Source organism: Cydia splendana, chromosome 4 (genome assembly GCF_910591565.1).
Source record: "Cydia splendana chromosome 4, ilCydSple1.2, whole genome shotgun sequence".
Taxonomy (NCBI): Eukaryota; Metazoa; Arthropoda; class Insecta; order Lepidoptera; family Tortricidae; genus Cydia; species Cydia splendana.
Genome location: NC_085963.1, coordinates 7,303,284 through 7,447,462, shown reverse-complemented (window position 1 = coordinate 7,447,462; position 144,179 = coordinate 7,303,284). Strand labels below are relative to the sequence as shown.

Below are 144,179 nucleotides of genomic sequence, written 5' to 3'. Positions count from 1 at the left end.
AAAACACAAAATAGTTCTTTACCAATCTATAGGAAAACCTATTAGAAATGTGCAGTCAAGCGTGAGTCGGACTTAATTATAGACATTTCACTCACGTTTCACATGAAAAAATACATTGTTACAAATTGTGTAACCCTTTAAACGCGACGCGAGTCCGACTCGCATTTGGCCGGTTTTCTTTAATGTCCCGGTCTGAGTCCCCACACTTATGGCAACCCTAGCCTAAATCCAAAATTTTAACCCACTTTTGTATTCATCGTTGATAATAGCGTAAGCGCCATCGACTTTATTGAAATTGAAAACACCACATAGGTATGGTTGTCCGAGTACCCACAACACAAGCCTGCTTGAGCTTACTGTGGGGGCTTAGTCAATTTGTATAAGAATGTCCAATATTTATACTACTAACATTTGTTACAGAAATAAATAATTAACATTAGCACGAATGTTAATTCATTATTTTGCCAACAGATGGCGCTAGTAGTAATACAAAGTGTTATTACTTTATTGTATTTTTTTAGGTTTATAAAATGATATTTTTATGTTTGATAACACATCTAGACATAAATTTAAATTACTATGTTAAATCTCAAACCCAACAGTGCAGTAGTTTTTCCGTAAAGTGTACCACAAGAATGCATAGTTTGTCGAATAGTGATAGGGCTCGCTTCGCTCGCCCTAACAATTATGTAAAAGCATACCTCATCGATTAGAGTACAAACCTCACAAACTATTCAAAAATGATCACTTGCGGAGATTTAAAAGTCGTAATCTCAACTAAGTTGAAGTTAATTACTTTCGGCTCTCACAAACAAGGAGGCTTTGACGGTAACGCGCGCGGCCATAACTCATCCGAGCGCGTTTTCTTTGTGCCGACCCCATATTACACATTACCGTGGGCTGGCAGCCAATCGCCTCTGGGAAAACCAGTGTCTTCAATGCCTCAGGAATCATAATGACTATGCGTATTTTTTTACAACAGAGATACATTAAATGTATAAAACCAATGCAAAAATAATTAATAGCATCCTAGTTGTAAGAACATTATTTCATATTATTTAAAAGTTTTTAATAGTTCTCACATAGATATTTAAAATGTGTGGCACCGCAGACAACAGACACACCATTATTAGTTTATTGGTATGATTTGGTTTCACAACAGAAACGTGGTATTTAATTAAAAATATTAGGTACAGTACAATCAGAGTTAACGAAATCAATAAAACATTAAAAAAAAGAAAAAAAAAGCATAATACATAGTATATGGAGCCTAATAAAATTAGTGTGCTTGAAATCCCGCTCTACTTTAAAATCCAAATTTATTACTGGTTAGATTGAGATCAAAGCTTGATGCGCTACGCTATGGGAATAATATTCCCGGCCTACGTAGACGCATCGGCGCAAGTGAGCGAGACGCCCTACGAGAGACGAGGACGCCGACTCGTATCGGACATAATACAAAATGTTTATTAGCTCGAGCACTTCCTTTTAACTTTTTTTGGGCACTATTTCAAATATTGTTTTAATTGATTGCCGGCAGACCATTTGGCGGCGGTGGGAAGAGCATCCTCCTAATTACAGGGGCTGACTCACTTTCATATTTCTCGACCCAGAAACAGGGTTTACGGCGTTTTGCTGTCGATCTGACAGCTGTAATTTACTAAAACTTATCATGTTGGTTTTGTTCCTGGGTTTATTATTAAGGTTTAATTATGAGTTTGGTGTGAAGGGTGTTGGATGTTTATAACAATTATTATCAAACGTGTACTCGCCAAGTGTTTATACTTTCACTTAAAACGGTTGGTTATTGTTTCCTCCATTGTCCAGGCGGTGGTTAAATCCGCCGATTTCATTTTATGAATTTGCACGTTTTTAATGTCACGTATTAAAAGTAGGTTTCCTTACACATGTGCAAGTTGCGGATTTTTTTCCAAAAAGTTCGAAAACCAGATAATTTGAAAATTTTCAAAATTATCCAAAATACCGGAGAATTCTGTAAGGTAGGTAAGTTATACTTTAACATTCTACTTACAGACTGTTCCGAAATACGTTTCGCGTAACATGTCTCACAAATCTAAATATTTTGGGCCGATTGTACAGTCGCTATCAGATATATCAGGGCGGTCGAGGTGCTCAAAACTATTTGAACACGCACTCTAACGGCTTGAGAATAAAGGCGTGTTCAGAGATTTGTAAGCGCCTTGGCCACTGCGATAAATCTGATGGCGGATTATCATATTCTTAATCAAAGCCTTCAATTTGAGGCAAAACCTACATAAATAGCTTCAGCTAAACCTACATAGATATTTATAATAACTCAGTAAATCTTCCTCGATTGTATCTTACATTGCTTATTGCTTGCTTAAAATGAGGTGTTTGCAGCATTGTCGTTGTTGTCTTTAAAACGGTTGAAAGTGGACGAGGAATGCAGGCTCTGTCAGAGATTTTACAAAGTGTAGAAAGATATGGGTATTTATAATTTTTAAAACATCAGTTTCAGAGGAATATACTTGAGATGAACAATAAGAAAAACAGAAATGCAGTTAGAGCTGTTTCCCACTGACGTCCAGTTTTTTGCGGGTACGGCATTTTGCAGGATTCAGTTTTCTGTAGTATGCATGCAGGATCCCGCAAACAGACTCCTCGTGTGAAAGTTACTATACTTATTAGCACCTATACTACTATAACGGGAGTTACCACTGTAAGGAGGCTCAGGTACTTAGCTAAGTGATATATCAATAAGTACGTAGTAGGTATCAATCTGGCGTGAAGCTATTCAAAACATCTTATGCAAGTAAGTTTAATTAGCAAACATTTAAGTAACTACATATTGTCTTGCTATTTTTTGTGAATATTTTGGAATGTGAAAGGTATAATTTTGAATAAACCTATTGTAGTTGCCCAGAGTATTTGTGTTCAGCGACATATATACTCGTACAATACACGCGTCTTGTGTTTCGTGCACATTATTAGTAGTTTCGCATACGGTAGTTAGGGGCGGATAAAACCAAAGAAACAGTCGCAACAGCGAGTATTATGTAGAATGGGACAATGTTTACTAAATACGCGGGGTAGTAAAAGAGGCAGTAAAGGGTAATTGGTCACATAAAGCCGCGCAACGCACCCGCATTGCTCCCGACCGCACGCCATTGTGAGACTTTAATGCTGGCTGTAAATCTACCTCCAACTTTACATTTACATATCAGGAACAACATGTTATTGTTTCTGAATCCCTGAATGTGTTTTGAAGTTGTTGAAGTCGGTGGCTTATAGCCACTGCGAAAATTATAGCAAAAACGACCGAGAGTGGGGAGAGCAGACTTACTCTTGTAGTCTGTATCTTTAGGTATTTAAAAAAGAGTAAACAAAATATACCCTTAAATGGCTTCTTAAGCCAGTTGAGGGTAGATGAAACCATTACATGATCAAATAATGTAGGTCAAAGTCAGCTCGTGCAGTGACACATCCAGGTAGTTTTGTATTTGGTTGGTTAATCAATAAAATGTTATAACGACCCGAAAATTTATAAATTATTTGTTTACTTTTATTTAAGTACATAAAGATACAGAGTAGAGGTCACGGCATTGGCGATAGTGTCGGGCTTAATTTAATGTATCCGTAGGTACGTCAGTCAGCGTCAAGGCTGGTGAATACTGTTTGAAGAAGATAAATTGTTATTTTTAAACATTTTGAAAATAAGTAATTTCAGAATTTAAAGACGTAGGTATCCGGTGTCCGCGTTTGGTGTTTATGTGCCTATCTATGGTGTCAAGTCCCAGTCAGGTCAGTCCTTACAAGAGTTGCTCAATCACTTACGATTAAGGCGACTAACCTGGCAGCTTAGCTAACACTCCCACACCTACCAATCAAACTCTGCAATTAAAATATGCGTGCTTGTGTATGGTGGAAGTGTATTGAAACAAATGGCGGCGCTCACTCGAGGTGGTCCTGAAATGTAATTTCAACCTCTTATCGACCATGGGCGAGTCGATGGTTCGACATATCCAGTATAAGCCCGCCCCCAGATTACACATAATCGTACAAATCCTGAGCTTGCACTTGACTGGTTACTCAAGAACTTGTTCTACAATAGGAATGCACAACCTGCGTCGTTAATCTTTTATCTAACGCGTTGAATCGCGGCGTGCTCTCGCGCATTGTGGCGTTGTCACGGCACCGCCGGAGCGTGCCGAATCGAGACGATCCCGGCACACCTCCCGGCAACCATTGTACTACAACAATCCCTGCATTGATTTTAAATGCATTAACTCTCCTGTTTAATGTCTATAGTCATTATTGTCGAGAAATGGCGGTAATTTTACTTGAATTTATTGTGTCGGCAATAACCGCAAATGTCTTTTGGAACGCGATTACGCATATCGTGCTATTGTACATGTGTCAAAGTCGTGAGTTGGGTAAGCAGTTAGGTATATTGTAAAATGTATTTTCGTTCCTAAATGAAAATACTCGCAGATTGAATCTTTTACAGGCTTTTAGTTCACATAGCTTCTTACTTATTATACTAAAACTAAATTAGAGTTACGTCGCTTGGTAATACGTGTGTGGTGTGTGGATACGGTGTGTGATCATGTGGTGTGTGATGGTGGTGTTTATATGTATTTATCTCAAGGGTAGGAGGGTGACAGACAGACGTAGGTACCTACTTAAAATTTGTCCGATCGCTACCGGTGACATACTCGTACTTACATATGTTGCTAAGTCAGTGATCAATCTTGCAGGTCCATAAGGCTTTTTATTTTCAGTATTGATGCACAAAATTTACGAGTTCTCCCTTTCTTTTACCTGTTCCTATTATTTTGCCTACCCTCTTTCGAGTTTTGGGGTTGCCTGAGATCTCTTAGGTTGGCTAGGCCACCAGGTCGATGGTGAACAGATTTCCCCTCATTCAGGCCAAATTATTCATCAAAACTTTAGGGCGGCGTTTTAGGGAAAGGGGTTGTGATACTTGTGATTATGACCTCCGTTCCGGCTCTTACCTGGTACAGAAAACGCGTCTTGCTTGACGTACAACGCGGCAACGCCGCTTGTATTTTTGGCACCTTTAGACCAGGTGACAGCCGGAATGTTTTATAGTTTTTAATTTATTTTGGGTTTTACATATATTGAAATAATAATTTCAATGTAATTTATTGACTATATGAATCTTATTTGTACCATTAAGTTAAAGCGTTACTAGTTTTTTTAGGGTTCAGTACCCAAAGGGTGAAACGGGACCCTATTACTAAGACTCCGCTGTCCGTCCGTCCGTCCGTCCGTCTGTCACCAGGCTGTATCTCACGAACCGTGATGGCTAGACAGTTGAAATTTTCACAGATGAAGTATTTCTGTTGCCGCTATAACAACAAATACTAAAAACAGAATAAAACTAGTAGTTGGCCCCGAACTGAGAACTCGCGGTTTGCCAAAAATTATATAGAGCGATTGACTTTGTTGCACCGACTTACTCGTATAGTTCGACATAAAATAGAAGAAAATAATTTTCAAAAAAAAAAAACCGACTTCTATGGGGGCCGGTGAAAGATTATTGACATTATTGTACATAGATGGTGCACTATGTAGAAAAGGAGGTAAAACCACCCACTTTTCTAGTAGGTAGCATTTCGTTTCTGTAAGGGTCGCAGTTTTAGCCTCACGAACCCACTTCTCTGATAGCAGTTCGGTTCTGTGAGGATTGCAGTTCGAACCTAACCAAAACCACTTTTATAGTAGCATTTCGTTTCTGTAAGTCTCGCAGTTCTAACCTAACCTAACCCACTTAACGGCGCGTGCGGTGTGGTGTACGGGGGTTTGAACGGGAGGGGCTAGTAAGTTTGGCATCATTGTACTTTATACCTACATTTTATGGTAGGTAATCATAGTGGTTTATTTAGCTTAGGTATCAGTGGTTTTCCGGGTCAAGGTCCGAGTCCGGGTCCGAGTCCGGGTCCGGGGCCAGTTCCGGGTCCATGACCAGGTCAAGGTCGAGGTCCAGGTCTAGGTCTTGGTCCAGGTCCAAGTCCAGATCCGGGTTCAGGTCCAGATAAGAGCCCAGATCCGGGTCAGGTCTGGCTCCAGGGCCAGCTCCGTCAAAATCTAAATTCGAAATCGCCAAACGTCTACAGTCATTGAAGAGTTCTGATCATCATCAGCAGTTCCACTTCATCAAATGCGACAGTTTTTAATGTAAATTCTTGATTTTCTGATGAAAATACACAAATCTCTATACGCATGCCTTTAAGATTTGAGGATATCCCTCGATTCCTCATGGATATCATCATCAGACCTCAAGCTTCGTAAAAATGTGGCTTAAAAACTTAACTTGCTTAGCAAATATAACGAAGAGGACATATCGCCAAACGTGAACTATGCGTCGTTGAAGAGTTCCGTTCTGATCATCATCAGCAGTTCCACTTCATCAAATGCGACAGTTTTGAATGAAAATGCTTGATTTTCTGATGAAAATAAAAAAATCTCTATACGTATGCCTTTAAGATTTGAGGAGTTCCCTCGATTCCTCGTGGATCCCATCATCAGAACTTGAGCTTGACAAAAATGTGGCTTAAAAACTTAACTTGCTTAACAAACATAAAGAAGAGGACAAATCGCCCAACGTGAACTATGCTTCATTGAAGAGTTCCGTTCTGATCATCATCAGCAGTTCCACTTCATAAAATGTCACTTTTTTGAATGTATATGCTTGATTTGTTGATAAAACACATAAATCACTATATGTATGCCTTTAAGATTTGAGTAGATCCCTCGATTCCTCATGGATCCCATCATCAGAACTGGATTTTGACAAAAACGAGACCAATCTGTATGCATATACATACAATCAAAATCGGTCCAGTAATGACGGAGATATGGAGTAACAAACATAAAAAAAAACACAATCGAATCTCCTCCTTTTGAGATTTGGAAGTCGGTTAATAAATGAGGGCGCCACTTTCTACATTGCTGTCACGTTTTTGACGTAAAATGCTTACACATGGCAACAATTTATAGTCTGTCAAGCCATTGCCGTCAGTAGAAAAAAGCGGCTAAAAATGTAGGCGCGGAGGGTTATCATCCCATAGAAAATTTGAATATCGCGCCTTTTTCTACTGACAAACTTGTTTGACCGACTATAGTATGAAAATTTAAGAGTTCTATTTTATTTTATTTCTACTATTTTATCTCCCATTATAGGCGGCAATGGATCAAAAATCGCGTGGGTATATTACAATGTCTGTGGAGCCCTTAACTGATACTGTATCTGTGGTAAGCCGAAATATTTCGTGTCAAATGTCAAATACCTATATTATGTTTATATTTCTCTTGCTAATTATTTCAAAATGGTAAATTTAAAAACGATATTATAAAAGTGCAAGCCGAGCACTATCATTTGATACCAAACTCGACCAATTTTCTTGCAAAAAGATGACCAGAATAGCAAGACCCCTCACAAATAGCTTTTTAGCCTTCTAGGCTCTTCTAGCTCAATAACCCCTTGATCGAGCCTGCTCATAATTTAATGACTAAAATATAATGCCCTCAACTACACGTTTACCCAATTTCATTTAAATTAGAACAAATTTACTTAAGTTCTTGAGTATCAAACTATCCTCTGATAGTTCAGCTTAAAAACATCGAAATGCCGGGACGTGCCCCTAGCCAGCCGCGTGTCCCAAGTCGAATGTAATAAGAACTTCGTTCGCTTCGCTCGCTCGTTCGATAAAGATGGGTGGGGCTCCCTTACAACAAACGTGATTTTTGACCGAAGTTAAGCAACGTCGGGCGGGGTCAGTACTTGGATGGGTGACCGTTTTTGTTTGCCGTTTTTTGCATTTTGGTACGGAACCCTTCGTGCGCGAGTCCGACTCGCACTTGCCCGGTTTTTTTATATATACTTGACTGCACTATTGTTGATTCACACATATAAATAAATTGAAAACGAATTACTATCGGAGCCCCCGCAGCGCCACTCCACACCGGCACCTCTCAAGTACTGTTTGCTTACGACGATTCACTCGATTAAAACCTTGAATAAACTCATTATGTCTGAATGCGACTACCCGCCGAAAGGCTCTTTTCAAACGATATTAAACCGCATTATCCGCGTTTATTCCCGGCCTTGATTAGTACCGTATCATTTAGTCCCGTGTTGTAATTATAAATTGACAATCAATATAGAACTCTATAACTATGGAATGTAAGGTTCTCAATCGAGGAGAGAGTGTAGCCGTCGGTGCCTTTGACTGCTGGAGATGAAAAGGACCGCGGCCATTTATCATTGACAAATACAATTGTATTGCGACAGGGCTCGAAAAATTGGTGGACAAACATATTGGAATACAAACTCCAGTGATTCTGGATCACAGCTATACTCAACAAAACGAGTAAAATTTTGCATAAAATTCAGCACTATATTTCACAATATCACTACACCTTATAAAACAAATTCCCCGCCACGTCTCTATGTCTGTATGTTCGCGATAAATGCAAAAAACTACTGTACGGATTTTCATGAGGTTTTCATCTATCAATATACTGATTCCTGAGGAAGGTTTAGGTCTGTAATTTGTTAAGGTTTACCCGTGTGAAGCCGGGGCCCGTCGCTAGTTTAACAAATACATTAATAATGCATTGTTCCTTAGCCTTATAGAATAAAACGTAATTAGATAGGTAAGTAATGTGATTCAGCGAGGAAATACTGCCCGCATTTTTGGCACCATGCCACAGGGGCCAACTTTAGAATTAGATTTTTAGCTTTATACCTATGAGTTTTAACCGCTGGTTTTAACTAACTTAGTTTTAAGTTATTTATTTACATGGTTTCTTCTTCTTCTTCTTTTACTGTTTCGTTTAATTGGGTCGGGCCTCTTCATTCTTCTGCGCCAAGTAAGTAACTACTTACATACTCTATATTGGGTTGTCTCTTTTGACATCTGGCATTGTTTGAGCTTTCTATGTTTGACCACCAAATCAATGGACGGATATTTTGTTGTCTTAAATAACAGTCATTTTATTATCCACGTAATGCAATAATAATTAAAGAAACTGTTTTTTTCTGTGATTCACAGTGTTACACTAAAATCTTTTTGTCGTTATCCTAACATACATCCAATTAATGTTTAATTTGTCGTTATAATAGGTAGATATGTAGAAAAATTAAAAGGATGACATTTTTCAATTGTGAACTCGGTTTCCATATTCCATCAACATTTTGATTGGTCGACTGTTAACAAAATTCCAATTATTTTTTATTGATGAAGTATAATTATATCAATTTAACCATTATAGGTACTAGATAATAAGTTAGCTGGAGTACCTACCTATATGCATACCTACGCAAGCCAGAACAACAGCTATCACTAATCAGTAATGTGAATACCATGGCTTTATTCACGACGTTCATAATGCCATTGCCAACGAAGACGCTTACCTATCACTACTTGAAATGTCTCGACATCCTCAAAGAGAATAGGATGTCAGTTTAACGAGACATTAATCTAGGAAAGCAGCGGAGGCGGGAACGGAGCCCCGCCCTCGCGGCCCGGGCCAATAGCGGCGCCCGGGCCCTGCACCAGCTGCTCTCCGCGATTGTCTTACCGCGGGCCATCCTGTGACATTTCATAGCGACGGACGATATTGCGCCTTATGCAAACTGGTGAGTGAAGCGTTTGTGTTAGTTTGCGTGAGCTTACAATAAATATTAGTGCATGTTAAAGCGGCCGCATTTCACTTAGATTATGGTCCTAGTATGTATATCCTACTGGTATTTAGGTTATCACTTTGTTGTCGGTGTAAAGGGAAATATAACTATAAAAAAATGGGTTCCCCTCTTCTGGCATAATATTGTTTGTCAGAAATACACTTCGCATAACATGTATCGCAGAAACACTTTTAGTAGAATGATAATTAGGCATAAATATTACTTTGCATTATTATTACTAAGCATACTATACATTTTGCAGAATATTATTTAGCAGAAGATTACTTTTGCAGATTTGGTTTAGCATAATTTTATGTACCATAATTATCCTGCAGCATACAAAACGAACGGCCACCAGAAAAGTGGGTTAGGTTAGGTTAGAACTGCGACCTCATACAAAACGAACGGCCACCTAAATATTATGCAATACATTTATCTGCGAAATTAATACTCGTTTAAAAGACTATTATGATCATCAACAGTATGCCAAAATATGGTTCTGGATTTTAAAACTCTGCGAAATGATTGTATGCTAAATGATATATGGGAAAGGTAATTCTGCCTAACGACATTTCTGCCAAGTAACATTATGCAATACAAAAATATGTCAAAAATCTTTCTGCAACACATTAGTAAACCAAAAAAAATACTTATTTTTTAATACTCGTACCCGTAAGATATTCAGGGGCTTGATCCCTGTGCTAATCTCCCAAGCTTTAATTAAAATTTAAAATCTTGGCAAAAAGGGAGAACGCTAGTAAGATGATAATGATTTTTGAACAGTTCTTGTATAAAGCGTCAATTCAAATACAGGTAGTTATATCAAATAAAACATAATGGCATCAGTATAAATAAAATCATAAGTTGTAAATTTTGAGCCCAATCACCCCAAAACACCTTAGCAAAATAACTTGTGTTAGGTACTATCAAATAAATTTTGAAAGGATTCCTACAAGGAGTCATTAAAAGGGATCAGATTAATGGTAACACACAAACAAGACAGGTACCTAAATAAAATACAAAACTAAAGTTAAAAATACATTTTACGAGATTGGATACTGACTTAACTACCCGTGCCAGGATCATGGCTGTTTAAATAGGTGAAATGAATTTCTCACACAGTAAAACCCTATCAATTCCAGTCTAAAATACAACCGATATCAATAAATGCTAACACTCATGAGTATGTAGGTATGTGTGTCGTTATAAGAGGAAACAATGTTTACCTTGATTGGTCTCGTGCAAAAACAAACAACACCCATCGTTATTGGAACTCGTTTTTGACCATAAAGTGTAATAAATGTCGCAATTAATTGAAGATCATCAGTGCAACTATGTTGCGTCGTGTGTAAATGTATAAATGTTTTGTAAGGGTTCAGGTTTGGAACCCTTCTAGGTTTGGTATAAGCTTCTACAAACAAACACCTACATTCCGTTAGCAAGCCAATTAAAGTTACTAGATAAAAACGTTTATTTCATTCGCTTCTGTTTCCAACAGAATTAGTTCCTTAATAGGTACGGTCTCCCCTAAGTATTTATTTAGGGATCCTTTTAATTTACCTAAACTTTTTTGGCCAATTTTCGTTTCCCAACCAAATTTTACAACTGCACGTTTGTGAACTCAATCTTTCCCATATAAACATTTAAAAAACTTAAAATCCGACAAATGATCATTTCCCAAACTGTTACTTTGCAACTATTTTTTATACAGGTATAATATATAAGATATAAGACCAACTGTTTTTTTCCCAGATGTTTTACTTAGACTATAAATGTTCGCTCAAATTTATTTTTGTCAAATGAACAAAATTATTTTGTCCAAAAATATCTTAACTTAAAAAATGTTTGTTCACATAAATGTATAGCAAAACCTCTACTTGACAAATTATGTCTATACAAAACATTATGTTATTAAAAATGTGTTACACGGAAGTTATATTTAAGTTATGAATAATTAATATATAGACTACTACTTCGATCTCGCTCGACCACTTGTTTATATACAGAAGCCGATTTAGAAAGAATTGGATACAACCTAATCTTCTCTTTGTTGTAATTGTGATTCTCACACCAAAATTATTTCAATCTTAATAGATTTGAATCCATTAACACCTAATGGGAAATAATCGTGTTAGTATGTACTACTACTAGTATCCCACCAACGGCCAAGTCAAATCTAACCTACTTTAAGATCTCACATTTTTATTTATAACAGCAATTGTTATAAGTATCATAACGTTATTTGGTTCCTATAAATACATATTTGGATTTTGCATAGAACATGGCACTCATTTACATCTCCATTCTTTTTGCGGCGAAGCCGACATCCAAGCATAATTTTTTGAACTTGGCTCTCCTTTTTTACATTTATGTTTTTGGTGGGATATCATTACTTTTTGTAAAGAAAACTAGGCAGGTATTGAGATTTAATGTTTTTTCTTGCGTGTTGGCCGGTTGTTTAGCGCGTATAACAAGTTTTTGTATGGGGACACCACTTATTTTTTGACTTAAATTTATTTTTATATTTCTGTTATATAACAAATATAATAATACATATATTGGGATAGTTTCAAATATCTGCTTGTAACGGTTCCAACGCTACAATTAATTTTTTTTTTGTATGGGGACCCCCACAAATTTTTAACTTTTATTTATTTTTAGATTTTTTCCTACGCGTACACACAATAACCGAGCTGGATTCCAAATTTCATCCTTCTAGGTCATCTGGAAGTAGGTTAGGTTTAGGTACTATATGTCAGTCAGTCAATACTAAAATTTACGACTTTTTGACCTTCAAATCTTTATAACCGTTTGAGCTAGCTTCATGAAATTTGGGCTTCTAGATGTCCTTATGGATATAATTAAACATACGTAGTTTTATGTGTTTACGTTAAAGAGGTTTTGAGTTATAGAAGTGTCAAAAGTGGCACCAAGTGGTTCGTGTAATATTACACTCGGCGCTGGCTAGCCAGTTCCTTTGCTTGAACTTGGCTTGACACGCTGCCGCGTGTCTAGATGACATTCCTTGTCTATGCGGGTTCCGTGTGTTTTGAATGTTTTGATTAAGAGCCCATCAACGTGCTCACTAGCGCCACTGCTAAATAATTGTACCTAATTATTTAAATTTAACGATAGATTTAACAAAGGGGGCCGCTATGTACTGCATTTTGGATTTAAGTAACTTTTTAATGCCTTAAAGTGTTATTACAATCATACGTATTAAATACATTGGGCCAAATTATTTTTCCGAAATTCAGTTTCTTATAGGCAATGTGACTGGTACCTAGAAGCTAAAAAGAAGAAACAAATTGATGAGTTGGCTAATATCGGAGAACTAAACGGAATCACAAGTGCAGCGAAGCCTTGCAATCTCGCCAAAGATTAAAAAAAAACAATAGAATCTGACCACCAATGCCAAACTTAAGCAGCCTAATATAGGTACCTACACCAAAAAAAGTTAAATGTCAGAAATATCAAAGGAACCCCAAAATGCTATTAAGATACGACATAACTTTATTGTCGTAATAAAAACTATAAAAAAACTTGTTTAGCAACTGCACAGCACCCACGGCTCCTAGCGCGGACATCGGCAACCCGTTCCAATATTTATAGCCGATTTAATTAGCTCACACAAATTGGATTCCATCAAAATTGGCGTTGGAAGTTTAAATAATAAATATTTATACAGGTAGCAGCTGTACTAAACCTCGCTTTGATACCCAAATAATAATTATCCTGCCCTTAGCACCTCGGTCAAAAAAGAGCGCGTCGATACTCGCTCGCAAACCAACATAACCTGTAATTTGGAAATTATTATCTAACACATTGTGCCTTTCTGGTTATCCCGCCGGTCAATTTGCCGTTTTTATGGCTCCCACAGAGCCGGCCTCTAATTATCTCTGCCACGATCTCGCCCCAAGGCGGCTGCGGAAAATCAATCAAAACGCATCCCTATCTCACAGTAATAAAGCATGCTGGATCCCACTGTTGTCATAGATACGCGGCTTAACTTAGACACATGAGAAAATGTTCGAAATGGTAACAAGTGGTGGAGTCTCTTTGTTTTGTAGGGCATTATTTCCATTTGTTTGTGATCCAATATTACTAGAAAGACATTCGGCTCGATTCGGAAAATGAATTAGATTTCTATTAGACTTCAACTTGTTGAAGTCTAATAGAAATCTAATTCATATATATAGATAGATTGTTGTAGTTATCGTAACTTGTTACGATATGGATAATTTAAAAATATTTAAGTAAGATAGATATGTCAAATTTGACGTTTCCGCGATTCTGGAGGTCCTCTTAAACGATTTTGACAAGTTATGACTTAGATATCTAAGTCACATCTAGTCGATATCTAATGTAGATCTAGTTGATCTCTAAATCGTCTCTAGATCTTGTGATTATCTCGAAATCCGAATAGGCCTGATTGTTTCTTCTTATGTTTATTTATTAATATAAGAAGCCAAGTAAATAGACTATATATACCTATGGAAAAAATATCTCACATTATTTATTTATTTCAAATAAGCAATAGGTTGTATACATATAATTATAATATGTACTCTTACTAGTAAGTATATATGTATTATTGTATATAAACATAAGTATTTTTAATAATCTTAATTGAAAACTAATCTGACTGACAAACTAGCAGCATTCTCAAACTTTTTACGACTCTCATGCTCTTGACGCTCAATTCATATTCTATTAGAAAGGCGACTAATAAAATTAATTTATTTCTCGATTACAACAGTAAAGCGAGTTGAAACGCGCCGCGGCCCGCGTCATTAATCATAATAATTAAGACGAGGCAGCCTTTGTTCGTGGTGCCTTCGATAAACGAGCGTTCTTAACGCCCCGAGAGCGCTACACACCTACACGATCTATGGGGAAAGAAGCGCGAATTCTGAGAACGTTCTCCCGGTATGTGCTAATATTTGTGTGATGAGCAAGATTGTTTGCCCCCGGCACTTAAGTATTAATATGCAGTAAGTAGGTATGTGTTTAAACTTAGAAAACAAAAGCAAAGGTATCTAAACGACACCTAAAAAATCCTAAACTAAAAAAATTAAGTTACGCTACGCTTCAGGGCTGTACACAATAATAATAGTCAGTTCCACATCATCGATGATACCAGACTATTAAGTTTTATATACGAATATGGGCACCAAGTTCTGACTCTGAGATTTTCAGTAAGTATTCAGGCTTAGAGAATTTAGTTGTTTACCAATAATAAAAAGTAGGTAGGTAAGTATTAAAATTTAAAAGTAAGTACACAAAAAAAAAATATTAATTTTTATTCAAAATAAAGTTATTAGTCGAAAGTGCCCTATCAACTTAAACATTTCGATAAATACCACTGGCCCAGTAACTAATAAAAAAATTGCAATTTTGCAACCCGCATCCTGAAACTCACCATGTGTGTGTAGGTGTACAGTTGTATCGTCAGTTATACGGTTCTAAATTAGCGGCGCGTGCGACGGGCCCATAACAAACGTTCGGTAAATCGTGGAATGACATCGCTTGGCGTGACACAGTCACATTTAAGCGCCGCTTTTCGCTTACGAATTTGACCTAGTCACTTCACCAATCTGCGAACATATTACTGCCAAATATACCAACCTTGCTAGAAGTTTGTGAGGATTAGGTACCTACCTTGCGTATTTAAAAAAATATTTAAAATATCATTACAATTTTTATATTTACAATCAATTTTAATCGGGAAGCGATTGAGGGGAGGCTACGGGGGACCCTCGCGCGGGAAGCTATCTCGCGCAAAGGCTTGCCATCGCAATACAGCGCGGGAATGCTGCCTGTATGCGTGATGGGCATCTTGTCAAGAGGCCGGGCTTTGTTTTAGGTATTTTTATTAATGTTTAGTTAGGTTTAGACTTTAGTTTTATTTCATAAGTAGCCAAAATTTTATTTTATTCATTTAATTTACAATTTGTAATTAAAAAAAAAGGATTTCACATGTATATGCTATCCTTATATTTAGCCGAAGATAAACTAGTCAGAGCGAAATATAAATTTCCTCCTCACTACCGTGAAGAAAAGGGAGAAACTTCAAATGTATTTACTAATTTTCATTAAAAAATTCGTACAAAAATGCAGTTGAATTTGTACATTCAACTGTCGGAACAGCAAGCTATAGCAGTCTAAATAAATGCTAAGGAAAGTTTTCCGAGCAAATGCAGCAAAGACATGTTCCTATTAATCGTTAATCGTTAGTGATCACGATCATGAAATTATACAGAAACCTAACGCTCGTGCGCAGCCAATTCGACAATTGGTCAGAGACAATATTGTTAAATGGCTGACAGATTCAATCCATGTAATTAACGCCAAAATACGGCGTTATGTGTGTAATCGAACAAGCACTGTGAAATCTTTTCACCATTATCTTTCTAAACCTCCTCACTTAAATACTCTACAATTAAATGCCAATTTTGTCACATAAACCGTAAGACTGACTTTACAATGGCGTGTTACAGAAGATACGAGGTTAACGAATTGAATGCTAGTTTCAAATGGCACGCGGTCACGATTTGTTGCGCTCGTGTTTTAGATATTCAATTGTTTTGACGAGTCTAATGAATTGATGCTGTTCCGATTTGAACAAAGGTGTTATGGCGTGTAACCACGCAATTGTATGGATGTGATTGCATCTTAAAGTCTCTTGTTAATAACAATGCTTGGCACTTTAGTATTGTATAGTAAAGATAATGTTACATGTGTGGCACTTTTTGCAACAGTAACGGCACTTCTTAGCTTTTTAATAAAATAGCTAGAGTCCGTCTAAGCTAACTCTGCGCCGATTTAACGTGTCAAAGTATGGGAGTGTCAAAATAAGTGCCATATTTGCATAGAATTTTGACGTTTATTTTATGGTGATACTTCCACACCTTTTCATCGCAAGCTTGGTTGTATGAAACTTGGTCCTACTCTACTATGAGACGCAAAGCCACCACACGGCTGATTGACGCCTTTTGGAACGGCACTTATTTGTAACCAGAGACAAGAAAATAATTACGACTCTCAATCTCTTATAAAGTCGCGTTCCTCATTATTGTTGTCGAAGGCCCCTATGAACTTATAAGCGAAGTATTGTCAGTTTATTCGTCGTAAACTTCATAACGTCATCTATTTTCAACTTTTCACTACCCCAGAGCGCTCTGAAGATGCCTTTAAAACTGGTCTGCAACCTGACTAATGTGTCGTTTACGGCAGTGACGAATAGCACAACGTTGTATGGAGACTAGTCAGACTACCAGTCTCTACTCCTTACGTGTCCGTTCGCGACTAATTAAAATTTGAGCCCGTCAAGCCGCAATTACACACCGATTGCGCGATACGTGGTTAGCAGAACCACGACAAACAACACAAACGTTAAACCCTTTTCACATTGAAATAAGTGTCAAATTTGATTGAAACATATTAGCTCTTTTAGCTTGGTAATTCTGTAAGCCTTTAATCATAACTCTGTCTTCCTTAACTGCGATTAATAAGGGAACGTTACATGTCTTGCTTACAAGAGGAGCAATTATCTGAGAGATTGGGTGATAAATTAAACATTCCAAAAAATACTTAATCTGAAGTAGGTAGTTTGCGTTTTTTCACTCAGTAGGTAATGGTCACCGAAGCAGAGGCAAACCGAAAATTCTTGGGAAATATATTGGTCAACTCTCTGCAAGGTATATCGGGAAAATTGAAAACGCAAACCAAGAGAGGAATAAGAAAGACACAGCTCAGCATTATGTTGTAATGCCAAAATATCCTAATAAATATGAGCAGAGACCTACATCAATGTGGTACTTACTGGTAGCTGAAAAATGAAAAAAAAAAACACGAAGAGCTTTTTAGAGGTTTACTTGTACTACTGAAAGCTTCGACCTATGATAGATCTCAGCTCTATTCTTGGATCTTCAGATATAAATTTTGAACTCAATCTGGCACTTAATACGACAACATATCTAAGTGCCATTACATCGGAATTTTGGCGCTACACTCTATACTTAGTATGGAAACATTTAAAAAAGTTTGAAAGATACGTAAACAAACTCGTGTTGGATAACTAGTAGGTAACTTCAATTAATGACAGGTAGTTCCAAAAACAGCGTCGAATCATCCCAAGCTTCATAATTATAGCACAGAAGCCGTGGCCGTTGCTCAATGTGATCCACTTCTGAGTAGAATAAACAAGTTTGATTGACGCATAAATTACAAATTGAATGTTAACCTTTGATTGGCTTTTTGTGCGCCTTTGAGTTTCGTGTTTATGAAAAAATAAGTTGTTTTTGATTTAATGACGGGTTGGGTAAATTGAGGTTAAGACTATCATGTTTGCTATAAATCTAAATAAATATCGTTAAAGACAAATAAACACTTTTTGCTGCAGATGACATTAAAAACATCAATTACGAAATAGTTAATGGGCTGCTTCTGCGTCTGACAACTTTTCTCACGGGTTTCTTTTCTAACGCAAAATAATATATGTAAATAGATAATAATTATTCAACGCCAAAATAAGAACGATGTCTTGAACTGGCTTTCACATAAAAATGCGCTGTTTGGTTGCCTTGCTTTCTAAATGTTGTAAAATTGCATCACGGGTTGCATGAAAAATATTGAAATGTAACCTCACTTTTCTAGGGTTCCAGTTAGACCCATTATAATTTATGTGTATAACCTTTGATCTAAGCAGGACTTTTTCATTTGACTAGATTAAGCAAGCGCGGAACCCGTAGCAAATTCCAACGAGAGAACCTGGGAATTTACCAAATTCAAAAGCGGTCCCTAATTTCGCTGCACGATGATTTTTGTATGGCGATTTAGACTATATCAAGCAATTATAAACATTACATATTGCGATAAATAAGCTTAGCGTTATACCTCATTTATACGGGCCACATAAATAGTAATTTCTACTTGCCACGTGGTTGATTCGTATTAGCTGCTTCGGTTACGTTCCTAATTTGCATGTCAGCAAGGAACGCGTACAATATAATTTTTCAATTGCTAAACCCATATTTAGTTAGCTCTTTGATAAAGGTAAAATAATAGACGGTTGACGTTAAATGCATTCTTGTGTGCACCGAGGGCTGAATAGCAAACGGAAGTAAGCCCGTCAAGCTCCCTACTCTAGGGTATATTCAGATACATTAAATATGATGACAATTTGGTACGAATAATGCTGCGCAATTAACATAATATGAACTTTTATGAACACAACGATGCCCTATAACCTATAAGTTTTATTTCATTTTTGCAAAACATTTTTAAGGAAGTACAGTCGAAAATTAAACGAGTATACCTACACACACAAACGAAATACGTGTAGAACCTTTTAAGGATCTCTAGGGAAAAAGCGGCCAAGTGCGAGTCGGACTCGCCCATGAAGGGTTCCGTAGCAGCAAGTAACATAATAAAATTGCGCTTTACGATTTATGACGTATTAAAAAAAGTAGGTACTTACTAGATCTCGTTCAAACTAATTTTCGGTGGAAGTTTGCATGGTAATGTACATCATATATTTTTTTTAGTTTTATCATTCTCTTAGTTTAGAAGTTACAGGGGGGGGACACATTTTACCACTTTGGAAGTGTCTCTCGCGCAAACTATTCAGCTTAGAAGAAAATGATATTAGAAACCTCAATATAATTTTTGAAGACCTATCCATAGATACCCCACACGTATGGGTTTGATGAAAAAAAAAATTTTGAGTTTCAGTTCTAAGTATGGGGAACGCCCAAAATGTATTGCTTTTTTTTCTATTTTTGTGTGAAAATCTTAATGCGGTTCACAGAATACATCTACTTACCAAGTTTCAACAGTATAGTTCTTATAGTTTCGGAAAAAAGTGGATGTGACATACGGACGTACAGACAGACAGACAGACAGACATGACGAATCCATAAGGGTTCCGTTTTTTGCCATTTGGCTACGGAACCCTAACCACTCACATGATTGATATTTTTCAGTGACCTCTATTATTATGTGAAAATAAGGGTGACAGCTTGCAACTACAGTTGCATAAAGGATGTGAGTGGATATTTATGTCTATTTAATCTTACTTTGGTATCATTGCTTGTGCATCTCGCTGACTCTCTACTCTCTAGTATCTACATAGGTAGCATGAGGCAAACAATTACTACATGTACGATTAGTTTTCTCATTTCTGGCCCCTATTTCACCACGGTGACAGGTGCGACAATTGTCGACATCACTGTTACAAGTCAGGTCACAGGCTTCCATAGGCTACGGTAACCGCTTACGGACGGGCGGTGTGCTTGTTTGCCACCAACATGTTAATAAAATAATATTATATCGCCAATTAATAAGTACTTATTTTGGGAAGCAAGAAACAGGACAATTGTCGGTAATTCTTGACAGCAAATGAGTTCTGTGTCGGAATTCCGTGACAATTGTCGTGTTTCTTGTGACAATTGTCATTAGCTTCGCACACCGCCCGTCTGATGGTAAGCAGTTGCCGTAGCCTATGGAAGCCTGTGACGTCAGTAACAGTGATGTCGACAATTGTCGCACCTGTCACCGTGGTTAAATAGGGGCAAGGATGTATTTGACAGTCGAGCTAGTGCAAACGCGCCCTAAGCCTCGACCACCAACGACAAACTAGCACATCACGCACCTATTAGCTTTAACGACAAGTCGCCATTACATCTTCATCGGCTACTGTAAGGTAATTCCCTCGCATGTATGTAATTACGCGTATCACATTAAGGCATATTATCGCAGAAGCGACTATCAATGTAATGGGGCGCCATTTCGATAATCGCCCTTAGACAATGGGCAAGGATTCCGCGGCGGAATCGCGGATTACATAATTTTCGTTTGTGAAAGACAAGAAGAATTATTTATTCCACTAACTAACTAACTAATATGGCTCAGCGACCAAAAGAGGGTCTTGGCCTCCGAAACGAGAGCACGCCACTTTTCCCGATCCTGCGCTGTTTCCTGCCAATTATCACAATTTATAATTTATCAGTTATTAATAAATAACCGATAATTGAATAAATTGTATTTATTCCACTATAACCGTAAAAATATAAGGTAGAGTTACGGACTTTAATTGTTGAGCCATTTAGAGTTCACTTTACATTGGACATTTCATACGGTTAATATTGTCAGCCAAATTAGGTTGAACCCTAAATGGATCAATAATTAAAGCCTGTGACCGTAAGTACCTATGTTAAATTCTGCGTTTCATTTCACTGACAGTGCTACATGCGAAGTAAAGTATATCTTTAATATCTGTTGCAAAAAACAAGTCGTCTTTAACATGTTCACGCTCAATTGGGATTTTTTCGAAATAGAAATAGAAATGTTTATTTGCCAGAATACTTTACAATTAGGTCTTAATACAGTTTTAGTTTCAGTATTCAGTCGACATAAAGCCAACATGCAAAATGTTCGTTTTAGAATCGAAATTTTTAAAACGTTACAAAATGCGAAAACCACTAACCTACATGGTACAGCTTGCCACCAAAAACGTGTATGTGATTGCCATATCTGTTGTAGTGTTAAGTTATCTGTGTCGGAATTAGCAAATATCGTTGTTATGCATGAGTCGGAGTCGCTGCAATTACGGGATTCATTTAATATTTCGCGATGCTTTAATCATTTTGCGAGGCATCAGTATGTAATGATCGACGATTGATATCGGCATTACCACGAATCAACGCGCGTACGGTAAGTATATGGTAAGCTGTCTTTCACTTTTTTATCATCTAATGTTTAATTAAAACATTTTGTACAGACTTTTACTGATCGTAGTCATTACTGATGTCCGAGTCGTAGCGTAGAATCAGCTGCAATAATATGTTACACAACGAAGGCCGCAAAAATATCTGACACGATCTTATTTGTAGAGTCATAAGAGCGTATAAGATATTTTTGCGCCCTTCGAAGAGTAACATATAATTTGCATGTGACTGTACTAACTTGTACAAGTACTATGAGAGCAGAATGCTCTATCGCCAACATCGAAAATCGAAAAACGTTATCTATCTAACGCTCTTTTTTGGTTCGATTTTAGTCGAGCGATGGAGAGGCAGATAAATAAATGTCAAATTTAGTTTTTTATGATATAGGAGTATACGAATACGTATACGAATCGCCTGATGGTAAGCGCGGCCTGATGCTCAGGGCCCCAGCAGTGGAACATGTGTGGTCTTCGAGCAACACCGGCTTCCGACACATCGGTGTGTGGTACATTGGTGATGACTAAGAAAGTTCTGTTTTAAAAATTCAGTTTTGTTTAAGCTTGTTTTTTGTTTCGAAATTCGAATAAGAATAAGAATAATATATGTATATTTAAAACCAATTTCTAAGTGCATCTAAGTTTTAAAGTTCGATTTCAGTTTTAAAACAATGGAATGTTCACAAAATAATATGAATAATTAATTGCACATTACAAATTTGATGAATCTGTGTGTTCTATATTTTTTATCTGTCTCCCTTAATAATAACAATTTGGCACAGGTAGGTACTTTTTAATTCACAAATATCTCCCTCGGGGCATTTCAAGGCTATTTGCGATTATTTCCAAATTTCGTTATTGCATTATCATTCCAACATTTCCTAAAACCCGCGTATTGCAACGTGCACTTTAAACCCCTGTTAACAGAGTTGTTATTTCATTAGCAGTGATTTTGTGAATTGAGCGGATGAAAGATGCCGCCACCATTTGTCACGATCTGGGAACGAGGTGACGGGGTAAAGTGGAGCCCGCCCACTTGGCACTTCAGAGGTGCCATTCCGAGCGCCTCGTGGGTTCGTGCGAAGGCTCAGGCTTTCGCTTGTGTGGCTGTAGGAATCTTGAGAACTTGTAACAAGATCAAGTGTACTTACTACTTAAAGGATGACTCACGCTAGACCGGGCCGGGGCCGGACCGGAGCTTCGGCGCTTCGTTTTATATGGAAAGCACCACGTGATCACCGATCAGCCGTCATAGAAAATGACATGTCGGACGCCTCGGCCGGGGCACAGCCCGGTCTAGCGTGAGTCATCCTTAAGGCTAGGAGTAGAATGCACATTTTGATAAAAAATTAGGTACTTACCTATTCATATTTTGAATTTCACAACGGCGACGGGCTTTGGCTTTAAGTTTAAGTTGAGGTCGTCGATTGAATATATATATCTTCCTCGCGTTGTCCCGGCATTTTGCCACGGATCATGGGAGCCTGGGGTCCGCTTGGCAACTAATCCCAGGAATTGGTGTAGGCACTATAGTTTTTACGAAAGCGACTGCCATCTGACCTTCGAATTCAGAGGGTAAACTAGGCCTTATTGGGATTATTCCGGTTTCCTCACGATGTTTTCGTTCACCGAAGAGCGACTGGTAAATATCAAATGATATTTCGTACATAAGTTCCGAAAAACTCATTGGTACGAGCCGGGGTTTGAACCCGCGACCTCCGGATTGCAAGTTGCACGCTTTTACCGCTAGGCCATCAGCGCTTCAAAAGGTTTGAAGGCTTCAAAGGCTTTGAAGGTTTCATTTCAGATTGAATAATAGATTAAATACGAAAGCAAAATCGTGACACCACTAGTACTCTACTTACCTTAATTTGTATGCTATTAGCTAAAATAATCAAAAGCCCGTTGACATAAAACAAAACCCATTGTTTATTAAGGCTAAGTTTGCGTGTGAGCCGCAGTAAAGGGCAATTAAATAATTTGTGGCATTAATACTGACATTAAACGTAATAAAACTCACATGTCAGTCATTTTGCAATTATATTTGAACTTTGTTTACTAGGGCGTAAGGTAGGTTTTACAGCGGCAGGTTAGGTAAGATAGGAGTTTGTGAAAAGGACTATAGGATATGTAGATGAGGTGCGTGGCCGGGCCGCCATTAGATCGAGCTAAAACGCCAAATCATTTACAAGAAAGCGAGACCCCGCCTCGTACTATTTACATAATTTATTCGGCTGACAACCCGGCCGTTGTAACTTTGTCAGTGCATTGAATCAACACACGGAACTTTATTGATTCATTAAAAAGTTTGATCCTTATTTATTTCAAAGAAACTATCTATGTATAACATATTGAATAATCAATAGGAGCGCGTGTCCGACTTGCTTGCATAAAAATGCATCAATGAAAGATTATTTATTATAGGTATTAGGATAGAAAACTAAATTGTGAGCTATTAGTTGGCCCGATTCGCACATTAAGATACGTCATATAATAGATCTAGAAACGATATGGATAAGATATGTCAGTGTCTAATGTGACGTTTCTTCAAACAAAAACGTCACTTTGGACACTGACACATCTAATCCATATCGTTTCTAGATCTATTAATTGATGTACATATCTTAAAGTTCGAATCGGACAGAGTGTCTTGTGTGTATTTGAATCTTAAAACTCTCGGGTTTATATGGAATGAGAATTTATATTTTAAAGCTGAATATTTATTCCCGTCCTACACTATTAATCGTGTAGCTACACTATTAATCGATCAATTATAAAATTCTTAATAGACCCACTTAACAGCGTGCCTATTAAAAGCTCGTGCAAATGAAATAATGAAATGAAATGAAAATTTTTATTTCAGGCAACTAGTGGCCCATACATAAATACCTTAAAACTAGCATACCTACATATGTATTATAAAAATATATTTTAAAACTACACACTACAAATCACATGATTGTTGCAATGCATTACGCAACCCCGCAATATCAAATGAGCTATATCATTATTCCAATCAGCCGCCGGTCTGTGATACAATCTCCCAAATATTAAACTAATATTTAGGCAACGCTTTGCTCGACGCCGCCTCATTTGCATAAGGTTCGGTTCCACTATAAAAGCTGTTCCTACTCTGCCATGCACTCAAACTTGATGTAATATAATTATGTATAGGATATAATTAATCGTGACGTTTATAGCTGGTAGTTATTATGGTTCATGGGTTTGGTCTTTTATACTACCGCTGTTCATATGTATCAGGGTTATCCCACAGAATAATACAGAGTGGCCCATAAATACGTTGACAATTTTTTTACTGTGTCATATTAATCATATTATCGATAATTTTAGCACACGTCTGTGTATCAATGCTCATATGGTTCCATTGAACTTGACGCTATTACCTTCGAATTCCAATCCACTCCAATATTCCTTCTTCTTTGCCTTATTTAGATTCAAGTCCATGTAGTCCCTATACCCTACTCATCAATATTCGATGCAACATTTAAACCTGGAATGACAGTTACAACCTTTACCATTGAACGGTTGGCGGCACAGTTGCACAATTTGCACGTGTACTGCATAATGGTAATGCATAATCCTAAACACATCAATTTGCGTCCATTTGCTTAATAAGTTTGTTTAGTAAGAACATCAGCTGGCCGCGTGTTGCGATCACTTACCTAATAGTAATCGTACAAGTCTACCACTTGAAGTCCAATTCTAAGCTTTCATCTTTGGCTTCTCTCGGAACCGCTGAGCGGACACTCCGGTCTTTCAGCCCTATGAAGAGCTCTGCCTTTGGCTCTATTTATTAAAATACTAGGCCATTGGTTCCATTCCAAGCACTGCTCTCCTACAGCTCGACCTAGCACGGAAGCGAGCCACGGTCTTCAAAACCCATAACAAGAAAAACGATAAAATATGTTTTCATACATGTCGTCACATATTTTAGCACTAGGTATGTTCCGTAATAATTTCTTTGACATCCAATTATTTTACAAAATCATCTATTACTCACTCTCTCCGTGAGTTCACTTACAAAAAATTTGGCTCTGCGACCATGCTATGGCAATCAACAAAAATAAAAAAAAAAACACGTTCTCATTTTGTTAAAGATGCCTTAAGTAGCGTTATTCATATAAATCTAACAAGCCGTTGGTGATCGTTTGTCCCTATAGGTAAGTACGTCATTTTGCCATTTGTGTTTGTGAGATAGAGACAAAATTTAGATAGGTAAATACGGGGGGATTATACACTGGTTCGTCTGAAGCCAACACTCGCTTACTTATGACAGGCAATGGAAATATTTATAAGAACTCGGCTTAAGGCCAACTTATGTATAGAAAAATAACTAGAAAACCATCGAGAGAAACCTTATATCGAGTGAGTAAGTGTGTATTTCGCGTGGCAGGACTGTCGTGTAACTGGGATCGGAGTTTAGTAGTAAATATCATAATCAAGGGCTATTAGTGTGCTAATGCCACGTCGGCAGACTTTGAACTAGCTTGCCGGTAGGTCGCATGAATATACCTTCCTATAACATTGTAAGTTCTCAAGGTAGGTATGATCCTATAACTAGTTATTTACTTAACAAACTTTGTATGTTAAAACGTGTGGAGATTTATAATCAAGATAAGCATATTAAATGAATATTTACTACTTTAAGAGTAAATAGCTGTGATTTATTTTTACCTTTTTAACGTGGCTGTAGGGGTGAACTTTAATAACTCACATCAAAGAAGTGTTAACAAAATGGCGGATCCATATTTATCCATTTCGCCTAAGTAGCTAAGTACCTTACCTACGCATGTAAGTATTTATTTAAGAGCAATAATTGGTGACAATATTTGTATCGTGGAGTCTCCTTTTCAAGAGACATTAAAGCTACACACTGCCCGATTTGAACTTTAAGATACGTCACTTAATAGATCTAGAAACGATATGGATTGGATGTTAGATGTGTCAGTGTCAAAAGTGACGTTTTTGTTTGAAGAAACGTCACATATGACACTGACATATCTAATCCATATCGATTCTCGATCATATTAACTGACGTATGTTAAAGTTCGATTCGGGCCGACAGTCTATTCTATTTTAGTGTCTAAATCAGAAAAATGGTATAGTCAAAATTAGTCTCTTATTTATTACAATTTAGATTAAATATCCAGTAAATAAATAAATTGAATTGAATTTTAAATTAACTATACTATATCAATTCTCGCGCCTATTCCATTCATTATCATTTATTACACACATAAGTTTAGATACAGTGGTAAAACCAAGTTACTTACAAGGTAGGTATGTACTTACCTATATAAAAATATTTTTAAAAACAAATTAGTAAGTGAGCAACGCAAGAGTTTTCGAGTGCTTTCGGATTAATATCAAATCAATATCATAATTGTCTTTGAGGACTTTATGTATTCCTTATGTGTCCTTCTTCCTTGCGTTATCCCGGCATTTTTGTCACGGCTCATGGGAGCCTGGGGTCCGCTTGACAACTAATTCCATGATTTGATGTAGGCACTAGTTTTTACGAAAGTGACTGCCATCTGACCTTCCAATCAAGAGGAGAAACTAGGCCTTATTGCGATCAGTCCGGTTTCCTCACGAGTGATGTTTACCTTCACCGAAAAGCAACTGGTAAATATCAAATGATATTTCGCACATAAGTATTCCTTATGTATTCCTTGTGTGTATGTATTTCTTATGTGTATTCCTTGTATATGTATTTTGAGGTTGTACATAATCAAGCGGACCTACATATTTGTATTGTATTTGAAAAATCTGTTAGCGGCTCTATTGACATTGTCTATGAGGAGAGTGAAGGCGGGTCTCTACAAGACGCCCCTTTCTCCTCCGCCAATGAGCGGCGGTGTCGCCCGCGCCGAAGATGGCACTGGCGTGCGATAATTGACAATCTATTAGAGGTTTAATAATTTACTCGTTATACGTGTATTTTAAATTAGGGGTGGTATTATGCTGAAGGTCCGTTGTACCAAAGCGTTCGCAAAATTTTATTAAATGGGAACTTTCATAGTTCAATGCTGAGAGTAACTGGGTGTCCGCTAGTCCGTTTAATCGTTTCATATAAATTTTACATTAATGATGACATTCCCATACTTTGTCATTGCAAAGGTCATGCAGAGTTAGTTTGGCCTGACTCTAATTGTGCTTGATCTAACACACCTCTGGTGGACCCGCAGCCATCTAATATTTTTTTAACCAATAAAATAAAATTAAATGGTTAAAAAGTTCATTTAATTAATGCTACCTATTTGCCGGTCAAACATGTGAAATAATCTCGATCAAAATTTGATCAAAAAAAAACTTCGGTCAATTACCTACTACAGTAAATTAAGTAAGTTTATTAAGGTACCTAAATTTAAAATTGGATAAATTTTACTCTAGGTAGGTTTTTTAGTCACATGCCTATTTAGCTTTATATAGTATCCCGTATCTTTGTAAAATTAACAAGGTAAGGTCAACAAATTTCACTAGCCACACAACCTCTTCTCCCTTGCGCTGCGCCGCGCCGCCACGACACCATGCACCGCTTTCATAATCCAATTAAGAATAATTGTCGATAAACTGACAGCCGAGATAGCGATTTATGCGGTGATATTTCAGCGTCCTTAATAAATTAATGCTTGTTCTTGCCATTTGATTACACGCCGAGTTTCCATTAAGTTTATTCGATTCGCGGCCGAAATGCCTCTCAGTATTGACAGCTTGTAATCTGATAATGATTTGTGTGTGTTATTGAATTGATGCCAAAATATTTTTTTTCATGCACGTAGAAAGTGTAATTTGTAATCATTAATTTGAACACAATGAGTATCGCGGAACCTATAAAAAAACAAACGTAGGTAAATTGAGCGAAATGTAAAGCTAACTGTGTTTTATTTCTGTGATAAATGTAAGACAGCAACAAAATTTGTAAATTTGTGTTTATTTAACCTTAGTTAGTCTTTTTTTAACACACTTATATGGTTTTTTTATTTTATAATTTTGAGGTTAGAATCAACATCAACTGTCATTGATGACCTGTACGGCTACCACCAGTTTTGACATTGACATAACGCTCACGTTTACGTAACTTACTTTCTATGCATCTCGCTCGTACTCGCATATGCGAGCAATAGTGGAAGCGAGATGTACAGAAAGTAAATTACGTAGACGTGAGCGTTATGTCAATGTTAAAACTGATGGTAGAGGCTCTGTACCAGATTATAAAACATTTAAATAATTCAAAAGTTATTGTAAAGTTAACTCTAAAACTTGGTATATAATCTATCAGTTACACAATAATTGTAGATGCACTAAGTACTTACTAACTCGTCATTATGAAAATTTTGATTAGCATATTATCAAAACAGTGAAAATAACCATCTACCTATTGTATAAAATAAATTCTGGTAGCGTAAACCAAAAAGTTTGCAAGTGGCCTCGCCATTGCGTTCGAAGTGTCAGCTCTATTGATTTCGCGGCACATTGCACATGAGTTACGGGCCTGCGGTGAACCCTGACTTGCCTCCTCCCGATTTATTAGAACGAGCACAAATAAATTCGATTCCATTCCGCTCTTGTCCCGTATTTCACGCCGTGACAAACCCGATGCGGGTTACGTCTCTCTCCCGCAGCGGCGGTATGAAAACAATTTGTTTTCAACTAATAAAAAGACTTTTTGTTTTGCGCGAAGTAGTAAACGGACAATGTTACGAGATGTCATATCGTTAATAAATATCGAGTTATATTGTTGTCAGTTATGTTTCTAAAGCCGGAACACATATGACTGTATTTATATTGACTTCCTTATACTATGGTGTTATGCCAGCTTCAGGTGCGTTGGGATGATAACTTTTTGTCATTAATTAAATTTAAAATTATTTGAGATAACCAACCGTTTACCGGTATACCTTTGTCTCCAAAGGTTATAAGAAAAAACTTAACTCTTCTTCTTATTTTTAAGCCTATTTTTACTTACATTACACAACCGTAGCAATATGTATTCTCAATGTTGAAGTATACCTACTTCGCGACAATCGCGCCACGGACATTAAATTCCATGTTTACTACATTGTTGTCTGAAATAAATGGACTTATTTTGTCATGCGGGAAGCGCTGTCACAACAAACATTATTTCATTCCGTTTTATGGCTTCGTAATGTGCCGTGAAGCGCAACTAGCGTTTTGGAAAAATGCGATTTTACCGTAACAAGGACACACAATGTTTAACTATTAAAAATTACGCTTTGTCTAGCTGAAACCATTCACCCTTGCTTTCAAATGACAAAATGATGAATACATTTCTCGCACTAGATAGTACAGTCCGTACCACATAGACATCCGTTGCGTTCTGTTGAATTGAAACAAGGAAATTGTATTATCTAATAACTTAGCAAAAGGTAGATAAGTCTGTACGGTTACCATCAGTTTGTCACTGACATAAACGCCGTCGAGAACGTAATTTACTTTCTATACATCCCGTTTGCACTAATATGCGAGTGCGAGCGAGATGTATAGAAAGTAAATTACGTTCTCGACGGCGTTTATGTCAGTGACAAACTGATGGTAACCCTACAGAGCCTCTACCATCAGTTTTGACATTGACATAACGCTCACGTCTACGTAATTTACTTTCTGTACATCTCGCTTGCACTAATATGCGAGTACGAGCGAGATGCATAGAAAGTAAGTTACGTAGACGTGAGCGTTATGTCAATGTAAAAACTGATGGTAGACGTACAGGTCTTCGACCGTCCTTGTACGAATGCACGGATGCACGGGTATCTGAATATCCGCGAAATTAGTCCTTCACTTAGTCTTTTCGAGGATCATTTTTTTAACACTTTCACCTACATTTCACTCGGTCACTGTGTGTTTATTTGTTTAAAAGTTGAATATATTAGAACCAGTTCCCGGAGTCTCAATAAGCTGAAAGGTTTACTGGAAATGACAACTGGAAGGTAGCCATATTAACTCTCGACCAATAAACGCTAAGAAATCAAGTTTGTGCCCATTACAAGCTCGAGGAGCAATTGTGTGTGTGACTGTATTAAAAATTATAATATTTATTTATTTAGCAGCTATGTACTTGTTTCATAGAGGTTTCTATATTCCTATTTTTGGTACCTACCCCACATTTCGATCAGATAACTTATGAAATATGTCCCAAATCTGGTGTATTGAAGGGCTTCTACAGCACTAAGAGAAAAGCGTACGGTTCGAATAAAAAAACCCCGTCATTGACCGAAGCGAAGCGAAGGTCTACGTTTTGACTCGGGCATTTTGCTTTCGTATGTCCGGATGTTCTCCTCTACAGGTCGCAATTCTTAACCGATTCTCGTGAAATTTTGTGACCGAATTTTATGACTAAATAAAATTTTTTTGTCAATCCGGTTTTTGGAAATGTTTAAAAATGGCGGAGTCGTGATACCTGGCGCCTAAACAAATAGTCGTATCGATATCATAAGACTTTTTTCTTTTTGAAACATGTTTACAGAGTTAATAGCAAAAAATGCAGAAAAAAATTATCGCTGGTTTAGGCGGTATTTAGATATTTAATTTTAACTAATTTTAATTTGAGGAGTAGCTAAATTTCGTCAACCCATCTAAGAACTATTTGGCTCAGTTTGTAAACGTTCGCTTTTTCTGTTTGCACAGAGGGTCTGGGTTCGATCCCCAGTAATTGTATGCTGGGATATTACAACTTTTTGTATTTTTTTACACATAAATTTCGTATTGTTTTTCTTTAATTTACTATACACCGTGTTTTTATTGAATTCCGTTAACTTCGGGGTATAGTTAAGTACGTTTATAAGAACTAAATGGCATAGTTAATTTTCAAAAAAAAAATTTTTTTTTGTTTTCTTTTTTGTTTTTTTTTTGTTTAAAAAGTAATTAAATGTAGCATATAGCGTTGTTGTAACACGGGCATTACATTTAACTCAACCAAACAATTGAAATCTGTGACATATCAATGTCATTTCGTACATCAATCGACCGAGATTGTACTTAAGTTTAGTAGCAAATGTATGAACTCATTCTAAACACTAATCAATATGTAAGCCGGCCCTAAGGCAAGTGTACACGCTTGTAGAGGCCTTATAGTAAAAAAATAAATTATGGATTATCTCCGAAATGGACTTAATTAGAACATCGGTGTCTTTGAGAAAGTTACTTGATTTAAGCTCAGGAATGCACCCTTGAAATTAACGGAAATCAAAAAAAACACGGTGTATTTAAAGCTCTTAGCACCATGTTATTTCAAGCTCTGCTCGCGAGGTCTACAGCTCACAGAGCCACTAGTTTTAAATATCCCACACTCTATCCTTCGAAGAACTTTATAAAACAATGGAATGCGCCTATTCCTACTAAAGCGTACAAATGAAACAAGAAATCATAACGAATTTTATTTCAGAACATCGAGTATGAAATCGATGAGTAGAGACTTGGACTTGGAGCGTGAACCAATAAACACATTCCGTATTGCCGTCGCATGAGAAGGCTCCATAAAAACCGGTAAATAAGATGAGTCCGAATAACAACAGTATTCAAATTAGCGATTCGTCTCAGATTTAAACAAAAACGTTCTATTTAATAGGAAATGTTCGTGGCACGAGTGTACCTAATTGTAATAGCAGGAGTCTACGGATCGGTACGAGCCGTTCGAATCGATTTGGTGGTAATCGAGTAATCGAGCAATCGAGACGCGTGCTTTACCGGTGCGGCATCTGCATTTATGCTGGTGGTGTGTTATAGTTAGACGCGAGAGCGCAAACGTATTGGTTTCTAAAGCTAACCAGCTTAACGTAACCCCGACATTCGTAAATTCTATGCGTAGTTAAAAACGCTCTCATACAGGTTGATTTGAGCGATTATCTTGCCCACACTTGACAAGCGTTTGGAATGACACTTCGTTCCAGTCGGTCAAGACAATTTGACTGCTTACTTTCTGCACTTGGAATCAGACACATATTTTCTAAGCAACTTGCACTTTATTTTGATCACTTAAGGTTAAAAATCCAACGATGGTGATAGGTGAAATGGAAGATTCAGAAATGGGGTATATGAATTTTTACACATTTGGTCGCGTGCTCACCGGCTGCATGGGTATATACCGCTATGATTGCCATTTGGTACGCGGCGTGTGCTATGAATTAATAAATACCGCTTCATTTGTAAAACGGATATGCACTTTAACTCGATACCGATTACACGCAACACGTGAAAAGTATCTTTGAATTCAACACTCTTATTACTAGACTAAAGTTGAAACAGTGCGAACGTTGTAGGTAGGTACAAAGTAGTACAAACGTCGACTTTCCGTTGAAAATGAAATCTGATCCTTGTGGAAGCGTAGTAAAAATTTGTTTGAAATTATAGAACAATAAACTAAATAATTTCTTCCACATGATCAAACCTATTAACACCATAACAGTGACTAAATATTCGTTCGCGGTGGAAGTATGTATAGTTATACATAATTATAACGTGCGTGTCATCCGTCATTGTGATTGAGCACATATTTTACATTTCAGATTCAATTTAGGCTTTAAACTTTACTGGGATAGCATTCTAACGTAGGGGAGACCGAGGTGAGTTTTGACAGAGGAGAGTTGTGACATTGTCGATTTTTTGGAATCTAATGACTGTTAGCGAACTCGCAACAGTGTGCGTTTGTTAGCTCGTAACTTGAACTAACAACGCGCGTTATTGCGACCTAGTTTTTAGTTAATAGATTCCAAAAAATCAACGATGTCACAACTCTCCTCTGTCACAACTCACCTCGGTCTCCCCTACTTATCCCGACGAAAACAGAACAGAATTAAATTTATAAAGGATCTTTACAGCCAATCGTTCATTCGCAGAGAAACGACACGAAATGCTATCTGTCTGTGCATTCGTTTCGTTTTCTGCAAACAATTATCATCTTGGTTAAGGCCCCCCGGATATTCATTTATCAAAGTTTTTCATTTTCATATATTCTAGTTATAATTGCAAACACAAAAGCCACGCCAGGTATCACAGGTTAATTAATAATGGACTCGTCATAATTGTCATAAACGACACGTTACAAAACTAGCGGCCCCCACTAAAGCCACCGGAAGAAGGGGACGCGTCGAAATTAGAGATGGGTAGGGGTGAGTAAATACTGAGTATTTACTCGGTATTTACTCAAAGTACCCGATAAATACCCGTATTTACTCATTTAGGTGGGTAAAAACGATTGCTTATGAAATATTCAAAAATTGAGATTTAAGAACAAAATTGTCTTTTATTGAGGAGTGCTATTGTGTATTAACAATATCTATAAAATAAAAAGCATAAAGGACGCTTAATTTTGGAATAAAAGGTAATTATCAGTGAGAGGCAAATTGTGATACTGCATAGTTAACAATTTTGTTTTAAATAAGAAGGTATTTACTTTAAAAATATGGTACTTTACTTCTATCGATGTTCTAGATAACTGCATGTTGCGCAAAAGTGCGTGTTTACGCGGCACTTACGACCTTTTATTAAGGGTTTTTTTAAGAAAACTCTAAAATGGCTCAGCCGATGATGTTCAAAATATTGTTTTTTGTACTCTATTATATGGCTAATCTCTCGATATGTTTTCATATTTTTTCTGAACTTTGGTTCGAAAGATAAAGAGAGATAAACATTATTTTGGCCTTTCGAAACGGTTTATTTCCAAAACTATTCAATTTATCCAAAAAAGTTCTTAGAAACATTCCAGTTATTTTTAAAGACCCATTTAATGATGTGCAACACGTTGGTGGTTTCTGAAAATTTTTTTGGTGACAATTAGTTACATGTATGGAGTGCCCCTCTTAAAAATACATTTCTTACAATTTTGAGTACTTAATCCAGTAGCGGCTTACAAAATACACTTATATTTCAAATTGATATGACCCTTTCAGCACTCTAAATAGTTTATACCCACCAATTTGGGTATAAACGAGTAAATACGGGTATATTGAGTAAATACTGAGTATTTACTCGGTATTTACCCATGAGTATTTACTCACTACCCATCTCTAGTCGAAATAGTACAAAACGTATGGGCGGGGTCGATATGAGCGCTAATAACGATATAAAGAAATTATGTTAGTATGGGTACTGTTTTACTTTATTAACGATTTCCATGACACAATACTGTTATATAAAATCTTGCATAATAGTAGACAATATAAAACAGTATCGTATGAAAGATTGATTGTTTGATGATTACTATGATTAGTTCTCACGCATCATCATTTTCCTAGTGTTATTCCGGCATTTGCCATAGCTCACATAGGAAACTTGGGCTGTGCTCAGCAACCTAATCCCAAAAATAGTTTATAGTATTTTTTTTAAGAAAGAGATGTGCATCTGACCTTAACTCACGCATGCAGACTGGTAACGACATCTGGCGTAGATATAAGGCTGCCGTCTGCTTTGCTATTTAAACTTATTTTGTTAATGTATATATTTTAGTAACTTATTTTCATTGATTTTTCGTCTGTCATTATTACAAGCTTTTATTTACTTTCACCGTTGTCTGTAATCAAATCTTGCAAGTTAAATTTGATCCACTTTCCGGTTTCCAATTGAGCTGAAATTTTGCATGCATACGTAAGTCGGGTGACAATGCAATATTATGGTGTCATCGAGCTGATCTGATGATGGAGACCGGAGGTGGCCATAGGAACTATGTGATATAACAACGAAACCTAATTGTGTTTTGGGGTTTTTAGAATTGTCTCGATGGCATTAGTTGCCTGTGGAAAGAAAAGTACAGTCAGCGATAAAAGATTGTACCAAAAATGTAATTTTTGCCAAATACTTATTTTATTATTATTATTGTATTATGACAACGCGAAAGAAAACCTTCAAATGTTTACAAAATTACCACTTATTTTACAAAACTTTGACATAAACAAGTAAATTTCAGAAATAACGGTAATACCGGCCAAGTTTCATAACAATATAAATATTTAAAGAGGTTAGCAGGTGCAATACACCTCAAATTGATGTCCAAATAACAGAGTACGGCGAGGCTAAATAATAACAAAAAAACAGGTTTGGCCCGAAGAACCTGCAATTTGGGAATTAATTCTATCACATTTCGCCCGCATCGCGCCCAATTCCCCGAGTTATGGATATTCTGACACCACAACAGCTGATTAACTATAACACCATCTCGCCCGCAATCTCGCCGTATTATCAGGTTAATCGACGTTTAATCGATGTAGCATAGCAAAGTCCGTTCACAGGTAGGTACTTATTTATATTCCAATCGATTTTCGCTAATGCTAGGATTCTTAATTACATTACATTGATGTAGGTATGTACTTATATGTAATTTAAAAATTGAGAATTTCAAAGTTAATACAAATAATATTACTTGGTTATGTAATAGGTATCTTGTACCTATTGCCACATTTCGTGGGTATTCCGTACATGTGTGCTCATTTTCGTTGAAATTAAATTTCGACCACTTTAATCATTCAAGTCCAAGCACATGATAACAAGCTCCAAAGTTCGATTCTAATGAATTTAGATCTAATCCCGTTAAGAGGACAAGTGGACGACCGCCCCGAAACAGCATTTCCATACAAACGTAGTGCCCATTATCCTCTCTGGATATTAACATTATTGAAAATATTTTGACACAATTTGATGTAAAAAATTTAATGTAGTTGTAAGTTAAATTCAATAATTACATTGTTATTTTTTCTTTTTTTGTATTCTAATGAATATAATATGACATAACAATCACAGCTATGCTACCTCGTCTGATTTTTATATAGAAGTTATAATTATTGTAATATCAAAAAAATTGTATGGTGTCTGGTTTTCGCTAGTAAATTTTATAATTTAACCTAAATCGAAAAAAGTCAAACTAAGGGTAATGTTAATATCCAGAGAGGAAAATGGGGACGTTTGTATGGAGTAGCGGTCGTCCCTTTCCTCTTAACGCGAAGGCATCGGATGCTGGTGGACTCTTTTTATAGGCGTTTATTACGTATCCAATCAGTAGGTATACACCGCGTCTAACTCGCGATTCGTCACGAAGGATTAATCCCTCGACCTCCATCCCACGAAGGTCAAGGTCAGTAACTCTCGGACACAACAGGAGGCCGATTTTGTTTTAACTAATTGATATATGTGGTATTATCTATGAAAAGGGACCTTATTGTCGATGGCGCTTACGACACTAACATCGATGAGCACAAAACGTAGTAGTTTAAAATTGGGGATTCTGGCCCATTTTAGTTATTTTGATTTCCAATTTAGCAATTAAGTTTCTTTGATTACTGGAACATTCAATATTGCTGTCTATCCAATGCGGAGGTCAATTTATGTTATGTGACGCTGATGAACTTATCAGTTATCGGGTTTAAAGGTCCCTTTGTAGTTTTTTATAAATAACTCGTAAACGGTGACCTGTAGCAAAAATGTTCTGATACATAAGTAATCTACGTAAAATTGTCTACATTAAATATTCTATACACTTTTTCGCTAGGATCAGTATTTAAAAAAATATTTAAGGTAAAAAGTTAAATATGATCAATTGTTAATATTTTTTGTAAATAACTCGTAAACGGTGGCCTGTACCAAAAAATGTTCTGATACATAAGTAATCTACTTAAAATCTACTCACACCAGAGGATGCTGAAGACCGGACGCTTAGCTAAAACGCTAGGTTGAAGGAGAAGAAGATTGATCCTAGCGAAAAAGTGTATAGAATATTTAAGGCGCTCTTATACTCGAGTTTTACGTTTTCAAGGGGGTGAAGCAGACGAGTGGTAGAACGGGCAGGCGGGCGCCCCGCGCGGCGCACCGCACCATTCCCGCGCAGCACGTCTACGTCCTTATTCTGACGACATCGGTATTCTGAATCGTCAGTTCCGGGATTTTTAGTTCGGCAATTAATATTGAAAAAGATTTATTAGTAAATTCGAATTTTGATGAGTACTTAATGAAATTAAAAACCGGACAAGCGCGAGTCGGACTCGCTCACTGAGCCCACCGAGGGTTCCGTACTTTTTAGTATTTGTTGTTATAGCGGCAATAGAAATACATCATCTATTCTGTGAAAATTTCAACTGTCTAGCTATCACGGTTCGTGAGATACAGCCTGCTGACAGACGGACGGACGAACTGACGGACAGCGGAGTCTTACTAATAGGGTTCCGTTTTACCCTTTGGGTAGGGAACCCTAAAAATGGTAGGTAAGACGGTGAGGTCGGTGAGTGTACCTAAATAATTATTAATTATATGTATACAATATGAGTGTATACTTGAGTGATCATGTTTTTGTAAAAATCGATTTCGACTGGCAAAACATATTATTTTTTGGCAACCGGGTTTTTTAACCTAATTAGACCCCGCTGAATCCGAAATTGCCGGTTGATTGATCGAATTCTTGACTGGAAGTGAGATAGTTGATATTAAAGGTCCCTTTTTTTTAGTTTTTCGTAAATAACTCTTAAACGGTGGCGCATAGCAAAAATTTTCTTAAACATAAGTAATCTGCATAAAATTGCCTACAAGAAAGATTCCGTACAATTTTTCGCTAGGATCAATATTCAAAGAGATATTAAGGCGGGAAAGTTAATTATAATCACTTTTTGAAGGTCTCTTTTTTTAGTTTTTCGTAAATAACTCGTAAACGGTGGCCAATATAAAAAAAATTGTTAAACGTTAATAATCGACACAACATTTTCAATAAAAAAAGATTTAGTACATTTTTAGCAGGGATCAATATTTAAAAAGATAATAAAGAGGGAAAGTTAATTATAATAAATTCTATGGTTCCTTGTTTTTATTTTTTCGTTAATAATTTGAAAAGTATGACTCATAGCAAAATGAAAATTTTACACAAATAATAAACATAAAATTTCCTACAAGAAACATGTAGAACACTTTTCGCTAGGATCAATATTTAAAAAGACAAAGCATCCGGTAAGTCAATTATAATCAATTTTAAAGTCCCTTTTTAGTTTTTTGTAAATAACTCGTAAACGGTGTCCCATAGCACAATAGGTTTTTATGAATAAATAATCTCCATAAAATTTTCTGCAAAAAACATCTGAACACTTTTCTCTAGGATCAATATTTAAAACGATATTAAAGGAAGAAAGTTAATCACAATCAGTTCACAGGTCGCTTTTTTTTCGTAAATAACTCGTAAACGGTTGCAACGGGGGCAGTTGCAAAAAAAATTATACATAAATATTGAACATAAAATTGTCCACAAAAAAGGTTTTGTACACTTTTTCGCTACGATCAATATTTAATGAGGTATTAAAGGGGGTAAGTTAATTATAATCAATTTCCAGGTCCCTATTTTAAGTTTTTCGTAAATGACTCGTAAACGGTGGCCCATAGCAAAATAGGTTCTTAATGTTAACTAACCCCCCTTGGCTAAAAAGTGGCCTCCATGTTTAAAATTCATTTGTTTACGTAAGATGTCCGTCTTTGGGTCACGAATTTACATGTGTGTACCAAATTTCAACTTAATTGGTCCAGTACTTTTGAAGAAAATGGGCTGTGACAGACGGACAGACAGACAGACAGTCGCACGAGTGATCCTATAAGGGTTCCGTTTTTTCCTTTTGAGGTACGGGACCCTAAAAACTAAAAAAAGTGACGTGAATTGATTGTAATGAACTTTCTTTCTTTAATATCGTTTTAAATATTGATCCTAGAGAAAAGTGTTCAGATGTTTTTTGCAGGAAATTTTATGTAGATTATTTATTCATAAAACCTATTTTGCTATGGGACACCGTTTACGAGTTATTTACAAAAAACTAAAAAGGGACTTTAAAATTGATTGTAATTAACTTACCGGCTGCTTTGTCTTTTTAAATATTGATCCTAGCGAAAAGTGTTCTACATGTTTCTTGTAGGAAATTTTATGTTTATTATTTATGTGTGATCAACAGGGTAAAGACCGGTAGTGATCACCGAATCGTAAGAGGCACACTGAATATCAATATTAAACTTGAAAGGTCCAGCCTGATGAAGCCTACGCTCCGACCTACTCGAGCCCATGTTCAAAACCCCGAAAGCTTTCAACTCGAGCTCTCTAACCGCTTTGTTTGCCTAGAGAACTTGGCTTCAGTGGACGAAATCAACGACGGGCTAGTGGAAACTGTCCACACAGTAGGGTCTAAGTTTTTTAGATCCCGCCGTAAAGATAGACCTCAGAAATTGACCGAGCAAACCTTAAACCTCATGGCTGAACGACGCTCGCTACAGTTGCAATCTCCCGATGACGCGGAGTCATATAGGCAGCTCAATAGACGTATATCTAAGTCCTTGCGACATGATCTGCGTCTCTTTAATACTAACCGTATTAAAGAGACTATTGAGCGAAACCAAGGCTCCAAAGTGTTCGCAAAGGACAAAGCAACGCAAGCAAAGCAAGGGTCTATTGGGCAAAGCCAGCTGACAAAGCTGAAACGGGAAGATGGCAGCATAGCGTCGAGCAAAGCGGAGGTTTTAGGTGAGATCGAGAGGTTCTATGGACAGTTATACACTTCGATCGCAAAGGCCGTTGACAGCTTGGTAGGAGATCCAAGAGCCAAGCTGTCCCGACATTATACCGAAGATATCCCGGACATCAGTCTGTACGAGATTAGGATGGCCCTGAAGCAGCTTAAGAACAACAAGGCGCCGGGCAAAGACGAAATCACTACAGAGCTTCTGAGAGCGGGTGGAACACCGGTACTTAAAGTCCTCCAGAAGCTCTTTAATTCCGCCTTGTCCGAGGGCATAACGCCTGAAACATGGAATAGAGGCGAGGTGGTGCTGTTCTTCAAAAAAGGTGATAACAACCTATTGAAGAACTACAGACCCATCACGCTTCTGAGCCATGTCTATAAGCTGTTTTCAAGGGTCATCACGAACCGTCTCGAACACAGACTTGATGACTTCCAGCCTCCCGAACAAGCCGGTTTCCGAAATGGCTATAGTACCATAGACCACATCCATACGCTGCGGCAAGTTATACAGAAGACCGAAGAGTATAACTTGCCATTATGCTTAGCGTTTGTGGACTATGAGAAAGCCTTCGATTCGGTGGAAACATGGGCGGTGCTTGAGTCTCTTCAGCGATGCCATATTGACTATCGGTACATCGAAGTGTTGAAGTGTTTGTATAATAACGCCACCATGTCGGTCCGAGTACAGGAGCAGAGCACGAGGGCGATTCCATTGCAAAGAGGCGTAAGGCAGCGAGACGTTATCTCTCCGAAACTGTTTACTGCCGTAATGGAAGACGCCTTCAAGCTCCTGGAATGGGAAGGACTTGGCATCAACATCAACGGCGAATACATCACTCACCTTCGGTTTGCCGACGATATCGTAGTCATGGCAAAGTCGATGGAGGAACTCAGCATGATGCTCGATGACCTCAATCGAGTTTCACAACGGGTGGGCTTGAAAATGAACATGGACAAGACGAAACTTATGTCAAATGCCAATGTTGTGCCCATCCCAGTCTCTGTTGGGAACTCGGTGCTCGAAGTTGTTGACTCGTACATCTACCTAGGACAAGTAGTCCAATTAGGTAGGTCCAACTTCGAGAAAGAGGTCAACCGCCGAATCCAACTCGGTTGGGCAGCGTTCGGGAAACTACGTAATGTCTTTTCGTCCGACATACCTCCGTGCCTCAAGACGAAAGTCTTTAATCAATGTGTGTTACCAGTGATGACTTACGGCTCCGAAACGTGGTCTTTCACTATCGGCCTCACCTCAAAACTCAAAGTCGCTCAACGAGCTATGGAGAGGGCTATGCTCGGAGTTTCTCTACGTGATCGAATCAGAAATGAGGAGATCCGTAGATGAACTAAAGTCACCGACATAGCCCACCGGATTAGCAAGCTGAAGTGGCAATGGGCAGGCCACATTGCACGCAGAGAAGATGGCCGATGGGGTCGAAATGTGCTCGAGTAGAGACCACGGACTAGCAAGCGCAGCGTAGGACGTCCACCCACAAGATGGACAGACGATCTTGTTAAGGTCGCCGGAAGACGCTGGATGCGGGTCGCTTCCAACCGGCACGTATGGAGGTCCAAGGGGGAGGCCTATGTTCAGCAGTGGACGTCTTATGGCTGAGATGATGATGATGATGATGATTTATGTGTAAGATTTGTTTTTGCTATGAGTCATACTTTTCAAATTATTAACGAAAAAATAAAAACAAGGAACCTTAGAATTTATTATAATTAACTTTCCCTCTTTATTATCTTTTTAAATATTGATCCCTGCTAAAAATGTACTGAATCTTTTTTATTGAAAATTTTGTGTAGATTATTAGTTCATTTTTTTTATATTGGCCACCGTTTACGAGTTATTTACGAAAAACTAAAAAAAGGGACCTTTAATATCACATATCTCACTTCCAGTCAAGAATTCGATCAAGCAACCGGCAAATTCGGATTCAGCGGGGTCTAATTAGGTTAAAAAACCCGGTTGCCAAAAAGTAATATGTTTTGCCAGTAGAAATCGATTTTTACAAAAATGTGACCAGTCTAAATTATTCAATTTGATTAATTTTATAGCCTTTTAAATTATGTTTACACAATTTATCAATCGTGACTGAATTCCGGATTGGTTAGATGGGTGTGTGCCTTTGCTGCCCAACTTGTTATAAAATGACAATATGACGGACGAATGTCTGAAATGTCACCGTATTTAAGAATTATTTTGCTTTTCTTCGTAAGTATGTTGAAAAACATTGTGTGTATAACATATTTGCATATTTATACTGTGATTACCCATTTTATGAAACGTCCGCTAAACTAGCACAGGTCCGACGCTGACAGTGGTCACGGGCGTACTGGCGTGAGGAATAGGCGCAAGGTATTGCCGCGTAGGGTGTAATTTAGTAGGCAAAATGTTGAATTCATCAAATGATAAATGAAAAAATTAACGTATCGATAAAAGGACAAGCAATAATGAAAATTTACTTAAAAGCTATCGACTGAAGTAAGTTTCATATACATTTTCATCCTAGTACTTCTAACATAAGGAAATAAAGACAGTGTTAGGCATGTGTAATATATGGGACTACTACGGGAATAACATTGAAAATACGTGCTACCAAAACTATCTGTATTAAAGGAATGAACATCGCAAATAGACACATGTCAACAGAAGACTTATCATAACCTACATGCAGTATGCATACAACACACCCTCACACTTATTTTTAAGTAGGTATACTGCATTCCAGAATTATAACTACTTAAACATTAATAAACAAAACCTTATAATCTTCATGTCATTATAACAAAACAGTTTTAATCAATCTCTGGCATCGGGAAGTATCTAACGGGTTTTAAGGGCCGACCATAACTACTAGTACCCGCTTGAGCTCTCGGCAACGGTACCGCTTGATCAGCAGCGGCCGGCTCGGGCCCGTGCTCATGCGCAGCCGCGACACTCGCGCTTGCCGAAGCCGCGTCGACTGGACCAGGCACCTCACCACCAGACGCATCCCAATCAGGCCACACCAACCGAGTACCTGTACGATTGTGCACACTGTGCTTAATTTGGTCAACATGTTTTTTGACTAGGCTACCATCCGCCCTTTCCACCATGTAATTCCTAGAGCCTACTACCTCTTTAACTGTACCCTTTACCCACCTATCCGGATTGGCCTGCTCACGCATGTGCACTAGGTCCCCAACTTGAAATTGACGTTCGCGACCCCCAGCCGCTCGAACTTGCCGCTCCTGCGCGCGTTGCACAGTACGCTCACGCTCCTCCCCTCCACGAAGTAAATCTAATCGGCAGCGCAGCCTGCGTTTTTGCAGCAATAGCGCAGGAGAATCGCCCGTCGTGCCATGGATTGCGTTCCTGTAGGACATCAGGTATGCTTGCAAGGCTAAGTCGATATCGACCCCCTCTCGCTTTGCTTTCTTGATTGCTTTTTTACAGAGCTTCACGGCGTTTTCGGCAGCGCCGTTAGACGCGGGATGGTATGTCGGTGTAAGTATTTTTTCAATGCCGTTTGATTGCAAGAATTGATCATATTCTGCGCTACAAAATTGAGGGCCATTATCCGAAACAATCGACCTAGGCAAACCAAATCTAGAAAAAGTTTCACACAAAACTTTAATCACCGATGACGCAGTTGTCCTTGACATTCGGAAAATCTCGATCCATTTTGTCGTCGAGTCTACAATAACAAAAAAAGATTCGTTTTCAATAGTGCCTAAAAAATCAACATGTAGACGCGTCCATGGTTCTGTAATATACGGCCACGGCTTGGGTGGCGCCCTCGGCGGTGCGCTGCTCTCAGCCACGCACGCGGCGCACTCGCGACACACGCGCTCCACGTCCGCGTCGATGCCGGGCCACCACACGTAGCTGCGGGCCGTGCTCTTCATTTTTACCATGCCGACATGGCCAACATATAGCTCTTGTAGAATGTTATTTTGAAAAACAGTAGGTACTATCACCCTGTACCCCCATAGTATACACCCTGCCTCCATATACAGCTCGTTTCTGCGGATGTAATATGGTTTAAGATTCTCATCATCGCAATAAGTCGGCCATCCCGAAGCAATATACATTTTAACTTTTACCAGAATGGAGTCTTTGTCCGTTGCTTTTTTAATATCCGTGCTTGTTATAGGTAAAAAGTTTTGCACGTAATTAAGATAAGTCACCTCCGATCGTACTGTTCTATCGGGTCCGGTTATTAATCGCGACAAGGCATCCGCTCCATTTTCCTCACTCCGAACATACTCTATATCAAAATTATACCCAGACATGATCACCGCCCATCTCTGTAGTCGACTCGCAGTCATAGCAGGTATTCCGGCTTTGTCTCCAAAAATGGTTACTAGGGGTTTGTGATCCGTCTTCAAGAGAAATTTCCTTCCATATAAATACTGGTGAAATTTTTGAACACCATATATAATCGCAAGTGCCTCTTTCTCAATCTGCGAGTAGTGTTTCTCCGTTGAACTTAACACTCGACTCGCATAGGCGACAGGCCGCTCGCCGGCGGGCAGGCGGTGCGCGATCACGGCGGCCACGCCCGTGCTGCTCGCGTCCGTCGTCAGCACCAGCGGCAGCTCGCTAGAGTAGTGCGCCAGCACCTCACTCGACTGCAACATCTTTTTTATTTTCTCAAATGCGGCCTGACACTCTTTACTCCAAACAAACTTGACATCTTTTTTGAGTAATTCATACATCGGAGATAATATTGCGCTCAAGTTTTTAACAAATTTTGCGTAGTACATTATCATTCCCAGAAATGATCGCAACTCTGAAACATTCTGTGGACTACACATTTTATTGATGACTTCTACTTTACTTGAGCTTGCTGATACTCCATCTCTTGAAATAACAAACCCTAAATAGGTGACCGACTCTGCGAAAAAAGTACACTTCTCTTTCTTTATTTTCAGACCGTACTTTAGTAATCTGTCAAAAACCTGACAAAGTATTTTTAAATGTTCATCGTCATTTTTCGCCGTTATGATCACATCATCTAGATAGACTCCGACCGAGGGTAAGTCAGCAAACATTTGTTCAAGTTTACGTTGGAAGATGCCAGGACTCGACGCGAGCCCGTAGACGAGGCGATTATACTGAAATAGGCCTTTATGGGTATTAATTGTGGTAAATTTCTTAGTATCATCCAACGGAAATTGCGCATAAGCCTGACTTAGATCGATTTTAGAAAATTTGTCCCCGCCATTTAATTTTACCAACAGATCGTCTATCCTACCTATCTATTTCTAGCCATTTGTTGAGCGTAAGTTTATAATCAGCACAGATACGAATCGAGCCGTCCGATTTGACTACTGGTACAATTGGTGTGGCCCAATCCGAACACTCGACCGGGGTTATGATGCCGTCACTCACCAGCTGGTCCAGCGCGCGGTCGACCGGTTCGCGCAAGGCAAATGCTAGAGGGCGTGCGCGCAAGAACACGGGCGTCGCGCCGTCTCGCAGCCGAAAGCCCACCGGCTCACCCGTCTTCAAAAACCTGCGCGTATCTGGAACTGAACGTGTGCAAATCAAATTTCCCTCCCGTAACAATACTATTACACGGGAAACTGTCGCGGTCCACAATACCGAGCACTTCTAACCATTCGCGCCCGATTAAAGACGTCCGCCCGCCCTTCACGACATACAAAGTAAATTCCCGTACCTGATCCTTATATTTAACAACAGGCCTTATTTTGCCTACAATAGTTACAGGCGGGCCGGTGTAATATCTCAAAGACAGATTGGAATCTATTAAATCACAGTCAATAAACATTTCGCGATAGCAATCAAGACTAATACACGATATGCGACTACCGGTGTCTACCTCCATTTCCAACTGTTTATTATTAACAAGTAATGTTAAGATATATGGTTTGTAGTCTTTTGAGGGACTTATGTTATAAATTGAAGTAATTACCTCGACGCTATCGTCGGTATCCGAATCATTTACTTCTTCCACGTAATTGCCGTCTGCGTAACTCGCGCCGCCCGCCCCAAGTTTAGGGCACATTCTTTTAAGGTGGCCTTCCCGATTACATACACGACACACGTATACGCGAAATTTGCATCCGGCTGCATCATGTTGTCCGCCGCAAGCCCGACAAGTCGAGCGAGTCCAGCCGCTCCCGGCGCCGCGCCCGCTCGCCGCTCCGCCAGCCTGCCCCGCGCGCCCCCAGCCCGTGCCCGACGCTCCAGCCGCTGCGCCCGGCGCGCCGCTCCCGCCGGCTGCGCCCTCGCTGTAGCGACCGCGCATTCGCTCGCTGCTTGCCGCTGTCGCGCGTCGTCCCGCTCGTCCCTCGCTGCGGCGAGTTTCACTCGTGACAGCATGACATGCCACGGCACCGTCGTCGTTCGGTCGCTTGCCGTTCACCACTGCCGCCGCGTTCGTCTCCGCCGCTTCTAAGGCGGTGACTAGTTTTTAAGCTTTTGAGAAACTAACTTCATCTTCCGCAAAAAGTCTCTGTCTGATCATCTCACTAAACAAGCCACAGACAAGCTGATCCCTTAAATTGTCGTCTAATCCCGTCTTGAAGTCACACGTTCTAGCCAACTCCTTCAAGGCTGCCACGTAGTCCGATATAGACTTACTTTTAGTTTGCGTTCTTTGCCGAAACTTGTACCTCTCAGCTAATATGCTAGGCGTTGGCTGCAGATGTTGTAGCATAATTTTATTGATGTCATCATATTTCACTTCGTGTGGTTTCTTTGGTGAACAAAGAGTCACTAGCAGTTCATATGTAGGGCCGCCAATAAACGTAATTAGTGTAGCAACTTTCTTTGCTTCCTCGATATCATTAACAATAAAATATTGTTCAAGGCGGTCCACGTATGACGACCACTTATCTTTGTTCGCGTCGAATGGTTCAATTTTACCGACCGTCATTGCGCCCACACGACACCACACGCTTATGCACAATCCAACATCGAGAATAACATGAGTTCAGCTCGTCGCCAATGTAATATATGGGACTACTACGGGAATAACATTGAAAATACGTGCTACCAAAACTATCTGTATTAAAGGAATGAACATCGCAAATAGACACATGTCAACAGAAGACTTATCATAACCTACATGCAGTATGCATACAACACAGCATGTTTTCAACTTAAGATTCTATCGAGAAAATAATGAGCCGTCGTGTTTCTGACAAGCAATAACGTAGTTCAAGGACTGAAGTTATACATACTAGAAAATAATGCATGAAATCCTTGTAAAAGTCTGTAAATATGGTGACAAAAAAGTGCATTTTACTACACACCGCGCCTTAATGTAGACAATTTGATGTAGATTACTTATGTGTCAGAACATTTATTGCTACAAGTCACCGTATACGAGTTATTTATAAAAAACTACAAAGGGACCTTAAACCCGATGACTGATCAGTTCATCAGCGTCACATAACATAAATTGACCTCCGCATTGGATAGACAGCAACATTGAATGTTCCAGTAATCAAAGAAACTTAATTGCTAAATTGGAAATCAAAATAACTAAAATGGGCCAGAATCACCAATTTTAAACTACTACGTTTAGTGCTCATCGATGTTAGTGTCGTAAGCGCCATCGACAATAAGGTCCCTTTTCATAGATAATACCACATATTTTGATATGATCCTGTTATCATGCATCTCACGCGCACCAATAAGAGCGATGCCTTACACGACGAATCTTCACTGCATTTAGTCAGCATCAGTCAGCGAGAGCACAGAATAAATAATAGTACTAGGTACAGAAGAATCACTCCCTAACAAAACGCGCCTGTTACGATTAGGACAGATATGACCGCTAGGTGACGCAAGCGCTACGCGCGGCCCGTGGCTAGCCACCAAAATTGGTGTGGGACGGTACTTGTAGCTACTTGTTGCGACGCGACGAAATCACGGAGTGAGCCACGCCTGGCGAGAGCCTCTACCGCTGATTTGCGGTCACGGTCAAGGTCGCATTAAAACAAGATGAGAAGCATGTCAAAATGCTAGAGCAGAATTGGGCACCTCAATTGGGTATGTGAGACAGGCTATAAATTACATCATTTGATTGGTTCCAATCAAGCACGGTCTCAATTAAAAAACGCATCGAAGATTCTCTGTCGATTTAAAATTTTATTAGTTGGCTACGCTCAATTTTAGACAACGTTTTGACTCAACGACAACGTGCCAACCTAACGCATATGAGCCGTAAATGTAAGAACAATGAAAATCAGGCTAATTCAATTTTAAATACTATATACGAGCATATATCAACAAAATAGAAAATATAAAATTTACGTTACCTATCCTATAGGTAGGCATGTAATAAAATAATAAATAAAATCCATTCCATTGAGTTTATAATGCATAAAGGCAAGTAATAAGTGTAATAACAGATTGCAAAGTAAGTAGACGGATGACAGAGCGCATGACATAAACTAATGTACCAAGGCCTCTGTTAGCGTAACGATATAACATGCAGTTGTCACAGCCTGTAATCATCCACGCATAACAATAGGCCACAGAAAACAACGGAAACGATAGAAGTGCTAATTCGAAAACTACAAACCACAAGCTAATGAGTACAGACAGAAAGGCGTACGTAGCGATGAAATAACTACGAAGGGTGCAATTAGTGGACGAAGCAAAATGGCTGCCAATTCGACCAAGGTGCATGAGCTCCTTCCCGTAGTAACTGCGTTCAGGAGTCTGCATTTATAGCGCGGAGTTTACGAGCTCCCCGAGGCCAAGTTTATCTGGCTAGCCTCCCCCGGGTTACACGGCAAGCTCGTGCGTGTGTGTTAATTTAATTTTCTACTCACAATAATTGCAGCGAGTGGCCCCGGGACAGCGGGGGCCGACTACACGACATTGTAGAGTTATTTGTACACTAGGTGCTGTGTGCGAGCGATTGTTATTTGCACGCGACATAGTTAGCAATTGAATCGTTTCACTATTTATGATAACTTGTCTGATTAGATTAGCCTACAACTCTACAAAGTTTCAGTTAGGGTTGCTCCAACAAACAATATAAACCGTAGACCGAAGAGTCGAAAAAAGATAACAAGTTTTTTTTCTTCTATCATTCTAATAGCATGGTGCCTTTTCGAACAAATAATTTTAGAGATCCATCTTCAATTTGTGTGGCAAGGTGGAAATGATAATCGGGAGCGAAATCGGACGGCCCGCAGCGCGCGGCGGCTTTGTGGCCACCGCATTTGTCATGTTAACACTCAACGTGTGAAGAACCCTTATTAATGACGAGAGATTACCGCGCGGCCTTTTATTCCCAATGGTAACTGAATGCTCGCCTCAGGCTTATAAGGTTTAGTGTGACGTCGGTTTACGTAAAGTTTTTGTATATCTCGAGATCTAACTCATCCTGGTTTACAGTGTGGCAGATTTTCGATTAGCGATGTGGACACGAGGCCTGCGCCGGCGCTCTTTGTGCCATTGTCCGACGTCGTGTGGCCACATACAAAACGCTTTACGTTATTTGCCTTGACTTTACGCACATAATAGGATTTTTCAATTGTGTACCCCCATTCAAAATTTGAAAAGGAAAGTGGTGATTTATTTTATAAATATAGCATTATTAATGATTCCCAATGCGACAAACATTTACACATAGGTATAAATAAGGTAATTAAAACATCATAGAATATATTATTATTACTGTGTCAAGTTTTCAAGGTAGGAAATTAATTAAATACTTAAGTTAGTAAATATTTAATAAAAAAATGTAAACTGACAAATTGCGCTAAATTAATATCATCGAAGTTTTATTGATTATTAACAGTTCCATTTACGAGGCGTTCATTGCATGGATCAATTACTAGTGTCCTAAACGGAGGTGTAGTCAGTGCTATAAACCCATAAAAGGTATCCGACTATCCGTACACAGGTGTTCTTCTAACGTTACATCAGATTTCTTTCCAACGTAAGCATCGCTTTTCATAGTATCCAATGCCCGTTTCACAAGGAACAAGCATACAGACTCTCAATCCCAAACAGCAATGTTCATGAACATAGATAATAAATATTTTTTAGAGGTTCCGGTTTTTTTATTAGACAGAAGTTCTGTGGTATCGTTTACATATTTATTGTATGGAATTCTAAGAAACGGGTGTCGTGCTCACAGGGATTGTTGTAAATGCAGCCAATTATGCAATAAAACCCCTTTAAAAACATGATTGGATGTTCTTCCCTATTAGTGCCATATAGATGTTTTTCGCTTTTGTTTCATTCATGTGTTATTTCAAATTTGTGTGTTTGTTAACCATTCATAGTGTAATTTGAAGTGTTTAAGCATTTTGCACGCAGTTCATTCATAAATGCGTTTACAAAATGGTTTAACACAAAAAATGGTTTGGTATTAAGGTTGAACAAATTTTGTATAAATTATGAGTGCGAAATTATTACATGTAAAGCTTGTAACGATGGGTAGGTTGGGCAAAGTTGAATAGATGATCATCGGAAATATCTTTCACATCTTAATTTATAATATCATGATTAATATTTCGTGAACTAACCAGGTCATCAATCCGTGGAGTCATATTATGCTTAAGAATAATTCACTCATAAAAAGCTCATTTATACTTCGAGAAACGAAAGTTTCAAATGCTGTGTTAGCTAATATTGGATGCTGTGAGCAAAACTATTAAATATGTTCTGAAATTTGTATTATTTATCGCAATGCTAATAAACTTGAAGAAATATTTAATTTTTTCATGGTAAACAATTATGTAATTTCATGGTAACTTAATGAAGTTTGGCAATTAGTTAAGTACCTAACCTAAAGTGTGCATAAGTATGCATGTAGGTATATGAATATTAACCTAATCCAATTCAGGTTTAACCAACAACTGTTAAAATTAAACCAAATAAATTGAGCCTAATATTATTTTCCAAAGTTGTCACGCTCAGCTAGCAATGTCTCACATGACACTATAATGAATAACAAATTGATTACCAAACTAGTTGACATTGTCACAAATTTCGTGTTGTTCACCTGTCCCCGCTCTCCTGCACGTAATTTATCCGAGATATATTCAAAACAGCCGATGTTCGCGGTAATCGAGCCTCAATATTGCATTAACTTACAGTCGATTCAATCCGGCGGTAATGTAAATAATTGCGAAGCGCGTGCGACGCAATTTTACGCGATTACTTCGCGATCGATCGGGACTCGAGCGCATCGATTCAACATTGCCATAAAACGTTTATGTAATTATAGTTTTAGGTTTCTTTTAAGCTAAGATTACTTGAAAGTATGGGTAATGCTTTATTTCTGAAAGGTTAGTTTTCATTCAAGATTTTTCTTTGCGTATTTTCCAACAGATAACAAAAATAGGTATTTTTAGAAAACTGTCTATCATATTGTTTATTACTATGATTATTTCAAGCAGTGGATATGTGGATCCACTATATAGAGTATAGTAGTCTTATTTATTAGTTGTAGAAATACCTTTACCTATTCATTATGCAATATGGTATTTTTATTATTATAATTTACACTGGAAACATACGATAAACATAAATGTTATAGCCCCAATTAAGGGCAACAATATGCAGAAGCATTTCGGCCCCCACGGCCCAAGCGTCGAACAAATTAATGTACCATGAAAATAAAATAAAGATCAACGTTTACCGGCGAGTATCATAACACAAACGGATCTAGTATTTCGAGATCGGGGCGTGCCCGTTGCGTATTAATGTAACTCGTACGATAACCATCTCCCTTTGAGAAGCCGACCATTGTAAGCCCGGAGAAAAGTAATTCCTAATAGACAATGAGCGGTGTTTAGCGCTTTTATTTATGTAACACAATGGTTCGCAGAGATATATGGATCGGCTAAATCACGCGCAATGAAACAGCACCACTTAATATGTGAATAAACAGTTTTGTTTTTGCTGTGCGCCATTAGCGCGGGAGTGTTTTATGATTATAAGGATTAGCCTTCATTAAGGATTGAAACGTTGGTTACTTATGTTGTATTGGTAATCTGTCGGCTTGGCAACAACGCTACAATATAATAACCGGCATATATATAAGATAAAAATCATAAACGCCGTCGTTATAGGTATTTGTGCTATTCAAGCATGAACTTCAAATCTTGAACATGACTTTGCTCCTGTTATTTTGTAACACACTTCCTTTCTTTTGTAACACACACATATACCACGCAGCCTCTAAACTGATGGCATGAATCGGACTACATAGATAGAAAGAATTATTGTTATATTTATATTTAATATTTATATTATTTATTTATCGTATGGCATATGTACATATCATGGCATAGTACATGTCACTGGATTACAATGTCAAAGTTAAGGGTTCGTTAAAATTTCGCCCTTCCCAGGTACGCAACTGCTTCATCTGACATTTATATTGAGCATTCGTATGCAATACTATAATCGATACCAATTTAGGCAAAATAAGTGGGCGCAGCTACGTCCATTGGTTAACCCAATTGCTACGACAACAGGAAAGGAACTGTTAAAAATATAACGGAATGAATACTCGGTTGTAAATAAAATATATGGAGAGCGCACCTACTAAAACCCACAGCATAGAACAATACCAAATAATTAATATGAAGTAACGTAATAACGTTTAAATTTTTATTTTTTTTAAATAACTTTAGATATTTACGTTTAAATTCCGCATAGCAGCGTGCGGATGTTGAATTTCATTCGTAGCGGCTTCTTTTTGAGTCAGAACTCGTAGTTAAGTACTGGCATATTAAATAACATTAAGGTAGTAGTTGTCGAGAGGGGCCGGTGAATTGGCCGGTGAGTGCGCTAATCGCACACAACACAAATATTTAATAACAATCCGAGGATCTGAGATGGACCACTTATCTAAACAACGGAACTGCGGGAGCTATGGAGTTGACGATGAAACTTTTGTGATTAATACTTTTCAGTACAAAGTGTCTGTGTATGATAAAGTAAGACACCCAGTTATAAATTAGGTACACTTATAACTAAAAACTGCAAAACCTTTTAAACTCGGTTTTAATTTAACTCAGACTATCTGTAACTCAAGTTATTGTACATAATTGGCTACGGTGTGATTACTGTTTTGAGTGAGTAAGTGATTTATTTGTGTTGTGCTCAGTAATTAAAAAATATATTTACTTAAACTACATTTAATCCCAAACTAAGCTAAACCCAAAGCAAGAAGTATGTAAGTACCTAAACAAAAAACTCCAGTAAAAAGCCTTTTTTCTCTTACTCGTAAGTAGGGGAAGGTTGCTATCATTGGACCACTTAATTTCGCTGCCTTATAATTTACACAATTCATGTAAGAAATTAAAACAAGTTTGATAATTTTGAACCATTGAAATATATTTATTCGTTACCTTACAGACAAATGAATACAGTTTAATAATCTAGAAGAAAAAACGTGAAAAGGATTTTTCGCACTGTTGCCTTGTTTGGACCAGGGTCACCTTGATTGGACCACGGAGTCACCATCAATGGACTTAGGATTTTTATGCCGATGGTCCAATCAAGGAGACTTATAGAAATTGACATTTTTATTTATTTTAATATATTTTTTCAATCAATAACAGAATACCATCTGTGCACGAACACAAAAAGTGGGACACTTCTCCACATACAGAAACTAAGTCTTAAGTTGCCATGATTGGACCGGTCCGATCTTAGAGAATATAACCAAACGGAGTGGTCATTAACAGGCGTTCCCCTCTGTCGAAAATAGGCGGCCAATGGTCAACCACGTGTCAACCACATTTATGGACTGACGTTTATCTGACATGACGTATCTATACATTTGATGTGCCCCTCCCCCGCAAAAAACGGCAGACTATTTTGTACCGAAAATTACAGACATGGCGTCTCCGTTGGTGATATCCTCTAAGGGTCCGATGATATATACATGAGGTCCATTGATAGCAACTAGGTATCAAATAACAAAAAAATAAAAATAACGAAAATAACTGGCCAGAAACTATTATTATATAAATTTAATGATTAATAGATTTCTAACCATCATACGTCAATACACTCAAACAAATGCAAATATAATAACACTTTTTGCGTTTCTCTTTCGCGTAATTATTACATCGCCGACGCTCGAAACACACTTGCTCACGTCACTCGTCGCCGAAAAGCGCGGCGCGACTGAGAATGAGAAAGCGGTGATGCCGCTTGGATCGCTGAAGGACACTTTGTACCTTGTCTATCTCTGTCTAGCATGCGTAGGTTTTAAAATATTTAGATGGTTCATTCAAAGCGCCGGTCCAATGATAGCAACCTTCCCTTAATTATTTAATATCAGATTTATTTTCATACTTTTCGGCTAGAATTATATGTCCAATTAGAAAAATCGCCGCGTAACGAACTCACGATTCGTCTGCGTTAATTGGTAGAGCTTAAGTTAATTTTACCTTATTATTTTTAGTAGCGATTAAAATCCTCTCTGTATATGCTATGCACGTATCCTGTTTTGGAAGCTACTCGTGCAATCACATAAAATGTGAGATTAGTGTTTTAATGTCAATGACTCCAAAGATTTCCCTATTCGAATTATCGCTGCACGATTGTTAAACATTATTACGTCGGGTGTTGTTTAATAGAAACAAAAATATCTGGCGGCGCGCCTCGTGTTTGATCTCGAGGTGTTCGCCCGTCGAGGGCGATTAGCCCTCTCTCAACGTATAATCAAATGTGCCCCAGGCCGCCTCTACCACTGCACGTCACAGATTAACTTTTATAATACGTATTCCAATGCTGCTTTGGATACAGGAAAACTACATTGCCTGTGAAGATCGCGAGTATTGGATCGCTTGGTTTAAAGAGAAGTTGTTAGTGCTTGTTCAAAAAGCGGGCAGTTGAAAGGAGCAGCGGCCGACACCGGCGGACGAAGCCTCTCATTTGCCGGCCATTTGTCGGCCATTTCGGTGCACCGATCATAAATAGAGCCCGCTTCGGGTCACGTTAACGTCTCGGGAGAAAACGTGAAAAATCACACCTCGCCGCGTTACATTATCAATATGCACGTTGACTCGCGTTTTTGAATAATGAGATTTAAATTGCAATAAAGAACGGCAATTTATGTACTTATTGGAAATTAAAGAAGGAAAGTTGGGTGATTTGTAGGTACCTAGGTAGGTAAGTACATATGTACATATACATATATCGATTTTAGATCCTCATGACTAAAACAACTGAAGAATATGTAGAACAGGAATGATACAATATTATTATGATAGTTTAGGGTGAGATATTTTACCGAAATAAACATTACATCATTTAAATAAAAATAGACCGGTACATGCTGAGAACCGTCGCCGAGAAGAAGAAAAGTAATGTAAGGTTGGATGAGGTATGAGAAACATTGGGCCAAGAGAAACACCGTTTCTCTTGCCACCAGCAAAATAAACTATGTTTGGCTTACCCCACGTTACCTTACCTAATAGATATTGTCATAGACTAAAATTTTATGCTTACTTAGATACTATTATTTTGAGTCACAACACCACACTAAGCAGGTAGGTATAACTCTCATATGATTGTTTTTTCAGTACATAGACTACATACCGAAAAAAAATAGCTACGTCTGCAATAGTTTGCAAACGCTGCGCTGCGGCCAGTTGAGGCATATTTACGACTCTGTTTAAGTGAAATAAATAAATCACTGGCCGAAGTGGCCGACTAGCGCACTTCGAGCGCACTCATCTTGAAACTCACTCCACAAATTACGAGAGTTATTGATGTACAGGCTGTACTGGGTAGTTCTGTATAAACTTAATGACCGCATGCAGGTTCCTAACAAGACTATGAGCGTTATTTGACAGTGTGAGCTGTGGAGTGGATAAGTGGAGGTTTACATTGTATGTGCGTTATATACCTACAGGGAAAAGTTTTAATAATTAATGTAATGTTTTAATGTAATGTGAGAATAATGTCTAAGAAGCACCAAACAAAAAAAAATACAAAACTTATTCTATGAGTAATACGTTTTGCTGACAAATATGCATCATATGCATGCACCTGTGTAATAATATTTCACATACATAAAATGTGGTTCAAGGAGTTCCAGCCTGTAACTTCCAGGGCCGTAAAATAGGTACCTAATAGGAGTAAAACTGTTTTTAATGTATTCCTAGTCCTTTTAACTAGTTATACGAGTAATATTATAAGTAAGTATACTAACTCTTAAATCGCTCTCGTTACTGATACCTTGTTGTTGACACGGTAATATTATACTAGTCACAAGACAGTACCTATAAATCAAACTTTTAAGCAAAGTAAATTATTACGTGTTGGAATGTCTCTCCAAACACTTCACATACCTACATACTCGTACAACAGGGGTTTTAGCTATGTTTTTATCCTATTAATATACGACCCTATAGGCCTTATAGGCCTTTTGATTGCAAGCTGTATAATTAGTTTCGGGCATTGTTCGAACGATCAGCGCGAGCAGACGCGCCGGCGCAGCGGGAAGAGGACCGCGCTCTTGGAGAGAAAGGGACGGAACATCCCATTGTCAGGACACAAAAAGTAATGCCAGTATTTTAACTTGGTATTGAAAACTTCTTAACTTTGGTTGTCATTATTATCTTTTACGAAATCAGATAGGTAATTTGATAGTTGCTAAACAACTGTTTTTATTTTATCTCTACCGTGCATCAGGGTACGATATGAACTTAAACTAACGATAATCCTGATATTCTTTCCCTATACGTTTTCGACCTTTAAGACATATACTTAGAGCATTTAGTAACTGGAGACGTCATCGCTGTCATTTTCTTTACGAAACAGACTGCCGATTTTTGCGGGGGAGGGGACGTCAAATGTATTGCTATTTCCACATGATTTGTACGTAACGTACAAATAAAATAACCATGTCAGTATTGTCAGTCCATACAAAAGTTTGCACAATTGTGCAAGTTTTTCGGCAGAGGGGTAAGCTCTTAAAAGCGACTCCAATTATTGCTCTAAGGACATAGACGATACGACGATGATAGAGATAGTGGACGACTGCTTCGCTACGCAAACGTAGGTAGTCCCCATTTTCCGCCCGGGACATTCACTATATGAAAATTACCTACTCAAATTATTGCATATTAACCCCTTAAGGAAATCTTTTGTTCATGCAACGCCGTCGTTTAGGGCTTCCACCCTCAGCTTTGCTCCTTCCTTTGCCTTTTTTCGATTTTTTAACATTGTAGGTTACATTTGTCAGGAGCGAAAAACAAATACCATACAAATTTTGGAAAATCTTAATATAGCGTCTAATATGGCATAGCTGTGGTTAATGTATCTATATCAGATTGCGCAAAAATTAATCTGTAGGTAATGTTAATATCCAGAGAGATAAATGGGGACTACGTTTGTATGGAAAAGCAGTCATGTGAGTTACGGCTTACGGCCCGATTCGAACCACAGAATAACTAATAGTACTGTTCGAACTTTAAGATACGTCAAATAATACGACTAGATACGATATGGATTAGATATGTCAGTGTCAAAATTAAATGACGTTTTTGTTTGAAGAAACGTCACTTTTGACACTGACATATCTAATCCATATCGTATCTAGTTGAACTATTTGACGTATCTTAAAGTTGGAATCGGGCCGTTAGTTCCATTTCCTCTTAAAGTACATAGATTATTGTTTAATATAAGTACCTAGTTTTCGTTTCGCTTAATGAACAGTGCATGGCATAATATTGAATTACACAAACGGGTCTACCGCGACATAATTTCATTGATTGATTTAATTTGATTGTCTTTCCGTGACCACAGCTGGTGCAACTCAGCTGAAACGTCGAAATTTAAGGTAGAAAACACAACAACATAGAAATTATATCGCGGTAGACCCGTTTGTGTAATTAAATGTGTATAAAACGCGAGAATTATAAGTGGCATAATATGGAGCACCTCTATGCAATGCATTGCCATTACTTTCACCTTACTTCCAACGAGCCAGTAGATGAGCGTGTGATCTCCGTAGACCTTGTAAAGATCTCAGGGTCAGGCTTATATTGGTTTTCTTAGGAAAGTACTCGGTAAGCTATGGCCGCTATGCTGGGTCCAGCCAGTCCTGATTGCCCCTAACTGGGTACAACCTTAATGAGCTTCTTGAGATTAAAGTTTGACATGATGGATGAGATAATGAAAATTTGTTTGATTAGTTGTGCCTTTGGGTTTTTGGTGGGATTCTAAGAATGTTTTGGAGGGTCCATAATGAAATTGCTTTTGTTTTGTTTCCAGCATCAAACACATACATTTATTTGCGTAAATAGTATTAAATTAGTAGTAAAATTAGCGATTCCAAATTCGGGATAAGAGAAACCGTATGAGAAAAGTCCTTCTACGGAAGTAAATATTTTTATGAATTAGCTTTATTTTTAGTATTATCATATAATTTAGTTTTTAATATCTTTAAGTATCTCTAACTGTTTATTTTCCCTACAAGTATCCACCTTCACCCATAGTTCCTCTTATCCCACCTGATCTTACCCGAATACAACTTAATACGAAAATAGACTCTAATGCAATAAAAGTTTGGATTTCTATTACTATTACTAGTGCGAGTGTAAACAACATTAATACGCTCCATCGATTAATCGGACGAAATACCGATACATTTTTTTGCTAAATTATAAAACCAATTAATCATCTAACAGTAGTAATTAAATCTCAAATATGTATAACAACATCTGTTGGACAATTGCACAAACAGCGACATCTAGTGGAGAGTAGAGGAATCTAACGGCTGCTATCAACTGCTATTTATATTTTATATCAACAAAAATAATTTAGAATAGGTACCTAATATTGATTATGTATTAAATAAGTATCTGTGTTCATTTGTTAATGCAAGATAATAGGAAACTAAATTTATGAATCAAAATATTAAATAAAAATAATTTAAAATGTTCTCTGTAGCATAGATTTGTAAAGCTTAGAAATCCCATCGCTGATATTTATCGGTACGTTTTGCTTGCCATAAGTAGCTAAGTAACAAACGAAGAAACACACAGTCGTTTCGCATTTAATTATAATGTAGTTCATTTCATATTTTATATCAGTTTTTTCCGCGTCCGTTCTTTAACAAATGTAACGGCTCCTATTGAAAGCAGAGGCAAAGCTAATTACACTGACATGAAATTGCTTTGTGAAATCTTTTCAAGAATTTAATTCCATTTACGAGGCACAATCAATTTGCCGCGTAGCCATTCAGGGAACCCCTTCAGTGACTATAATGTCCCTACAATCGCGACGCGCAATATGCTGAGTCGAAGTCACGGTGACTTCTCGCCTGCGAAACCATAATCGAGGGGGTCGGCCCTGTCGCGTTTGTCATCCTACCCTACTTACAAATTCACTTACCCAAAAATATACTCTAAATCTTACTAGTCAAGCTTCAAAGTTGTGCAGCCAAATTTCTGCAAGCATCATAAATTTTATTGCAGTTTAATACAGCCATAACATAACAGTAATAGGGTAAATGTTTTGGTAAGCCATAAATAAATGGAACAGCGTCCCGCTGGGAGACAAATTCGGTAACATGGAAGGTATTGTTGTACACCAAAATGTATGTGCCATTGTCTATGAATAGAGCGCACATTAACCGGGGTTTAATCTTCGGTTAATTAATTAGACACGCCGCGAGTTAACATTTGATTAATAGTGTTTTTTCTGTCGTAATTGTGGATTAAGTAATTGATTTAGGTTTATTATGAGGCTTTACATAATAGGTAGGTACCTACATCAAACCTATTTGCGCAATCCTTTAAAATAGCTAAAAAAATTGTTTGTTGGAAATTCTAATTCATGTATGTAGGTAGTACATACTTAGTGTTATTCTATATATGATTCGATAGCTCTGTGAAAAATTATTATGATTCAATGTGCCTCTATTACTGCAAAGATAAAGAACTTGTTAAAAGAGCAAGTGATAAAATATCTCAAAATATTAATTGCTTCACTACCTATATACGGTTGTCAAGACCAACAGGTTTTATTATTGTACTAAAGGTGGCCACTGACGAGCCTTCCAACAGTCCAAATAGCGTGGCTGCAATCCAAAATCGGTCCGTGAATTTCAAAAACGTACAATGTTTAATATTAGGATGCCGTCCATTTGGATGAATCCATTGCAACGGCATCCAATTGGAAGGCTCGTCAGTGGCCTGCTTAAAACAAGGCCCGATTTGACACTTTTGACTAAGCATTTATGATTGCCAGGGTGTACCTACTTAGTAAGAATCTACGTCATAAATACCTATTAGTTATTTTAGTGAAGGAGTAGGTATGTGAGATTTACAAAAGATTTTTAAATACCCACTTCGTTACTTGTCAATTTTGTTTATCGAACGAGCGAGCGAAGCGAAGTGAAGTTCTTACATTCATCATGCATTCATCGAACGAGCGAGCGAAGCAAAGTGAAGTTCGTACATTCAACTTGGAACACACGGCTGGCTAGGGGCACGTCCCGGCATTTCGATGTTTTTAAGCTGAACTATCAGAGGATAGTTTGATACACAATAACTTAAGTAAATTTGTTCTAATTTAAATGAAATTGGGTGAACGAATAGTTGAGGGCATTATATTTTAGTCATTAAATTTTAAGCAGGCTCGATCAAGAGGTTATTTAGCTAGAACAGCTTAAAATGCTAAAAAGCCAGTCTTGTTATTCTGGTCATTTTAATTGCAAAAAAAGTTTGACGAACCGCGAGTTCTCAGTTCGGGGAGAACTACTACTTATTTTCTATAAACGTATTTGCGTGTATGTCGAACGTTGTAAGCTGTTTGCTACGTTTAGCTACAGTTTTAATCCTCAGTTGTCAGCGCCAAGCCGTCGGCTCGGTGAGAAACAATCTACATGTTTGCCTTCTGCTAATGACCCATTACCTAGCCGCGTTTGCTATGCACTTCGCACGCAACCTTATTGTGAACTACATATTTATTTATTCTTAGCTTGAACACGCTTTCAGAGCTCTGAGAAATTGCGTAAAAGTTAGATATTATCATCAAAAATAATTATATCTAACTTAAACATAGTTTGGTATAGATTTATCGTGGATTTATTAAGCATAGTAGACGTTTGTTTGCGTCAGGTAGCGAGTGCTTTTAGGTGTTAACTGTATAAAGCCAACGTAACATTTAAGTACCAACATAAATAAGTTCAATGCATGTATTTCATTTTATACGACCGCTATAAATTTCATTGTGGCCGAGAGAAGTGTGAAGTACTGTTAGCGCTGATATTGCGCAAACGTGCGATATTTATTTAAGAGCTACTAAGTGCACTACGGCTCGTACTAAAAATCTCTCCCGACAGAGAAAATAATGTATAGCCCTTTTTGTTCTGCTCCTACTACAGTTATTGTGCACATGTTAGAAAGGGATGAGAAGGGATTCTTAAAGAGGGAAAGCTTGTTAAGAGGTGTTTATAGAAAGGAAAGCGTACAAGGCAAACGGAGCACTTCGCTCGGAAATGGCCCAAAACTAATGTGGACCCGCGCTCGCTTGGGACATAAATCTGCGGGCAAAAACTACGACCAAACGATGTAGGTTTTGTACTATGTTGCCGGACTCAATCCTTATAGGATCATAGGGCTGAATCACAGTTGTACCTATACCCATAATGTTATACATATACCTAGGTACGGGTGTCTAGTCCGGATGTCTTAGGAAACCTATTTTTTTTGTTTACAAAAGCTGGTTCCTATTTTCGTAAAATGTCACTAATATTTTCTACAGTTTCTATTTGAAGGCCCAATCATTATTCTAAACGCATTTAGTAGCCCACAACTGCTACCATATAACCTGGTATAGGCAGGTAGGTATCCTTTCATAGAACCTTCAGCTACCATATGAAGCTCTGAAAAAATCGATACCCCGCAATGAATTACGCAAGTCGCAAATGACACGGTAGCCCGTGTGCGGTCGTTTGCACAAACGGCATCGAATTAACTTGATAGCGAGCTGCATGCGATAATAGCCCCTAATGCAACATAATTACACCCGCCATTCAGCCACCGGTTATGTATTAAATTATATTAATGTATAAACTTGTCAGTTATAGTTACACGCAAAGTGAGTTATAAAAATTAAACTATTATTTACGTATAAAAGAAAGTGCCTACCTACTTATAATAGGCATTGTTGTTATAAAATGGTCATTACAATTAGTCCTTTCACGACGTTATTCAAATTGTTCTACAACTCTTTGAACCGCTTCCAGGAAAGCTTAGATTCGCTTAGATCTAGATACAATTAGGTAAGTAGGTACGAGTAAGTAGGTACTTATATCAAAATACATATTGAGAGATAATTGCTCTTGAACCATAAACTACCTACATATATATTATTAAATAAAGTAATTTGTTATTGCAACAATTTTGATTGATCCAAGTAATCGAATGGTAGCGATGACATATTCATTCATTCTATTTTTTTTATTCACGTTTCCTTCCTATTAAATAGATATAAGTACCTAGTTAATACCTAACTTCCAATTATAATTATCCATTCTAACTAGTGTTCGTAGTAGAAAATTCACCAGTCTTTTGTCAGTGTTCTCGTAATGTTGCAAATAAGCACCTAGCCAAGTTAATGAGCAGTCGGAACATTGTATCTGTATTCTGTAGGGTTAGTTTTCGTGGCTAACACTCCACATTCGCACAAAGAACATTTGTATCTAATTATTGGCTAAAGTACAATAGCCGCGCGGTCAAACCGAAGTGTTGCCGATGTAGGGGGCTATTCAAGACACAGACTGAAGCGTTAACACCTTCTATTAATCTAGCGAAAGTTATCTTTTAGAGTCTGTGCGGAAAGAGAAGAGTCGTGGGATTTGAGGGCGCGCCAGTGCTATTTTATGGTTTTTGCTATGCTGACAACACTGGTCACGTGATTATAGTACGACACTAAAGGTCATGATACTTGAATCCCTTTTGTTCCGGTTTTTTACCACGGCTTACTAAACGGAGCCTGGTGGTGGTGGCGGCTCGTCAACTCAATCCCCTGATTTAGCACAGGCACTAGTTTTCTTTTTAAAACACACTTGTTTTTATGTCTCAGATACTAAAAAGTGACAGTGCGATTGACAAAACTGCTAAAACTAGTTAAGAATCTGCCCAATACAACTGTAATTTTAGTACCAAACAAGATAGTCTCATTTATGTACTGCCTAATCTGTGCAGTCCAACAGTTATTTTAATACAAAACCGGGTAGATCGGGTAGAAATTGGGCAATAGAACTGTAATTTTACTATCTGGGATATATTTCACCCATTGTAAACTTGACTTGTAATGTATGTGTACATTATTAATAATAAATATGAATATGAATAAAAATAGTGCATAAGTAGGCACCCTCCATACTAAACCAGACAATCGAAGGAAAGATAAAAGCATAATAATACATTAAGTACTTAAAAGCAATAAAACAAAAATCTCTGAAAATAACATTATGGCATAGTATGGTGGAGGCCTATGTCCATAAGTGGACATCCAATAGAATTTAATATTTAAATAAATACTTACAATCAGAAAAAACAAAAAAAACATACAATATTTATAATAATAAAATCGCAAAAATAGAATTTAAAATAATATAATTTTATAATAACACTAGATAATAATTAGATTAAGTTACTTACTGAATATGTAATTAATGTTCTTTATAATGAATCAAGCATGTATCGTTTTCTATTGGAAATAAACGGCTAAATTATTAATTATTATTATTAATTAGGTAGGCCTTATTGGGATATGTCCGGTTCTCTCATCACACGATATTTTACTTCGCCGAAAAGTCAGTGCTAAATGAAATATAATGTCGTAACTAACAGAACCTAGTAAACTAACTTACAAATAAAGAAATATTTTATTAGAAAAAGTTTTATTCAGAACCTAGTAAACGAACTTACAAATAAAGAAATATTTTATTAGAAATAGTTTTATTCTTTGTAATCGAAGTCTGAATTAAAATATTCAATGTTTGAGCTAGCTTCAGAACAACCAGGGACACTCATAGAACTATCTTCATCTGAACTGGATGTGCTTGAATCCGGCACGGTAGATTACGAATTATTGCATATCACCTACTTAGCGGTCTTTTATTCGAGATACCGTAGGTACTTTTACGCAATCCTGAAAAAAAATTACATATAAATATGCATAAAATGGCAAGTATCAAGACTATTTGTCAGTTATTTTAAAGATCATGAATGACCTGCATATTTATGAAAATTAATATATTTTGAATGAATATACTTACTGATTATGTACCGGAGACAAGTTACTTAGGGGGCTTATTAAATAGGTAATTATTTAATATTAAATACAACATCAATACCCGTGAATAGCGGAAACACGTTCCGCGACTTTTTGTAAGTCGATAGTCGGCTTTTAGCCGTTTTCTTCCCGCTGACAAAACCGAACAATGTTAAATATAATTTTGCTTGTGGTTTTATGTACGGTTTTATCGTGTTTTGAAAATATTTTATGCATGAAACTTGCGGATTTTATTCATAAAAATATACAATGACAGAAGTTTGTTTACTTTTTACAAGACAGGTGTCAAAGGTTTGATTGCCATATAAAATTTAAAATGTTAGTTCCCGTTTCTGCCACGACTCTTTCCGCACAGACTTTATGTGCAAAATTTGTACTAAACTGATCTTTCCTAGATATTTCCTTATTCTTATTTTCTATTTAAGGTGTTTGAGAGGAAATAAATTAAGTATATACGGCTCTAGGTCCAAAATATTTTTATGAATATATTTCTTGCTTAAAAATCTTTTACAATATGACAATAAAATTAAAACTACTAGGTAAAAATTATCAATAGGTATTATGTCCGAGTAAAATTTTTTATCAACGTAGGTATTCTTGGGCCATTCTGTATCAAAAAAGAAAATGACTGTGAACATCATTCAAAATTCAAGCACTGTTCCGCCACCCTAGGGTTGCTAGCACCCATCGGAAAACTCATTCAAATGTTTTCCATATTCTCAGTAATTACGAGTAGATATTAAACTTATTTTGCGAAATAAATAACAAATACACACTGATTTTACAATTTGTGCTAGGATTCTTATAGGTCGTGGAGCAGATGTTTATAAATAAAAATACTCACGATACAGTTAGACGCCTTATTTGACTCCGCAATTCAGGAATTATACCTGAAAGTAATTAGAATATTAGGTAGGTACCTATTCGTAGTTGGTAGTAATGTTATACGAAAAACTTTTATAGGTAGCACTGGATCATTATCACTTGCCGTGAATCTACTGTGTATAAAACTCAGACTTACGTTTGCAGAAAACTATTTTGAAAAGTAGTCGTTTACAGTATCTACCTATTTACTTATCCTTAGAGGGTTTTGGTATAGTAAGTATGTAATGTACCTACCTACTTGAACGTACCCACGTCCCCATTTACGGATCGAAAGATGCTATACGGATTTTAATTTAGCTAGCTACTTATGAAAAATTGTAGTTACAATCGCTGCAGTCCCATTACTTCCGTCAAAAGCTAGTAGAAGAGGAAGCTATGCGGTCGGCAGCGACACAATGCCCGTCCGTTTGTCCGTCGCCATTAACGCTAATAACTCCATACACGCGCGTCTTGCGGTCGCCAGAGGAAGCTCTCTTTGTCAGCCTAATAATTCTATCAATAGGCAAGTTGCGGTCGACACGGTAATCGCGAAATGTGCGGAATTTTAGCCACTTTCCGCCCTCGGTGCGAGACAAAGCAGAAGCTTTTTGAATGATGCTAATGTCGGCTCGCGTGCGGATAACGGTTGCTTGTGGATTCCTTTATATAACACTGTTATAATGTTATAATATACCTACCTATTATTATTTCTCACTAGCTGTGCCCGCGGCTCCACCCGCGTGGAATTCGGTCTGTGTCAGTAAGCGGCTAATTTCTAATCCGAACTAATTTCTCTCCCTCTCCCCTGGAGGCGGAAATAAAAGTACACTCCAAAATCAATAGATTTTTTCGCCCTTATTAAAATTTTACAGTTTAAGTCACTTGGCATTTTGACGATGCCATCTGTGACGTCTATGTTCTGTTGTATTACAAGGTGATAAATAAAACTCAGTTGGTCAGTCAGGTGTGCTCCGCGACCCGCCTGTACGCCATGACAGTTGACAACAGAATGTCGACTTGCAGGTAGTTCGCATTGCACTTTTATTGTATAAACGTCACATCTCTTCCTTTTTATAATAATTTATTTATTTTATTTTATGCGTTAGCCATGCAACAATAGTTCAGTCATCTCACATCTGTTTATCTTATAACTGCTAGGTTAGTTTAGATTCTAATTCCGACATACTACCACCGGTTCGGAAAACAGCGTTAACCTCAGACCCGAGAAGAACCGGCGGAAGAAACTCGGCGAGGTGTGGATATATTCATTTCTCAACAGTTCAACAATAAACATTTTTTAACAATATAACCTTGGAATATTTACACTATTCCTAGTATCTCTCTCAGTTGCTTAGCGGTCAGCTGGAAGAGATCCTTTAAAGGGATGAGTTCGCCTTTGTACACATTTATTCTATTCTCTTATTGTTATGTACTTGTTTAGCGTAATATAGTGTTTTAATACAATTATGGTTTTACTTTTACAATATCAGTCTCTCTCCTTCTCCTTTTTCCAGTTTTGAATTTCGAGTCTGCTTTCTTTTATTCAAATTAATAATAACTCGAGGTTTAAATATCTTACCAGTTTAACCTTAATTGATACATATTTTCTTTGGATGCTTACACTTTTCTAGGTATTTTCATTAGCGTTCAAGCTATATACACGTTTCACACAATTAATACCTATTTCGTGAATTTCCAATAAAATTGTAACATACAGGTCGCTTTCCAATAACATCTCGTACATGTACATTATTTATTGGCAACAACTGATTTCCTCAGTTTTACTTGGCTGTTTGATAGGTAATATAGTATAATATATAGATATAATGCAATTTATAATATACGTAAATGGTCCAATGTTAAGTAAGGTAAAAAGTCATACCAGATATCACAACCTATTTAGTTTTACTTGTGTACTGGTATGTTATTTACGCAAACCATGATCTATACAAATAGATTTCTATTACTCGGGTAAAATGATGTAGGTACCTACATATTTGACCGTTATTATTATAAATTGCATTGGATACATTCTTTTATTACCGTTTTTTAATTATAATACTTGCTGAATACAGTATTGACCTCAATTATATTCAAGTATGGTATATCGACTGTACTGTTAATCTAGCAACTTAATGTTACTTATACAATGAATGATATTATTTATGTTATGAAAACAACTTTAATCCCTGCTTACAATTGGAAGTTGATTTTAGCCTTGACTATAGTCTACAATAGCCCTTGACTACAATATACACAGCCTTAATTTTACAGTTACAGTCACATTAATAAAAAAATTTATAGACATTTTGCTTCCCTTAGGTTCAATCACTTACAGATTTATTATAGAGCAAAACTAGCACCTGTGTATGTTCATTTTGATGGTGGCATATATTGTTTAACTCTAATTATGTATATTTTACAAGGAACTAATGGAATTTCATTACCATGAACACGGTTTCACCGACTACATTGTTCGAAGATTTACTTTATTATTATTCCGTTGCTTTAATAAAACCCTACGCCATTTTGGGTTTTAGTTCATACTTGGTACTTAGTACCTGTACGATAATTAAACAACGACTTAAGTAAATAACTCTTTGATAATATATATGTACTCTTGCAAATATAGAGGCTCGATCTGCAACCTCAATTTACAAGGTTTGTTTGATTTTGTTAGTTTCAACCTCAACTAGGCAAACTGCAATTTGGTGCAATCAAGATCACGTCTGGTCCTTACGTTTTTATACGTACACAGTATAAATTTCCCACTAACGTGCCTTTTTATTACACTTAATTAAAACTCATCTCTATCTGGGTAACTGTCCGATATTGACGCCATCGCTTGGCCGTCCATTTTACGGATTTGGTTACTATGTTCGTATGTGTATGTTTTCACTATTAGGAACAAGTCATATATAAAGTAGCGCAGTGGGAGTGCAAGGTTTCACGCATCGTCACTGATTGGTACTTTGTATTTTTTTCAGCATTTACTTTAGATACCTACACAATGTGTGGCATTGTGACGGACCCAGCGTCTATTTATTTACCTTAAATTGACCTTTGACCTGATTGTAAATTTATAGAATTACTATTGTGTTCTTTTGGCACTAAAATTAGTTGATTGGCTTTAGGTAATTTATTTATTTTTGGACTTTAATTTAGTCGGCCCGTCGACTTTTATCGGTACTCATTTAGTCCTAGTGCAGCTTTGCATTTTGAATTGGCCTTTGTAGGCACATTTATCACATGCCGGCACATTTTATCTTTTAGGGGGAAGGCGGCGCCATTTTCGCAATCCTGTCTACCTGTTTGTTATGTTTGCCCAAAAACTCTTTCAGTTGCCTCCTAACATTTTATCAAATTTGTTCCCATAATCACTTGTTTATTGTAACTGAAACCCCTAGATTCAATATTTTCCTTTAGATCGGCGGAGGCTCAATTTTCCGCATTGAAATCACATTTAGAATCATTAGGAATAGATTAGATTAGAAATTTCCAAAGTACAATTCTTGTTGCATCAGTCGAAACACGAATCGTTCATACAAACTCTGTTTTTGCGAAAAGTATTCTTATAATTTGTCGACAGCAACTTTAAAAATGTCCATTACGCTAGCTTCTGAAACGTGCGTACTTGGAAGAGTGCTCGCAGATAGCAGGCACACGACACTCAGGCACATTCTAAAGCGGACAATTAAGACATTATTGTAATACTATCCGTAAGTAAGCACGGAACATGTGCGTTAGGTAAGTACCTTCTAACTACCGAGTTTCTGTACTTAAGGAGTTATCGAAGTAACCTAACGTGTAACAAACAGAACAGGTAGACACATATACATAGGATTGGACCCCAAGACATACATTAAAGTTCAACGAGTCTTTGTGACAATAACCTGAGTTTCACTCCTTAACGTTAATTATAGTCACATATTACTAACAATTTAAATTTTATGGAATTTTTCCTGAGCTATATTTATTTTTAATTCTGAAGAACTTATCATTTGCACTACATGGGCCGATATCCCATGCAGCACTCGCGGAGTTTTCACTCCAATGGTATTTCCTTATTCGGACTTAGGTTCCACTCACGGAGTCTTCACTCCAATTGTAGGTATTTATTTATACGGAACTCGTATCTTGCATAAACTATACATTAATACCATTGTCTTTTCAGCCTATGAAACTCGACTTTTCTAGTTTTCATATTTATAGGCAAGGTTGTGTCAATGTCTAGTTAGTTATTTTAAATACACCATAGTCGGCATCAGCAACCCCGCCCCACCACCATAACCGCGGTACTTGCATTTGAAAACTCGTTTAAATAATTAAATAAAGAACTTATTTAAGGAGGACAAGGTAAGCATTTCATGAGTTTCCAAATGTAATCGATCACCGCGCAATCATTGCTGGCGCGGCAGAATTATTAAGCATAGCCATACCTTCCCAAGGCCCACGGTCCTACCAGCTGTAGTAGGTACTTTCTAAGTTCGGTGGAAGAATTTTTTACATTTATTCGGAAAATGGTTTTTTTTATTATAATTATTTTCAACAAAATCTGTTTACTGCACACATGTACGCCTCTAGATTCTTCAGACTCTCAAGACTCTTAGACCCTTTAGACTTCTTTAGACTATTTAAACTCTTACAATCTTTAGACTCTAACTTAGATTCTGTAGTCTCCTTAAGGCTCTTTAGACTATTTAGACTATTAAGACTATTTAGACACTTTACTTTTTAGACTATTTAGACTCTTTACTCTTTAATCTCTTGAGACTCTTTAGACTCTTTAGACTTTTTAGACTATTTAGACTCTTTAAACGCTTTAGACTCTTTAGACTATTTAGACTCTTTAGACTCTTTAGACTCTTTAGACTCTTTAGACTCTTTAGACTCTTTAGACTCTTTAGACTATTTAGACTCTTTAGACTCTTTAGACTCTTTAGACTCTTTAGACTCTTTAGACTATTTAGACTCTTTAGACTCTTTAGACTCTTTAGACTCTAGACTATTTAGACTATTTAGTCTCTTTAGGCTCTTTAGACTATTTACTCCTTAGACTCTTTAGACTCTTTAGACTATTTAGACTCTTTAAACGCTTTAGACTCTTTAGACTATTTAGACTCTTTAGACTCTTTAGACTCTTTAGACTCTTTAGACTCTTTAGACTCTTTAGACTCTTTAGACTCTTTAGACTCTACTCTTCTAACTCTTTAGACTTTTCAGACTCTTTTCACTCTTTAACTCTTTAAACTCTTAAGACTCTTTAGGTTTAAACTCTTAAGACTTTAGGTTCTTTAATCTAACTTATTTTTATTTTTTATTTCCTTATACATATATTATGTGATGTGAAAAGCAGTATGGGTCACATGGTAGCAAAATTATTTTCACTTTGGGCGTTAACACTTGAATCCCTCACTACGCTCAGTATTCCATTTTAATACCTCGCTTCGTTCAGGATTCAATGTTCGCCGTCGCCGTAACCATGACATTTTGCTCCTTAGCGACACAACCTAATGTTTAATTGAAGCAGAGTTGCATCTGTTTTGCTTCGTTCCATTTTAAACAAAACAAAATCAACCCTGAATCCTACACTATAGATTCAAATTTCAATAGCAAATTTCAGACTTTTTCCTTGTATGGCTGGGCCCCAGGAGGGTGAGTGCAATATTAACACAACAACATTTACAACCATAAAAGTATTCCATTTTTGGAGAATACTCGTATTAAGCTTAAGCTTTACGACAAATTTCACCGACAGTATCAGTTTGTTTACTTATTTTTCCTTTTGCATTATAGAAACAAGACCCAGATAATATTATGCTGATTTGGTTAAATAATTTAAATGCATATCTAACTAGCACACGTAAGCTAAGTAGCACCATGTTGTATAGCAGATGATCTGTTGATTTTTATTTAGTCTGACGCTAAATAAAGCGTACACTTATTATTTATTTAGGTAGATAACTTCTGGTTAAAAGTGTTAACCCTATTATGTGAACTATTATTAAGCATTTGTCGTTAATTTGATACATTTGTGAGCTAATAATAAACTACAGCGCACCCAGATATTGTTTCAACAACCGTTAACGCAGACAGCACCACGTTGGTATACTTAGTTACCTGTAGTAAATTACCGGTGAACAGACATATTCAGCACTACACAGCAATATGCGCGACAGTTTATTTATTATACGTATAACTTAATTATAGTTTTACACGCTTCCTTAAATACACAGTCGCTATAAAAGTTTTATTTCTATTTTATAATAACTTATTTTACTGTATTTGGCTTAATTTCTGTTCACCGACCCGTTTTTTGGAAAGGTAAAAGCATTAAATAGTATTTAAACTGAATAAGACGTTGAAATGTGCCCTATAGTAATAATATTAGCGTAAAAATAGTTCTTTTCTCGATCAAAATATAGTTTAAATACCAGAAGTGTACCTTATAAAGATGTTTATGTGCTCAGAGCTATAAATTAAGTCCACAATGGGTCCATCATACCTGTGCTATTTGGGTCATTCGTCTCCCTCCCTTATATTGAAAAAATAATTTCAAACTGATAACTTTTTGTCGGTTATTTAGCAACTACATCGATTTTTTTTTGTTTTTTCTTACGTTCTTTATCCTCGTCGCCATTGTGACGTCTATGTTCTGTTGTATTACAAGGTGATAAATAAAACTCAGTTGGTCAGTCAGGTGTGCTCCGCGACCCGCCTGTACGCCATGACAGTTGACAACAGAATGTCGACTTGCAGGTAGTTCGCATTGCACTTTTATTGTATAAACGTCACACCATCTCTCTCTATTTTTCATATGGCAGTGGCTACACGGGAAGAAGTAGACGCAACGCCTAACTGTAACGTAGCCCCGCGCAGGTATGAGACACGCAGCGCGCGCGCTGGAAAGCTACCTGGCGTGTCACACCGACTCGCTAAGTCAGGAAAACTCACACACATCATGGGTCGCAAGATCTATAACCACCTCCCGGGTGAAATTATCGCTACACATAGTTTAGCAACATTTAAAACAAAACTTAAGAAATGGCTTATAGAGCAGGCGTTCTATGATCATAAAGAATTATTCTTTAGCAATAAGAGTTAGTTTCCTAGTCTTAAACTAGTAAATAACTAAATTTACAATTGTATTTGATTGACATGTAATTTATTTATTACCAATAAAATGATTATGATTATGATTACACGTGATTTTAACGACAGAGTAGTAGGTGTATACCTATCGGACGATACAGTAAGGTATATACGCGCGCGAGCGAAAGCGAAGCGGCCTGCCTGGCTAGAGCGCCACTCACCGTGGTCTTCTTCAGATTCCTGAGGAAGACCACGTGCCCCTTGTAACCTCAATGCATTGCGAGACTTTCGCGAATGATTCGATTTTTTTCGGGAAGGCATGGAAATGCGTATAAAATGCGAGTCCCAAATCGTTTGACTCCGCAAACGACCAGTGCCGGATTAAGATATTTTGATGCCCTAAGCATTTCTAGACCATGGTGCCCCCTCTCCCTAGGGTCATCAAGATTACATTGAATTTTTTGGTAAGTTGAGTGACGTTCATAGCCGCATTACAGCTGAAAATGAAATCAGTCACATCATTTCATCATGAAAATTTGCCGCAGCAGTAACGTTGCAACAGAGTACCTAATGCTGCTGCAGTCGCCATATCTTAGAATGTTATTGAAAACGCGAGCGAAGCGAGCGCGAAAATGTTTCGATATAAAAACGCAATTTGATAGACAGTTGTACATTTTTACTTTTAGTATGGAAATCAGTCACATAATTTTATCACGAAAATTGACAGTGCTGAAGTAGTAACATTGCAACAGAGTAATGCTACTGCAGTCGCCACCCGAATGTCACCTTTATCATATCTTAGAAAGTAATTGAAAACGCGAGCGAAGCGAGCGCGTAAATTTTTCGATATAAAAACGCAACATGATAGACAGTTGTACATTTTTACTTTTAGTATGGAAATGAGTTACATCATTTGATCACGAAAATTGACAGTGCTGCAGCAGTAACGTTGCAACAGAGTAATGCTGCTGCTGTCGCCACCCGAATGTCACCTTTATCATATCTTAGAAAGTTATTGAAAACGCGACCGAAGTGAGCGCGAAAATTTTTCGATATAAAAACGCAATTTGATAGACAGGTGTACATTTTTACTCTTAGTATGGAAATCAGTCACATAATTTTATCACGAAAATTGACAGTGCTGCAGCAGTAACGTAGCAACAGAGTAATGCTGCTGCAGTCGCCACCCGAATGTCACCTTTGTCATATCTTAGAAAGTTATTGAAAACGCGAGCGAAGCGAGCGCGAAAATTTTTCGATATAAAAAACGCAATTTGATAGACAGTTGTACATTTTTACTTTTAGTATGGAAATCAGTTACATCATTTTATCACGAAAATTGACAGTGCTGCAGCAGTAACGTTGCAACAGAGTAATGCTGCTGCTGTCGCCACCCGAATGTCACCTTTGTCATATCTTAGAAAGTTATTGAAAACGCGAGCGAAGCGAACGCGAAGATTGTTCGATATAAAAAACGCAATTTGATAGACAGTAATTGTACATTTTTACTTTTAGTCCCAACCAGGGGCGAATCCAGGATTTCATACAGAGAAGGGATGGGACAGTTTTTGATCAGCCTAGCTTCGCATAGGGCTCGATATTTAAGGGTCTCAGCGAGGTTGTTTGATGCAAGAGAGGTGAAAAGATGCAAGAAAGCAGATCTTGGAATTGACCAAGTGAATTGAATTGGCGAAGTGTGAGAAAGGCAGAAGGCCCAGCTGCGAAAGAGGAAAGCTTGGATTTGGATCCACGCCCAAGTGTAATTAAGGCAGAAGATCAATTTTGCCGTAAGGCAGAAGGCCTCGCATAAGACCTAACGCCGAACTGCAAAAGAGTGGCTTGAAATCGAATCTATGCATGTAATCACGACTCTTCTACTGCTCGCTCTTTGGCTTCACTCGAAAGCGCTACTTGATAGCATGCTTTTAGTTTTCGGCTTTCACGGGGCCCCTTATAACACTTTTACAGTTAGGTCTCAGGATCGCGGCTAAGGAGCAACTCGGCTTGGCCGACAAATCTGGCGTGCAAGAGAGCAAATTTCGCTATAAAATCGGTAACCTATGTCGAAAAAATCGGCTGACCGCAAGCCTGAAAGCAAGATATTTTTCCATGACTTTAAGGGCCTCCGCGTAAGGTCAAATCGAAAGCCTACGTTGGGGATGTTCTTACGTACCCTCACTCTCTTACTTGATCCCTACGACCCTTCGTTATTACATGGGTACTTGTACACGTATAAAAGTTTCATGTAGGTACAACCTACTCCACGACGACTGCAATGCTGATGCAGCCTGCGCGTTTTTTTGCCTACGGTTTTGGTGCCCCCTAGACGTGGTGCCCTAAGCAAGTGCTTGTTTTGCTTAAAAGGGTTAATCCAGCACTGCAAATGACAGACCTCTTTTTTTTTAAAGTACCCACCTTCGTGGCCATTATTAAGTGCTGTATACGTATGAATATGGATTTGATATGGATGCGATATAATTACGATTAGGTATAATTCATGACGGAGAAATTTAATAATTTTAAATAATTATGCTATTATACGCGTGTTGAGATGTGTGTTTATTTTACCACTACGTAACTATGTAAACTCATTTTTAGTTTTCTTGATTACTTAATGTTTACTCAGTTCACCAAAAGATGGCAATGTGCAATGAGGGGCAATTAATTTACTGTCGTTTAATTTTGTTGTATTATTAAATCAACATTATTCAATTAAATTTGTTGATATGATATTGTAAGAGAGGGTACCTCTTCAGAGTTAATTTGGCAAAATTCTTCCTCGGTGGCTTATTCATGTCAACACGTATTAAATTCAGCGCCAACTGTTACTTTACCAGGGTACTCTATAGTGGTAGCACATATTTGAAAAAAGTTTGCCCCTCCTTCCTAAGTAGTGCCATAAGATTCAGGGGCAAACTTAAGTCAATCGTGTGTTGTGGCTACCCCCCCCTTTTAGGGGTTGAATTTATATAGCCTACAACCTGGCCGGGGATGTTCTTGACAGATTAGTAAAGTTTGCATCAAAATCGGTTCAGCCGTTTTCACGTGATGCGCGTTCAAATAAACAGACAAACAGATAAACAGACAAAAATTCTAAAAACTGTTGGAACGTGTTCTGTTATCGATTCTAAGTATCCCCAGCCAATTTTTTACGAATATCTTCCATGTACAGACTTTCGACTCTCTTCAGCTTTATTATATGTATAGAAGATAGATTGTAGCACCAATACACCTGTGGCAGTTCGTAGTAGGTACTTAACAATACCTATGTAGGTTGTACAATTTTTTACATAGGACATAAAACAAAACAACAGAAAGGCTTAAATATATAGGTATAGAGTCCGTCTACGTTAACTTTGCACCGACTTTTAATAGAACAAAATTTTATTTATAGTTTGTAGCTATAATAAAATTTAGACCCCATAAATTAAGATAAATTTAGTTTTAATTTGTATATTATGTTTATTAAATTGCATCAGCGTATATTGATTTTTAGGTTTAAATGGTTTAAGTTTTTTTGAAAATATGACGCCTTACACTCGTTCACTTTGTACAATTTTTTTGATATGTTTGATGAATTAAGTGGGTACCTACTTACGTTATCAACTTATCATGGTTCAGTTTGGTAATAACAACATACAAAAGTATTTATGCTTTATTATGAAAACTGTAATTATCGCGAAACACTTACCGCTGGTGTAGGTACATTGTCCGGTCATGCTGCAGACAAATGCACTGACTTCTCTTGATCGTCACTGTTCACTTCTTAAATTCATCATGTCCACTTCTCCACCCGATCCACTTCCAGTGAGCCTGATCACCACATACCTACCGTCTAGCATGAGGTGCGTTCTCGCACGCGGGTCCATACTTGAAGTCGCGCTAGATGCATGGAGTCGCGCGCGAGAACGTAACTCATGCTAGCAGGTCAGGATATGATAACTTTTATAGGTATGTCTACTGGCCTGCTCAGGACGCGCATGCTTTAAAAGTGGGTAGTTATCACTTATCTATTACCTACGATAATAATTTAACTTATGAGCTCAACTTTCCATTGCCAGATTCGGTTGATATTTATTTTTTCTTTTATAAAATTTTGCGACTGACACCAAAGAGTATAAAAATATATGTATAGTAAAAGAGAGCCAACTCGCGAGTAAATGTCAAAAAACGTCGACACTAACGCTCCTAGCGGATTTCTGTTACAAACCTTTACGTATGTGTGCGTGGCACACATGCATAGTAATAAAGACTATGGCGCCTTTTTCCTTGACCGTTTACAGTGAACTACAATGAGGGTTCCATTCTTTCACCTTCTTGCAAAGCAATCACGTGAAAAATGAATACACCTCATTGTAGTGCACTGTACACGGTCAAGGAAAAAGGCGCCAATATATTATGTACTATAATACCTATTCATTCAGTGACGATTTACTACCTAGACCAGTATTTTATAAATGTTCATACCAAAGAATATTTTAGTCGCAAAAGTAAAAACACGATGTGCAAAAATATCATTTATTTTTCATTACTTACATGCGTAACAAACCAAAAAAATATTTTCTAAGGGTTACACTTATTAAAATAAATTAGTTCGAAACATGGTATAATAATATACTCCGCCTGGTACTCCATTCCGAGATTCGCGTATGACCTAACTGACACGCGCCTACGTCATCATGCTGTTTACAGGTTCTCAAACTTTGAAATGTGGGAGAATTTTAACCAACGGTGAAAATTATTTTAACGGCATTAATTTTAAGTTATTCATGTAGAAACATAGTAAAATAAAACAAATCTAATGTATTAAATTAAACTTTATTTATCTATACAAGACAAACGTTTGAAAAACGAATTCACAGTTACACATTAATTACCAAGCTTACGACGTGAAAAGTTTGGAAAACACTGCGACTGCTGACACTGAGCGAGAAGGAAATAACAATTAACACGCGTTCGACAAGGATGACGGTCAGGGCATGAAGTTATCTAGATCCGAATTGTCAAATGTCCCCAGCGCTATCCTGTGTTGCCAGTAGTATAAACAGAATTACCCGAAAGTCTGAAATTTCTTTCGTGAATCGGAAGATATTGCTAACGAGTAATTAAAAATGACGTGTTATTGTAAAATTTAAGCTAAAATACATATAAATGAAAATTATAAAATTATAAAGAAATATTTTAACTTATTAACCATAGGTATAATGTACCCATGTAACATGTTATGTTGAAATAAAGTGGCAATGTTATTGTGACGTAATCGCGTGTCACTCTGGGAATGGAAGACCATGTTTTATTAGACCATGGTTCGAAATAATACAAATCCACTATTAAAACTTGGACTTAAATTTGACTAGCTAGCACGAGCCACGAAGCATTGATGCGTTTTGGAGTCATGTTGTTTTAATTAGCACAGCCGAAAAGGCAATAACGTTTCTTTCTCCCAGGCGCACTCATTTTCATCAATTTATAGTGATTATACTTTAAATTATTAATTAAAATTACAAAAAATTAGAATCTTCTGTTTGACTCATGGTATAATAATATACTCCTCCTGGTACTCTATTCCGAGATTCGCGTATGACCTAACTGACACGGGCCTACGTCATCATGCTGTTTACAGGTTCTCAAACTTTGAAATGTGGGAGAATTTTAACCAACGGTGAAAATTATTTTAACGGCATTAATTTTAAGTTATTCATGTAGAAACATAGTAAAATAAAACAAATCTAATGTATTAAATTAAACTTTATTTATCTATACATGACAAACGTTTGAAAAACTAATTCACAGTTACACATTAATTACCAAGCTTACGACGTGAAAAGTTTGGAAAACACTGCGACTGCTGACACTGAGCGAGAAGGAAATAACAATTAACACGCGTTCGACAAGGATGACGGTCAGGGCATGAAGTTATCTAGATCCAAATTGTCAAATGTGACAGCGCTATCCTGTGTTGCCAGTAATGTAAACAGAATTACCCGAACGTCTGAAATTTCTTTCGTGATTCGGAAGATATTGCTAACGAATAATTAAAAATGACGTGTTATTGTAAAATTTAAGATAAAATACATATAAATGAAAATTATAAACTTATAAAGAAATATTTTAACTTATTAACCATAGGTATAATGTACCCATGTAACATGTTATGTTGAAATAAAGTGGCAATGTTATTGTGACGTAGGCCCGTGTCACTCTGGGAATAGAAGACCATGTTTTATTAGACCATGGTTTGACTTTTATAGTTTGACGGTTACTATGTTTTTTGTTTTAACGTTTCCTTTCACGTAAGGCACTTGGCGAAACTATTTAGTTAAATGTTCTTAATAAAAACGATTATATTATTTTAATATAAATACAATTATATTAAGACGATTAAAAAATGTGAGGTACCTAAATTACTGAAAATTTTAAATGTTTCATACTTGAAACGGAATTTGTGATAAAAATGCAAAGACAAAGTTTTTTTTCTTTTTAACAATTATGGCCTGGATGCGTGTTTTTTAAGACACCACAGACAAAGCGGTGATACCATCTAGTTGATTTACATGGAAGCATCAAGTGAGGAAATGTTGCTGTAAAAATAATGCTGACTGCGCTAGTTTCCCTGTATAAGGTACCCCTCTTTGAAGTTTCGCCCCCTGACTGACACTATAAAGATGTGTCACAAAGAAAACCGAATATGTTGCTGGCCAGTATTTTGCATCTTCGTACAAGTAAAAGTACACTTGTGGTAGCTCGACTCTAAGGCCAAGCGCGCACTACGATTTTAATTTTTGTGACACGATTTTAGATTAGCGCTGTAAAACATTTATTTTTTGTCATAATATGCGCGCACTGACATATAAACACATACGTTTCATTTATGCGACAAAATTATCGCACGATCGCACGACAAAAATCGTAGTACGCGCTTGGCCTAATACGATGCTGAGGCGTGTTCTGGTCTTTCAAACAGCCACCCTTTTCGCCGGCTCATGACCGGCTTCCTCAGGAACGACATGTGGGTGTCGTGAGTGACCCACACAGGTGGGTGGGTGTTTATTTTAGGTAGTTTAATTTACTATGTGCATAAAATAATATAGTTTGATAAATGGTTTTAAATTTAATTAGTTAGTCTAAAGTATTTTTTTTTCTTAATTCTTATGAAGGTACTTACTTGATTTGTACAATTATTTAGGTACGTTATTATCTACTTCCCGATCCTTAAAATTTTGGCAAATCCGGGCAAACAGCATGGCTCATTAAACTAAGTACTCACCTAATTAGTGCAGTGCTGCCAAAATAGTTGGTTAAAGTTTTGGCGAGGTGTGACGAGTAGAGTCCATACTGGTACTGCCATCTCTTACAATTTAGTGAAATAAAAATGCGTTTTACTTTAACGCCATCTGTTGAGGAATGTTGGTAGAAAAACTGTGTAATTGCTATGCTACTCAACGGTAGATGGCAGTATAAAACGTAGCACACACCAAATAAATATAGGATACATAAGAAGTACAATATAACTGGTTATTGTACTTTTAAATATTTTAAATATTTAAGCGTTACAATCATAATTCCCAATAAAATAAAATCAACATAATTATATAAAAAAATTATGTAAAAAACAAAGGAAACGTACTTGAATGTCATAACTTGTAAAAAAGTTAAGTGACACTGACACTTGACAGTGACAATTTATTTAATCAAAACTCTAATTATAACCTTAAAGTTTTAGCTCGAAAACAATTCTGAATTAAATTTTCTGATACTATATTGATAGTAGTATACATCAGTTTACTATAAACAGTGATGTTGCTTTCAAAAATGTCAATAATAAGATCGTTGTTTAAAACAGGCAGACATTCTCTTTTACTGCGACAATGTTATTCTTCAGAAAATTCATTAAAGTTATCTGAACCAGCAGTGCAAAAGTATCTTAGACGTTTATTGTTAGAACACGAAGAACTATTAATTAAATCACGTCGCAACGATGCAGAAGTCCAACGACTCCGTGAAATAAAGCCTATTGTTCAAGTTCTTGAGGAAAGGATAGCTTTATTTGACAGTATCGAAAACCTCAAAGAACTAAATAAAAAGGAGAACCAAGATGATGAAATGAAGAAAATGGTTAAGGAGGAGGCCCAGATTTATCTCGGACGTCTGAAGGAAGTAGACAACGACCTCCAGTCAGTTTTATTTCAACCATATTTAACAGAGGGTGGCATTCTGCTAGAAGTCACAGCCGGCGCGGGCGGTCAAGAGGCCATGCTGTTTGCCCGAGAGCTTTTCGAATTATATGAAGCATATGCAAACTTTAAGGATTGGGAAGTGAATATAGCTTCTATTGAAAAGTCTGACATTGGTGGTATTAGAAAAGGTTCCATGTTGATTAAAGGAATTGGTGTGCCAGAGCTCATGAAGCTTGAAGCCGGAGTGCACAGAGTTCAAAGAATACCTGCTACAGAAAAGGGAGGCCGAATACACACTAGCACAGTGTCGGTAGCAGTTTTGCCGCAACCTAGTGAGATCGAACTAGAAATACCCGATAGGGATATTTCAATTGAAACTAAGCGTGCAAGTGGTGCAGGAGGACAGCATGTGAATACTACGGACAGTGCTGTTCGCATCACACACCTGCCGACTGGCACTGTTGTGGACTGTCAGGAGGGACGGTCACAGATAAAAAATAGAGAAATTGCCATGCAGAAACTGAGGACACTCTTGCTACAGAAGCAGCAAGAAGAACTGACAACAAAAATCAATGCAGAGAGGAAATCCCAGGTTGGTATTACTATTTGTTGTAGAAATAATCAAATGTTGATTATATTATTAGTAACTTGGTTCTTTGTATAACATTTCTATATATTTCTTGAAGATTAATGATAATATGAACCATTTTCAAGATATATTGTCAAATTTACGACTGATCATATTTGATTCTAGGCACAGAAGTGTTTCTTGCCAAGCATAGGGCCCAGAATACATAAAATAATGCCAATTACCTGATTTAGTAAACCCAGACACTTTGGGATCACTACTATTTGTCACAGTATTGTGTAATATTTATATAAGACTGCTTATTCATTCTATTACAGGTTGGGTCAAGCAATAGAAATGAAAAAATCAGAACCTATAACTATCCTCAAGATAGAGTGACCGAGCACCGGCCGGGCGGGGGTACGGTGCACAATCTCAAGGCCTTCATGGAGGGAGGTGACCTGCTCGAAGAACTCCAGGAATCTCTACTGCGAGAGGCACGGTACCAAACTGTTGTGAGTGAGATAGAGGAGTTCAATAAGAAATATGGGCAGGAGGAAGCTTCTACCAGTTAGACTGTAAGTCATTTAATTTAATTTACTGTAAACAATAGATTCTGTTGATCATAATAGTTAATTAAAAATGCTGTTAAACCAAAACAACAAATATTTATTTTGTACCAAATGAACAATCACATTTCATTTCAAGGAAATAAATAAGCACATTTCTTAATGACAGAGATTCAAAATATGTATTTGACTAAATACCTACTAAAATATATTCTTACACATAGAAATATGACTGCAAGTATTTAATACATTGAATAACATAATATTTTTTCAGTTTAAAATATCTCTTAAAATTGTAAATAATTATTTCACACCATAATAATTAGGTATTTATTGTATTAGTATATTATAATAGTTGCATGGGAAACAAGTCATATGTGCAGTTTCACATGTGATGCAACCTATGTTTGATATTGAATGTGAAATAATTATTGACACAAATTCATATTATAAAATATTTACCAAATCCAATTCACTATCCAAGCTGGCTTTTGCAACATTAATCGAAAACTGAACAGACAATCATTGCAAGAAAATTCAATCTTAGTGTCAAGCAATATTACAAATTTACTAGTACTCTTACCACGAGTCACTGACAGTGTCAACACTGACATATACACTAACGTCTACGTAACTTACTTTCTATGCATCTCGCTGGTACTGATATATGTATTAGTGCGAGCGAGATGTTAAAGTAAAGTAGATGTTAGCATATATGTCAGTGTTGACACTATCAGTGTCTCGTGGTACAGTACAGGACGGAAACGCCGACCAATCTCTCAGAACTTGTAAACTTAATGTACTTACAATAATATTCAAAAATTTAATTACTGAAGACTAGAATAAACTTAACATACAACATAAAATATTCACATATATGTATATACGTATATTTAACATAGCTAGAACAAATATGGGTTTGTTCCAATTTGTTGAAAAGCTAACTATCTTATATTTACATTCATTTCATTATTTACCACCCACCAAATCGTAATCTGTTATTCACAATCATTGTTGCCACTGAAAGTAATGATAATGATTAATACTAAAATTAAAAATAATCTGTTAACTCTGTAGCCTTACCACGAGTTTGACACTAACCTGACAGAGACATATTCGCTATTGTGTGCGTAACTTACTTAGCTTACTTGCTATGCATCTCGCTCGTACAGGCATATTAGTGCGAGCGATATGTACAGAAATTAACTTACGCAGACGTTAGCGAATATATCAGTGTCAAACTAGTGGTAAGGCTACTCGTGACAATTAAATATACTCTTTCACTAGTCATGTTCCTTGTGGCACATTGGGAGCATGAAATTAGCTAGTTTCTTTAAAAGACATCGAATTAACATTAAGAATAAACACATTATCACTAAGTATATCTGATATGTGGGAATGACATGTAACAGTGGCTACTACTAGTTCTAAAAATAATGTTTATCCATCTTGAATTACTTACAACAAAATTTTATAGGATTACCAAATAGTATTCCACATCTGCATAATGAGTAGGTAATGAAGACTATACAATTAGATGTTGAAAAAATTGTAATAACATTTTTATAGGGTGAGGATGTTATAATTTTCAATAAATTTATTGTAAAAACTTGTAAATACTCCAATAAATTCGTATAAGTTGCTAAAAGAAAAAAAATGCCCTTAATGCCGATCTTTTAAATGAAACCCGTAATGACACTAACCAACACGATAAATTTAAAGCCATCCCATTATGTCTAGCATATCTTGACCCAACTCGCCCTTTTTCATACACGACACATACGGCCCGGTCACGACATTGCGCATTGCGCGACCGGCGGCGGCGGCGGCAACCATAGGTGGGAGCGAAAGTTCCGATAGCTGTGTCTCGCTCCAATAAAGTCGCACGAGTCGCGGCAAGACGAGATACACGTCCTGAATTAACTAATGCGCGTCACATCCGTATAAAATACAAAGGGCTTTGGACATTTAAATTTAGGGCAATTCCAGTCAAGGATAGATTTTACAAATATGTATAAATAAAGACTACTGCCAGAGGAATCCAGAACATATTTCTGCCAGGTATGCTCGCGCGCCCGCACATGTCAATGTTACTCTCCTGGAATAAAAAAGAAATCATCAATGAACTAACAGGTATCATCAACGCAGTATAAAAATAACTGAGGTTTTTTAAACATTGTGTCTATTAGCGTTTTGATTTAGTTAAATAACTTAAACGGCCGGTGGTCGTCTCAAGACTGACTATCAATGTCAATTACCAAACAAATACAGTTCGTAAATATAGTAATTAACAAGAACTATATAATCGTACTACAAGTTGCGCTTATACTTGTTAGTACAAATTTCAAGTGAGATTGCCTTATAAAATAATATTAGTTGTGCCCGCGGCTCCGTGGGATTAAATATCTATACTCAGGTACATTTGAAAAATTTTCTCATGTTGTCTACCAGTGTTTACCGAAAGGTTAATGCAATTAACCATTATTGGCCATTAACCATTATAAATTGAACCGTAAACTGTAACCGTCCCGTCCGTTACGGTTTACGGTTCTATTTTATAATGGTTAATGGTTAATTGCAATTAACGTTCGGCCAACACTGTTGTCTACAGACGTATGCGCGGGAAACATCTGTTTTATCAGTATTGATTAACAACAGTTTGTCCTTTATGGTAAAATAACGGTCTTACAAATCAAATGAAATTGGCCCTTTTACCTCGGGATGACTGCGGATGCAGGAAACCGGTTGCTTCCTGTACAGCGGATGTATGTGCTTCAAACACGGCAGCGTTTCGTTGTACAGCACCTCGGTCGGTTCCACGGAGAACACTGAACCTTCTTCCTTCGGACAATTGGCATCCACCACCACAAGCAGCATGTTTGTAAAGTTCACTAACTGCACGTAGAACGGTCGATCGCACTCTTTCAGGGGCTTGTTAAGCTTCTCGTTTAAGTTAGAGTAGTCGAGTTGGTAGAGGTACATCTCCCTGTCGCAAGGCGTCGGTCGTGTCCTGTTGATCAGTACCAGCTTCTCGAAGTCACGCTCGATTCGCGCCGTCGGCGGCTTCGTCAGGAACGGGTCGTCAGTCTCTTCGTCATTCTCGTAATTCTGGTACGCCACTGTATAAACAATATTCAGAGTCAGATGATTATATTATTTCCAAGAATCCCATGCAATTCAGTCAGCGACCTAATACATCAATATATTTATAAATAGACAATGAAATTAATAAGTCGAGAAAGACATGCTGGCGAATATTTAAAAGTTAAATCAAAATTAGGCAGAGAAATACATATTTTAGGTACTTATGAAAAATATTACATAGTTATAGGCGATACGAGAATGAAAACAAAATTTTGTAAAAAAACAAACAAATTGAATAGGACAAAGCTGTATATGAATATAATGGTAAAGCGTAATAATTATAAAATAATTTAAGACTGAAAATCACACATATACATAACGACAAGTTACCGCACCTACCAGATTATTTACATAATTATGATCACAAAAGCTGATTCACAAGCATATTTTGATCAGCATGCAGATGTTATCTTTATTCTTATCCTAAATGTTTCAAATGATGGATAATGTATATATACGTCTGTCTGTAATTATCGAGTGGTATAAACTGAACTTGAAACCTGCTAATCATAATCAGCCCCTTTTATTAAATGTTGGGTAACTCACAAAATTATACGAAATATTACTTCCGAAATCAATTATGTTGACGTTGGACGAGTTGAATTAAATACGACGGAGGATATTCTCAAATATTGAGAAGTTAACTACGAGGTTCATGCACATTCCGGGAGTAATATGATTAGAATAGCACTCTATCCACGACGACACCTTCTACTGTGCTCGGTCTATCACTCACCGGTGGGTGTAACATTCTCTGAAAACAAGATGGAGTCGTTACTACTTTTGTACAACTCAACTAGAAACCAATTGTTGACTCCATTCTATAATTTTGATACTACATAATGAATAGAACAGCTAAGTCTTTCGCGTCTTGAGTTGGTGAGAATCCCCATGCATACGACTCTTGTGCTGTGTGTATATAGAAAAATTGAAGTGTTATGTCACGACAAAATATATTATATTCTTCAGGCTGTCGGCTCTTGTTTCTATACGAAAAACTGTTATAAATATTTTAATGCTATAACCAGTCATGCACTATAGGCAATATTGACAAGCACGATGGATTTATAGGTCGCCTGTAGCATTTATGTAAGACGTGTATCACATTGTGGCTCGTCGTCATGCAGAATTGCACAGTACATGCCGACAACGTAGAAGGGCAACATTTAATCGCATATTCTGTCATTCACAACATTGAGCACGATACTCCATGGCTTATATTGTTGGTTAAGGGTAACACATTGTTTATAATTACGGCGTTGGTTGTTAAGACACAGACAACAGTGAGGGGTCAGAAACAGACTTACCGTCGTCGAATGTGTAGACAGAGCCCTGAGCCAAACCTACTGTAATTGTATTGTAGAGCCAAACGCTTGTCGCGAGGAACCACGCCAGGACCAGACGAACATTCTCTAACGGCTGCAACAATGTCATCTTTTTGTTATACCTACTTAAATAACTTAATAAAATACTGTAGTTCTTTTACTTATCATAAATGTGCTGTAGTCGGGTTAAAATAATCTCCATGGACTTAACGAACCTAACCTGATTACCATTAAAGTTCATATATTTTGGTTGTACTTGTACGGTCATCTTAATTCCAATGACGGGATATTTTGTTTGATCCTTTCGATAGGTTACGCTGGAAAGAGTGGAATGTAGTGTGAAAGCCAAAGTTATCTTACCGTAAGAAGCGTGCCTGCAGGGTTAGTTGTCTTCTTTTCTCTGAAGCACACAGCTTGATAGTCCACTACGTGTATGGTCTTATACACTTCATCTTCAACGAGTCTTGTCATGATATCGGGTCTAATCTGTAAGGAAGGCAGAAATTGTATGACTAGGGCAGAAAATATGTTGGCCGCTTGCCTGTGAAAATTTGATTTTAGTGTTGTTAGTGCGTCTTAAAAGTTTGTGTTAGCTAGTTTTGTGATTTTTAAACGCAAGCATTAAAGACTCCATTCTGTAGTGTGCGCGCAACGCCACACTCACACTCTCTTAGCGTAGCCTTATATATATATATATATATATATATATATATATATATACGAATGATATGTTATATTATCCAGAATAAAGCCTTACTTATAACCTATCGGTTGTATCTTTAACGCCCAACCTCACATGGCGATCCTGCCAGTGCGGCCTTGTGCTGCACTGGCGGCGAGCCGCGCCAGCCAGTGAAGGCCAAGAAGAGTATTGAAGAATAAAAATGGACAGTAAAAATTAAAGGACATTTGTGCTAAAATGTATAACAAATTTAAATAATTCAATGCGGACTATTTGAACACTTACAGTGAATTGGTTTGGTGGAACAATAAGTGATATAAAAATGAGTGACTACGGACGCATGAAATAACAAGAAGAGTGCAGTGAAATATATTTTGGACCACATTTTAAACGTGAAAATCTTATCAATGGCAACAGAAATTTTATTGGTGAAAAATTGGGTTTTTAAGAGGTCAACCTTTAAATGCAGTCGTTGGCTTTGTTTTTAGCTTTATATTATACTCATACTCATACTCATACTCATTAATTTATAATATAATTACATATTACACGTCAAAAATGGAAATTAAATTAGATAAATTAAGTTACAATTATAGTTATTATGTTACAATTACATTATTATTACAGTTTTGGTTGGTATACCTAAATAAGTGTGTCAAATATTATTACAATTGTGATGATAGTGTTAATTAAATTTGTTTCATAAAAATTATTATCTAAAATGTCAACTTGATTGTAAATTATAAAAGTCATTTAGACTGTAAAAGGCATGCGAGAGGAGCCATTTCTTTAGTTGGCGCGTGAATGAGTTGATGGATTTTATCGTGGTGATGTCCTGCGGTAATTTGTTATACACTTTGGGGCCCAGTACGTGCATGGTTTTGGAGGACTTAGTCAGTCTATTTATTTTTTATTTAATCGTATGGCAAACATATTTTAAAAATAGAAACAAATATGTACAATCAGATGTCTACACTAAGACCATTCAGCCACTTTATGGCTTCGTCGCTCAGGGTGATCAGGTCTTCGGGAGGACCGGCGACATAGCGCGTTATAGGGCAGTCTTGGATTATATGCTGGATGGTTTGGGCTTCCGCACCGCAGCCGCAGGCCGGGGAGTCCACCCACCCACAGCGGTGTTTGTAATAGGCGCATCGACCGTGGCCAGTACGGAGTCTGTTCAGTTTGCACCAGTCTCGTCTAGGGAGGTCTGAACCCATTATTCTGGAGCCAGGCGTAATTCCATATCCTAGTTTCCCTGCCATTAACATGCCCCAAGATTTCGTCCACTCGTGTTTTATATTAAAATTGGTAGTCTATAATGATCTTTAAAGATCTGGCAGCTCGAACTCGAGTCTTGTGGCTTGCACTTCTGAAATAATACCTATCCATTTAATAGCTGAAGATATACCTTGCCGAAAAACAGTCCTGTATGGTTGCCGTCTTCGCTGACTATTATCCATCCATTGCTGTCAACTAAAAAACAATCCCATGCATTTGATGCGCAGCATCCTTTGTTGTTTTCACACTGAAATAACATATTGCCTTTAATCATTTTGTCATTCTACATGCATATGTATAAAAACTTGATAGGTATGTTATTTATCTCATTGTCGGTTGTCGGGCCATGTGTGTAAGCAAGAAGAACTATAAATTATTTAAACAAAATTTGAACGTATTAGGAAACACACAGCACGCAGTAGTTAATTATTCACGTTGATTGCTTTTAGTGTAGTCAATTGAATTATTTATCAATGTGTGTATGATTGATTGTACTATGTACTAGTAGTGATGTGTGCGTCTTACCGTAGCTGTGATATTGAAGAACCATTCAGCGAGGCGGTCGTGCTGGAACTGGTAGCCGACGACCGCAGCAGGCGCCTTCCTGTGGCCGTCCCCGTGGAACACCGCGTGGGCCGCCGTGACCACCGCTGCGCTCACGTTCAAGGGGACCTTCTCTGTGTTCATCTCCACACTGTATACGTAGCTCAGAGGGTCGACGTAGTGCTGCTCGACCGCCCGCCGGTACCAGACCTCGTCGATCGCTCGTGGCCATTGCTTTCCGAACTCGAATCTGTGATAGTAATAGCGAAGTGAATGAAATATATGTCAAATTCACTGTCGGGCATTGTTTTAAAACGAAAGGTTGAGGCTGAAAGATGAATTAAGTACGTAGTTTTGCTTAGGTAACCAACTTCGTACATTAGGGTATGTACGATATTTTGGGTTTTGTGTTGGTAAGTATAGATATGATAAAACAGTTAATGCGCCTTTTGGACTGACAAATCAGTTTGCCACTGCGTTTAAGTTTGTAAAAAATACATTATTTGAAGCGACTACCCACCTGGTATCGCTGCTGTTTTCGTGTTCTCTGGGAGGATGCGTTTGCCACCTGGTGAGTCCGCTGTGCGTAGCCATGAACGCCACGATGTATCCGAATCGTTCGATGAACTTCAGCCTGCATGCAAACAATAACATACCAATTAGGGCGTTGTTGTGGTTTGACTTTTAGCTGTGGGACAGTTAATTATTTATTTATTTATTTAATAAAAATACAGAGGTATTCTTAAAAAATAGTCATAGCCCCGCAAAACTCAACAATGAGTTGTGACTGTGGGGTCATCAGTCTCTAGTTATGTAACTTAATAACTTATAGTAAGTTATTTAGTTGAGATTCGCAGCGTTACTCAAAAACAATTAACTGGGAATCTGGATAAGTGATGATTCCGAATGGCAATGTTTAGTAGCATATGATTCTATTTGTTTTATGATTTAAACGGGTGCCATCTATTTGGCATAGTTTTTTATGTCCGAAACGTATTTGGCATACCAAGTTTCGCATAATTTATTTAAGACGAATGTTAGGTTTGCTGAAATTTTATTCAGCATAATTAGTAATTAGCCGATTGGTTGCTTACCCGAAAATGCTATTAGCATAATATTGACATGGTCGAATTTTAACATGCATACTGTTGCGTAGGATATCTCTAATTTAGCAGATTTTTGAAAGGCCGAAATTATGTCAGAAAGTATGTCCGAAACAACAATATACGTATTATTTTTGATTATAATAATAATCAATGGTAAGGCACTCTATGTTAGGTTTTTTTAAGCAAAAAAGGGGTCTAGAACGCAAAATGACCACATTTTTATATTACTAAGTAGGTTAGGTTTGTTAGTTACCTTTAGATGGCCGAAGGCCAAACAGTACAGAATAGGAGCCCCGCGGCAGCGGGGCTCCGCCGACATCGCTGACGTAAAGATAAAACGAAAAAAATAATGTTGTCATTTTGCGTTGTACACCGTTCGCGATGTAGACTGGAGGCGATATAGGCAACATATTACACTTATGTGAGAGGGAAAAGGGTGGGGGGCGCGGGGGGCTCAGCCCCCCGCATTAAAAAGCAGGCGCACATTGTACGATAGTATATAGTTCGTTTTTTTAGCATTAGAAAGAACTCCACAGAAGCAAGCGTGCAGTTTTTATCAGGCTCTTTATTTGTTAATAATTATTGAGTTATCTAATGTAGCATGGTCAATACATATAATTTACTTCAAATGATTACCGCTAAAAGTGCCGGATTTGGAACCACAAGCTTACTTCTGCGAAGTTCTTTCTAATGCTAACAAAAACGGACTATAGGTACTTAGTATAATAAAAAAAACTGGAATTGTATAATCATGCTTTATTTATTATTAAATGGATTTTGTTACATCATGACAGTTTCAGGTAAAATGCTATACTAATTTTAAATTTGCCGCAATTGCCTTCAAAAATCCAACTCTTGTATAATCAGACTTATTTTGTATAATTTGATTTATACGGTTGGTTCTGTCTAGAACGCGTTTCTTTTTTGATGGTGGTGGGGCGCCTATATTTAGCTTTTGAATTTCTATCATTGAATATTTTAGCTCCTTTATTAAATTGTTTGAAAGGTTGTAAAAACCGGTGTGTTTTTTGCCCACAATTGAATTTATTCTGTGGTGCCAGGATTCTGCATTATTTTGTGTTCGTGGTATATTGTTATCAATTAATTCTGAAGTGCTCCAGTGACGTGGTTCACATTGAGGTGGGTGTGAATTTGTTCCCCAGACGTAGTTGTCATGAAACCATTGAGCAATAATTTCAGCTTCTGGGGATATATTCGCACGCCATTCGTCAAAATGTACTGGAATTTCTTCTGGTGATAAATAGGAAAGTGCAAACAAGCATTTAATTTCTTGGGCAAATTTCACATCATTTCCGTATAATGTTTGAAAGCCGCTTTCTTGTACTTTTCTATATATAATTTGCCCGAGGTGGAAATTGCATCCTTTAATAATGATATTGTCGAAATATTTTCGTAAACTGTTTTGTGGGGCTTTTTCGAAATCCATAATAATATAACGTGGGGTCAAAGTAACACCAGCTGATTCACTGCACTCTAATAACATTTCAACTAGCAAGTCGTAGCTTACTTTGTCCTTATTAGTCAGCAATGCCATCACCATAGGGAATGTAATATTATGGTGCACTGATCCATGTATAGTATATAATTGATGGAAAATAATGGGTACAATCTTGAACGTACCGTCTAAAATCCAAAACTTTGATGAGCTTAAATGATGTAATAGTTGTTTGGTAGTATACATTATGACTCGTTTTCCATTTATTAAATTATCCCGTACAATTAATTCCTCCTCTTCAAAATTCACACAAAGCAATGATGTCATATCCAGTTTGAAATCAATTTTTTCCGGTTCCACTAAAGGTTGTTGGTTTTTCTTTTTAATTGCGTATATCATTTGTTTCAAATTTTTATTAGTTGGCAAATGTGCAGATGTAGTTTCAGACGCTGTTGATATGCAGTCATTTATGATTTGGCTTGGTTTTTTGTTTACGTGATGTACTGAATCCTGCTTCATGGTATTTATAATTTCTGCTACTTTGGACCTCACCGCATCGGGATCGTGATTGTGTTCTAAAATATTGTTGTGTACTAGTGTATGCGATGAATTTTCCTCGTTGTACAACGTAATTACTCTGGTGTTACACATATATTTCTTATTTCGCCGTAGTTCACACACCCAGTAATATTTATTGTTTTTAGATTTGTTTTTTTCGTAAACAAACCCATCAATGTCTAATTTTAATCCACCTCGTACAGTTTTAAACACTTTTATTTGGGTTCCGTTTGCTTTTTCCATTTTAAACACGCTTAAACACTGCAAGCAACAATTAGATGGGCACCGGCACTTCAGTTTTTAATTGTAAACTTACCCACTAACTAGATTATAAATTATATTACTTGGTAAAAGTGCCTTTTAAAATCGCCTGAGCAATGTTGTAGAAAATCAATGTTGTCGTTGTAATGTCATAGGTTATATAGTTTATTAATTCTGCGACTTTATGTTATGCGATGGTAACTTTCTGCTTAATTAATTTATGCGTAAATAATTTTCTGGCTTAGCACCATTAGGACTTACCACTTTATGCATACCAACCATTCGGCTTAGTTTTGATATGCGTGATAGCATTCTGGGAAATATAATTATGCGGGATTAGTTTCTGTGTATTAACAATTATGGCAATACTGCGTATGCAATTTACAATTATTCCAAAATAAATTATGCGTATACAAGGGGAACCGATTTAAACTAGTATTATCTACGCGTTGGTGTGGTGAAAAACATTGACATTGACAAACTCTGTTCTGTAACAACGATTGTTCACCTCTCGGTCTATGAAACCCTCGTTACGCTTGGGGTTCCACTTTGTAAGTTTTGTAACCAACCCACTACGTTCGTGATACAATTTTGGAGTCTTTCACTAGCTCAGGTTTCTACATTAGCACCGGGGATAAACAACAACTTCGCTTCCTTGTTAAACAAATAAATATTACTTATACTTACTCCATCCAAGCTGCTTGAACTTACAATCTATTTTTAAACTATAAATAATACTTACAATCCTTGGTTTGCTATGTTTCATCTTAGCCTTTATATAGAACGGCATGTTTTCTACAATAAATTAATAACGATAACTTTTCTAACTGTTCGTTCCTTACAATACAAGAATTACGTGTGCAGCCAGAAGGTATATTTAAGTTGGCGTTCCAAAGGTTAAGACTACGTATTGTTACAAAGAAAATTCGACCTAAACTAATAATTTTCGTATTTATTAACGGTATTATGTAATCATATTAGCTTTGGCCTTCAATATAATTGAAGCATCAAAGGTCGCTAGAATTTATTGGACGGATAGTAAATCATTTCTTAAAAATCACCATGTTTTTAAGAGTAAACCGAAAAAATAACATTTCATTGTATGTACTTTACCTCGGCAATAATCCAATCACTTTTGTCAATGGGCTATCCAGGCGAAAACCAACATAAAATGGATGTGCAGTGTAAGTTTTATTTTTAGCAAGTGAACACTAAATTGGGGGAAATAGGAAGTGAAATTTACAAGTTTAATATATTATTTTATCTAATCATACTAGTGTAACCGCATATTAGACTTTTTATGCATATGAATCAGTGTAGTGCACTTCTGAATATACATAGCTTGCAAATTGTATGATAAATTAATGTAGGTAACTAGGTATACTTACGCGGTTTCGTTGGATGCAGATTCCGTAATGCTTTTGTTAAACCACGCCGTGTTGATAGCGTCATATACTAGGGCCTGCATTAATCCGTGGTCGCCTTAAAAACATTCGTTACATTAATTACTTGTACTTAACATTTCGAGCCCCCTCCACACTCGTGCGTGAATCGCGGCGCGAAGCCGCGAACGCGAGTGTGGAGGGGGCTTCAAATAGGACACACAAAATGACATGCTGTATAATGTATATGTAAGAGCTCTTTCATGATATACCCTCAGGTTCCACAAGGTGCTGCCTAAGTTTCGGCTGTCCTATTCTACTGAATTATTATCACTTACATTAAAGGTATTATATCGTCATCACTTACAATAATACTCATTCCGAGGCGTACTGTTAGAAGCCTTCGTGCGCTCGCGCCCATCTGAGGTTCCTGTCAAATGAATGCGTCTGTTCAATGAGAATATAATTTAGGTCATCCATACTTTCCGCTAATATTAAAACAAGCCGATTTGTAGTACATATTTCTGACTATACTACTTTATATAAACGTATGATTTACTACTTAAATGTCAATTATCCTTTTGCATCAGTATCTCTTTCTGGTATCTCGTTCTTAAATAGTTAAATTTTTACTTTATTTTATCGTAGGTTTGGAATAAACTTTTAGTTGTGAGGGTACCGTTGTGTCGCTCGTGCCCCTTGTTCTTGTGGTGTTCAGGAGGCCGGGGCTTCGCGGGCCAGCGCCAGCCCGGCCGCGCTACTCGTTCCAAAAAGTAAGACAGCTCCTCTTCAGGAGATGAAAACGAACGTTCGTAGTGACGACAGTACAGCCTGAAACGAGATCATACATGTGTAGGCAAAACACGTGTATTATTTTGTTTTCGATGGCAAAATGCTAAAATATGCAACTATTATTATTATGATTAACTTAAATATATCTTTAAGTATATCTTTCCTTCCAATATTAAAAATATATAGGTACGGCTTGTGTCTTGACTAGTGAAACAATGCCGTTAATTGGACTGTGTTCCAGCTTTAAATTTTCTTAAATTTTGACAGCCGATTCGAGACCATCATGAGGTTACTTTCTGATTTATCGGCCATCTATATTAAGCATCCGCCCTGAGTGGTCAATTGTTGGTGCTTGTCTTGTTGGCCGTTGTCTTACCAGTCAGGATGGACGCTCCACTTGTCCAAAAGGAACTGCTGAGCCGATATGTTCTTGAATGTGAGCGAGAGGCGATGGATGTCGTCGTTAGGAGGTGGTGTGATCCTATGACGGCCATAGTTCTCCGGAATGGCCACCACAAGCGTAAACGGGGACTCGCTGATGCCAGTCCAAAAGTAATGCTTTTTAGCTCGGGATGCTCTTTTCTGAAGAAAAAGATGAGGTTTTAGTGACATGTAGTTTTTTTGAAACATGCTATCGTTAACGTGTCCTTACCATGTCGTCCATATGGTACTTTACATTCATGATCTTGTTTCCAGTTCTTTGGTCTATAATTTCTTGGCGAAGCTGAAGCAGAAAACCATAGAAATTGATATGGACATACGTATACAATGTGGATATTATATTTGTCCGGTTCATCCAAAATAATACATATTTTAGGTACTTTTGCTCAAAAACATTTGTTGTATATCTTGTTGTTCTTAGTGGTTGGTAGTGTTTGAGTTTAATTATTACTACCATGCAAATTATTTACCGCAGTTAGTTCTTTGCTGAAGTTTCGTGGGCCTCGGTCATCGTCGAAAAGTTCAACCTCAATCATATCCACGCTATTGTAACTTGGCTTTAATATTTGTTGGTACTGAAAACAAAGATTTTTTGTCACATGAGTGTAACTTTTTTTTATGTAGGTAAGAACCTATCAATCTTTACATCAATAAATCTTTCAATCTTTTTCTTTTTATGTCTTACATTAGATACTAAATGATTTCCGAAATAAGTAAGTGTGTAAACCTAACATATCTAATTAACAATGTTTAAAAGGAGTATATTATACTTCCTGTAGTTATATATTCCAGGAAGTACCTATAGTATACATATATACGCACATAAGAAATTTTACCTATGGGTAACGTTAAGAGTTAGTTGATCTACCTGCAGCCCTAAACTTATACTTGTTATGTTAAATTATTATTACTCATTACTTACCACAGGCCTCAAATCAGGATGAATCAAGATGTACCCGTTGTTCGTCACTATGAAGGCATACCCGTTCACTCCGATCTGAGACATCAAATTGCCAATATAACCAAATATAACTATGAGGGGATTTGATTGAATTTATCAATTTTATTGCAAAACAATATTCAAATCGCCATGATTGCCATGAGACAGCGGCATGAGTGAAAAGTGTGAAAACTATTATTGATCAATTTTATCATGTAAGGATTTGTTTGTTCTTGACGAATTTGCTTGGAGCAGCTTTCTAACAAAGTCTGACAATATAACACTTTAAACTCTCGCGTTTTGTACACATATTTAATTACACAAACGGGTCTACCGCGATATAATTTCATTGTTTTTACTTTTGATTCCGACGTTTCAGCTGAGTTGCACCAGCTGTGGTCACGGAAAAACTGACGTCCCAACAAATGTCAACGGCCATGGTCAACGGAGATATTAATAAAACAACACTAAACTACCCGAAATTAGTTTATAAAAATGTTCGGGGTAGACAAAGAAATTGCAGCTACCCGTTAAAGTTAAATGTTTATTGTCCACAGCACGACACGCAACACTCACAGTATCCGTACACTGGTCCGAAGATATATCCGCTGGTTTCAACATTTGAATCACTGGTCCCCAAGTAGACGATAACCCCGCGATATCGCGGTAGACCCGTTTGTGTAATTAAATATAAAGTCTGACAACCTGAATAGTTTATGTTTCATGTCCGCTTTTTAATAAAATTTCTATTTAATTATTTTATGTTGAAAACATCACATGAAAAAGAACAAGTAATCTGCAGATAAAATGTATCGGGGTAAATGCGACAATCAATTTTAGCATAATTGTTTGAATACGTACCTTGTAGGGTGTCATCAATGCTTGTATCTCGGACAGAGCCACGTCTGTCCCCGCCACTCCTAACAATCTAGCTATACGCATCTGAAAGATTCATCACACGCTTAGAAACTCACCCGTTCATTTAGAATAATATTTTAAAAACAGCTATTTATTAGATATCGGCAAAAATTATAACTAAATATTTAACTCTCCAACCTCATCCCATATAAACACTAAAATTATTCTTTACTCTAGATCTAATAAAGTACCAAAAAACGCTATGAAAATATAAAAAACAGTATTTCAAATACTTATTCAATAAATAATTCAAAATCAATCTAGCTACATGACCATATTTAGCATTTCTAGCTGTTAAACCTACTCTACTATAAAATATTTAAAGTTTGCTCGGCTGTAGCGAGACTGCGGCGACTGTATGTAGCAACTACGCCCCACTAGGTCACTTCATGTACTGTTATGTACACAACAACTATTTTAATTTAAGGATTCTAATTAACAATTTTAATTGTTACAGGTTCTAGCAAATTCTACTAAATATAATAATAATGTTAATGTAGGAATTTAAATTCTACATTTTATACTAGAATCCCACTACCGTTTCTGTAGCCGGTAGTCAAGTAACCTTTAAACTTCTCTAACTGAATCCTTGTCAGAATCTGTTGACATTATTTAAATTATTAATGCGACAAAATAAGACATGGCAATGTGTAAACATGTATGAATTTCATAGGAAGTGTTATTTGGTACCAATAATTGTTTAGAAATGTTGTAAATAAATTTTGATATTAGTTTTGGTGGTCTCTTATCGGTAGTTTCGGTTTGAAATTAGAAGAAGAAAAGTTGTGTGCGTAGAGTGAGGGTAGGACAACAGACGCAAAGGGCCAGGCTAGAAGGCCGGGAGGCCGCGAGGCCACTCCGCGTCTGGCGTTCGGGCTCGCTGCCGATAAGAGTCCCCCGCGCTTCCCTTTCATCCGTCCACACAGGTATAGTAATGCTATGAGAGCGTGGCCTACCTCCTTTTGGCCGTTCTCCTCTACGGACTGCGATTGGTTGTGGACGTACGAATGCAATAAAATGTAATAACAGATAAATGCATTATAAGAACCTGCACTAAAAATTAAAAGGTCTCCTCGATCAACGAGAAGACTTTTATATACACTAATTTAATGTCGAGTCTCAAAAGTCATGTTAATATGAAGAAAATAGCACTTCAAACTGAATAGATACTCAAGTAACAAAAGCCCCATTCGAGTCATATATGTCGGGCGGAATCAAACTCATTTAAAAATATTTACATTTACGTTTCGTAGCACAAGTCAATCATTAAAATGTCTCTACGAAGACATCACTAAATCAGGCACAAATACGGTTTATTGATTAGACAGTGTGTGTAATATAATATATAATCATAACTCTTGCACAGAAATAATTAATTCAATAATTGATAGAAAAGTTGATCATAACACCCTAGTGGTCTACGCCTACGACTAGTAGAAAACTACTATACTACTAAGCCAGGGGTCGAACAACACATCGAGTCGCGCTCGGCGGGCCGACGGCCCGGGCCCGCGCCGCCGCCGCCCGGGCGGCCGCGCGGGCGGCCGCGCGGTCGCGCGGTCGACATCTATCGAGGACAGATGCATCGCTAACGGGGCCAAATAAGACTTTACCGTTACTGGAATCCAAAACTAAATCATAAAAACTCTCTTGTATCTTGCAAAAGTTTACATTAAATCATCAAAACTCTCTAAGTGTAGTACCTCTTTCGTAACTGATACCCAGTAAGCTTCATTTATCAGTACATTCTCTGTGATGTTCTGAGGGGAAACCATCAAACAAAACGGAATATTATTAAAATATATTCAGGTTATGATAATACATCAAGTTTACGAAGAAAATAGTAAAGATAGAAGTTGATAAAGAGACAGATCTTACGGCCAATTAGTAGGAAATGTAACCAATCTGGAAACAATCTTCTGGAGATTTAAACAAGAAATACATTTGTTACTGATCATGCATGAGGGTTAATCAGAATTTCGGTAAATACAGCATCATATCTTTTTGGACCATTTAATTGTTGGGCTTGAGACAGAGAACAACGGATTAATACAATTTTCAATTTCAAATAGTCTGATGTTGTTGGTCGCTTTCTCAAACCTGGATATACGTAGTAATTTAAAAAATGCTAACACCTAAATATATATATTACAGATACACACTCACCTCGTTGTGTCGAAGATCGTACACTGGCATTGATACTGATGTCATCAGTTGATACTGAGAGTTACCGAGTTCGCTGTATTGGCCCTGTTTCATCTGAAACATTCAAAGTCCCAGTAAAGCCCTTTTAAAACCATTATATTTTGCCACACCTATTTATTACCACTATGACACTATTCAATTCCCCTTGATCTTACTATTGGAATCCTGGTCAGCACAATGTACTTACTTCTGTATGTCTGTGCTAATGATTGTAACTCAAGGCTTCCCAAAACTGATTTTGCTGATGGCTAAATCGTACGTGAAAACCTAATCCTGCATTAGCTAGGAAAATAGATTGGCAAAAATACTCCAAAAGCATTCCAAAATTTTTGGACAGCCCATTAAAAATCGGACGAGGTAAAGAGAAGAATGGCTATGTCTTTTACCTGAGTTATTTTCCATCTGCGATTTTGTTCTGTTTCAGAGTTGAAGTGAGTCTTATCGCGTCGTTGGCTCATAAACCGTTCCTTCTGCTCGGCTCTTTCTCTTTGCTCCCATAAATAATCTGCGACCTTGGGGTCCTGTCGAAGTTGGCTCAAGGTTAGTAAAGGTCTGTAGGTGTTGTTGTAATATTTGACTTTGAGATAAAAACTAAACTAAATTCAACGTTTTAATGAAATCGTATGATGGTCTGCGTACCGTAACATTAGCGTAAACAGGAGTCCAGACAACGGGGTGCGTCTCTCGCTGTAACACAAGCGGGCGCGCCAGCACGTTGACGTGCTCGAGCACGCGTTCGCGCACCTCCGCTAGCGTGCTGAGGTGTACGTAGAATCCTCGGTTCGCGCACGCCATCCATTTCACCTCCCGTACGTCTGCCACCTAAATGAAATCTTCAAATATTAAAATTTGGAAAACAAAATTTAATGACGTTTGGGTTGCAACGGAAATTTCGCGGTCAAGAGCGACATAGTTGTTTATCATTGCAAAGATTATTTTGGATTATTGAAAATATACTTAAGGGGCCCACTGATTAACAGTCCGCCGTCCGTTGGCGCTTACGCTATTAATAACGCCGCTCCAATATTATTGCGGCGCTATGCGACGTAAGCGCCAGCCGCCATAAGGTACTTTTTGCCGTGGAACGTCACATATAGTTCATTGCAGTATTTTATTGTAATTTTTTAAAATTTTATTTCAATCTCGTAACCGCGTATTTCGATGCATTTGGATCTCATGAGAGTGCTCTGTGTTTCGTGTCTCTAGTGAATCGATGTCAGTGCTCTTCGGCAGCTTTTGTCTTTAATCTATGTTTACACATGCATTAAAAAAAATGTTAATAAAATTAAATTATTGACCGACGGCGCTATTAAATAGTACGATTATCGTAAAAAATATAGGTAGGTATATTATGTTGTATATTTAACAAAAATGTATATGTATTTGGATGTAATATATTTATATTCTAACTTAACCTTACCATTGTACATAACAAATTCCGCCTGTAGAACAATTTACCAATAGCTGCGCTTGATAAGACATGAATATTATTTGAAGAAATCAAATTAAGTAATAATATATAATTATAAAAAAAATATGTATTCAGAAAACTCATGATAACATAGAGTATAAGTACTTTATAAATTCTAAATTAGGGAATAATAATATTTTGTACTCAAGCTTTGTATAGTTCGCCGTAAGCTTAATAAAGAACTGATTAAACTGATATCGTACGCGAGAAAGGTCGTCCATCTCTTTTATTGTACTAATTGGAAAGAGATAGGTAGTTTTTTTATAGCACGTTATGAGCAATTCTACCACTTGTTTTCTCCTATAGTACCTATACTTAACATGGCTACGCTTCGGTTATATTAAAACAGAATTTTAATTAAGCACATATTTTATCACCAGCCAGGGATGATTAACCCATTTTTATCTGGTTTAACACAAAGGTTTAACATATAAAACACACAACAAAACCATAACACAAAACGCATCTACCACTGTACAACCACTGCACTAAAAGCTCAAGCAACATGAAATCTGAGAGGATACAAGAAACATGCAAAAGGTACAGATACAAGAGTTAGTAAGAACGTCGGTACCACATTCAAGGTGTACACTGTACTGGCACAAGGAAGGCATTATGCAGGTCGCACAATGGCTACGACACACAGTAATAACCTGAAAGTGGTACTACCTTTACCTCACGCCCTATCAGGTACGTGAAAACTCTGACAGGGGTGTCATATTTCCAGTTGTATTTCTCGAATAGCTCCTTATAGTTGTATGGGACGCCATCCGTAACCAACATTATAGCCTACGAAAAACGATAAAGTTAGCATTTAATGTCACAATTAAATTAATCTCATTAGGTGAAAATTTCTAATTAAATAACATTTTATGCAGAATTCTTGCGCTTTGGAAAATTGACACCTGTAAATAATTCTTCAAGCAAATTCCCACCGAGAACGCAATAATGTTTTTTTTGCTTACCTGGTTACAGTTGGCGCCTCCACTATTGTTTCTGTAAATTTCTAAAAGCTCAAAGGCTCTCGTTAAGGCTGCAGAAAAGTTTGCTATCTCCATTGTTTCAAAGTTGTCCAATCCTAACTTCAATTCTCTTAAATTTCCCATTGTTGCCTAAAAAGGATAAATGCAAATATTATAATGTCCATATTTTTTCTGTGATTTTTCCATAAGAGGTCCTTAAAATTATTTACCTGAACTAAAGAGTCTTCAAAGCATGGAACTATTTCTTCAACAGTGTCAGCAAAAGTCATAACGTTGACGAAATCATTATTGCCTAGGGTATCCAATATGTTGGTGACCACGTGTTTGGCGATGTCTCTTCGTTGGCCAGTCATCGAACCACTACGGTCGACTAAAATGACCACATCTTTGGGACTAGCCGCTGCTTCCATGTACCAAGCTCTCGTGCGACAGTCGTAAATGTCGACAGGATCAGCTCTCCATTTCATTGCTGCAAGAGAAAGATTATAGTTTTCTTGGTTATAGTTTTGCAGAAAGTGGCGAACAAATTTTTTTGTCAGTGGTTTGATCTTAAAGGCCAGTTCGAACGTACACTGATATCAGAATAATATAAATGATGCCATTCAATTATCATCATGCATCTCGCTTGTGCTAATATTTGTACGCATAAGTCCGAGCAAAATGGACGATATCTTATCTTATCTTATTGTTTTCGGGGGCCCTTGCGGATACACTTCGACCCATAGGGATAAAATGGACGATAACTGAATGACATCATTTAGATGTTATTCTAATATAAGTGTATGTTCGAATTGGCTTGTTAGTTGCTTGCTGGCTGCTGCATTGATAAAAAATGATCGTTTCCTGTATAACTGGGTTAAATACAATTTATGTAGTGATAAACTCATCTTGTAGCGCTACGCCGTAGCTTGTAGCAGATTGCGTTTTGTAGACAAATTATGTCGTGTCGTGGTTAGAGAAGAGTATTGCAGTCCAGTCCAGACATTACACAGTCAGTAAGTAATAATCTTATCACTTAAAGGTAATTTTGAACGTTACTATAGTATTATTTTGAAACAGAAAATATTAAATGTGATTATGATTAGACTAAAAATAGTATTCAACTGTGGTACCTGGATAATGTCTCATGAACCCAGTAGAACTTCCAAAATATTGCCAAGAAAGCGTGGGATCACTTTGGTAATTATTGATGAAATGCGTGTCCAGCCCCTCAGACCAATGGATTCCCTTGATGACGTCGTCCGCTAAATTAAAAGGATGGTGGTTAATATTAATGTATTACTAACACAATAAATCAAAGTTACTGTATACACAGTATAAACCGGAGATCGCTCAAAACCGAGACGGATGGAGATCGAGCGGGGAGGCCTTTGTCCAGCAGTGGGATATACCATATAGACAAGTAATATAATACTCGTATAATGTATTTATTTTTGAAACAAACAAAAAACAAACACTTAAATTGAAAAATAATATAATTGAACTTACCCCAAGCGTAGACGTTCGTTGGAACATGTACGCTACTAAAGTTGGTATTGACAGGGATGTTGTAAAAGTGTGCATTTAATTGTAGATGAGCACTTTTAGTAGGTGGTCGCACAATCCAGTTCTCAAGATTAAAATCCGGCTCCGCTGTTGTAGTGATTGACACCTCGTCGTAAGGCTCGTCCATCTCCTTGCTGTTATAGAACTGGTAGTCCTCCGGCACAGGCTCGCTCTGTTTGTCGAAAGCCATGTTTTCCGCCGCTTCGACTATCCGTTTTACGGCGCTGACTTTGAGTTCCATCATCGCGCGGATATCATCGGCCATACTTTGCACAAGTTTTTCTCCATCTCGAGATTCTATTTGAGCCGATTTGAAGCTCTGAAACGTAAAAGTAGTTTATGAATATAAAGTTGAAAAACGCTCTCAAATTATTGCAGGCATATTGTGTTGTGTTACCTACCTCCTGAACCCTTTTCTTCCTGGTAATAACTTCGCCGAACGAGCTAAGTTCTGAGCCAAGTTTGACTGCCCAATGTTGCACGCTAAACCAACATCAAATCGTTAATAACTTTATTTAATTAGATATTGTCTTGGCACACATGACGTGACAGTAGATTTAAGTTAATAACGTTTGCAAATTAACATATTATGTTGTTTACTTCTATACACACAATATCAATCAGTAGGTTATGCACATTATGAAAGCGATTACTTATAATTCATAGGTATTCTATTCAACGAAACGATTTCTATTTAACAAAATTAGTTAAAAGGTACATCAAAAGCTATTTATGTCAGTACCGCCCACTACCTTCGGGCAAATACGAAACATCCTGCCAATCACGAATATGATAACTAATTTAATTTAAACAATAAGTTATAATCCGATTTCCTGTTCCTCTACTAGCCGATCACGAGATTAAGTGATAATAGTTTGCCTTACCTATTGAGTGTGATTTTGTCATCTTGACTACTGGCCGAGCAATCCCGGGAATCCAGTGATAGCAGCAGCAACAACACGAAGGTGCCCACCAGCTTGCACATCAGAAACACTTACACTAATTTGGCCCCTAGGATTTTAATAAGGTCCTATCATGTTTTGTGGTTAACTTATTTTTTGAGGATTTATTCACTTGTTCATCTGCACTAGGTGTTCGTTTGTGAGGCGGGAGAGCGCTTGCGTGAGGTAGTGCGGCCGGGCATGCGCACCGCGGTCCCTCGCCGACTGAGGACTGATCCTCGTTAATACAAGGCCATGTTTTAGTGGGCTACCGCACACACACAAGCCGGCTAGTGTTTACCCGGTTGCACTCTTCATCGATTTTACCTACAACTTCACTGGGTCAGCGTGCCGCAAGGGCACAATGTGTTTTTATCTGTGTGCATAGCTTATACAAATTACGCTATTTTATTGTAGGTTCAGTCACCAGCGATAATATGTTACACAACGAAGGCCGCAAAAATATCTGACACGATCTTGTTTGTAGAGCCATAAGAGCGTGTCATATATTTTTGCGGCCTTCGAAGAGGCACATACTATTGCAGGTGACTGTACCATGTCCTATGCATACGGGTGTATGCTATTTGCGAAGTTACGTCTACCTATACCAATATACAGTTTAAATTCATTAGGGGAATGCGGTCTTCTCCGAGACCACGGGGACAACGCTGTCCTCGAAACGTCGGAGGTAAACCTTAAAACATAATTACGCGATTCAGTCCCGTTGTATAATTTAATAATATGTAAGTACCTATCGTCACGCTCATACAACTGAGCCACGCGTACGAATTCGCATGTGTGATAGGTGATAACCGCGCGATTTTTGGTACGGTCCCCTAATAATTATAAGCTAGCATTAATAAATATTGTTGTGTGTCGTTGAGGCCATACGAGACAAAAATCTGTGGTATTAAAATTTATTGGATATAACAAAAACAAACAACAGTACAAATACGAGCAACAAACGAATAAAGTATCACAAACATAGCAATCGGGATCCAAGGGCACTCAGTAACGTTGAAAATGTTATGAACTGAGGAGTGGCCACTGAAGTAGTCGCTAATCCGCATACTGATGCATTTGCTTCCTGAAATATGTAAATATATTGTGTCACAAGGGAGCAAAATGACATGTTTACGCCGTGGGCGTACATTGAATCCTGGGGGTAGTGAAGGATTCAAGTGTAGACGCCCAAGGTGAAAATAATTCTGCTACGACGAGCTAAAAAAACTACTATTACGTAATCGATTATAAACAAGTTGTAAATTGTAATCGATTATGTGCATACTATTTTCAAATTTTATTGAATTAATATTTTATACTGGCAATAAAATGTCTTACAACAAAAAAGTGTCACTTTGACTCCTGGCAGGGATGAAAAAGCACTTTTCCGTATGGGTAAAGTGAAAAAACTTTTTTTTTAAGAAAAACATTTCGATAAAGTGAAAATGTCTTAAGAGGAATGTCTGCGGGTCATTTTTTATACATATAACATAGTACACAGTAGTAGAAAAACTGTTTAATCAACACTTACCAGTTCATGATATGTAAAACATCCCTCTAGTCTTCGCCGCGGCAGCATGCCCAGCCCTAGTTTGTGGCACGGCTCGCGGCTATCAGTTGAGTTCGGCGTCGGCTCCGGTCTCGTCGTCGGCGGTTTCTCGCAACTTTCACTAAAATTCTCATGGTCCACCTTCTCAATCACCATCAAAAGCAAATTCGTATGGTCCACGTAGGACGCCCAATATCGAGGATTGCATTCCCCTACTTCATCCTCGTAGGTAACTGGGTTGTCCTCAACCGTCTTCAAAAAGTGTGTCTGGTTCAATATGTAAAGGCTAATCCGGTGGTCGCAAGAAAACGTTATCTCGTCCTCCATAGATGCTATTGGTTCCTTTGGTATTTCTTTTTCTGTTTCTGGCGCTGTTGTTGTTGTAGCTTCAACATAATCCTCTGTAAAATAATGTATATACCATTAGATAATCTTGGAGAATGTTCTTACTAATACTCATAAAATCGCAGAATCGTAAATGAGATGTTACCGTATTCAAAAATCACGTTTGCGTAAGCGTAGTGATTCCAGTGGTACAGATCTCCCAATAATATTAAGAATTCCGCTAGTAACCATTTTATTAAGGTAAATGGCTGAAAAATGAAAATTAATAAAATTAAGCATCAAATATATAGAGTTAGACCAAGATAAATCTACAACGATTTGGATAGCACACGCAATGCAAGTGTTATCTTAAACGTCAAACTTCTATGACATTATGACGTATAAATAACACTTGCACTGCGTGTGTCATCAAATCGTTGCAGACTTATCTTGGTCTAACTCTAGTTAAAATTTAATTAAATTTTTATTATTATTTTGTTTAAAGTTGGCCTACCGTGCTAAGTGTCCATGAGCAGTTAGGATCCCCCAACATTGAATCTGGGCACAGGGTCTGGTAGTTAAACACCTCGACGTGTTCGAATATCTCCTTGTATATGAGAGACTGCAATACTAAAGGATGGATGACACCGAAGAATTGACCCACTTCCTCATGATCCATAGACATCACCACGTAACCTGAACTGTCTATAATGTAACAATCGTAATCGCTGCTATTGCACGATAATCCCTAAAATTAATAAGGACAGTTTGTATATGTATAAACGTAGGTAATTTAAAAATCCTTAAAATATTCGCTTACATTCGTGCTTTTTTAACAGAGGGTTTTTATGTCGACTTTTTTTCTTGTGAAAGGGTATATTTCACTGTCAGTTCTATAATATTACACCTAGTGTAATTTGGGTATTTTTATAGTAATTCGTTAATTTACTTTTGGAAATCATCTTTGCGTGATGTCGGTTTTTTTTGGCTAAAGATGCTATCATATCATTAAGTATTAGGTAAATTTCTTTTAGTATAAGCAACGTACATTTTCTTCTGTTGAGATATCCATAAATCTGTTTCGAAATTGCGAATGTGAAAATTGGAAGCCCACGACGGAAGCTGGCGTGTCACTTGAATTTTCTGTATAGAAGATAGCGTAACTTGCGGTAAGGGTGACGTCACCAAATTCATTGATAACTGGAGGCCGGTATTTTATAGCCGGGTCGAGGACTGGTAACGGTGAGGCAACTACAAGCGACTCTGTATTAATCATGCTCTGAAGAACTGCAGCTTTATATGGTGTAATTTCTATTGATGTTGCGTAGTGATCACCAAGCACCCTAAAAAAAAGAGCATTTTAGCATGGGCAGTAATATTCTCATTATCACCATCTGAAAATAGATTGATGTGGGAATGGAAATATATCTTCTCACAATGATAATGGGTTGTTAGGAATTCCTAAAAAACTACTTACTTCCCCGAGTAATTCTTGTGTGGGTACCCGTCGTCGTCTACCCATTCATTCTTGTCATCATCATATAGATAATGCCACCTGGTAAATCCACTTGAAGTCATAATGAATCTCACGCTAACTCCGTATTTCTTGGTTAGTTCAACGTCGTGTTCGGTATAATCGGACCAGTTGTGGAAGTAAGGATACGATAGCTTCGCGTCGAAGACTAACTGCTTAACTAGATCCTCATTGCAGTAGTAGTCGTCTTTATCGATAGGCGTCTGAGCGTCTCCACAGTGAGCTTAAATAGAATAAAAATACAACTATTATATTCAAGTTAATCACGGTTCTTACAGTTTTTTTATCATAGCTATACCTTATAGCTAATTTGCACACAATAATATCATCATAATCATTTTAATCCAGCCGGAAACCCTCAATTGCTGTGTAGTGTATAGCCCTCATATCTACAACACAGTATCATGCGACTGAACATGGTGGATTTTTTGAGGTTTCCTCACCATGTGTTTTAAAATACTTGATCGACACTCTACAATTTTTTGGCTCCAGCGTTTTTCCTGCTAGTTAAGAAAATATTTTTGGTGATCAATCTCATCATACTCATGTGTACTATAGGTACTACTGATGCTTGCAGTGCGTAATTCATAATTTTACCTACTTTCTACCGAGAATTCATTGGAGGTTTCTTCCTGATACTGTTTCCTGGTTACGTCGATTTCCGCCTTTGATATATTGACTAAGAAGTTCCATACTTCTATTTCAGGACTATCTGATTCGTGGCCCTCCAAATAATGATACTTGCAATAAACCCTAAAACAGTAAATATTAGAATGGTTAATGCAACAAATGCGGAAAATCGGACTTTTTTTTATAAGCAATAATAAATGAATTAAAAACCATAGAATGACTTATTCAAAATAACAGACATGCAATAAAATGGAGCGAGTGGCAAAATAGAGGGTGGAACTTTGGATCTCAATGGGGAAAGGAAAATATACTGAATAATAGGTCGTTTACCAATCAGGATGTACTCGGTAGCTGTATCTAAAGAAGTCTGTCACATTGAAATCAGTGTGATCCTCTTGCGTGGGTTCGAGAGGATTGCTATTAAGTACCATTTCCGTGTCACCGTATCCCACTGGAAGAGAGATGCCCATCGAGAATGGCGTACCCACCAGCTCACTGAAGAAGTAGTCATGTTTGACTCGTGATATCCTCCTGGATTATTAATTTGAAATTACATATTAACCCTTAACCGTAACCCTATGTTTAAGAATAAAAATTAATTATGTCACATGGATGTTGGTTTAACCGCACCTCATATCGTCGTAATGGAAGAGGACTTCAATATTAGTCATCCTTCCGTTAACAGCCTCGGTGAGGTTTTGACGTAGCCATTTGATCTCATCACCCAGCTCACGCGAATCCTTTCCATCATCCACTTGTTCCACCTCAACAAAGTCAACGCTATTGTAGTTCACTTGCAGAGCCCCATTGATCTTTAAATTTTAAAGTTAATTTTAAAGGTATTTAACTTTAATATACTTGTTTGAAATTTTTTAATTAATTTGTGTATTGGATTCCCTGGATACTTACGGAAGTTTTTAATAGGGGGTGTAGTAAAAGATATCCGTTGTTACTAACAATGAATGAGTATCCGTTAACACCTAGCTGAAACAGAACATCGAACAATATTGTATAGATTGTTCAACGGCGGATTTCAATACGAATACAATACAAATACAAATGCATTTATTTCATTACTTTTTACATCAGTTCTTAGGTATAATATAATGCTTAGGTAGGTAATTAGTCCATCTTAGGTATATGGAGTAAGTAGGTAAGTATTTATCTAAACATTATGCATCAAATTGTGTAAGTATTGAAAAAGGTGCGGGTACAGCTTGCTGAATTTAAACCCGCCCTTGGTCAGCTAATTGGAATGGTATTAAGATTAAATAATATTTAAATTATGAAATTGACATATAAAACAAAACATTAGTATGTAACAATATATTTACCTAAAAGTTAACTTTATGAACGCATCCCTCACGGGGCTAGTCACGTGTATATTCTCAAACTCTTTTTGATTATTCATCTACAACTGTTTAAGTCTATATTTGAACTGTTGGATACTCTTTGCCTCGCGCACAGGAGGGGGGATATCGTTCCAACATTTGGTGGCAGCGTACCGAAAACCGAAATGACCCCCTGAACGCGGCCGCACGATACTCGGGCGGTACCAGCAGCAGCGCGTGGAGGGCTCGGCGCGGGCGCACGGAGTCGGCCGCGGCCGCGCGCCGCAGCTTGTCGGCCAGCGCGCGCGACGTTTGCTGTGCTTTCCGATTTCAATGCAAATTATTTTTTCACTTCTCATGCTCAAAAAGTGCACCTTTATGTCGTGCGTAGACGACATAAAATCGCATTTTATGCTCTAGAGCATAAAGTAAAATCATCTAATACGACCCTTATTGACTTAGCAATAAAGTCCAAATTCTGCCATACAAACTGCCAGCCCTGCCGGCGCGCCCCCGACCGGCGCTCTCCCGATCGGCGTGCCCCGCGCCTCCGACCGGCCCAAGAAAAATTTTCTTTAGTCTTGAATAAATACGTTAAAATAACCTAAAATATTTGATTTTTTGTATATTTTCCTCGCAATCGAAGTGAAAAGCAGAGTGTACAACAAGGGCATAAATGTCCATTTTTACCCTCGTCTACTATTTTAAAAAATTGCCTCGGGTAAAAATGGGTCACTTTATGCCCTTGTTGTACAATCTACTATTAAACGCGAGATGCGAGAGAAACGCGGGGTTTTTTTGCTACCGCAAGGCGTAAGTTTTGTCGCGCATCGTCCACTGATAATTACCTGGTTAGGTTGTGCTAACTTAGAGATGCTGTCGATGGGAACATCGGTGCCAGCCACGCCCAGCAACGTGGCATTCTCATTGTATCTGTCGAACGCAGGGATTGCAACTGAAGTCACCAACTTGTCCTCATCAGGCTGCAATTACTAATTTTATGTTATACGTTGCTCCTATTTCGTGTCCCAAAATCCGATATCTTTAAAGATATTGTAAATTTAGATATAAATCATATATGTCAAGCTTACGTTTTACCTTTGCGTAATAACATTACGTTATAAGTTAGTATGATCTGGTATGATGTAAAACTATTATTTAATAAAAATATTATGAAAGTCATTTTGCAATACTTATTTAATGAAATATCTTACCTTGGTAACGTCTGGGCTAACTCCCCATTCATATGTTCTCTGCAAAAGTAATCACGATGTTATCTTATACAATATAAAATATATAAAACTATAATGAATTTGTATAAATGAAAAAACCTTACCGTATGGTCCATACTGGCGTGTGTCCATGTAGGAGGAGGTTCTGACCCATTGAGAATCATAGGTAAAGCTATCACATTGATGTACTTGAGCACTTGCTGCTGCACTTCCTCCACAGAGTGGATGTGGACGAAGTAACCTGGAGAAATGCAAAATACCAGATTTGCGATACATTAAGCGCCTATCATATCAGATTATTTAGTAACCAAATATTATTGGCGGCTTGGTATATCGTGAATCTGGAATTTTGCCAGTTTGATATTTAGGGAAGGGATGACGTGCAAGTCCTAATAGGAAGACTATGTCCAGGGTTCCACTAAACGGAAGTTAATTGTAACTGGATGTATCAAAGTATGATATGAGGATATGACATATTACTTAACATTTGATAACAATTGATTAATTTTTAGGGGTGTTTCTTACCTCTATTGTAACAAGCCATTTGCTGTAACTCGCCGAGGCCTGCCATTTCTCTTCCAATAAGGTACGTGAATACCCTGACAGGTGTATACATCACTCCATCTATTACTTCTCTGTTATGCTCGTCAAATACTGCAGAAAGGTTTTCGAAAGCGTAATCTGTGATCACCATTACCAATTGGTTGCAACCTCCAGTACTCGCAACATTGCAGTCGGTTTCATTTCTTCGCTGAAACGAAATTTAATGTCTTTAACAGACCTCATAAACTTGGCACATTTTACTTTAATACGTACGGTTTTGTGCTTACTTCTTTCAACGTAGCGAAAGCCTTTATATACGCTTTAGTAAAATTGGCAATACCATTCAGTGGTATCTTGTGGTTTTTTCCTTCGTCTGTTGGCGTAAGGATATCCATTAAAGTTCCTATATTTTCTTTTGTCGCTTGAACTAGCCCTTCAGAACAATTCATTACTTGGTCGGTATTGTCACTAACAGTGTAAACGTTAACGTAATCATTGTTAGATAAGGTATCCAACAGAGATTTTAAAGTTGTCCTTGCCACATAGTTCTTGAAGCCAGTCATGGATCCGGATATATCAAAAAGGACAACGACGTCTTTGGAGCAGGTGGCGGCTTCGATGTACCAAGATTGTACCCGGCAGTCATAGGTGTCAGTTTTCCTCATGTTCCAAGGCATAGCTGGGAAAAAACGTAGAATACCATACGTAGTCCCGAAATATTGCCATGACAGAGACGGGTCAGCTTGGTAATTTTTTATGAAGACGTCATTGAGGCCTCTTGTCCAATGAATTGCATTTTTTGCATCCTCGTCTACGAAATAAAATTAATTAAAACAGCAATTTCACGTAAATTGCAAACCTTTTCTCAGACAATACTGATTAGCAAATAACCTTTGAAATATATGTTGGTGGGGATATGCACGCAGCTTCTATTTATGTTGACGGCAATATCATAAAAATGAGAATCATTTTCTAGATAAATCGTCTCATAATGGCGATTTTCCTTGATAACAAAGGCGGGTTTTTCTGTAACGCTTGTGAGTAACGTAGTCTCATTGGTATACTCATCAACAACCATAAATTCCGAATACTTGGCGGAGCAGTACTGAAAATCCTCGTCGACCGTGCCATTGAACTCCCGTGCTAACTCAATGGCTGTTGCGTGGATGCACTGCAAGCAATTAATTGATACAAAATGTGTAAGACCGCTAGCTGAGCTCTATTTTCGATTACTGTGCGATTATAAGTGAATTAGAAGAGAAAAGGAGGTTTTCTATTTAGCTTGACTTACTTTCACAGCATTTATTTTCTTTGTTAGCATTGTTCCGACTGATGTCAGTGAAGAACGTAATATTTGTCCTCCATCTTTCTGTTTGACGCTTGCATTCATAGTTTTGTAATTCTGTAACAGTATATAAGTAGGTATGTAAGCTCGCTTGACTACGTACGAGCTAGTAGCTACTAAGTGCCAATCGTTTATAAAAATCGCCATGACCCATCGTAACTTAAATGTATTTTTTGTCGCATCTGTCATCTCGACACATTTTACTTATCGATTAGCGTTTGTCGTCTTAGTTGTTAAACTATTGTCATGTATTCCATTATTTCCATTGGCCGATTTTATTAAAAATAAAACAATTGATAGGCGTATGCATTTCCCCAATATTATAAAACATTCCATCATTGATACTTACATGTCTTATTTTGTCAGCTTTGGTCAAGGCCTGATTAAGTTTCCACAGCTCCATGCCCAACGTTCTGCCCCATTCTCTTACTCTAAAACAAAATGTGCAGGTATATATGTACATACTTAAATAATATTCAATAACCGCTGGACCGATTTAGATAAAATATGGTATGGAGATAGTTTAAGGCCTGAGGAAGGACATGGGATATTTTTTATCAATAATAATGATCATCATCAACCCACGCAGATGATGTTGCGTGTAGAAGTATGTATTTTTATAACTGTTTATTTTCCTTGCAAGTGTCCCCTTTGTCCCATAGTTTCGCTTACCCCACCTAACCTTACACTATTTAATTATAATGGATTTTGTAATGCAAAACAATTGTTAGATGAGCCGGTTGAGCCCTACACGGTTTTAATTTCTAGACTGTAGTTGTCTGGTGAAGATCTATTCTTAATAAAGAGCCGAGTACTATTCTACCTTCGACGACTGGGTTTAAAATAGGTAACCTACTCAGCTATAAATGACAATAAATAGTGGGTAGAAACTAATTAATGGTACTTACATGTTGGCGTTTTGTGGCTCTTGACTGCAGACAGGTGGCTCTGGTAATAATATCAAGAGAGCACAAAGTGCTAGGCCTGCCTCGCGCATCGTAGATAACTTTACGGCTTAATACACTTCGATGGTTACATCCAATTGTTAAAATTACTTTTCAAATCCCTTTGTTTTGTTATCATTGCACCTGGTCTACTCCATTCGTAGTCGACTACGAGAAATACAAATCAAATATAAAACCTCGCAGAATATTATAGATTACTCACACCATTATTCACTCCAGGACATAAAAATCATCCTTAGGTATTTTTTCCTACAAGTTTAAAGTTTTGACGTTACACTACTACATTTATCTAGTATTTTTTGAATTTATGTAATAATATTTTCTTCTAATAATTATTGGCCAATTTTCAACCTATCATTGCTTTTTAACATAAACATTTTGTTATTATATTTTCAAGCGGTATAAAATAAATAAAATGTAATTATTTAACAGTTTTATAAAAAAAAGGCATTTATAGAAATTATAATATGTACGTTGTACACTAAAACGAACCTAGAAAAAAATATTTAATAGGCGAATATTTTAGTGAATAGAATTAACCGGAGTATAATTTACTTAAATCATTGGGACTCATATTCTTTTATATCCGAGCCCTAGTAATATTTAGTATTAGAATTGCATTGTGAATTGAATGTTATAATTAAACTGATTATCTAAACTAAACTATCTGCAACTCGTTTTCGTTGAACTTACAATGATTTACACTTAGCTTTCTCTTAGTTTTCTTAATCTCGCAAGGTCACAAGGCCGTAACGTATGTCAGATTTAAGTTTTTGGGGTGTTAGACGGCGCGGCGCGAGCGCACGACCGCACGTGTATCGCGGCCGACGCACGTGCTGCGTCTATTCCGAGACACTCGGTGCACTGGCTAGTTATTCTCTAACAAGTGCATTATCCCTAGCTAACCGCTATCAAATGTGGTGTCCGATTAATAGCAGGTACTCGTTCAAGAATCTTGAAGTCACAGTTACATTGGATTGGTTGATACGAGAACTCGGCAAGAGGTGGTAATAGCATCTCCGTAAAGAGGCGGAAATAAACCACTGTTTCTAAGTTTAATTAGCTACTGCTATTCTTCTTACAATAAGTAAATCATTCAACAAAGCTGATAAATTTTAAACCGCGTTAATACGTATTAATTTTAACAGGCATAACAATTCGCTGCCCCAATATTACAGGGTTCTATGTTTCACTTTTATCGAACTGACATTTGAACATTGTCATAGTGACATTAAGTCGAATTTCAACTATCTTTAAAATGTAACATAGAACCCTGTAATATTGGGGCAGCGAATTGTCAATTGTTTGGTATTTTTTGAAGTTTTTTAGCTTTCATATTACATATCTAAAATAAAGTAGGTATATAATATACAGGGTTACTTTTTTACCGGTACAATAAATTTTACCACATCATTGGTATCGATAATAGATCACATTGCACAAATAAAAAAAATTTTTTTTTTATTTCGCATCAATTAATTTATCCTTCACCAATTTAGTAACTTCTGGTTGCACTAATTACAAGGTGTCAACGGTATGAGGTAAAAGGGGCGGGGCGGGGCGAGCGGCCGGCGGAGCACGATTTGACAACTGTTGGAGACTAAGAACGCAACCTCATTAGATAGGTTTTATTTTTCTGTTCTTACTGACATGTGTTGTCACGTCACTTCTTGATTTCCTTCAAAAATACGTTTGTGTTATTTGTTCCCGTTTTATTTAACTCTCACTTATCTTACAAATAACCATCAACAACAAAGCATCCGGGAAACTGCGAATGCAAAGTGCAACCCTTTGACCGATAAGACAGTGCGTTTGACGAAATTAAACGTGAAAATTACTTGGAAAGAATCGAAGCAAACGTACAAAAACGGGCACGGCTTTGTTTACAAAACCACGGACAGCATTTTGAACATTTACTTAAGTATGTGAATTAGTACGAGAAATGGACTCCATTAATTAGGTATGTAGGGTAGATTTCAATCATTGTACATAGTTGATTCCAATTTTTTAAATACGCCTCAATGAAAAATGTTGCAGACTTACTTCGTAATTTTATCAGATTTCGAGACCTTTTGTCATACTTCACACAAAGCAACATCTTCATTTTGACGGTCCTAAGCCCGTGCAAGTATGAAGGAAGAATTGGGATCAAGTAGTATTTTTTTATGTCAATACGTGTGCCGCCGCCGCTCGCTAAATCGCGCGCGATGACGTAAACAAACAGTTGCCAGTTCGTGCGTTTGCTAATTGATGCGTAAGGCATCCACATTTTCTAGTACTTTAGCGGATAAGTTCGGGCATTGGTATTTTTGTTTTTTTGTTCCCAAATAGTAGTAACAAAGAATGCTGGTATTTTTTATTATTGGCAACAATTACGTATGTTGATTTATTGTACTGGTAAAAAAGTAACCCTGTATATTGTATAATTTACCATTTTATATTTGAAGTACGTTAGATGAATGACATTCTTTTGTATGTTGTGTATATGTAGTTTTATTACTTTAAATAGTATAAATTCTGTTTCGCAAGCTTTCACGGTGACGTTCCTTTCTTTGGCATATTAAATCATTACCTACTGCCTATATACTCAAAGGCACGGTTATAATAAGAACTTAAGGTTACAATTCTTATAACTATCAAAAAGGTTAGCGCAATGTTAAGTGCATTTTTCTGCAATGCCTCGCATCATAAATAAATAGAGAATATTGGTCTCATATTAATGACATTCTCACATTAAAAAGTCACTAAGTACATGTAACAGATGAAAAGTCACTGTAGCAATCCAGTACCTAATGCCACCAATATTTCGGTGTCTGCTCATAGCCAAAACTAGTATGGCCAACAGTGCTTCAGTTTAGACAAATGTGACCGATCGAGTTAAGTTTATTTTGCATGTGACGCCTGCCAACAAACAGTTAGAGCATTTTAGCACTGGTCTACTGCTGTTCTAAATATTTTAGTCGGGATCGGGTTATAGTCCCTGCCAATATTGTTTAGAATCGACTTTTAAACTGTTTTTTTTTAATATAAGTAATATTACATTTAGGTGTTATGTTGCTCTTATTATTTGTATTTTTTTAATGGCATTCTGATGATTGCCAGTGTTATGTCGATTTATGTTAACAATACCTAATCAAGTATACTGTATTACCAAATCTTTACTTCTTTATCCTCTCAAATGTACTTAACAAGTGGCCAATAGTAGATTGTTAACCAAGGGTTGAAAGGCACCCATTTCTGTCGAGGTAGATTGGCGCTCGAACGCAGTGAGAGCGCCAATAGTCCGAGACGGAAATGGTGCCTTTCACCCGAGTTAAACACTACTTTTCATATCGAATGCGAGGAAACCAAACAAGACAAGGCAATTTCGCAAAATCAGTAATTGAAGTACTTAGGTACCTAATAGACCTACGTCCATGATTTTTTTCCTTAGGACTTACTTGCAATCGGAGACTTTACATGTGTGAAGATTAATAACCCCTAGCGAAAATTAGATTGCAATATTTACGAAAACATACATTTTTTAACAAACTGCAGTAATTTTAAAACTATTTGTTCATTATAACTAGTATGAAAATCAGCGGGATTGCCTCTTACTTTTTAATTTTATACTTTTTCGTTCTAAAAGCCGCAACAGACTACCGGACCGCACCGCAACGTTGGTGCGCCGCACCACGTAATAACGTACTAAAAGTATTTTAAATATTAAATAACAATTTCATTAATAATATAAGAAATTTTTATCTTGTGTTTATTTTATTTTCATGAATATAGTGCTAAAAAACTTTAAAACCCAATTTAATATCGTACACACGTTTAACTGTGGCTGTAAAAGATTCTGCCTTTGCTCATTTACGCAAGTGTAAGGTTTAAAAAAATATTTTTGGTGTATTCCTTTTGGTTCCCGCCTTATGAAATCGAGTAAATAGAATTCAACGAAAGAAATCAAGAATAATTTGTTTTTAACAATTTATACTTACATCATTTTTTATAAAAAAAGGATCAACGTGGGATTAGTAAAATTAAACAATTACCAATTGTTCCAGGCGAGGAAATAAAGACACTATTTTTCCATTTTGTTTCCACCCAGTTGTTCGTGGGACGGGGACGCAGAGGAGTACACCACTTTTCTGCGCTAGAGCATAAACGTATCACTTTCTACGCACCTTTTAGAACAACAACGACCCACTTTCAGAGCATGAGATATGAAAAGTACATTTTGGGTGTTTAATATTTTTTTTTCACGAATAGTAAGATTACAAGGTAATGAATAGGGAATGATAATGCAACAACATTTATTTGCGCTAGTAACAAAGGTGCAAATCTCAAACAAGTTGATTATTAGCAAAGCATCATGGGCACGAGGGCAGCCAGCAACGTAGCGACAGCTACGATTCTCGGCGCGGCCAAGTCCAAGGCGGCCAAACTGCATGTTGATGCGTTCGCTTCCTGTAACAAAAGAAAATGCGAATTGGGCGTTTAAGTTTATATACCATCATCCACACTGTCAACTGATAATTTTTATATAAAGGGGCCCACTGATTAACAGTCCGCCGGACGGTATCGGCCTGTCAGTTAGAACAAAATTTTGACAGTTCCGAACAACTGACAGGCCGATGCCGTCCGGCGGACTGTTAATCAGTGGGCCCCTTTAAGACTGAATCGACCGTCCAGTGGCGCCCTCATTAGGGGAATTGTGATCTCTAAAAATCCAATTTAGTTTCTGTATAAATCAGTACATTAATATTGTTGTCCTATGGTTCCCCAACTTTAGGTTAAAAGCCCTCTAATTGCCGCCAAGTTTAAAAAATATTTATTAACGTTACATTTCAGAATTACATTATGTGTACCAAATTTCAACCCAGTCCAGTAGTTTCGGAGCAAATTTACTATGACAGACACTCAAGTGATCCTGTTAGAACCCTTCAAATATTAAAATATTTTACACTTTAACACTTTACCTTCTCGTGAAAAGTAAAGCAGCCTTCCAACCGGCGCCGCGGAAGCTTGCCCAATTCTAACTTATGGCACGGCTCCCGACTGTATATCGAGTTGTTCGTGGGCACCGGTTTCGTCGTCGGCGGCTTTTCGCAATTCACATTAAACTCAAAAAGTCCCATTTTCTCCACCACCACTATCATCAAATTGGTATACCGAACGTACGAAGCCCAATAAGGAGGGTGACACTCCCCTCGGGTCTCCTCGTATGTAACTGGGTGATCTTCAGCTGTCTTCAAGAAATGCGTTTGGTTCATTATGTACAGTCTGATGCGATGATCGCAAGAAAATGTTTCTTCGTCTTCGTCTACAGCTTGAACTGTCTCATTATTCACTGTTTCTGGAAGTGGTGTTGTGCTTTGTGCAACTAAAAATAATAATTACGATTTTATTAGGTTAGGCACTAGACAACCTGGTTTTGTGATAGGTAATGTAAGTTTTTTTGTTTTAGTTACTTACAGTCCTCGGGCATTCCGTAGACATATTGATTCCAGTTATAAAAGTCACCCAATAATATTAAAAATTCGGTTAATATCCATTTGAGTAAAGTGAATGGCTGGAACGATAGAATAGATATTAGCACACTATACAGTTTAATTAATGAACACTTGGGAGCATAGGTACTTAATTTTATACATACAGAAGCGGCTAATAATCTAAAATATTTTTCAGGTTTGCTTTGTAAATTGTAACGGGACATATACAGTGATTATGAATATGGTAACGATGATATAATAATTGTTTGCATAATACCAAGTATTTTCACAAATATTCGAATTAACATCAGAAATAATGAAATTATGTAATGATAGATTTATTCTGCTTCTGTATTATTCGATTTGTTTAAAACAAAAACAATTTCATAAAACTTATCAAAACCAAATCCCGTACAATATCAAATTTAAAAGTAGGTATATAAATATTAATATTCACTGATGGTAATCGTCCTACCGTTATAAGACCCCATGAGCTGCTAGGTTTAGGAAGTATTGAGTTTGGACACAACGCTTGATAGTTGAATACTTCAACGTGCTCGAAAATTTGTTTATCGATGAACGACTGCAGCACCAAAGGATGGATTTCGCCAAAGAACTGCCCAACCTCATCCGAATTATTCGATAGCACCACGTAACCTGAACTATCTATGACGTAGCAATCATGGTCGATACCGTCGCATGATAAACTCTGGAAATGAAAAAATATATACGTTTTTATTTGAATCTGTACGTAGTCAACACACCACAACGGCTCACGCAGATTATCCATAATCAATAACAAAACGCCCGCCAGCTATGGAAATTATTCTTTTACAATGTTTTTATTTTCGAGTTGTGCTATTCATACCTAACTAGCATAGAGCGGCGTATGCGTTAAATGGTTAAATAGATAAGTTTAAGTTAAATATACACTACCTAGCTTGCAAACGTTGTTTTTATAATTATATTTTATAAAATAATATCGAATAAATGAGAATAAATATAATAATGTGATGCCAAATGGGGTTAGAAAGGATTTTTTCCTTATTTATAGGTATATGTATTTGTACAAGTAACTCACCTTACCACCCACTGATTTGGTAATCTCTGAAAAGCTTTGCCAAAAATGTTTATAAGAGAACTGGAAGCCCACAACGGAAGCAGGAGTGTCAATTCCCTTGTCCTTATAGAAAATGGCGTAGCTGGCGGTGATCGTAATGTCGCCATCATCGTTCTTGACAGAAGGCCGGTCCTTAATAGACTGGTCTAGTATTGGTAAACGAGTCGCCACGACAAGGGACTCCCGGTTGTAGAGTTTAGTCTGGTTGCGCTGGAGTACCGCCGCTTTATATGGCGTCGTTTCTATTCCGGTGCGGTAATCATCTCCAAAGATACTGAAACAAGAAAGTGGGATTTGAATTGTGCCTAACGATTGTCAGTTTCACGTTTAGTGTATTAAGTATTTAACACCCTTAAAAGTCAACTTTGTTTACGTAGTCTTAGTTATTTGATAAGACAAATAAAAAAACTTAGGTATATTTATCTTAGATAAAAACGATTTTACAAGTAAACAATTATTGGGATATATCTACTTACTTCCCATCATATATTTTGCTCCTCTCGCCTTGCTCATTTACGACTTCGTTTTTGTCGTCATCGTTCAGATAATGCCACCTTGTGAGACCACTGGATGTCATAATGAATCGCACGCTGACATTGTATTTATCTGCTAGCCAAGCTTCGCGTTCGCTGTGGTCTTCCCAGTCTTTGAAGTATGGAGCCGATAGCTTCGCGTCAAACACTAACTGCTTTACTAAATCTTCGTTACAATAATAATCATCTTTATCGAGTATTTCTCTCTTGTCTCCACAGTGCGCTGGAAAAATAAAGCATGGGTTGTACATGATTTAACATAAGTTTTCGGTCGTAGATTTTTTCCGAAATGTAATTAGTAAATAAAATAGCGATCACGACGGTAGATACAAAAACATGATAGATCACATTGATACACAATAAGCATTGATTTACTTACAGTCAACTGAGAAAGCTTGCGATTCAATCTTATACTGGGTTTTTGAAATGTTAAGATCGTTCTTTGAAATCCTTACTAAGAACTTCCATATTTCAATTTCAGGGGTTTCTGATTCATGACCTTCCAAATAATGATATTTGCAATAAACCCTGAAACAGTGTAAATATTTGTTATGTAGTATAATAAATTTAACATTAGTACCTAATCGACTAATCCCTACTACATCTACCCTACTTTTTTCTCGATTATGATTATATGATTGAACAGTATATTCGATTTAGATGAAGCATGTGGTATAATAGGTAATAACCTATTATAGGTATATCAGAATATTCTTGTGTTATGTATTGCAGCTCAAATGATATAGACTACATTTTTAACCGACTTCCAAAGGAGGAGGTTCTAGATGAAGAGATAGATATTGTTTTTCAAATGTTTTTACCAATCAGGGTGTATTCTGTAGCTGTAATTGAAGAATTGGGTGACATTGATTCCTATGAGGTCTTGTCCTTGTGTGGCTTCAAGAGGGTTGTCTTTCAGGATGAGCTCCGTGTCTCCGTAACCCTCTGGAAGGGAGATGCCCATTGAGAAAGGTGTGCCCTCCAGTTCGTTGAAGAAGTAGTCGTGTTTGACGCGCGCTATCCTCCTGAAATATCATTCAAGTTATTATTACTAAATGGTGATAGGAAAATGATGTAGTTAGTAATGAATTTTTTGAAGGTACCCAATGATGATACAATCAATCAAAAATAAGTTTTAGTCAATAAATTCATTTTTGGTACATACTTTTATTCCAGACTGTACCTACTTTTCTTTCCACAAAAAAGTAATACTCATCGAGACAATTCCAAAAACCCCAAACACAACTAGGTTGCGTTGTTTTATCTCAGAGTTTCTATGGCCACCTCTTGTCTCCATCATCAGATCAGCTCGATGGTACCATAATATTGCTTTATCACCCGACTTACATAATCGGAAACCGGCAAGTGGGTCAAATTTAACTTGCAAGATTTAATTACACACCTTCAGACAACGGGACAGGTGAAACCACAACTAAATAAAAGCTTGGAAATTGGCAAAAAATAAAAATGTTTCGCCAAAATTAACTTAAAGTCACAGGTGTATTGTCTACAAATGTTGCAAACACGCCTTAAGGGGCCCACAGATTACCAGTTTGCCGAACGATATATCAGCCTGTCAGTTAGACGCAAAAAGTGACGGTTCCGAACAACTGACAGGCTGATATCGTCCGGCGAACTAGTAATCTGTGGGCTCCTTTACACGCGCTTTAGCAGTTCCCAGCTCCCGCTACATACTCAGCACCGAGTGTGTTATAGTAGATTGTTAACCAAGGGTTGAAAGGCACCCATTTCTGTCGAGGTAGTTTGGCGCTCGAACGCAGTGAGAGCGCCAATAGTCCGAGACGGAAATGGTGCCTTTCACCCGAGTTAAACACTCTACTTTTCATATCGAATGCGAGGAAACCAAACAAGACAAGGCAATTTCGCAAAATCAGTAATTGAAGTACCCAATATACCTACGGCCATGATTTTTTTGAAATGAAATGAAAATGAAATGAAAAATATTTATTTCGAGCAACTATGGACTCATACAGATTTGTTAGTAGACTTACGTTCCTAATGTTAGTACCTAATTAACTATTACAATATATATACACTGCTGGAAACATGCATTTCGCAGCAGTGTCTCATATACGGGCAGTCAAGTCTGTCCGCTATCACACACAGGATAGGGTTGTAGACCAATAGTGGGACCGGATTTTTGCACTAAAAGTTTTGATAATTCTAAAGATGAAAAAGTGATACTTATCTGACATGGGACATATTTTTAAGCATATTTGTAAAATATGACGAAAAGTTAGAACGAGCGTTAGATATAAATTAGGTATTTATATATTTTTAGTAATGATTTTTTAATATTGAATTAAAGTGCAATGTTTAATTTCCATCGTTTATAATATGTATGACGCTTTATAATGTAAAATTATTAGAAATTTTTTTAACGTGCTTCTTAGTCAAACTACAAATTAGCTTATTATTTTGTCGATATTGAATTAAAGTTTAATAAATCCACAACAACATATCTAAATTCTTAAGTTAATAGGCAAGCTAAAAATTTAGAAGAATAAGATATATGCTTTAGAATTAATATGCGTTTTTTGTCCTATAATATCTAATATTGAATTAGAGTCTGTAAAAATAAGTCTATTACTATAAAATAATATACGCAGCCATATTATGGAAAATAAGAAATTTCGGTGTGTAGCTTGCATTGTAATAGTAAAATATATTTAAAAAGGCGCGAAATTCATACATACGCCGCGCTGGTCCGGCAGTGTCGCCGGCGCGGCGCCCGAGAGCCTACCTATACCTCGCCCCTCGCCTCGCCCCACCTCCCGCTCACAGCATTGTCTATCTTTTCTTATCATTCATTTGTTTGTTTACTGTGGACATATATAAATTAGATGCGGACATTACGTGAAATGAAAGGGGTCCCTTTGTTTCCCATAAAGTTTTAAGTCATAATGTATTGTTTGTCATATAAGAACCTTCGGGCTCTCGAATTAAGGTTTATTTTTGAATGGCCTTAGTAGCAGTGTGATAGCGTTGACTCGGCTCGGAGAGTTGGCGAATTGGCGATTCATTCGCCGAGTTAGCGGATCGGATACCAAGTTATCAGTTATACTTGGTCAAGCAGATCTTGTCAGTAGAAAAAGGCGGCAAAATTGAAAAATGTAGGGTCGAAGGGATATCGTCTCAAAGAAAATTTGAATTTCGCGCCTTTTTCTACTGACAAGATTTGCTTGACCATCTATAGTTTAGTGGCCGAGTTGATTAGGAAGAACATTTGAATTTCGAAATTGTAATAAAAATGTACATGATATTCACAACTATTTTTTACCATAGTTTGTCAAAGGACTGTCTCATTTCAAACATAGAGAGAATCATCATACTATCTTTGACTTACACTAGTACTAGCACCCAAAAGAAAAGGATGAATATAGTTTTTTGTTTTTATTTACTGACAAATTGGTTTGACTGACTATACCTATTTCTGGTTCCTATTGTCATGTCCTGTCATATTCAACGTCAATATCATATTATGTATATTATAAACCAACTGCTCAATATTACACGTATACATATTGAATATACAATAAGGTAAGTGACCTCACCTTATTGTATATTCCGTGTCGGCCGTATATGCCTATATACGGCCCACCTTAAATTAAAATGTTTTTTTTTAATAAACAGGATATTAAGTATGAAAAACTCACTCAAATAGGTATCTTATTTATTGAAGTTTCTTCATTATACCAAAATAGTTATAAAAATATTACGATACTCTTGGAAAATATACCTTTTATAAAAGTCCTATTGTGGGCCTTATTGAACACTAGCAGGGTATTACTTAATCCCGCAAAAAATAATCATTTTGACAATAGACAATAACAGATTTTATTGTTTTTAACTTAAGAGTTATACATATACAAATAACAATATTTGGTACTTCACAACAAGAGGATATTTATAATAAGTTAAAAATAATTCTTTTGGGCCTTATTAACTAAAGATATAAAAATTGTCTAGTTTACGCGAAAATAGTAGGTAACTAAAGTCACTAAACATAAATCTTTATTATTATTATGTTTTAACATCTGGGGGCACGGCAGTGCCCCCGCCAAGACGAGCAAAGCGCAAGGGCACTATCTACCTTTTCTCGAAGCGCTTCGTCGTTTTTTGGAACCCTCATAACTTGGGGTTGGATTATACTAGATAAACAAAGTTCTTGGACTTATTAAGCATATCAATTGCATAGCTCTTATACTTTAGATTTTATTCATATCTAAAAACTTCGATTTCGTCACTGACTCACTCACTTGATGATTATCAATACCTTTAGGGTACTTCCTGAAGTCCTCTAAGAAGCTGAAATTTGATATGTAAGATAGTTTTAGTACACAAACAACAAATAAATTCAAAAACTTGAATTTTTTAATCCCTAAGGGGATGATGAGGGGGTTTAATCTTGTATGGGGAATCAATAATCGCTGAACCGATTTAGTTGAAATTTGGTATGTAGATAGGTATTGTTATAGGGAAGGATATAGAATAGATTTCAACCTCAAAGTTTACCCTTACGGGGTGAAGGCAGATTTCAACCCCAAAGTTTACCCTTACGGGGTGAAGGGTTTATATGGGGAATCAGTAAGAAGTACATTATGTAACAGATGCCCCCAGATACTTATTTCAGGATTTTTAATAGTAAATCACCCCCAACCCTTTAAATTAGGGGATGGAAGATTGTCATAAGCAACTTACAAAAAGAAGTGAAATCCCACCAAAACATTTTGATGTAAAATGTTGCCCAGACGAAACCATAAGGCTCGCACTGTCAAAAAGTTATCAGATCTCTTGCCAAGCTTCTAACTCTACAAGCCCTAACTTCACTAGCTCTACACCTTAGTCAAAGTATGTGGCTCGGCCGTTTCGTTTCTACAAAAACTATTGTATGTATAATAAAAAAACCGCCCAAGTGCAAGTCGGACTCGCGTTCCAAGGGTTCCGTACATTACACAATTTTTAACAATATGTTTTTTTAGTGAAAAGTGAGTAAAATGTCTTTTAAAAACCCGTAGGGATCGGATCAAAAACTAAGTACTTAAGTCCGACTCACGCCACAGATTATACAATAGTTCTTACGAACAGATACTTATCTCTCAAACAAAACACAAATACCTACCGTTTTGATACCTACACAAAAATACAATGGAGTGACCTTCAACGCGCCGCTCCCCGCACCGCGCGCACCGGCACAACGCTAGGGTTGCTGACGCTTAGAAATGATAAATAAATACCCAGTTAAACAGAGGAGTGAAATAAAAGGAAAGCTAAATCTTAAATTATACCTAATATTCCGATTATGCTTTAGTGTTTGCGAAATAGTCATTTTAAAAGATCACATGTCCCTGCAGTAACCGCAGTGTTTACGCCGTTTTATAAACCGCGCAATAATCCCAGCAAGAATTAGTTTTAAAACTTCTTGTAATTTAAAACCAGATAGAGATTAATGTTACATAGTAAAGAAAAATAATAGAAACCCCATGAATAAAGGTAATTAATTATAAGTTAACCAGAGCAAAAATGAGTAGGCACTTTCCGGTGTAAACTTACTGTCGTTAAAATAAACATTTACCAAAATAAATTAAAAATTTACTACCTATTTCAAATAGATAGATATCTAAATCTATACATTTGTCACACATATTAAACATTACATGTTTAATTAAAGAAATTCAATAGTAGGTAGGTACCTACTACCCGCGCGATTCGAACTTCAAGATATCGCGCCGTTAGACATTCACTAGATATGAAATAGTAAAGATATGTGACGTTCCACGGCAAAAGGTACCTTATGGCGGCTGGCGCTTCCGCTTACTATTATCGCCACTCCAATATTCAGTCGGGGCAATGGTACCTTTTGCCGTGGAACGTCACATATCTTTACTATTTCTTATCTAGTGCATCTCTAATTCATTTCCCGAATCCCGCCGTACGTGTAACTATCGTAAAAATTGACAGTGCGGCGCGCGGTGACGTGCGTACGTGAGCGCGTGTGGCAACCAACTGGCTTGCTTTTCTACCGTGAACGGGAGCAGATTCGTAGGTATTAATCCGAGCTCGCGCATAGAGTTCCATAGGCCTGCTCACGCTTAGCTCCACATTTCTAATAGGTTTTCCTGTCATCTATAGGTAAAGAGCTAATATGTGTATTTTTTTCATAATAAAAAGACCCAGTAGTTTCGGAGATAAGGGTAATGTAAATTTTTTGCCTGTTTTCTTAAATAGCTTCTAAAATATTTATTTTAAAATTATGAAAAAAATATATTTGAGATTCTAATTCTAAAATGAGCCCCTTCATTTGATATATAACAAAGATATAGTTTTTTTTCTTCTATTTATCATTCATCTCAAAAGTGACCCCTTTATTTAAATTTATATTACATATTTACTTTACATGTATGTCTTTGGGTTATAGACAAATTTCAACTTATTAGTCCAGTAGTTTCGGAGCAAATTGGCTGTGACAGACGGACAGCCAGACACACGAGTGATCCTATAAGGGTTCAGTTTTATTCCTTTTGAGGTACGGAACCCTAAAAATAATGATTATAATAAGTTTTTCACCTTATGCCCATGTGGCGGTAGCAAAACAGCCAAGCCACATATTTTGACTAAGATGTAGAGTTAGTGAAGGGGCTTGTAGAGTTTGAAGCTTGGCTCGACAAGAGATCTGATAACTTTTTAACAGTGCGAGACTTAGGCTTATGGTTTCGTCTTAGCAACATTTTACATGAAAATGTTTTTGGAGGGATAATTTTTTACAGTATAAATATTTATTCGTAACAGTTAGTATTATCTTTTAACATGATTTTTACCGTACATCTGGGCCCTATTTCACCAACGTGACAGGTGCGACATTTGTCGACATCACTGTTACTGACGTCACAGGCCTTTATAGGCTACGGTAACCGCTTACCATCAGACGAGCGGTGTGGTTGTTTGCCACCAACCAGTGTTGGGCGTAATTAATTACTCGTGTAATTTAATTACTAATTTATTTACATGTTATTAAAATGTTTGTAATTTAATTACATAAAATTTAATTACATGTAATTAATTTTTCTGTGTAATTTGCAATTGTGATTACATTAATTAGTAATTAAATTACTCAATTACTTTTCATTTACCTTTTTAATAATATGCAAATATGAACAAATTTACTTGTAGTAATTATAAAGAAAAACTTTTATGAATTCCATTATACGCTGGATAACGTTATAACATATTTTTTGTCCCTGGAATCATACCTTTACAGGGTACTATGTGACAAACCACGTTGAATATGGCGGTCGGCGCTTACGTCGCGTAGCACCGCATTAGTATTGGGGCGCCGGTAATAATGACGTAAGCGCCGACCTAAGGTGCCTTTCGGGTTGGACTGTAGCAAAGGGGGGGCTGGGACTTGGACAATTGTCACAAGAAATACGACAGCTGTCACGAAATTCCGACACAGAACTCATTTACTGTCAAGAATTACCGAAAGTTCTTTGAAATCTTGTGTCAATTGTCATCATAAACATCACAAGAAAGATACCTGTTTTTTGCCGATATAATAAAGTTTTTTTTTAAATAATACAATGATAGTGACAAACAGGAATAAGGCCCGTCCAATGGTAAGCTATAACCGTAGCCCATGGATGCCTGTGACGTCAGCAACAATGAGACTTGTCGAATTGTCGCACCTGTCACGTTGGTGAAATAGGGCCCTGGTGCTACATTACGACACCGGTGCTATAATAAGCACATTAAAACAATCCCTTTGGCCGTGTTTTAAAATTCGTCATTCGTTGCAAAATTTCTATTTTTCGCACTTCTATCGTAAATAACTACCTATGTATTAATAAAAAAAGTTACCTATATAAGTAAGTAGTTACTGCCTTTAAAAAGTATAAGTCTCTAAATGTTATTAGAATTTTTGATTCTTTAAAACGTCTTTAGGTCAATAAAGCAAGTGAAAAATTATTAGAGTTAGACCAAGAAAAGTTTGCAGCGATTTGGACAGCCCACGCAGTGAAGGTGTTATTTATAAGTCATAATTTCATAGAAGTTTCTTCAAATCGGCCTTATTAATGAAAGATTAAAAATATTCAAAATTATCTTAAAATATTTTAATCTATTATTTCATCTCATACGTTCAATAAGGCCCGGGACTGGACCTTTTTGCCTGCACTGACAGTGGATCTTCTTAGCAACAAGTACAAATTCAGAATAATAGGGAGCAACTGCTATTTTTGAATGCTGGGCCTTGTTACCCGCCGGGCCTCATATGCCTGCACCTCACCTACCTTATTTATTTGTTTTACAAGGGGAAAATTTGTTGATTAATCGTGCTAATATTGATACCCAATACTGAACCAATATTGAAGGTTTCAAGGGACGAGGGTTAAATAAAATTTTCACTACATCAGCTCGTAAAGGCCCTCTTGATTGTTCGAAACGGATAAGAAGAGTGGCATTTAATTTGATGCAAATTTTGAGTTGTTTCCGTAGGTATACTCGTAAAGCTCAGTTGGTTGGTAAAATTGACTTTAAAATGATAAATATTGAATAACGTTAGTTTGAAATTGATTTAAATGATAAAGTAAATATTATCGGAGATATATATATCGGATATCGCTCTTAAACAAAAAATATATGTCGCTAGTCATTTATAACCTAAAAGCGCCAAATTACGCAAAATTATATTGAAATGACACCTGTCTATTGAATTTGAAGAATACTTTAACAAGGGTGGTTATCTGTATGACAATGCACCTAAAATAATTTTCAAATGTATCTATTATTTCTATACTTAACACGATAACGAATTCTACGTAAACCAAACCGCGGGCAATCCCTAGTACATATAGAAATAAATAAGTGTAGGTAAGTTTCCATTGTGTACCTACTATTAACAATATAACTATTTACCATTGATAATAATTTTATAAACGTTTTGCGTATTTTTTACGGGCACCGCGCTAATCGCTAGCCCGCCACCGTCGATCGCTGCCTCCTGCCACGGCGCACAGCGCGGCGCGCGAAAACGCCGCGCGTTTGAAATGTAACTCAATATAAGCGCGGAATGCATACTTACGTATCAGTATTTAGTGTCGCCGTGATTTTATATTTCTAATATTTTGTGTGGGAACTAAGATCTTTATTATGACCGTGTAATATTAACTCTACAAACTTTAATTCAATATTGGCTATACTGCTTAACCAGAAATCAATATCTAGACAAGCACATTGTCTACATTTCTAACTTTTTACAAGTATACTAAGTTGATAGATAATATCGTAATTTTACAATATCAGCTACTTTAATTCTTTATTCACAAAGTAATTCGTGTTTTTACGTTCACCAGAAAGCAGCTGTTCCAGATTTCTAAAAACCGAATATTGTGAATAAATTAAAGTGTTATTGAACATGTTACAGTTTTTTGTAACTTTAATTTTATATTTACATAGTTATTTAGCAAAATTGAAATATTTAAATATGGCCGAACGCTCCACCTATAATTTTCTAATATTTTACATAAATGTTATTTAACATGCATGCAATAACATATCAAAAAAGAAAAAACTTTAATGTTATCAGAACCCATTTTTGTTCCACCGCTGGTCTATTGGGGCTGGCCCGCACCCGGCGCACCAGGGATGTGCATCGTTTGCGCATAGTCGCATAAAAGCAGTCCACGCGTGCTTCTGCGAACATCCCTGATGCGCTGCAGAAACGAGGCAGCCCCATCAATACCCGGAACGCGTTGTTGTATTGGATCCGGAGGGCCCCGTAGGCCCGCTGGGTATAGAACCTCCATAGGCTGCACGTATACAGGGAAGTACAGTACGTTTTAAATAAGGTAAGTTTTACCTCCCTTGTACATCGCGCAAACCTACGGGAAATCATGTTTGCCCTAACCGGCAGAGCCCTCCGTTCTCGTTCTACGTCCAGATTTTTCCTTAGGACTTACTTGCAATCGGAGACTTTACATGTGTGAAGATTAATAAACTCTAGCGAAAATCATTCAGATTGCAATATTTACGAAAACACACATTTTTTAACAAACTGCAGTAATTTTAAAATGATTTGTTCATTATAGTGTGAAAATCAGCGGGATTGCCTCATACTTTTTAATTTTATACTTTTTCGTTCTAAAAAAAAAATAAAAGCCGCCACAGACTACCGGACCGCACCGCGACCTTGGTACGCCGCACCACGCAATAACATAATAAAAGTATTTTAAATATTAAATAACAATGTAATTAATAATATAAGAATTTTTTATCTTGTATTTTATTTTATTTTTATGAATATAGTGCTAAATAACTTTAAAAACCAATTTAATATCGTACAAACGTTTAACTGTGGCTGTATAAGATTCTGCCTTTGCTCATTTACGCATGAAGTGTAAGGTTTCAAAAAATATTTTTGGTGTATTCCTTTTGGTTCGAGTCTTATGAAATCGAGTAAATAGAATTCAACGAAAGAAATTAAGAATAATTTGTTTGTAACAATTTACTTTCATCGTTTTTTATAAAAAAAGGATCAACGTGGGATTAGTAAAATTAAACAAATACCAATTGTTACAGGCGAGGAAATAAAGACACTATTTTTCCATTTTGTTTCCACCCAGTTGTTCGTGGGACGGGGACGCAGAGGAGTACACCACTTTTCTGCGCTAGAGCATAAACGTATCACTTTCTGCGCACCTTTTAGAACAACAACGACCCACTTTCAGAGCATGAGATATGAAAAAAAATAACCTTGTCAGACGCAATGATGTTAAAAACATAGTTCGCACCTCATGTCATCGTAGTGGAACAACACCTCAACTTCGGTCATGTTGCCACGCTTCGCCTCGGTGAGGTTCTGGCGCAGCCACTGGATTTTGTCGCCCAGTTCGCGCGCATCCTTCCCATCGTCCACCTGCTCCACTTCCACGAAGTCGACACTGTTGTAGTTCACTTGGAGCTCTCCATTGATCTGAAATTACATGTTGAGTACTGAGAAATTTAAACAAAAAAACTGTTATGGGAAATTTGTTCAGGCTGTTACTCCTAGACAGTTTGTAAGTTCAGGGCATTCTATAAAAAAATAATTAAATACCTACCTACTACATTATTATGTAGGTATCTCTTTGAAAGTTAAAATATTCTGAATTTCAAATTGAGAATGAGAATCGTCAGAAACTTACCGAAGTTATAAGAAGTGGATGAAGGAGTAAATATCCGTTATTACTAACTATGAACGAGTAACCGTTGACGCCAAGCTGAAAAAGAAACACATTTTAATATTTTCTGCAATTTTACGAAGACAGCTTGGGTAAGGTGATAGTTGTCATCTCAATACAATTCATAAATCTCAATAGGTACAATAAAATAGTTACTCGTATTAAGGTGGTTCGATTTTCATACAAAATTCAATCGCATTGCATTAAGTCACTACACACTATTAGTACATAAATATTTTCGCATTTATCTACTTTCGAATATTCGTTTGCGCGAAATTAATAGGAAAACAATGTTTCATACAGAAATCATGCAATAATCATAGTTAAATTTTCATCAATTTTACGTATGTGTGTGTCACAAATGTCGTGTACAGATACATTTGCGACGTTGCCATACTATTTCCGACGTTGCCGGGCTGACCACGGCGCGAATTTGGAGTGCCGTCATGTTTAGTGCAATTTTGTTGACAGGTACTTAATTGACTGAAGCGAGAATAAGTACCCGAAATTCGTCAGCTTAGCTAAGAACTATCATGGCGTGTTTTGCAAACAGTCGCTTTTTTGCTTTCAATCGGAAAGTTCCCGGTTCGATCCCCAGCATTGTATGCTGGGATATAACTTTTTGTAATTTTTTTACACCTAAATTTCTTATTGTTTTTTTTTATATGTTTATTTAATTTTTCTTATTTTCAAAAAGCGAATGACTACGCGTATTTGTTTATTTTTTACAAAGATAATTAGAAATTGTACTCTACCTAATCTCTTTGATTTTTACAATCAGGACATCCTCACTGCAATAAAAAAGAAATGTATAATATTTCCTGTGGTTGAAAATAATGGATTTTTTGTCCATGAATGAAGAACACAATTACAGTTACTACCAAGTAAGTAAATTATAACTCGATTATAACATTATTAGAATCCATATTGTTGCATCATCTTTCTTCCTATTCCATCAGAGATTTTTTCCTATCATGATTCATGATATTATATTTCTTTCAGGTACAGGGACTACTACGGATAACAAATATGAAAAAAATGTACTTGTACTTGAATTCAAAATAAAAAAAATACTTAAATAAATGTTTTCATTTTATTTTAGGTAAAACCGGCCAAGTGCGAGTCGGACTCGCAAACGACGGGTTCCGTACCATTATCTATAAAAAAGGGTCACCCATCCAAGTACTGACCCCGCCCGACGTTGCTTAACTTCGGTCAAAAATCACGTTTGTTGTATGGGAGCCCCACTTAAATCTTTATTTTATTCTGTTTTTAGTATTTGTTGTAAATAGCGGCAACAGAAATACATCATCTGTAAAAATTTCAACTGTCTAGCTATCACGGTTCGTGAGATACAGCCTGGTGACATACAGACGGACGGACGGACGGACAGCGGAGTCTTAGTAATAGGGTCCCGTTTTACCCTTTGGGTACGGAACCCTAAAAGCTGTGAAAATCAGGTATTGAATATTTTTTTTGAAAACGTTGATAAAGTAATTTATTGATAGAGTCTGTGCGCAAAGAGAAGAGTCTTGAAATGTAGGGGAGCCCATACATTCTACGACTCTTCTCTTTCCGCACATACCCTAATACCAACTAATACTGAATATCTGGGGGAGCGGTGGTGGCCTAGCGGAAAGCGCGTGCGACTTGCAATCCGGAGGTCGCGGGTTCTAACCCCAGCTCGTACCAATGATATTTGGTACGAAATATCATTTGATACCTATTTACCGAAACCTATTTATATACCGATACCTATTTTTCGGTGAAAGAAAACAATGTGAGGAAACTGGACTAATCCCAATAAGTTAACTCTCTGGGTTGGAAGGTCAGGGCAGTCGCTTTCGTAAAAACTAGTGCCCATGCCAATTCTGGGATTAGATGCCAAGCGGACCCCACGCGAGGAAGAAGAGATTGAATATCTGGGAGACCGACCAAAGCTTAGAAAACATAAAAACTCAAAAATGCGCGTTTTCTCACAGATCAGACCTAGCTAAGAGATCCAACCCCTTATAGCAAATTTCATTGAAATCGTTAGAGCCGTTTCTGATATCATCCAAATATATAAATAAAAATATATATATAATAATTGCTCGTTTAAAGGTAAGATAACACAAAAAGACTAAAATAAACAAAAAGAAATTACCTACTCGCACCAGTCTTGAACCCCAATCCTCTTGCACGTATTTCCACGAACATACCGTTACGCTATTGCAACATACTTACGTTGTGTGAAATTGTCTACTACAAGGATCACGGAAACACTGTTTGCATGTGTGAGTAATAGTAGGAAAAAGCGTGACAGCAACACTCCGTCGAATTAAAAAGGTGGTTTTTGCACAATGAAGTATTCAATGTTTATTTTAATAATTCAATATTTATTTAAAGAGTGCGCGAAACATACTTTTAAGTATACAAATACCATGACCATTTCACAAAAAAATAAAACCTGAAATTTTGCAAAAGTGGTGCCATCTAGCGAGAGTTAAGTTTTGAGTAACCTAGGCGAACCACCTTAAACCGGTAACCACGAACGGTAGGTAACGAAACCCTTTCCGTTCCCGGGTGAATGAACGAAAACGGTTTCCGAGCCCTGTAATGCAACAAGGTGCTTCTGTCAGTACCTATTATCATTTCTGTAGCGTTACCTGATGGGGTTTTGCCAGTTTAGCGATACTGTCGATGGGAACGTCGGTGCCAGCCACTCCGAGTAGTGTGGCGTTAACGTCGCCTTCGATGAATGCAGGGATCGCCACAGAAGTCACCAGTTTATCCTCGTCCGGCTGTAATTAAACAATAATTTTTATTTCATTTTGTCTGAATTTTATGCACACTTATCAACTAAATTTAATAACTTTGTTTTTTTCCGAGTTTCCAATGGGTAATAACTGGAATAACATAAAAGATAATAAAATAAAGCTAGCAAAATAAATATTTATTTTACATGGTAGTCTGATAAAACATGAAAACAGGATATCGTTTAATTACAACGAAACAATGGTGCAATTTAATGATTTTATTTTTAAAGTTTTACATTATGTCTTCTGTGATGATTTTGACGATAGACTACACCCTAATGGTCGCTGTCAGTAGGCCGACGACCAAACCCGATCATTGGAAGCATTGGGCGCCAACTCAACTAAAATATACTTACACTTGAGACATCGGGGCTCACATCCCAATCCTTTGTTCTCTGTAAACGTAAATATTAACTTTAGTTCTGAGTCCACTGAAATGAACGGGGGAGGGTTCACGCTAAAGGAATGTTAATCCCGCAGGACGACATTAATTGTCTAACTTTGTTTGTATGGAGATGCGAATCTGTATGTTTTAGTATAAGATAATGATTGGTCTGATCGTTCAGCGATTATTTTTATATTTTATGTAGGTATAATATGCATGGTAAGCGCTCGAAGGGGTCGGTCAAATGTTGGTCAGCAATAAAATATTAAATTCAATATTTAAAATGTGTCATTTGAAAATTATCACTTCCAATAAGCTTGCTTTCTCTGCTGATATTATTGGAAGTAAAATCTTTCTAATAAAATAAAATAACAATTTTGTTGCCCAGTTGGTTATTTAGACACGTTAAATTGCTGCTGTTTAAATAATCTGAGATAAAAATAATGAAAAACAGTTTTTAACTAGATATTTTTTATTTATTAAGGATAAAATATTTGTTTGCTGACTGAATGATTGAATGGTCGATTTTTGTTACTAATAAATTTTGATAACGGTCAAAAATTTACTTCACCTTTGTATTTTACATTTACGTAATATAAAGTTAACGGACGGAAGTGACGGAACGAAGTAAAATACAAATAATGTTAATAAGGACAAGACTAATTAGGTATGTTTTTATCCATTCACTAATAGACTAATATCTGGTAACTACCTCCATTTAGCGTCACAGTTCGAAAAAAAAATAGGTTGACACAATAGGACGGGACAGTATTCCTTTTTGGGCAAATGGTCAGTACGGGATTTCACTTATGTGGGACAAAATAGTTCACTGCCATATCATTTGTTAGAAAAACCGGTAGAGGGTCGTTTCTGAAAAGGTTGAGTTGATAACAACTATAAATGATTGTGTTTGATAATAGTCATAACTTGTAATAAGTTTTTAATCTCGGATACTTTCCTTAAAAAGGATAAATCTATACCTCTTTAGGGGTAGGTACCCATTCTTCACACATAATCACAAATAGAGTTAAACTCAACAAATCAGTGATACTTACACCTTCAGTCAGATAATGAACCCGACAAAGAACTTCAAAGGCCATTGGTTATAAACTAGATTGTATCTTTCATCGACCTCCTGAATAAATAACAGTACCAGTTTATAATCTCATATAAAACGCTAAATTTAAAAGTTAATAAAAGGTAACAAGTTTAATAACCGACTTCCAGTTACCGCATTCCAAGGAATATGAGGGAATAAACCTCAAAATCAGTTATTCGTACGCTCCTAGTTGGAACGATACACTACTTATTACAAAAAGAACAATTTATACCGAAACTACGAAAGTGGTTTTTATGAAAAACCACTCTGAAGAAAAGTGAAGGAAGTCGGTTGAAAAATGTTATTTTAAATTTATTGCGATATAAACTGACCGTCTTGTCCATACTGGCATGAGTCCAGGTAGGAGGAGGTTTTGTACCGTTCAATATCATTGGTTTAGCGATCACGTTGATGTACTTTAGCACTTGTTGCTGGACTTCTTCCACTGAGTGAATGTGGTCGAAAGTACCTGCCAGAAGCATACATATATCAGTTATACCGTTAGAAAACTCCTGTTCGACCTCTTGATGAATAAATTCCTGATTTTAAAGAGAACATTGTAATTTACCCTAGCTTACCTCTATTATTACAAGCCATTGATTTTATTTCATCGACGTTGGACACTTCTTTTCCAATGAGATACGTGAATACTCTAACAGGTGTGTACGTTTTGCCATTAACCACCTCTCTATTGTATTGCTCAAAAATATCAGAAAAATTTCCTGAAACGTAATCTGTGATCAACATGATCATTTGGTTACATCCTCCAATACTCGCCACATTACAATTGGTTTCTTCTCTTCTCTGTAATTGAAAGGTACATCTATTTAAGCCACTCAGTATCTTCATCCTCGGATACTGTCTAAGACGGAAGATAGCATGAATATATGGTGGAGATGAAAATCTGTAAAGAAATTTTAATTCTGGGACCAATTCGTACAAAAAATAGGTAGGTAATATTTTACCTCCCTATTTTCATTACCTGCCGTCTAAAGCAAGCAATAGCTTGCTTTAGACGGCAGGTAATGAAAATAGGGCGCTGGAGTAATAATAGTCTAAGAGATGTGACCACACTCGAAGCAACCAAATGCGGTGAAGTGGTGCAGAGTAAAGAAGAGTGGCGTTTTCTTCTGGTGGTGGTCTCTAAATTATTTAAATGCAATGCTACTTACGGCCCTCAACGTGGTAAAAGCTTTTATATAAGCTTCAGTTAGATTGGCGTAGCCGTCCAATTCTATCTTATGTTTTTTACCGTCCTCCGTCGGTGTTAGGATTTCTAATATTGTTCCTATGTTTTCCTTTGTGGCCTGAACTACTGAGAACTCTTGTGATGAATTTGAATTTACTTGAGAACAATTCATCACTTGACCGGTAACATTTTTGAAATAATACACGTTAACATAGTCATTGTTAGACAAGGTATCCAACAATGACTTCAAAGTTGTTCTCGCTACATAGTTCTTGAATCCGGTCATAGAACCTGAGACGTCAAAAAGAATGATCATGTCTTTGGAGCAGGTGGCGGCCTCGATGTACCACGACTGCACGCGGCAGTCATAGATGTCAGTATCCATCTGGTTCCAGCGCATTGCAGGGAAAAAGCGCAGGACACCATGGGAACTGCCAAAATATTGCCACGTCAAAGACGGGTCGGCATTGTAATTTTTAGTAAATATGTCATTGAGATCCTTTGTCCAAAGTATGGCTTTTCTTGGTTCCTCCTCTGTAACAGAACCAGATTGATTATTAACGCAAAATAATATAATTTGTTATAGGAAAATATCAATTCGTTATAATGTTTACCTCGGAAAAATATATTGGTAGGAACATGGACGCAGCTTTTGTCAGTATTTACTCGTATGTTGTAAAAGTGAGAATCACGGTCTACAGTTACATTTTCATAAAAATGTTTCATTGCAATAGTAAATTTTGGTATTTTTTCCGGGTCTTCTTTAGTCGGGATCACAACTGTATCATTTCCAAATTCATTCAGTTCCATAAAGACTGAATATTTAGCGGAGCAGTACTCAAACTCATCATCTGCCGTCCCGTTGTATTCCTCCTTAAATTTTTTCGCTAACTCGATAGCCGTCGCGTGGATACACTGAAATAAAATTTTACTAATATATTATTTTTATATTATACAATATGAATAATAGGATAATTGTTATTTATTATTATTTTCTTTCGGACTGGTTCGAGTATGCCAAGCTAAAGCATTTTTTATTTAATTGAAATTGAATTTTTATCACACACATTTTTTTTTCAAGTAGAACACAATATTAATAAAATAGTATGTTTATTAAAAAATGGTCCTTGAAGACCCATAATATATTCTATTTGAAAGGTCTATCAAACGACATCCCACACTAAAGGGTAGAAGCAAAAAAAAAACTTGTCGTGCAGGGGAGATATCCTAAAAAAAACAACGGATTGCACTCCGGGAGTGCCGACAGAAGTGAAAACTCAATGACTAGTCCAAAATGTCTGCAGCACTATCTATGTATAATTGACCCATCCTCCTTTCTATTGAAAAACTTTAGTTCCGAAATTGCTGGCCAGTGAGCTTAAATTTGTAGCGTTAATTGTTTAAAATTCGAATAGAAATTGTAAAGTTACCTTGCAGACCTCGCATCTAAATATATTTGGTCAATATTTTGAGTTTTATTCACCAGTACTAGAGTTCACTTTTATTAGCGATTTAATCAAGATGTAGCTTTATTGAATTATATTTGAGTGATATAAAGTTAGAATGTAACTGTGAGATCCTCGTATTTCAGCCCGTACAAGATTAGAACATTGAGCTTTATTGCTTAATATAAAAATCCAGTTTTAAATAATTGACCTGATTATGATACGTTATGACTAAAGTTCTTTGGTGAATAACATTGTCCGTGACACATGACGTCAGCGTTACGTTACGCGTTACGCTGAATCGAGTTTATCATTTTTTCCCCACCTCAAAAAGTGCTCAGCGCCGCTAAAGAAGTTTTCACGTCAAAAACTTTTTTTTTCTAGTTCATATTTTACGACTTTTGTCGGCGTAACTGATTTATAATCCATGCCAAATTTCAGCTTTCTAGCGCTAACGATCACGGAGCAAAGCTGCGGACGAACAGACGGACATGGCGAAACTATACGAGTTTCCTTCCTAGTTGACTACGTACGAGTATTAAGTAATTTTTATTTAGATATGCATAAGTTTTATTTTTAGTATTACCTATCATTTAATTTCGTTTTCAATATCTTTAAGTATCTCTACTAACTGGTTATTTTACCTACAAGTGTTTCTCTTGCCCCATAGTTTTTCTTACACTATCTAACCTTATGTCCCCTTCAACGTTTTATCCATTAAATACATAAATCTTTTTGAAGTGAAAACTTCTTTAGCGGCGCTGAGCACTTTTGAAGGTGGGGAAAAAATGATGAACTCGATTCAGCGTAACGCGTAACGTAACGCTGACGTCATGTGTCACGGACAATGTTATTCACCAAAGAACTTTAGTCATAACGTATCATAATCAGGTCAATTATTTAAAACTGGACTTTTACTCAATGTTCTAATCTTGTACGGGCTGAAATACGAGGATCTCACAGTTACATTCTAACTTTATATCACTCAAATATAATTCAATAAAGCTACATCTTGATGAAATCGCTAATAAAAGTGAACTCTAGTACTGGTGAATAAAACTCAAAATATCATGACCAAATATATTTAGATGCGAGGTCTGCAAGGTAACTTTACAATTTCTATTCGAATTTTAAACAATTAACGCTACAAATTTAAGCTCACTGGCCAGCAATTTCGGAACTAAAGTTTTTCAATGGAAAGGAGGATGGGTCAATTATACATAGATAGTGCTGCATACATTTTGGACTAGTAGACATTTTGGACAGAGTTTTCACTTCTGTCGGCACTCCCGGAGTGCAACCCGTTGTTTTTTTAATTTTAATATTGCTCCAGAAGTAATGGATGATTCATTAGTAATTCATTGATTACCTTAACTGCGTTGATTTTCTTCGTTAGCATCATTCTGACAGATGTTAGTGAAGATTCTAATATTGACATACCATCTTTCCTTCTTACGCTCGCGTTCATTTTCTGGTATTCCTGTAACAAAGTTTTGTATTATACTCTAGCAATTATTAATAGTTGCAATTGCACACGACATATAAAGGCCAAATACGGCCTTTTCTGAACCTTTGGTATCTTTGTGTTCCTAATATGTACCTATTTAAGAAGTGGAGCCACCCAGGGTTTCCAGCTTTGGCCACGTTTGACCCGAAACATATCGCCAATAGCGACTAAAAATTGAAGTGAGTGAAAGCCTTGTCGTCTTAACAGACATTTGTTAAAGTTATTATAACATTTTTTGTAATGGATACAAATATTTAGCATTCTTCAAAGGTTAAATTGATTACCACATATTATTTAGAATACTTAGTAGCAGCATATGAAATGAATGCCTAATTGATGACTGCTGCCTTTAAAGTGATTTTGTAAACATGATTTCAGTACGGTTACCATCAGTTTGTCACTGACATAAACGCCGTCGAGAACGTAATTTACTTTCTATACATCTCGCTCGCACTCGCATATTAGTGCAAACGGGATGTATAGAAAGTAAATTACGTTCTCGACGGCGTTTATGTCAGTGACAAACTGATGGTAACCGTACAGGTATCTGAATGTAACTGTCATTTCGAATCAGTTACATACATGCATATTGTTCACGGGTAACCCGTTACGCGTACTCGTGAACAAGATGTAATATTTAACTGCGTCGAAATATCGGGAGCTCGAAAATAATACAAAAGGTAATCACGGTCAATGTCCCGGTCGATATAAGTCTACTGTAAAATGGGGTTACTTTGATTCGTGGGGTAACATTGATCATCGATTTTTTAAACTCTTTTAGTGAATTTCCTTTTGAAATCGTAGCTGAATGGTTTCATCATGTATCTGTTAAAAATGCGAACCACATCATAAAATGATTAAGTTCGCTTTCAAAAATCAACTCCCTATTCCTCAAAAATCTAAGATCAATGTTACCCCTTGAATCAAAGTAACCCCATTTTACGGTAGTGACATAATTAACTGTGATACCCAAATGCATTTGAGCAATTTAGAAGAAAGTTCTCGGAAGCTAATAGTCATTACGCAAGCGGCGCCCCTGGCAAGTCAGACAGACCCTTTGTGACCCGGAAAATGGAGAAGTGAAAAACCAATAACAGTGAGCGTTATACAAAGTAATACCTTACTAAGTTAAGTTTAGTTTTTGCTATAACGATATTCCGTGACATTTAGCATAAATAAATTACTTACGTATATGATTGTTGAAAAACGATGAAATACTCACAGCTTTTATTTGTTGAGCTTTTGTCAAGGCTTCATTTAGTTCCCATATTTCTTCGCCAAGCCGGTCAGCCCATGCTTTAACTCTGAAAAGAAAATGACCGTATTATTGGGCAATGAAAGTGGAATTACGATCTTAATGACGAAAATTGACTCTGACCCAAAAGAAAACGAAGTACGAGTATGCCTGCTCCTCTGTAGATATAGTATAACTGATGACGCTGATTATTTTACAACTAAAATGTAAAAAGAAAATAAATAAAATAATTTAAAATAATTTCAGCCTATATACGTCCCACTGCTGGGCACAGGCCTCCTCTCATGCGCGACAGGGCTTTGGCTATAGTCCCCACGTTAGCCCAATGCGGATTGGGGACTTCACATACACCTTTGAATTTCTTCGTAGGTGTATGCAGGTTTCCTCACGATGTTTTCCTTCACCGAAAAGCTAGTGGTAAATATCAAATGATATTTCGTACATAAGTTCCGAAAAACTCATTGGTACGAGCAAGGATTTTAATCCAAGACCTCCGGATAAAAAGAAAATATTATAATAATTTTAATATTTAAGAACGTTTCTCGATACAGACGTAGACCCCATTTTCCTTTCTGGATATTGACATTTTGGAAAATATTTTTACATAATTTGGTGTAGATATAGTGCCTAATAAGTACTTACGTAATACGTAATACGTAAGTACTTACGTAATACGTAAGTACTTATTAGGAAACACTTAGCTACGCACAACGGCAGGCCGTCGACGTGTGTAGTGGAAGCAGCTCTGCTACGGCGTCGTAGCATTACAGTAGAGGAAGCCCTTTGTGTGTACATAGCCTATTTGTAATGTATTAATGTAGCATGCTAGCATTCCATTTTAAATTAATTCGAATTACGGTTAGGAGCAATAACCTAATAAAGTCAAATATAAATATTAAGGTCAGACTGTCGAGAGGTGCGCCGACTTAAAAGATTACATTGGAAGTTTAGCCATCGAAATTGGTGCAAAAATTGCTGGTGTTGCGTTGCAGCTGCAGGAAAGGGGCGATGTCATTGTAAAGTTTCTTGTTAAATTGCGTTACTGTTGCACATTGCTGTCGCAAATAGAACGTTCCATTCGTCACGCATTTTATCAAGGAGATCGACAGTGACAATGCCTGTTTACCGCTGCAGCAGTAGCACTGAAATTTTGCTGCGGTCGTAATCTGAATGTAACCTTAACCCCTTTTTTTGACAAATTAAAAAAAAAGTCAGTTCAAGTAGTTGAAAAAGAAGGTGTCAATTATGTACTTATCTTGGATACATTGCCAACAAAAGGGTTAATTCTTTAGTTTGTATTTCTCTATTATGCAGCTATTTACTTTAGTAGCCTTTATATACTATTAAAAAAAAAGTGGAATAAAGCAAAAATAATGAACTGCTAAAATAGAAAAAGTCTTCCTGTAAGATTATTTGCCAAGAAAAGAATTTATAAGTAATATGTTAGGACATATTACTAAAATTACATTACTCATAAATGAGTAAAATGAATGTAGTATCCCAGTCCAAAAATATGATTATTGGGCATGTTATATTAATATGTACAATTGTACATGTTGTTTTTTTTCAACCTATATTAGGTACAGTCGACGTCAAATATATGTTCACATTTTTCGCCTTATGAGTTAAGAGCCAACAGGAGTGGTCATTTCTCCATACAAACGTACTCCTCGTTTTCCTCCGTGGTTTTTGAAGCTAGAGCAATGATTTTTTCAACACAGATTAATATTGTCTATATCTGTGTCGGACCGTTTTGCTTTTTTTGATATTTTTGTTTTTTAAGGCGCTAGAGCCCTTCAAAAATGGCCAAAATGGCCTAATTGACTATGCCGCAATGAGAGGCGTGGCATTCAAAACTGATATCAATTAGCCAAAAAAGCAAAACGGTCCGACACAGATAATTTCATAATCATTTAGATTTCCAAATTTGGTTACGATTGGTTAAGTTTTGGAGGAGGAAACAGAGGAGTACGAAACCTCGATTTTTGAGATTTTTACGCAGGATTTTTCGCCTTGTCCTTATCGCACTACTTTTAGGTGCCGCTTCCGTTAGCGAGACGGGTATATTTACCTAAAATATTTAAAACTCAGCTCCTGTTTCGTCTTAAGGTGCAAAAGTGTGAACATATCTTTGACGTCGACTGTACAGTGTTTATCAACTACTAAGACAGTTCTCGTAAAACGAATCTGCGGAGGTGTGAACTGTAAATTGCAGTCGCGAAATTAACCATCTGGCGGAAGCCTATTCTTATTAGATTTCTAGGCTCGACCTTCGACATTTTAAAATAGGTAACCTAGTTTAAAAAATCAAAACAATTAGTTGGTGGTGCACTTTCTTACGTGTTGGATCTTTCTGATCTCCTCGCCGGCGTTGCTTCCCGAAGGATCATCAGCAACGCGCAAAAAGCCAAGCTTAGGCCACGCATCGTCGGTGAGTCACTCTTGCGCACCTCACACTTTACATATACACAAGCTCAAACTGTTCAGCTTTAAGGCACTTTGTTACAGTATTTTGTTCAAAAGGCTAATACCATCACGACCACTACAACGCTACGCTAAAATACAACGCTCTATTTATAACAGAAAATATATCTCTATTATAGGTAAGCTTTCACTGTGATAACGAGCATGATTAGGTACAATAGCGGCACGTAAATTTCTCTAGGTTATAGCAAGTTATAGTAAGTTTGCTAAACTTTGCTGCTGACACTTAGAAGCTTGGTACACTGCATTGATAGTCGGTAGTCACAAGAGATCACAACGCGGTTGCTTATGTTATTGTTGAGTTTTTGCCGCCGATGCGGTGTCGGTGGCGGCCCGGCGCGACGCGTGTGTCGCGGCGGACGCACGTGCTGCGTCTATTCTCGGCCGGGCGGGCGGCGCGGCGCGCGGCATCGAGCGAACACGAACTGGGTCGGGCAAACTCGCCCGTCCACTCGTTTCCACGCTTTTGGGCTTTTTCGAAGTGATATAGCAAAGCATATTGCGTGTATTTATAATATGAACTTTGTTAATCCATGTTCTCTCTGACAAGAGTGTGACGACAAAGAAGAATCCATATTCATGCCATCTAGCTAGTCTTATTGTCGCCGTAATTGTACAATCAAACTTAGTAGAACCACAGATCTCGGAATAACGCTAAGAATTATAAATAAAACAGACACGTTTAAAATCAAATTGAAAGTAAAGTTTTACAGTAGTGAGTATATAGTACCTATAATGACTGTATGTAGGTACCATC

At 37.1% G+C, this 144,179-nt stretch overlaps 4 protein-coding genes across 19 annotated transcripts; 1 reads left to right on the top strand and 3 right to left on the bottom strand.

Moving 5' to 3' along the window:
* Nucleotides 1–79,847: 79,847 nt before the first annotated feature.
* LOC134789758 (peptide chain release factor 1-like, mitochondrial) lies at nucleotides 79,848–82,325 on the top strand. The gene is made up of 2 exons (XM_063760390.1): nucleotides 79,848–80,921; nucleotides 81,236–82,325. The coding sequence occupies exons 1-2, from the start codon at nucleotides 79,950–79,952 to the stop codon at nucleotides 81,470–81,472; spliced, it is 1,209 nt and encodes a 402-aa protein (XP_063616460.1). The 5' UTR covers nucleotides 79,848–79,949; the 3' UTR covers nucleotides 81,473–82,325.
* Nucleotides 82,326–83,325: 1,000 nt separating this feature from the next.
* On the bottom strand, nucleotides 83,326–103,744 carry LOC134789766 (voltage-dependent calcium channel subunit alpha-2/delta-3). Of its 14 annotated transcripts, none has more exons than XM_063760399.1 (29): nucleotides 103,384–103,744; nucleotides 102,901–102,982; nucleotides 102,443–102,818; nucleotides 102,067–102,198; nucleotides 101,164–101,423; nucleotides 100,937–101,083; nucleotides 100,641–100,760; nucleotides 99,140–99,322; nucleotides 98,887–99,021; nucleotides 98,462–98,554; nucleotides 98,000–98,055; nucleotides 97,252–97,306; nucleotides 96,239–96,319; nucleotides 95,360–95,434; nucleotides 94,908–95,012; nucleotides 94,649–94,720; nucleotides 94,373–94,578; nucleotides 93,884–94,035; nucleotides 93,572–93,625; nucleotides 93,211–93,304; nucleotides 92,936–92,968; nucleotides 88,962–89,075; nucleotides 88,424–88,691; nucleotides 88,029–88,145; nucleotides 86,296–86,421; nucleotides 85,918–86,029; nucleotides 85,347–85,364; nucleotides 84,182–84,585; nucleotides 83,326–83,564 (listed from the first exon to the last, which is right to left on the bottom strand). In XM_063760399.1, exons 1-29 carry the CDS (start codon nucleotides 103,482–103,484, stop codon nucleotides 83,469–83,471), a joined length of 3,867 nt encoding a protein of 1,288 aa, XP_063616469.1. In that variant the 5' UTR covers nucleotides 103,485–103,744; the 3' UTR covers nucleotides 83,326–83,468. The 14 variants fall into 14 exon arrangements, with proteins under 14 accessions (XP_063616469.1, XP_063616468.1, XP_063616471.1 ...); XM_063760398.1 differs by having other exon boundaries at nucleotides 83,327–83,564; nucleotides 93,572–93,634; nucleotides 100,647–100,760; nucleotides 103,384–103,743; XM_063760401.1 differs by having other exon boundaries at nucleotides 83,327–83,564; nucleotides 93,572–93,634; nucleotides 97,252–97,278; nucleotides 97,999–98,055; nucleotides 103,384–103,742.
* A 599-nt stretch (nucleotides 103,745–104,343) lies between these two features.
* Nucleotides 104,344–113,023, bottom strand: LOC134789757 (voltage-dependent calcium channel subunit alpha-2/delta-4-like). Of its 3 annotated transcripts, XM_063760387.1 has the most exons (19): nucleotides 112,840–113,020; nucleotides 112,281–112,362; nucleotides 111,878–111,988; nucleotides 111,478–111,757; nucleotides 110,874–111,397; nucleotides 110,569–110,794; nucleotides 110,148–110,284; nucleotides 110,026–110,064; nucleotides 109,660–109,794; nucleotides 108,390–108,464; nucleotides 108,111–108,292; nucleotides 107,811–108,011; nucleotides 107,452–107,603; nucleotides 106,794–107,073; nucleotides 106,365–106,659; nucleotides 105,831–106,064; nucleotides 105,483–105,585; nucleotides 104,975–105,393; nucleotides 104,344–104,527 (listed from the first exon to the last, which is right to left on the bottom strand). In XM_063760387.1, exons 1-19 carry the CDS (start codon nucleotides 112,926–112,928, stop codon nucleotides 104,417–104,419), a joined length of 3,675 nt encoding a protein of 1,224 aa, XP_063616457.1. In that variant the 5' UTR covers nucleotides 112,929–113,020; the 3' UTR covers nucleotides 104,344–104,416. The 3 variants fall into 3 exon arrangements, with proteins under 3 accessions (XP_063616457.1, XP_063616459.1, XP_063616458.1); XM_063760389.1 differs by lacking the exon at nucleotides 105,831–106,064 and having other exon boundaries at nucleotides 112,840–113,023; XM_063760388.1 differs by lacking the exon at nucleotides 107,811–108,011.
* Nucleotides 113,024–117,174: 4,151 nt separating this feature from the next.
* On the bottom strand, nucleotides 117,175–143,908 carry LOC134789768 (voltage-dependent calcium channel subunit alpha-2/delta-3-like). The gene is made up of 19 exons (XM_063760411.1): nucleotides 143,279–143,908; nucleotides 140,906–140,987; nucleotides 139,546–139,656; nucleotides 137,346–137,646; nucleotides 136,715–137,265; nucleotides 136,121–136,346; nucleotides 135,875–136,011; nucleotides 134,415–134,453; nucleotides 133,909–134,043; nucleotides 131,225–131,299; nucleotides 130,832–131,013; nucleotides 120,845–121,048; nucleotides 120,403–120,551; nucleotides 119,967–120,246; nucleotides 119,452–119,764; nucleotides 118,846–119,079; nucleotides 118,354–118,450; nucleotides 117,858–118,261; nucleotides 117,175–117,345 (listed from the first exon to the last, which is right to left on the bottom strand). Exons 1-19 carry the CDS (start codon nucleotides 143,362–143,364, stop codon nucleotides 117,238–117,240), a joined length of 3,714 nt encoding a protein of 1,237 aa, XP_063616481.1. The 5' UTR covers nucleotides 143,365–143,908; the 3' UTR covers nucleotides 117,175–117,237.
* Nucleotides 143,909–144,179: the final 271 nt, after the last annotated feature.

Excerpts from the sequence above, each read along its gene's own strand:
- LOC134789758 (XM_063760390.1), top strand. The coding sequence starts at position 79,950 with ATGTTGCTTTCAAAAATGTCAATAATAAGATCGTTGTTTAAAACAGGC. Across the intron at positions 80,922-81,235 it reads ATGCAGAGAGGAAATCCCAG|GTTGGGTCAAGCAATAGAAA; the intron begins GTTGGTATTACT and ends ATTCTATTACAG.
- LOC134789766 (XM_063760397.1), bottom strand. The coding sequence starts at position 103,484 with ATGTGCAAGCTGGTGGGCACCTTCGTGTTGTTGCTGCTGCTATCACTG. Across the intron at positions 92,969-93,210 it reads TCTGCATCCAACGAAACCGC|CCCATTGACAAAAGTGATTG; the intron begins GTAAGTATACCT and ends TCGCCTGGATAG. Across the intron at positions 88,146-88,423 it reads TCTTCAATATCACAGCTACG|TGTGAAAACAACAAAGGATG; the intron begins GTAAGACGCACA and ends ATGTTATTTCAG.
- LOC134789757 (XM_063760387.1), bottom strand. The coding sequence starts at position 112,928 with ATGCGCGAGGCAGGCCTAGCACTTTGTGCTCTCTTGATATTATTACCA. Across the intron at positions 108,465-109,659 it reads AGTTAGCACAACCTAACCAG|CTAGGTGTTAACGGATACTC; the intron begins GTAATTATCAGT and ends GTTCTGTTTCAG. Across the intron at positions 105,586-105,830 it reads GCTCATGGACACTTAGCACG|CCATTTACCTTAATAAAATG; the intron begins GTAGGCCAACTT and ends TTCATTTTTCAG.
- LOC134789768 (XM_063760411.1), bottom strand. The coding sequence starts at position 143,364 with ATGCGTGGCCTAAGCTTGGCTTTTTGCGCGTTGCTGATGATCCTTCGG. Across the intron at positions 119,080-119,451 it reads CCAAATCAGTGGGTGGTAAG|AGTTTATCATGCGACGGTAT; the intron begins GTGAGTTACTTG and ends TTTCATTTCCAG. Across the intron at positions 118,451-118,845 it reads GCTCATGGGGTCTTATAACG|CCATTCACTTTACTCAAATG; the intron begins GTAGGACGATTA and ends CTATCGTTCCAG.